Below are 144,179 nucleotides of genomic sequence, written 5' to 3' on the forward strand. Positions count from 1 at the left end.
CAAGAACCAGACACATGACCAGACACAGCTGAAGAGACTTGTCACTGATACCAATGCTTATAGAGTCAAAGTTACCAGATCTCAGGTTTTGCAAAAGGCAGGGTGGTGTAGTGGTAAGGAAGAGGTTTAGCAGCATGTAAACCAGGGTTCGAAACCCAGCAGAGTCAGTTCCTCACAGCACATCAAGACACCTCAGACTTCAAGATCGAAACGTAGCGGTATTCCTTGATTTGATGAAGTTGCATCTTGCCAGTGATTGAATGCCCCAACATCTGTTTATCACTATAGAATATTGGAGTAGTATTGCCAACTCTATTCTGTTGGGAGTTAGAGTACATTCCGTACCTTTTCTGAGGGCAATGTTATTGTAAAGTGACGGTATTCATCTCATTGAAGTTGTCTGGGCGCAGTCTCCCTGTCCCTTTAGCCCTGCAATTTAAAACATTGCAGTTTTGGAGAAATTGCGATGTTTAAATTGCAGGGTTAAGACTGCCTCGAGTAACAGTTTACCAGACAGCCACCAGACGCACTTACTGCTGTTTCATTGAGTTTAACTTGGTGAAACAACACTGGTTGATTTTGCATGAGGTTGTGCAGCATCTTCTAAATTGCTATAGAAAAGCATTCCTATGGGAAAGGCCCAATGCGAGGGCAGTGCTCCCCACACATTACGTTCCTCCAATCAGCTAACGTCACATGAGGAGGAGCCTGACCCAGTGTCGAGGAACTGTGGCTCTGGAATCAGGTAAGTGTTTAAAGGGTTATTTAACCCTTGTTTGGGGGAGGGGAGAGACTAAGGGGGCAGCAGAGGGACACTTTAGTGTTATGAATGCAGTTTTGTATTATAAAATGACAGGACCACTGCACCCAGCCCATGGCTATGCCGCTTGGAGTGTTCCTTGTCAGACATATTCTTTACAGGAGGTCTAAAGTGTTAGGAATAAACATTTGTTCACCGGGGGCGGGGCCTAACTGGCATGGTGAGTGGTCGCACATTGCAAGAGCTCCTGGAGAATCCCTGTAAACTAGTCATTTTTGACAACTTTTGCAAAGCTAATCTAGCTCTAAATGACTCCGCTACGTTCCTGCAATCCAGGAGCACACACACCCTGCGCAACTGAGAACCAGCACCGCTTCATCTGGTCGGCAATCCAATGGGGCAACCCTGCGGCCTTGCTATAGCCTAGCGACAAGGGAGTGAGGGCCTCCGACCCCTCACCCACGATATCCCAGAGGAAGCCACGGTAAACTGCCCCGTTCCCCCCCCTGTCGGTGAAGGATATCCCGGCACTCTAAGCTGAGTACTACTAACTGGGACTGTCCCAAGCACACCCTGATGCGACTTAAGGATCCAGCTTCGGCATCCAAGATGGCGACAGAGCAAGACTCCATGAAGCTGGGGAGGCCACGACAGGACTTTCTGGTGGCATTTGATAACCTGTGTAATGTCTTCTGGAAAAGTATCTCTTGATGTCTATGCTATATGCAAGTACCTTGCTCTAATGTCTATATCCACATAATGTGTCAATGCAAGCTTGCTTTTCACTCTGCATTATAAAAATAAAGAATTATTATTAAAAAAATAATAAATTTGTTCGCCATAAACCAGTTTTTTTACAGCAACAAGGCTTCCTAGGAGAAAGCATGGCCTCCTCTAAGTCGATCCAATCCAGACATTGGAAACCCGATGTGCATGCGCACCGATCACTGTGTGTGCATCAAATTTCCTAATCGGAAAGCATTAAATCAGTGCTCTCCTATCAGGGATGCCATCACGTTACCGAGTTTTACTCGATTGCTGCAGCACAAACCGCCTCTAATGACTGTCAGTAAGACACCCACTGGAAATGTGTTGTGGGACTTTAGTTGTCCCATAAGGTGGATCAATGAACATGACAATAAGATCACTTAACCCCGATAGCCCACACAGACCCCATATCTCAGCCTATTAGAACCTTTGGGGAGAGGTTTCCAGGATGAGCGTGTGGTTGCAATTTTTTGGGAGGGCACCACAGAACCACAGAACCCCCCCTTGGTACTACCAAGGCGGAAAACTTTAGGTAAGTGTACAAAAACACAGAGACTGCACTACTAACAGCCTATTCCTCGCTAATCATGGCAGCATCACTTATGGGTAGCTCCTCCCTTAGCAGTCACAAGACAGGAATTAATAAGATTAATTAATTAGACTGATAGGTATAAAGAGTCCCTCCTCCCCTTACACCTCAGTCTTTTTTCCTGTCCTTAGCAAGTTTTACAGGACTTTTTACATTTTATTTTATGGCCACCTTCCTACGTTTGTCGTGGGTTCGTTCCAAATGAAGTTCAGACTCTCTTCATTTGAAGGACCCAGTAAACAGCCTGCATGAGCAGGACTAACTGGGTCAGGTTCAGTGTAAGTACTGAACTGCTGCGTGGGATTTGGTGTTCTGAAGAAAACACGGCTACAGGTAATCTGTGAATATGGGGTTGGTCCTCCTTAAAAATTCCCCTTGTTGTTTGTCTTGCCCCTAGCAACTGGGGTCTAGAAAATTCCCTCCCCTAGCATTGGTGGCAGTGTTTGGGATCCATACTATGAGGGTCCTCCTGTGTGGGGATCCTGTTTCTTACTTGTGTGCTTCTTGTCTACAATTCTATCAGAGTGATCTTTCTTGAGGGTGGAGTCCCTCTCTGCTGCAGCAGGGGTGCCCTCTGGGGTTGCCTGTGGGTTCCTGGTGTGGCCAGCGTGGTTGGCTGTAACGCGGTGTGCATTCCAGCGGGCGGAAGTGACGTTGCGGCCGGGCCGGCGATACCGGAAGTGATGTAATTTTAGGCCGCGGGCGTTTGGAACGCATAGCGTGTGGTCCAGCGGTCTGCGCATGCGCGGAAAGGAAGGTTTTCCTTGCGCTATTTAAATCAGGGGATCCTGGTTCTCTGCCTGCTCGCTGAGTCAGCTGTTCAGTGCAGAAGTTCCTGTGTGCTCAGATCCTGCCTCTTGGCTCTGTGCTTGGCTGTCTGGAGTGTTTTTTTTATCCTTATCAGGTAGGATTCCTTGTTAGGCATTTGCTGGTCTCTTTTGCTGCTGCCTTTTTTCTAAGAAAGTCATCTGTGCTGGGACTTGTCATCTTTTAATTTCCTTTGTAGTATGGATTCCCCCTCTGCCTCTGCAAGATCCCTCTCTAGAAAACATAGGTGAGACATTTTTTGTTGTGATGGGGGGGTTGTTAAAAGAGTGCCAATTGAGCCTGTAATATATATTTATATATGGCTTTGTTTCAGCCCCAGCAGACATTTGGATTCTCCTGCAAGGAAATCAAGGGAAAAAAACAATAAATGCATTAACTGTTAGTCTCCTGCTCCGCAAGGAAGAAATCTATGCAGGGATTGCTTATTGGAAGTGGCGGAAGTTCCCCATAATGTTTCTCCACAGGATGACCTTAAATGCTGGATTTCTCAAGCTATTGCTGAGGGCTTTAAGTCTACCACGGTGTCTAGTGGTCCGAGTAAGAGACACAGAGCGGAACCTCAGTCTTCCAGCTCTGGAGAAGATCCTGATGTGTGGGAGGTCTCAGATGATGGTGAAGAGGAAGTTGAAAATACCTCCAGGTCTCTCGACTCGAAGTCTATTGATAGACTTATTACCCTTCTCAGAGACACTCTTAGTCTCAAGGAAGAAAAGTCTGTATTGAGAGAGGCTGACAAGTTCTTTGAAGACCTAAAACCGAATAGACCTACCTTCCCGGTGCATTCCTCGATCAGGGACATGATCCTTCAGGAATGGAATAAGCCAGAAAGGAAATCCACCTTGAAAAATAAATTCACAAGGATTTATCCTTTCTCTGCCGTGGACTGCTGCCGATGGAATTCAGTTCCTAAGATTGATGCGGCTGTGATTCATATGGCAAAGAAAACTGCGCTTCCTATTGACTCCATGGCATATCTCAGAGAGCCTATGGAAAAGAGTATGGATGGAGATTTGATTAAAGCCTACTTGGCCCTGGGCTCTGCCCTTCATCCGGCAGTGGCACTGACCACTCTTTCCAGGGCCTTAAGAGTGTGGCTCGCTAATTTGGAGGAGGATATTGATCGGGGTGTCCGTAGGGAACATCTTTTGGAAAGCCTCAAAGACTTTAGCCTTGCTACGGAATTCTGTTCAGAAGCCTCCCTTGACATCACTCGCATGATTGCCAATAGTATGGTCCTGTCTGTGGCTTCTAGAAGGGCCTTATGGCTTCATTCGTGGGGAGCGGACTATGCCTCTAAGGCGTCCTTGTGTGGCCTTCCGTTCCAAGGGGATCTCCTATTTGGCAAAATTCTGAAGGATGCCATTCAAAAAGCTGCTGATGGGAAAAAAGCATTTTTGCCTCAAGTAAGCAGAAAGAGCTTTCCCTCCTCCTGGAAAAATACAGCCGAAGCTATGAACCAGGAAGGGAGTATTCCAGAAATTCTTCATGGAAATCCTTCTCACACTCATCTTCCAATAAGGCTTCCAGAGGAAGAGGAGCTAGAACCTCTGGGAAGAACTTCTGAAGGTCTTCAGGCCCGTTCGGGGACTGTGGGAGGAAGACTGAAGTTCTTCTACCCCGTGTGGGCCAAAAATATTACGGACGTGTGGGTCACATCCATCATAAAGGAGGGTTACAGGATAGAATTTTCCTCTCGCCAAAATCCGCTTTTCTTCAAAAAATCCAGGGTCTCGGCAGGCATCAAACGAAGGGCCATGAGGACCTGCATTTCTACTCTTCTGCAACAAAAAGTGGTGGAAGAAGTTCCAAGACAGGAAAGGTTCCTTGGGATTTACTCCACAGTGTTCTTGGCCCCAAAACCCCAGGGAAAGTGGCGTCTCATCTTGAACTTGAAGGGTGTAAACTCCATGCTCGATGTAAGAACATTCAAAATGGAATCTTTACAGACCATCTTGAAGAGCGTCAAAAGCGGAGACTGGAGTAAATAGCTGGCAGAGGAAGGGAGAGCCTGCTGAGTGCAGGGCTGGCAGTCACAGAGAGCAGCGATATATAGCCCAGAGGGGACCCAGCGACACGACTAACGTCCTCATCGGGACATTCCACTGTGAAAAACCGGAGAACCACTGCTGCGGCCTGCTGAACCGGAGCTGGGGAGAAGCGGCCGATCTTCCCGCTCACCGGCACCCCACTAACCTGTGCACTCTCCTACCCCTCCCCCGACCGGCGGGGGTTATCCCGGTCACTACTCGACTGCCTAAACAAGCTACAAAGCACCTACCTCCAAACCTGCAACGAGGCCTAACCAAACATGGAGTCTCGAACCAAGATGGCGTCTATAACTTGGCCGAGTGAAACGGCTCACGAGCAGCACACAGCAGCCCTCAACTCTGTAGACCGCGTACTGCAGCGGCTGAATGAACATTTCCGAAAGCTTTGGGAAACCCTGGAGGGCTACCAGTTCACAATGCCGCTCCAACACAGAGTGGAGGAGCGGAGGGGCGAGGACCAGAGAGCGGGGAGGACCCCCTCGGGCCTAGCACTAACTAACAAGCCTGCACCTTATGTTACCGCCCTACCTGGGCCGAGAGCCACCAGGGGCATGCCCCAGAAACACCGCACACACAAAAGGAGAGATGGCCGCCACAGACGACGGCTAAACACTGTGCCCCCCCGCCACTCCCGCTCCGGGAAAGTCGCGGACCACAAAGGAGACCGGGTCCGCGGACTAAAGATGACAGCCCTCACACCGGCCTACCTCATCGCCGACGAGCCATCGCCTCTACGCCCTGTCCTGCTGTACCAGAAGCTGGCTGCACGTGGAGATCGGGCCAAAGCAGCGCTATCCACTGCCGCGACATACAAGTATGGATACAAGGCACTGGAGCCCGGCAGGAAAGCATCATAGACGATCATCTCACAGCTGCAGGCAAGGCCTCCAGAATGGGCATCGGCTAGGTGCATATGGACTGGCATGCAGGACTCCTCACACCCTTTGCCCATATACATGCCAAGAGAACTACATTAATGACCATCAGCAGGTTTATAATTAAGGCTAAGCATTGCCAACACTGGGTCAGGTTAGGGTGGTTACACAATCTGGCATACTTGTTTTACTAGCCTTTGACTACCCCTAAATGGCGTACAATGCTCCACAACTATATGATCAGCTTAATACAACAGTTTATCTTGTTTAGCCACGTAGTTAACCTGGTAGGTGCCTGTCATTTAAAGCGAAATCACTTTATCAGTTGTTTTTCCCTAAGCTCCTACTTATAAATAAGCGGGTATATTTTGCATACACTTCACCTAGACGCAGAAAGGCGTAAACCGCACAATATAGAAGTGCAGTCTATTTACGTATGAAGCGTTTACCGTTTTTCTTGGTTTTGGTGTTAATCCTACACTTTTATGTCAAGCGCGATCTTTACTAAATCACTATTCGCCAGGCATACTTCAAGGCATACTCTAAGCATATTTTAAGCGACTTTAAGCATAACAAGCGCTGAAGCGCGATCTTTACTTTATTACTATATGCCAGGCAAATTTCAAAGCGTATTTTAAGCATACTCTTTAAGCAACTTTAAGTATATTAAGCGTCTAAGCGCGATCTTTACGCTGGACACTGTTTTAAGTTTCTGTACCTATCGAGCACTGTAAGCTTATACATCCTAATTACACGAGATTGTTTCTTGCATGTCATTAAAAAAATAAAAATGTGCCGTTTACACTGCCACGTATTTGTCAACCTATGAAAATGCCTGCAGATGCTGTCGTGGCTCTGCATGACTACTGTTATCTGATGCACAAATAAAATAAAGAATTAAAAAAAAAAAAAAAAGAGGAGACTGGATGACCTCCATAGACTTGAGGGACGCCTACTACCAAATCCCTATAAACCAAGAGCATATGAAGTTTCTCAGGTTCTGGGTGCTAGGAAGGCACTTTCAGTTCCGGGGACTACCGTTTGGCCTCAGTTTGGCGCCAAGAACGTTCTCGAAAGTTCTTGTCACTTTGATAGCCTTCATAAGGGAGAAAGGAATCGAGAACTTCCATTACCTGGACGACATCCTTATCATAGGTCCATCTCAAAGGATGGTAGCTCATCATACGTTGGTGGCGATGAATATCGGTTGGCTTCTGAATGTAGAGAAAAGCTCCCTGATTCCTTCTCAGACTATCATATTCCTCGGAACAGTGATAAAAACTGTATCTGCCCATGTGTTCCTGTCTCTGGAAAGGGTCACAAAAATCAGAGACAAAGTAAGGAAGCTACAAGGTCTCGAAACTGCCTCTGCAAGAGAAGTCATGAGTCTCCTGGGTTCTTTGACGTCAACTATAGGGTTGGTAAAATGGGCCCAGTGGAAGTTTTGTCCGGTCCAGAATTGCTTCCTTCTCCAGTTCGACAGAGTGGGAACAGATTGGGAGCAAAGGATCTCTCTACCCCTGCCCGTGAGGAAAGGGTTGAACTGGTGGAAGAACAAGAAGAATTTGGCAACAGGCTTCCCGTTGGAGGAACCTCCTTGGAAGGTTATTACAACAGATGCCAGTTCTTTGGGATGGGGTGCCCACTTCAATTCCACATGGACTCAAGGGAAGTGGACCCAAGAAGAGAGTCAGCTACACTCAAATCTAAGAGAACTGAGAGCTGTTACCAAGGCCATCTTGGTGTTCCTACCACGGATCTTAAATTCTTGGGTACTGATCAAAACAGACAACCGAGCGATTGCTTCATATGTGAACAACCAAGGGGGCACAAGAACCAGATTGCTCTTGAAGGAACTGGCTCCCTTGATGACAATCGCCATGACCAATCTACAGGGTCTGAAGGCGATCTATCTTCCAGGATCGGAGAACGTGACTGCGGACTTCCTCAGCAGAAAGGAAATTCTTCCGGGAGAATGGAAACTTCACCCAGTAGTCTAGGCAGGGATTGCCTGTCGGTGGGGCATGCCCCAGATCGACCTGATGGCGTCCTCCCAGAATCATCAGGTGGAGAATTACTTCTCTCTCCACCCGGACAGTCAGGCAATGGGCCAGGATGCTCTCTCTCTTCCTTGGTCATTCGATCTGGGGTATGCGTTCACTCCCCTACCCATGATACCCAGGTTCCTGCGGAAGGTTTGGTCGGAAGGAAAGAAGGTTATTGCCATAATTCCGATTTGGCCTCAGAGGCCGTGGTTCCCCCTATTGTCTATGATGAGCCAGGAACAGCCTTGGCCTCTTCCGGTTATGAAGGATCTGCTAACGCAGGGCCCAATATTCCATCCTCATCCGGAATGCCTCAAATTGGGGGTATGGGTATTGAAAAAGAAAGACTTCAACTACTAGGTCTCTCAGAAGCAGTGGTCAATACCCTTTTGCAATCAAGGAAAGCTTCTACTTCCTCATGCTACCATAGGATCTGGGATGTGTTCCGGGAATGGGCTTCGGCCAAAAATATTGACTTCCTGCATCCTCACAATACTGAAATCTTGGAGTTCCTGCAAGAGGGTCTGGATAAGGGCCTTAGCCTCAGCACTCTTAAGGTTCAGTCTTCGGCTCTTTCAGCTTTGTGCAACATCTCATGGACTTCGGACCCTTTGATCTCCAGGTTCTTCAAGGCAGCTTTCAGGTTGAGACCTCCTTCCAGATCTACTACCCCTCCTTGGGACCTTCCTCTGGTGCTCAATTACCTAACTGAGGATCTGTTCGTTCCTCTTGAGAGTTTGGATGCTACCCTACTGACGTATAAAACTTTGTTTTTGGTGGCGATTACTTCCGCAAGAAGAATTTCGGAGACTAAAGCATTTTCTACCTTATCTTCTTGTCTACAATTCTATCACAATAGGGTGTGCCTGAAGCCAAAACCTGAGTTTCTACCTAAGGTGGTCTCTCAGTTTCATCTCTCTCAAGAAGTGGTCCTTCCATCATTCTACCCCAATCCTTCTTCGCAAGAGGAGGTTAGGTGGCAACGTTTGGATGTCATGAATTGCCTGTCTATGTACCTTAAGCGTTCTGAATCTTACAGAAAAACTGACCAACTCTTCGTTTTACCTTCAGGAGCCAGGAGAGGTGAGGCAGCCTCTTTATCTACGTTGAAACGTTGGATTTCGCTAGTGATCAGGAAAGCATATATCTCTGAAGATCGATCTCCTCCAAAGAAGAGAAAAACTCATTCTACCAGAGCATTGTCGACTTCATGGGCTAATTGGGCAGAGGTTCCAGGGCAGCCACCTGGTCTTCCCCGATGAGGTTCATAAAACACTACAAGTTGGATGTGGATACTCCTTCCACTTCCTTTGGGAAGAGTGTCCTATCTACAGTTCCCTTATCCTGTTGAAATTAAATTTATTTGCAGCATAGAGTCTGTTTAGTGTTTTTTCTCGTTTTAAGTATTCCCACCCTATAATTATGTGAGCTTGGGTATTACCCATAAGTGATGCTGCCATGATTAGCCAGGAATAGAGAAAATTTATGACAAACTTACCGTAATTTTCTTTTCCTGGCTATTTCTCATGGCAGCATCAGGGTTCCCGCCCATTCTTTTTATTTTTTCAGCTTTATAATTGGACTGAGGTGTAAGGGGAGGAGGGACTCTTTATACCTGTCAGTCTAATTAATCTAATTAATTCCTGTCCTGTGACTGCTAAGGGAGGAGCTACCCATAAGTTATGCTGCCATGAGAAATAGCCAGGAAAATAAAATTACCGTAAGTTTGTCATAAATTTTCTCTATTCCAGGACATTCTATTTGACCATATGAATAATTGATTTATGTAACTGAAAAAAAATGAATTTAAACCATATTTAACCTAGACTACACACAGACTGATTTCTAAACAATTATAGTTTTAAAGGGGCACTCTGAGTACCATATTGGTTACAGCTCATTGTAGTGGTCCTAGTGTAGAAACTTGGTGGGCAATGAGTTTTCAATGAATTTCACAGAAAATGGGTTTATTGCTGCCTAAAAAAAAAAGCAATAGTGTAATACAATTTAAGCAACATAACTTTGCACTCATAGCGTAGCCAGGAAAATAAAATGGTGGGAATACTGAATAAATGTCCTCCTTTCCTGGCTAAACACGTCATTCCCAAGACCCCAATGAATGAAGAAAAAACAAACCCACCCAGAATGAAATAAACCCCCAACCAAACCCACCCAGAATGAAATAAACACCCAAACCAAACCCACCCATAATGAAATAAACCCCCAAACCAAACCCACCCAGAATGAAATAAACCCCCAAACCAAACCCACCCAGAATGAAATAAACCCCCAAACCAAACCCACCCAGAATGAAATAAACCCCCCAAACCAAACCCACCCAGAATGAAATAAACCCCCCAAGCAAACCCACCCAGAATGAAATAAACCCCCCAAGCAAACCCACCCAGAATGAAATAAACCCCCCAACCAAACCCACCCAGAATGAAATAAACCCCCAAACCAACCCCCACCCAGAATGAAATAAACCCCCAAACTAAACCCACCCAGAATGAAATAAACCCCCAAACCAAACCCACCCAGAATGAAATAAACCCCCAACCAAAACCACCCAGAATGAAATAAACCCCCAAACCAAACCCACCCAGAATGAAATAAACCCCCCAACCAAACCCACCCAGAATGAAATAAACCCCCCAACCAAACCCACCCAGAATGAAATAAGCCCCCCAACCAAACCCACCCAGAATGAAATAAACCCCCCAAGCAAACCCACCCAGAATGAAAAAAAAAAACAAAAAAAAAAAAAACCCACTCAGAATGTTAATGAATGATTCTATGATTAATTGCAGCCCTGGCAGCTGGGGGGGAGCTGTGTCTGTAAGTGATGCTGACATGTTTAGCCAGGTTAATGTATTTCCATGACTTGCTCCATCAAGGAGCCATTTTGTTGGAGCCCATTGGGCGCTGCGCTCGCGCTGGGGACATTCTGTTTGTGTAATGCGATTCCTCTCTAGTGTTTAGCGCTCGAAGGCTCCGGAAGCGGTAAGTCCCGAATAGAGCTCGGAAGTTACCGGTAAAATGGGTCGCGCGGAGCGGAAAGCGGAGGCTCGGGAAGAGATGTTACGGCGGGAGCTGTACCAGGACCGGCGGAGACAGGTAGGTGACGGAGGGCCCGGGGGGGCTGTGCACGGAGCCCGGCTCACTGTCTGTCTGTTCAGGTTACCCGGATCCTGCAGAAACCGGCGGCCGAGCGGAGCCCCGGGGAGAGGGAGCTGCTCTCACAGTGCGGAGACCTGGTCCGGGAGCTGGAGACACGGAGACACCGGAGAGACCGGCAACGATCCCGGGAACAGGAGGTCAGTCTGGGGATAATGGGCATCATAGTCCCCTCCTACAGCACCCCAATAATGGGCATCATAGTCCCCTCCTACAGCACCCCAATAATGGGCACCATAGTCACCTCATACAGCACCCCTATAATGGGCACCATAGTCACCTCCTACAGCACCCCAATAATGGGCATCATAGTCCCCTCCTACAGCACCCCAATAATGGGCATCATAGTCCCCTCCTACAGCACCCCAATAATGGGCACCATAGTCACCTCATACAGCGCCCCAATAATGGGCATCATAGTCACCTCATACAGCACCCCAATAATGGGCATCATAGTCACCTCATACAGCACCCCAATAATGGGCATCATAGTCACCTTATACAGCACCCCAATAATGGGCATCATAGTCACCTTATACAGCACCCCAATAATGGGCATCATAGTCACCTTATACAGCACCCCAATAATGGGCATCATAGTCCCCTCCTACAGCACCCCAATAATGGGCATCATAGTCCCCTCCTACAGCACCCCAATAATGGGCATAAATAATCACCTCATACAGCACCTCAATAATGGGCATCATAGTCTCCTTATACAGCACCCCAATAATGGGCATCATAGTCACCTCATACAGCACCCCAATAATGGGCATCATAGTCTCCTTATACAGCACCCCAATAATGGGCATCATAGTCTCCTTATACAGCACCCCAATAATGGGCATCATAGTCTCCTTATACAGCACCCCAATAATGGGCATCATAGTCTCCTTATACAGCACCCCAATAATGGGCATCCTAGTCCCCTCCTACAGCACCCCAATAATGGGCATCATAGTCCCCTCCTACAGCACCCCAATAATAGGCATCATAGTCCCCTCCTACAGCACCCCAATAATGGGCATCATAGTCCCCTCCTACAGCACCCCAATAATGGGCATCCTAGTCCCCTCCTACAGCACCCCAATAATGGGCATCCTAGTCCCCTTATACAGCACCCCAATAATGGGCATCATAGTCCCCTTATACAGCACCCCAATAATGGGCATCATAGTCCCCTAATACAGCACCCCAATAATGGGCATCATAGTCACCTCATACAGCACCCCAATAATGGGCATCATAGTCACCTCATACAGCACCCCAATAATGGGCATCATAGTCACCTTATACAGCACCCCAATAATGGGCATCATAGTCACCTTATACAGCACCCCAATAATGGGCATCATAGTCCCCTCCTACAGCACCCCAATAATGGGCATCATAGTCCCCTCCTACAGCACCCCAATAATGGGCATCATAGTCCCCTCCTACAGCACCCCAATAATGGGCATCATAGTCCCCTCCTACAGCACCCCAATAATGGGCATAAATAATCACCTCATACAGCACCTCAATAATGGGCATCATAGTCTCCTTATACAGCACCCCAATAATGGGCATCATAGTCACCTCATACAGCACCCCAATAATGGGCATCATAGTCACCTCATACAGCACCCCAATAATGGGCATCATAGTCTCCTTATACAGCACCCCGATAATGGGCATCATAGTCTCCTTATACAGCACCCCAATAATGGGCATCATAGTCTCCTTATACAGCACCCCAATAATGGGCATCATAGTCTCCTTATACAGCACCCCAATAATGGGCATCCTAGTCCCCTCCTACAGCACCCCAATAATGGGCATCCTAGTCCCCTCCTACAGCACCCCAATAATGGGCATCATAGTCCCCTCCTACAGCACCCCAATAATGGGCATCATAGTCCCCTCCTACAGCACCCCAATAATGGGCATCCTAGTCCCCTCCTACAGCACCCCAATAATGGGCATCCTAGTCCCCTCCTACAGCACCCCAATAATGGGCATCCTAGTCCCTTTATACAGCACCCCAATAATGGGCATCATAGTCCCCTTATACAGCACCCCAATAATGGGCATCATAGTCCCCTAATACAGCACCCCGATAATGGGCATCATAGTCCCCTAATACAGCACCCCGATAATGAACATCATAGTCCCCTTATACAGCACCCCAATAATGAACATCATAGTTCCCTTATACAGCACCCCAATAATGGGCATCATAGTCTCCTTATACAGAACCCCAATAATGGGGCATCATAGTCACCTTATACAGCACCCCAATAATGGGCATCATAGTCCCCTTATACAGCACCCCAATAATGGGCATCATAGTCACCTCATACAGCACCCCAATAATGGGCATCATAGTCACCTCATACAGCACCCCAATAATGGGCATCATAGTCTCCTTATACAGCACCCCAATAATGGGCATCATAGTCACCTTATACAGCACCCCAATAATGGGCATCATAGTCCCCTTATACAGCACCCCAATAATGGGCATCATAGTCACCTCATACAGCACCCCAATAATGGGCATCATAGTCACCTCATACAGCACCCCAATAATGGGCATCATAGTCACCTCATACAGCACCCCAATAATGGGCATCATAGTCTCCTCATACAGCACCCTGATAATGGGCATCATAGTCTCCTCATACAGCACCCCGATAATGGGCATCATAGTCTCCTCATACAGCACCCCGATAATGGGCATCATAGTCCCCTAATACAGCACCCCGATAATGGGCATCATAGTCCCCTAATACAGCACCCCGATAATGGGCATCATAGTCCCCTAATACAGCACCCCGATAATGGGCATCATAGTCCCCTAATACAGCACCCCGATAATGGGCATCATAGTCCCCTAATACAGCACCCCGATAATGGGCATCATAGTCCCCTAATACAGCACCCCGATAATGGGCATCATAGTCCCCTTATACAGCACCCCAATAATGGGCGTCATAGTCCCCTTATACAGCACCCCAATAATGGGCGTCATAGTCCCCTTATACAGCACCCCAATAATGGGCGTCATAGTCCCCTTATACAGCACCCCAATAATGGGCGTCATAGTCCCCTTATACAGCACCCCAATAATGGGCGTCATAGTCCCCTTATACAGCACCCCAATAATGGGCGTCATAGTCACCTTATACAGCACCCCAGTAATGGGCGTCATAGTCTCCTCATACAGCACCCTGATAATGGGCATCATAGTCTCCTCATACAGCACCCCAGTAATGGGCATCATAGTCTCCTCATACAGCACCCCAGTAATGGGCATCATAGTCTCCTCATACAGCACCCTGATAATGGGCATCATAGTCTCCTCATACAGCACCCCAGTAATGGGCATCATAGTCTCCTCATACAGCACCCTGATAATGGGCATCATAGTCTCCTCATACAGCACCCTGATAATGGGCATCATAGTCTCCTCATACAGCACCCTGATAATGGGCATCATAGTCTCCTCATACAGCACCCCGATAATGGGCATCATAGTCTCCTCATACAGCACCCTGATAATGGGCATCATAGTCCCCTAATACAGCACCCGATAATGGGCATCATAGTCCCCTAATACAGCACCCCGATAATGGGCATCATAGTCCCCTAATACAGCACCCCGATAATGGGCATCATAGTCTCCTCATACAGCACCCCGATAATGGGCATCATAGTCTCCTCATACAGCACCCCGATAATGGGCATCATAGTCTCCTTATACAGCACCCCAATAATGGGCATCATAGTCCCCTTATACAGCACCCCAATAATGGGCATCATAGTCCCCTTATACAGCACCCCAATAATGGGCGTCCTAGTCCCCTTATACAGCACCCCAATAATGGGCGTCCTAGTCCCCTTATACAGCACCCCAATAATGGGCGTCATAGTCCCCTTATACAGCACCCCAATAATGGGCGTCATAGTCACCTTATACAGCACCCCAGTAATGGGCGTCATAGTCTCCTCATACAGCACCCTGATAATGGGCATCATAGTCTCCTCATACAGCACCCCAGTAATGGGCATCATAGTCTCCTCATACAGCACCCCAGTAATGGGCATCATAGTCTCCTCATACAGCACCCCAGTAATGGGCATCATAGTCTCCTCATACAGCACCCTGATAATGGGCATCATAGTCTCCTCATACAGCACCCCAGTAATGGGCATCATAGTCTCCTCATACAGCACCCTGATAATGGGCATCATAGTCTCCTCATACAGCACCCCCCCCCCCCCCCCTCCCCCCCCCCCAGCAACAGGGCTCTGCCTCATGCTGCAGTTCCCCAGTAACAGGGCTCGGCCTCGCTACCTTTATGCCCTAATTATAGGTTCTGTTGTTCCTGTAGAGTCTGTGTTGCTCAGTTAAACCCCCTATGGCTTCTGTTGCCCCATGTTTCTCTCCAAACCTGTGTCCTCGCCAGTGCTGATCTGGTCAATGGATAGAAAGTGTGATTTAATCTAGAAGCAGACTGATCTTAGTTGCATCCTCTTAGTGAATACACAAGCAGACAGAGTCCCTAGTGGTGGTCACACATACACGAGTGCCAATAATTGTTTTCTCTAACTTTAGGTTGTGGATGATTTGCCTTTACTGCAGGAGAAGGTTTTGCAGTTGGCTGATGCTGTACGCAGAGCATCCTACATGGTGATCTACACTGGAGCCGGGATTAGTACGGTAAGACCACTTTTGTTATTGTGTCTATAAGGATATTGCAAAACCTAACCAAGTGAAGGTACCTTTGGAACTTTAAGTGGGTAATTTTCACCATGAATGTAAGACGTGAACAATGTTTTTCGTAGATTTGGAATATGTAAAAAGACTGAGGACAATTTAGCAGAGGAAATAATTTGTGATGAATGAAGCGTTAAAGAAACACATCAAGATTAGGCAAACCTTTATGGGCATGTTTTGTACATTGATTTATTTTACTTTAAATGATTACTCCAAGCACCATAAGCACTACAGCTCCCTGCAGTGGTTATGGTGTCAGTCGCTCCTTGGACGACCCAGTGTAAGTAAACCGTTTTTAAAATAGTTTTGACTTCTTACCTGGAGTCTGCCAGGCACTGCTCCCCGTCTCTCTGACTGAACTAAACCGTGCTCTGCATGACTTGTCTCAGTGCTGATGGAAGCTTTGTATGAACATATGGCCCTTGTGGAGGCTGCAGAGAGATGGGAAGCTCAGCGGACCCCATGTGTTAGGATGTTAAACTGTTCTGAAATTATTTGACTACTTAGACTAGCAGTGGGTCGTGGCACTCCTGACACCATAAACCTTACAGTGGATATGGTGCTTGTAAACAATGTGCAAAACGTGTATGTAAATTGGAGAAATATCAATGTCTTATAACCTGTCCCTCTGCTTTCTACAGTCAGCAGCTATCCCAGATTACAGAGGGCCGAGTGGAGTGTGGACGCTTCTGAATAAAGGCAGGAGTGTGAGGTGAGTCTACCGTGAAATTTACCCCAACTTTATTAAACTGATACAGTAACAACGAACTGCTTCCATACGTATGGAAAAGCCTACTTTTAGTTATTTCCTAACTCAAGACTCAATCGAGATTTGCGTTCTTACTAAAGGCAATTCAGTCGAGATATTTCCCAAAGTTGTAGGCCAACAAACAGTCAAATATCCACATTTTTAAGTTTTTTTTTATTTTTATTTTTTTCCTTTCAGATTAGAGGCAGTGCTTATACCACAGGGATATCCAATCTGGAGGGAAAAAACAGGCAGGCAAATCTCCAAACATTTTAATCCCTCCCCTAATTACCTCCTTTCCCATAAGTAGCAGCTCCTCCTGATCATCCCCAGTTCTTTGCCTGCCTTCGGCAGGGGAGGTTAGACAGGAGGTTCTCCAGGAAGTAGGTGAGAAGGGCTGAGGCTCTGGAGGCTCTGCTTCCTTGATGTCCGGTAAGTAGCCTTCAACACGCCGGCCGGCGTGGTCCCTCAAATTTTATTTTGCCGTCTTTTGCCGTGCCAGGTGCCGGTATGACGAAGGACGCAGGCGTGCGTCGGCTGGGAGGTCCTGTCGGTGGAACGCACGCACAGGTTGCGTTGCGTTCCACCAGGGAGTCGCAGAGCGCTATGCACATGCGCAGTGCGAACCTGGATTCAGGCGCCAAATTTGAACTGGGCGTTTTCGTTTGGTTACAGGACTTATATGAGCATTTACCAGCAGCAACCTCTGTTTGCCAGGAGCTCTCAGAACGGTTGTAAAGTGTGTTTCTCACCTGCCCTCCAACACACTCTCAGGCCATTTAAGGTAAGACTGCTAAGTTTTCATTTTAAATGGTTCTTAGCCTGAATCCGTAAGGAGAAAATTTTGATTATTTTCCCTTTTCTTGTTTTCTTGTTTTCCCAGTATGTCTAATCCGGAAAATATGGATAAAGTTGCTGAGAAGGGGAAATGTGCATCTAAAACCAAGCATTTAATGTGCTCTGTGTGTGGCCAACCTATGCCTGATGGTTGTAAAAAGAAACTTTGCTCAGTATGTTCAAAAGAAACTTCAGAGGAAGCAAAGAGAACAGAAATGTCCACTTTTCTCAGCTGGTTGCAGCAAAGTATGCAGCAAACATTTGTGGATATGCAGTCAGCTGCATTACATTCAGTCCAGGCTTCTGTTGCCCAAGATTCGCAGATTGTAAAACATGCTAAGAAAAGACTGAGATCTTGGGAAGCTTCTGATACTAGTTCGGGAACTAGTGGTTCTGAGTATGAAGATAATTCAGGCAGTGATTCCTCAGATGAGGAATTTGCCTTCCCAGATGAAGCCATTGGGAAATTGATTAAAGAAGTGCAGTGCATCTTTGATTTTGAGGAAACAGGGAAAAAGTCCAAAGTGTTTCCTTTTCACCCACAGATTAAGGAATTGATTTTGAAAGAATGGAAGTTCCCTAGTCACAAGCCGTTTATTTCTAAGCATTTTAAAACTCTTTTTTCCATAGAAACGGAGCAAGACTGTAAGCTGGATACGGTCCCTGTAGTGGACGTCCCTATTGCTCAAATAGGTAAAAAGACTACATTACCAATTGGAGATTCAAGCGGGCTCAAGGATGTCATGGATAAACGCATGGACTCCTCTTTAAAGAAGTTGTTCATCTCTTCTGCAGCCCAAGCTAAAGCTTTGATTACGGGGTCATCCGTTGCCAAGGCCCAAAAACTTTGGTTGGAAGAACTAGAAAAGGTATATACGGGAGAAGCTAAGGAAGACCCGTTAAAGCTATTAAAAAATATCAAGATGGCATCTGATTTTTTAGTGGATGCTTCTACAGAAAGCCTGAAATTATCGGCCAAGAATATAGGTATTTCAACAGTCGCCAGGAGAGCGCTTTGGCTTAGAAATTGGTCTGCAGATGCGGCATCTAAAAATTCACTGTGTGAACTATCTTTTGAACCAGGAAGACTTTTCGGTTCTAAACTGGATGAGCTGTTGAAACAGATGAAGGAAGGAAGGAAAGCTTTACCAGTATCATATAGGAAGCAGTCTAGAAGCCGTAACGCAGAGACACGTCCCTCATTTAGAAGTTCCTTTCGTAGAAACTATTTCAAGGGTCAACAGCAAAGAGCCTTTGATTATAGGAAGAAGGAAAGGTTTACTGCCAAGAGAAATAAAAAATTATGACGCCAGGCCTGTGGGTGGAAGGTTGAGTCACTTCCTAGAGCATTGGAAAGAGACGACATCAGATCGCTGGGTCCTTACAGTGATAGAGCACGGATACGCTCTAGAATTATCACAAGCCCCAATGAACAGGTTTCTATGTTCCAGGGTTCAGTCTCTAGATATGGAACTCTCTCTGGTGCGAGAAGTGTCGACTCTGTTACTAAAAAGAGTGGTGGAAGAAGTTCCTATAAAGGAAAGACATCAAGGCACCTATTCAAAACTTTTCTTGGTGCCAAAACCGGATGGTTCGTTCAGACCTATTCTAGACCTAAAAGCCGTAAACAAGCGGATTATCAAAAAGAAATTCCTCATGGAAACAGTAAAATCAGCGGCTCTGCTTATTCACCCAAAAAATTGGTTTGCGTCCCTGGATTTGAAAGATGCCTATCTTCATGTACCCATAGCGGAATCCAGCAAAAGTTTTCTACGGTTTGCGGTATGCTGCCAATCGGTAACCAAACATTACCAATTCAGAGCACTGCCTTTCGGCCTATCATCAGCGCCCAGAGTATTCACAAAGCTTCTAGTAGTCGTTTCAGCTTTTCTAAGAGGTATGGGCATCGCTGTCATTCCGTATTTGGACGACTGGCTGTTGATTGCAGAGTCCCAGGTTCAACTACAGTTAGATCTGGGGACAGCCATCAAATCGCTGGAAAAGCATGGCTGGCTAATAAATTTCAACAAATCGGAACTAGTGCCAGTTCAAAGGATCCAGTTCTTGGGTCTAATTTTGGATTCTATCGCAATGAAGTTATTCCTGCCAGAAGAAAAGAAACTAAAGATCAAGCGGTTAATCCGGAATCTCAGAGTAAAGAGTGTGTTTTCAATCAGAGAAGCCATGTGCTTGCTCGGTCTGTTTACAGCCTCAATTCCGGCAGTCGGTTGGGCAAAAGCCAGAATGAGACCTCTACAAAGAAACATTCTGCTAGTCTGGAATCGACAGGAACTCGGCCTAGATGGGCTGATGAGGTTCAACAATCTAACTTTGAAAAGTCTGCAGTGGTGGACATCTTCTCGATTCCTCCACGAGGGTCTGTCGTTCCGGATGAAGTCCTTCACTATCATAACAACAGACGCCTCTGCGCTGGGCTGGGGGGCCCATCTGGGAGACATAAAGAAGCAGGGGTCCTGGCAAGAGAAGGATATGAGAAGTTCCTCGAACTTCAGGGAATTAAAGGCCGTATGGATGGCTCTCTTGGCGTTTCAGTTTCTCATCAAAAATCGACATATTCAAATTCGTTCAGACAATCGTACGACAGTGGCATATTTGAACAAACAGGGAGGTACGAGATCGACAAGATTAGAAAGCCTGTGTTCAATGATCATGCTGTGGGCAGAAGTGCACCTTATGTCCATCTCTGCAGTTCACATTTTAGGAAAGTTCAATGTGGTGGCAGATGCCCTGAGCAGGCATCATTTGAAACAAGCAGATTGGTCCCTGTCATGCAGAACTTTCAATTTCATCACAGACCGCTTCGGTGTTCCAGAGATAGACCTGATGGCATCCAGAATGAACAGGAAGACAAGACGGTTTGCATCCCTAAATCCAGCAGACAGGCCGGATTTCATAGATGCCCTGTCAGTTCCATGGAAGTTCAACCTGGCTTATATCTTTCCGCCAGTAGTGCTTATTCCCAGAATACTTCAAAAAGTAAGGCTGGAGAATGTAAGAATTATCCTAATCCTTCCATGGTGGCCGAGAAGAAGTTGGTTCTCGGTTCTCCTGAACTTTCCAGGGGCCACCTTTTGGAAGTTGCCTCTTTCAGGAGAAATTCTAGAGGACGCCATGGTGCCTCTTCCGACCCTTCGGAAATTCCAGTTGACGGCTTGGTTTCTGAATTCCAGATTTTAGAGAGCAAAGGTCTGGATCCTGAAGTGATTAAAATCCTGTTGGCAACTAACAAGGAATCTACATCTAAGATCTACACTAGAATTTGGAAGATATTTTGTCAGTGGTGTTGTAGGTTTAAAGTCAACCCTGTTTCCGCGTCCATACAGAAGATCCTAAGTTTCCTTCAGATGGGATTTGCAAAAGGCCTTAAACCTGCATCATTGAAATTACAAGTTTCTGCTATCAGTTTCTTCTCCCTCAGATGCCTGGCCTCAAATATTCTGATTTCTAGGTTCTTCAGAGCTCTGACTCGTTTGGTGCCCTATGCCAGGGAATCCTGTCCTCCCTGGGATCTAAACTTAGTCCTTTCCGCGCTTTGTGAGCCGCCCTTTGAACCATTGGAGGAAGCTTCCCTAAAGATCATTTCATTGAAAACCGTTTTTTTGGTGGCTATTACATCTGCTAAAAGAGTATGTGAGATCCAAGCTCTTAGGGCAAATTTTCCTTTTTTAGTTTTTCATCAGGACAAGGTGGTTCTAAAGCTCGATCCTTCGTTCAGCCCGAAAGTTTTTTCTGTTTCAAATGTTAACCAGGAAGTGGTCTTACCAACTTTTTGTCAGAATCCGTCTAACGCTTTGGAAAGCAAATTTCACTGCCTAGACGTAAAGAGATGTCTTTTGCAATATCTAAAAGCGACAGAATCCTTCAGGAAGGATAACAGTCTTTTTGTCTTATTCAAGGGCACAAGGAAAGGCATGAAGGTTTCGAAGAGTTCTCTGGCTAGATGGCTGAAGGACTGCATTCAGTTGGCTTATTCCAAGAATGGCATGAATCATACAGGCCCTTTAAAGGCTCATTCTACTAGAGCTGTTTCAACGTCCTGGGCACTGCGAGCGGCTGCTTCTCCTTCTCAGATTTGTTCAGCGGCTACGTGGTCCTCTCTCCATACTTTCTCAAGACACTACAAGTTGGACATACTGGCCTCGGAGGATGCAGCTTTTGGGCGCAAGGTGCTTCAAGCAGTAGTGAAATGAACCCGCCCTCTGGATCTGCTTTATTATATCCCTGTGGTATAAGCACTGCCTCTAATCTGAAAGGAAAAACATAAATTTTGCTTACCGAAAATTTCTTTTTCCTGAAGATTAGAGGCAGTGCTACAATTCCCGCCCCTTTTTTCTAATAAACTAAGTAATTTTGCAGCTATTTGGCTTATGTATTGTCTGGGGATGATCAGGAGGAGCTGCTACTTATGGGAAAGGAGGTAATTAGGGGAGGGATTAAAATGTTTGGAGATTTGCCTGCCTGTTTTTTCCCTCCAGATTGGATATCCCTGTGGTATAAGCACTGCCTCTAATCTTCAGGAAAAAGAAATTTTCGGTAAGCAAAATTTATGTTTTTTTTAAATTCTTTATTTTTGGTGCATGTTGCGTAAAACATAGCATAACATACATAGGTGCCACTGCCTTGTGGTCAAAGAGTAACAGTTATACATCAGGTATGGCATTCAATATATTTGCACATTTTGTTGAGGTGGTTTACTGTGTGGTTATAACGAGGTGACCTATGTGTTTGTATGGTACCGCCATGTCCTGTGTGGTTCTATTGGGAGTTTACGTTTTTTTTAAACACTAAATTCAATTTCTGAATTTGAATGTTTAGCGACAGTCTCAAATTCCTGCTCTCCTGCATTTTGCCAGCAGATGGCAGTGATGCACAGATTTTGCTGTTTGGCAGGTTTTATTGCCCCATTTTCTATTAATCAGGAGTCTGGTTCGATTGTACCGCCCCATACCAGAAGATCTGTTCTAGTTAGATGTCCAGATCAGTGCAGACTGGTATTATCTAATTTGATCTCATGCTCCGTGAGCGACGTGTTGGTTATTAGCAGGTGGACACCCAGATTGCTGTGCTTGTGCACCACTCATAGATTGTTCTGGCTCCTGATTACTGGATGCTTAGTCTATTGATAGCTACTGCAAATCCAGATCTTTGCCAATAACCCGATGAGTTGCATTGAAATAGTTTAGCAACATAAAGCTCTGCAGATCTATAATTCTAGAGCTGTCTGCATGTTCAATATTTCTGAAATAATGAATAGAATTTCTCTAAAATTCAGATAGCACATAGAGCATATCGGTTCTATCTGTATATTGTGTATATTTTTTGCAAGGGAACCAATTGCGGATTCTTTGGTCTCTGCAGAAGAGTCACGATTTCTCCCCCCCCACCCCCTGCAGACATGATGAACCATGTGGTAGTGTAGCTCTAGGTAAGGCTCTTTTTTGCCTACCTTAGGAGTAGCTGTTAAGAGGACTCTTTTAAGCACACTGACCATTTCAATGAGCTGCAGTGTTTATAATGATTAAAGTCTGGGTGACTGTTCCCAGGTATTTGTAAAGTTGTTTTAAGAAGTTTGGTTCTCCTGGTGCCCAAACCTCTGCTTTGAACTGTTTTGGTTCTGATGCCTAGTGTCCCTTTAAGCCGTTATAAAGAAATAAACTTTCCATGGGCCATAACAATGAAGTCTTTAATAATCCTATTCTAAAATGAAATATCCCACTTGTTTAGTAAAGTTGGTTTTGATACAGGGTAAACAGGACTAGTCATCCTAGCATGACATCTCTAGAAGGCTGACCGCAATGAATGGCATTGGTCTTTAGGAGTTAATTCACAGAGAATGTTCAACACTTTGTAATAAGCACAGGGCTGTCCTCAATTCTTTGCAGGAAACCTCAAGATTAAACAGAACTGGCACTTCTCTGTAACTACAAATCTGTTTCATGTCATCTTATTTGCTGTAAACACAGATTTGTTTGCATCTTGCTAAAGGTACCAATTTGTGTATTGACATTTATGGGAGTCACGTTGGAGTTACAGCTGTGATGACAGCAGTGTTTGCTATTCCTATCTCCCTAGCTCTCTCCAAGTAAAAAGCCACATGGTGTGGGTTTAAAGCCATTAAAGCAGTCTAAACAAAACTGGCACGATTGTCTCCGTGCTTCCACTACCAGAGTTATTTACTAAAGTGAGAGTTCAAAGTGAACTTCACATTTAAGGTCAAAATAGTCAAACTGAAACATTCTCTGTCAGCTATGCTTTCAGTTCGGCTACTCTGGCCTTAGATTTAAAATACACTTTGAATTCTCACCCTGTAAGTGTGACATTATTGTGAAGTGAATGAGGCTTTTGAACAGTTTCCTGTGTGGTTTTAATGCCAAATAATAAAACCCAATAAAAGAATTGTCAAATAATAATAAACTGCCCCTAAGCTGCTATTCTTCTGTTGTATTTTCTCAGTACAGGGGATCTAAGTGAAGCCCAGCCGACTTTCACACACATGTGCATTCCTCGTTTACACAGTGCGGGCCTGGTAAGGATTTAGATATTTCTAGGGGGAGGGCTCTCATCAATGTCAATGTGTACTCAAGCTTCTGTGTATCATGCCTAATATTCCTCTCTGTATGTGGTCTTTCACCACGTCCGTACTACAAAATTCAGTTCATATTCTTTGCGATTTTTCATTGAGTAAAACTTGACTTCCTGCTGTATAATTTAAATACTGGATTGCAGCACTTTTCACGTGCTGCCAAACAAAACGTAGAAGTGATTAAAACCTGTGACTATTAATGGACCCAGTCTGTGCATGGCTTATTTAACATGCTCCCTTTCTTGATTTTATTTCCATGGCTTCATGTGCTTGCTTGAATTTTCATGTTAAGGTATTTAGCTCTCTATACTCTACAGGTCAAACATGTGGTATCGCAGAACTGTGATGGACTGCACCTACGCAGTGGCTTCCCGCGAGAAGCCATGTCAGAGGTCCATGGAAACATGTACATAGAGGTGAGGAGAGGTGTGTGCGTTATATCCTCTTCTTTTGAGGGTTGTGTGTAACACTTTGAAAGTAGAGCACTCTGGGTAATTTAGTTTTTCTCTTCCTTAGATTTGCACTTCCTGTTCCCCAAATCGAGAGTATGTGCGATTGTTTGATGTGACAGAACGCACAGCCCTTCATAAACACAGCACTGGACGAACCTGCCACAAGTGTGGAGGGGAGCTGAGGGACTCTATTGTGCATTTTGGAGAGCGGGGAAAGTTGACTCAACCTCTAAATTGGGCCGGGGCACTGCAGGCAGCTGAAAAAGCAGATCTTATACTTTGTTTGGGGTCAAGTCTCAAGGTAACGTTGCTTGCTCATTAAACATCAGTCTGTTTTTCCATGTAAAATAGAGTTATGTTCATGGCCCTGTAACATGGTATGGCCATATGGTTTTAACCAAATCCCCATACGTGTTAAAATAGGTGATTTTAAGTAGCCTCGTCAGATTTAAAAACTTAAACTATTTTGTGTGTGTTTTGTGGGGATATTTATGGGATAATAATAGTAAACAGTTGAGAATCGCCCACTATTTCAATTCTCAGATCCCAAAGATCGTTATCGTGTAAGTGAAATGTATTCCATATAAATAAAATCACAATTTGTTATAAAAATAGATACAATTTATTGTGACAATTTAAATAATAATATGTAACATGCGTGATAATAATCAATGAATATTCAGTATAACATGAGTATGCAATACAAATGGCAATACATTCCAATGGCTAACAATGATTTATGATAGTATTTCACAGACACAGACACAGAGCTTGCAGCTTAAGGCCATAAAACTTTAGCTGACAGTTAGAATAACCCTTTCAATGCTGGCTAGACCTCCTAGGTAATTAAGATCTATTCTCATGTAATTTTAAATAAAATAACATTTAAACCAGCTCATTAGTCATTTCCTGGAACCATCCAATAAGAGTAATCTACCAATGTTCTATAAGCAGAATCTTAACTTGCCTAAACAGATATTTTATCTTATTTTAGGGCAAATCAATACACCTGGATAAATATCACGATATGCTAACATGTGATAAATCACATAAATACATAATTATTCTTTTCCCATCTGCCGATTGGGATATTATAACTACGTATATACTAGAGTATAAGCCGACCCGAATATAAGCCGAGGCCCCTAATTTTACCCAAAAAAACTGGGAAAACTTATTGACTAGGGTGGGAAATGCAGCAGCTACTGGTACATTTCTAAATAAATTTAGATCCTAAAAAAATTATATTAATTGAATATTTATTTACAGTGTGTGTATATAACGAGTGCAGTGTGTGTGTAAGAGTGCAGTGTGTGTGTGTGTAAGAGTGCAGTGTGTGTGATGCAGTGTGTGTTTGTGTTGCAGAGCCTTGGTGGGGGGTGGGCATTTTTATTTTATTTTTTTAATTATTATTTTAAATTTTTTTGTTATAATATTATTTTTTTTAGCTTATCTTTATGGTTGTCTATAACTTAAGTTTACTGTCATTTCAAAGAGTTTATTTGGGCTTTCTTCAGACTATGTGTCTGGCAAATCTGCAATAATTTCTAATATGACAGTTCGTAAACTAAGTATGACCCTTAAATTACAATGGGACGTTATACAATATCGAAAGTAAAATTTAATTATTTAATCTTCTCTGTCACAAATGTCTGGGTTTAGAATTAATTATATTCCATTGGCATTTAGACAGTCTGTCCATCCCCCGTTCTCATTTCTTATCAATTTGGTTTGTATATACTAAGCATTCCTTAGCTTTTGCGCAAAGTGGTTAGTTTTACAGAAAGGATAGAAATCTTGTGTCTTTAGTTAACTTGAAAATAACAAAATGGAGTCTGCTCTGTTCAGAGTGACTCTGACAATATACATTTTCATTTCTATCATAGCACAAAATGTCTGCCGATATAAATACCCTGACAGTTTATTTAATCTGTGCGTTGCAAACATGCAGGTCTTTAAAACAGCACCACTAATGTTCTGAGTGAGGCTCTCAATTCTTTGTAGTTTTTCATAATGTAGACTTCTTCTGCAAAAGGGAAACAAAACAGTGGGAAGGGAAGTGCTATGAAATACTGAGGTAGAACAGGCCACAACAAGCTATATGGTGGGAATCCCTTTATCCCACGAAATTAATGGTAACAAATAAACAGAGCGCCTAAATAATATCTAAATGAGACACTCCCCTAGAGACAAATCAATGTACCGAGGTATACAGTCAGTGGTGGGAACGCGAAATGCGACTTCACCATGGTGTATACAAATCCTGGAGAGGTGCTGGTAACAGGATCACTGAGAACTGCAATCAGCAATGTAATTACTCCTCATAAATATGGCAATCCTCGGGGCACATGGAGGACACAATCTTAGTATAGTGGCCCAAAAATTTGAGATTCTCCTAGAAGGCTACAGGAGCTCCTGTAAATTGGTTTATTACAGGTAAATGTGATTACATGTCACACGGAGAATAGACATGTTATGTGTGCCAGGAGTGCATCTAGCTCCGGCACAAAAGTATAAATATCTCCATATGTGCAGCGTTTCAAGCAGAAGTGCTGAACGTACAGACTCCTCCCACCATGACCAATTCTAAAAGTAGAAGTGGTCATTGTGGTTGCAATAACACTTTAATACAATAAATTCTGTATATCTTGTTTTCTTTTTAAAATAATTTCCCAGTAAATCACTTGTGATGCTCTCTCTGATTACATTCCTATGGAGGCACTCCATAGTATTGAAACCTGCTGAAAGCTTCTCAAATTGGCTCTGCAGTAAAGAATGGAAAGGGCAAAATACAGGAGCACAGTCTCTTCTACTGAAAGGGTTAAATAAGAATGGAAGATATGGAAAATGAACAGCACATTAGTTAACTTGTTGCTCAACAACCCCTAAGACTCACTCTCATCCTTGTTATTGACACAAGCCACTGAAAGAGTTAAAACGGACTACATTTCAGGACATAATTTAAAATGAGATCTCTGCGTATTCTTGCTAAACTAACTTTCAAAATACCGTATTTTGATTTAAAATCTTTCCTAATGACCACTTACAGTAATTGAACTGAAATCTTGCTTGACTGCCAACTGATTATATATAACTGTATTTCCCCATGTCAGGTTCTGAAAAAGTATCGTGCTCTGTGGGGCATGAACAAGCCACTCCAGAAACGACCCGAGCTATATATTGTGAATTTACAGGTAAGTCTCATGTAAGTCTCGGGGCTTTGAGTGTCTTGTGCCTGTATGATCCGCTTATACACAGTTCTTTCATTTTCTCAGTGGACACCTAAAGATTCTATGGCCACACTGAAAATTAACGGGAAATGTGACGAGGTCATGCGGCTTCTAATGAGCGAGTTGAACCTAGATGTCCCGGAGTATGATCGGTGAGTTTGTTTTTGGCTTTATCACTCTTCCTTCCCTTTGCGGCCATCCCTTGCTCTTGTGGCTCTTGGCATTCTTCTGTTTCCCTGCTCTTTTGTTTTGTTTTTGTGTCTCAGTACCTGTCAAATTCTACATAACACTATCAGACAATGTGACTAAGCACTACCTACACTAAGCAGCACCTAGTCTCTGACAATGGACTGCAGGTCTGTCCTATCACTGTTGTTTTTTACAATATGTGTTGTGTATATTTTTATTTTTTTGAGCAACAATTACATCCCTCATTAAAATGGTTAGCAGTCTGTTGAAGAACTCTTAACTGCATGGAACAAACAGTATTCCAGTTAGAACCGTCTGACACTGTATTCAGGACAGGAACAAACAGGGATAATATGGAAGCGTGGCTTTTATATTTACTGTACAGGGCTAGGCATGCAATCTTATTTTAACCAAAATCCTATTCTGACTTTGTTTCCTACTTGCTCTAACCACAGGTCGCTAGATCCTATATTTGAGATTGCTGTCCCACTAAATCCTGGAGAAGAAAACAGCCACAGTCGGCAGCCTATAAAACCCACTGCCCTGGAGCCGGACCCTATAACGCCATCCCATCCGCTGTCCCCCCAGCCCCTGTCTGGTGGCTGGTTTGGTAAAGGGTGTGCAAAGGGCAGGAAGACCAAAAGATAATACAGGAACTGCGGACTCTCAATCTGCACCAACTGAACTGTTATGTGATACTATTTTACACCTGTCCTGTTTAGCCAGTGTTTGGGTCCCCCGGGGGCTTTATGTGCAATATACTGTAACTACTGGCAGGCGCCAGCAGTCAAAATGGCCGCCGCGACCTCGTGCCGCGTCTGTGGTTTCCAGGCGAGCACCGCGCGTCACTTCCTGGGGAGCGGCTCGGCTTTGCAGCGGCTTCCGGTTTGGCAGACAGTTGATTGACCGGGATGATTCGGAACGGGCACAGCGGCTTCTCCACCGAGCGGGTCCCCGGGAGCGGGCGGCCGGTCCGGGTGTGGTGTGATGGCTGGTGAGAGACGGGGGTTAAACCGAGATCCGGGTATAGGGGCTTCCTGGTTACGGTCTCTTTAAATGCCCTGTCCCTGTAACATGACCTGGGGAGCAGTAACGGGGCTTCCTGGCTACTGTCACTTTAAATGCCCCTGTAACATGACCTGAGGAGCAGTATTGGGGCTTCCTGGTTTCTGTCACTCTAAATGCCCCTGTGACATGACCTGGGGAGCAGTAATGGGGCTTCCTAGCTACTGTCACTTTAAATGCCCCTGTAACATGACCTGGGGAGCAGTATTGGGGCTTCCTGGTTACTGCCACTTTAAATACCCCTGTAACATGACCTGGGGAGCAGTATTGGGGCTTCCTGGTTACTGCCACTTTAAATACCCCTGTAACATGACCTGGGGAGCAGTATTGGGGCTTCCTGGTTACTGCCACTTTAAATACCCCTGTAACTGGGGAGCAGTAATGGGGAAATACCTGTTATCCACAGCCTTTATACTAATACAGCGTCCATGCATAATGTGTCTGGGATCCACAGCCTTTATACTAATACAGAGTCCATGCATAATGTGTCTGGGATCTTATATTAAACAGATTATTCAGGAATCATTCCTAGTCCCAATGATGGCTATGGATGGCATTATCTATTTTATTCTCCCCTTATTTTTACTCCCATTTTGTGGGTTATTTAGAAATCATTGCTAGTCCCACTGATGGCCATGGCATTAGTCTATTTTATCCCCTCCCCCTTATTTTTACTCTGACTCTGTGGTTGGTTTAACACCTGTCCCTCGGTTTCTGATACACAAGGTTACCCATTACAGTGTGAAATGTCAGAAATTAATAGAATCTTGCATTCTAGGCGAAAAGATCTGAACAGAATATGTTGGCTATTTGGATGTTGATTTTATTTTTCGCTCCCTTATTTGTCTGTTTCGGACTATAATGTAAGACTTGATTTTGAATTCTAGAGAATTTACACTTGGAGAATATCCATGTGTGTATTTCCCATGTGCTTATTATGCAATTCCCTCCCCAACACAACCTGCCCGGCTTGTGCAGCTCACACCTGTGTTTTTGGCCACAGGGCGGTGTTAAAGAATGTAATTGCTCGGAGTCTGTACAGGATAAAATCATTGGTGTAACGATACACTGTGTATTTCTCACAGGCCAAGCCTCGGTGCACCTGCCACATTCTGCCACATCTTCTAACGTTTAATCGTGAAATCTTTTACCCGAATACTGCAGGTCAGGCCGTACAATAACAGGAGCCACGTATCATGTGATTCCGACCTTTGTCCACCTGTCAGTACGTTGTAAATACACACAGAATATTGTCAGATAAGCCCGCCTCGTCCTGTTAAACATCCTTGTGGAAAATTCCAATATTAATTTTACACACCGTAACATGAGGAAACAACTTGGCTTACTGAACCTTGTCCTTTCCTTTGTCCCCACTTGAAGATAATATTTTTGGCTGGCAGAGAATTCTGTGAAATGAAATTAATCTAGAGGGCTATCTATGGACACCCCTGTTGTGTTGCCCATGTAGTTATTGTTTTGCCCTTTTCCTGTAATCAGATTCTGTGCCCATATCTGTAGAGGAATGTGCTCATTCCCCCACCTTTACACTGAATGGGTTAATAACCTGCTATTCTGGACGTTAGGTAGGAATCGAAAAATGGAAGACTACCACCCACAGCCCTATACTTTGCATTTAGCTTTGTGTGTAGGCATTAAGACTTTAGTGTTTAACATTCCGGGTGGAGCAAAATTCTAAAATTGCCATTGTACAGTGAGCTGTTTAATTCCGACACGCCCACTGCTCCGGGCAGTGAAATCTATGCCAAATCTGTTACCTCTGCAGCTTTTACAGAACGATGGCACGAGAAACCGCCTCGGGGGGGAATGTAAATTATGCAGTTTTATTTCTTAAACAGGCATTGTGATGAACCAACAAGGAAAACTGCAATTTATAGGCAAGAAAAGCTTGATTTGGAGAAATTCTCCAACTCCTAAAATGTGCCATTCACTGTGTACTGAATAATCCTTCAGTGTGTAATGTACCCAAGGTTGGGAAAAAGCTTTGTATAATTTATAAGCCAGCTAGAATATTCTAGTAGGATGACCAAATGATTCTTTGGAATTTACATTCCAACCATGTGTAACTTTAAATGGTGCTTTAAAATATTTATGTGGTGCTCCCATATTTAGGGGTTCAAATTACCAAGCCGATGCAGAAAAGCTAAATTAAAAGTTGGTTTTGCATTATCTTACCCCTTATTTTAAATAAAGCTACATGTAATATTTTTTTGTAATACATATTAGTAAATACACTGTAAAAGCGGTATCTCATGGTGTACCCTTGCTCTGTGGTGGTGGCTATCTTTGTGCGGTTCTTTTGGGTCAGAAGTTATTTTATTTGGAGGCTGACAGTTGGCTCATGACATTGTGATGTATGATCACACACTACCTCTGTTACCTATGTGTTCATTGGTCAGACAAGCAGTGCTACTGACCCGAGAGGACTTAAACAACGCCGCCCCCACAGAGCTAGTATAAATAACTGATTTTCTTCCATTCGCCTACAGTGACCTTTTTAATTATCAAAGTGTAAGAGGGCCTTTTAGTATTGGTTTTAAGTCTGTGTTAACATTGCCTGTAATGTCAGACATGTTCTGCTTTCTAAATCTGTTCTGTTTTTAAACTTTTCTTAATGTATTTTAATAAAGTTTTAATTTATCAGGATCTGTCTACTTAAATGGGAATGTTGTGAGGTTGTTGTTTTTTATTTTATTTTTTAAGTGTTTATTTAAAAATAAAAAAAACTTGTCCGTATTGTCCGTATACGACCCTCAATATATTGACTGAATTTTAATGCTGGTCTCCTCACCAAGTGGATATTGAATACCATGAGATCTGTAGCTAATATTCTCCATGTATGTATATTCAGGGCTCAATATATCAAATTGTAGACTACCAGCCTCTCATGACCCTTATTTTCATGCAGCAAGTTCCTGTGTGAGTGGAGAGATGCACTTTTTCTCAGAGGTTGAATTAAGTGGTGGAGTTACTAATAGAATGTACCTGTTCGTTTTCATGGTGATTGCTCCACTTTTTGCACTTTGTACACATGACCGATGGGTAAAGAGTTGAACTGGCTTTACTACCTTGTGTATTGTACAAAGACCCCAGAAGGTGACTGCTCCATTTCCCTGGTAGTGGCCTGGGGTTACAGGAAAAGGTAACTTTAACGTAACTGAAACCTGTCCCCCACGGCTGCTGTCATCTTCTACCACGAGTTCCTTTTCAGGTCCTGGAGCTTCGTCTGCCAGGAGTCTGTGTCCGCGCTGTACCCTCGTGCATGCATGAGAGGGCAATACTTATGTCTATGGAGGACCCCGTTATACCACGGGATTCTTCATAGACAGAGCATTTTCCTTTCTGCTGTCAATATTGGCAATAGCTTTGCTTTCTGTCAAGTTTTGTCAATAGTTTAAAAAAAAATAAAAAATGCATAAGACAAAGTCCCTACAGCGCCCTTCTCATTTTCTGAAGCGTTCATATTTATGAAATGCTCACTATTATTGTTGGGGTGGAGGGAGGTTAAAGAGACCCTGTTAGAACGTGTAGTGCTGGGGAACTACTCTTCCTACAATGCTCTGCCAGCCTCAAGGTTTACCCACGCTGCACTCATCGTGCCACCTTGTGAGACATTCATTCCGTGTACGTCCAGAAGCTGCGGGTACTTTAGGCATTTTATTTTTTTCAAACTCTAAAATAGTGTTGCGGTTATTGTAGGTGTTGGGGAGTATCTTGCATTTGAACGCCCTGGCCTCGTGCCTTTTTGCAAATTCTGCCTAATTATTGTCTCACGTGTCCTGCGTTCACCACCCTTGTTAAACTGCCAGGACATACCCGCGGCTGTGAAATGGAGCAAAGGAAATTAATAGGGAGAGAAATTAATGGAAAAACAGGTCAAAATGGACGCCTCCGCTCTGCTGAGCTTTCAGAGAGGTGAAAGGTTGGCTTTAATGAGTGTAGCGGGTCAATTACTGACTTGGTAAACTGATCACATCCTTTCTGGGTTTTAATGACCCTTTCTCGCTGGCTCTGCATTCAATGTCCATCAGGGACTTGTTTACTAAACACAAAATTGTATAGTTCTGGCTACAGTTGCAAAGGTGTGTAATAAGGGATATGAACAAATCTGCTGTTTGTGCTTGCTTTTTGCAGCATGTATTTTAATCTACCACAATTCACTGTTTATTGAATAAAGCACTTCAAGCGATATGGCTTCCAGGCTAGAATCGTGTTTATACAAACCAGGCCGCTTCTAAAAGCCTCGGCAGTAATTGCGTTATTTTGGGATTTATTCAATAATTCTTGAGATGTGCTTCTTTGAAAACCAAATTAAAACTTCTAAACTAAAATAACGCATCTTCTATTTGGCTTACATTATGCTCACTGACAAAACTTTAAAAAAAAATAGTTTGCTATTTATCCATGTTAATATCCTGTGGCTTGGTGCAGCAGCTGACTACAAATCCCATCACCAACAGCTTGTTGGTTTGGTAACGCCAGGCTACTCCGTAATTAGTCAGCTTTAGTTATATGATATCCTCCCCTATCATCGATTGGCTTCTCTTCCTAGAGTTCGGCACAGATTTATGGGTAATGTAGCCAAAGTGGGGCTGGTCTGTCACAATTAGTACTATGTTTGTGTCTTGTCTTCCACATAGGTGTGAAGACTGGTAGGTGGGTGTGATAGGTGTGTTTAGATGATGATATTTTGGTATATTAATGAAGCATACATGCACATGTCTTTTAAACAATGTGGGGAATAATGAAATGTGTATACACAGACTAGTGATGGCTAACCTTGACACTCCAAAAGCTTGTGAACTACATTTCTCATGATGCATAGCACGCATGCTCTCCCAGACACAACCTACATCGATCATTGGGAATGCATGTGTACTGGTCCTGTGATGTCAGTAGGGCGCAGTGTATGTGTGCCTCTGTCTAACGATTTCTATCACATGCACAGAACAAGCCCTGCTTTTGTGGACTTCCTTTGGTAATGCTGGTTAGTCCTTACAATGATTGAGCCATGAGATAAATATTGGAGTCACTGATATGGGGTTGTAGGAACCCTAATCAATGTAAAATGAAGTGATCTCTGTCTCAGCAGCCAGAGACTCCATATACTGTTATTTTGGACTCCCGAGGCATGGAGCAGGCTATGGAGGGTCAGTCTGTTTATTATATCACATGTACAGAGGGCAACGTGCGGAAGATGTAACGCCTTGTATTAGCAGTTAGGTCTATAACATTCCATCACTGTTTCTGTAGCCAGCCGCCATCATTACATTCAATGTCAACCCCTAAAATTGACTTTTTGTGTGTGTTTTCAGCTTTGACATGGTTCATTATGGGCATTCAAACCAGCTTCGTCAGGCTCGGGCCATGGGAGATTACCTGATTGCCGGTGTACACACAGATGGTAAGCGCCTCCTGGCTGCCTGGGTCTGTCTCCTGTAGATTGCAGGATAGAAGCCATTAGCTCTCCAGCTGCTTTCAGCTACAACTCCAGTTCAGGAGAATCCGCCTGTAGAAATATAATCCTAGTAACGCGCTCTCGTTATTTATTGACTAGTATATCGTGTTTATCAAACTGATACTGAATCCCACAAACACACGACGAGATACATCATTGTCCTCCGTGCCACTGATCAATAGCTCCCTTTTATTAAAGTTCTGTTTCTTGTCCTTGATCATCCTATAACAATTTGTCTATCGCTCATGCCTTGATACCATTGGGAACATGGTGACCTTGTTTATAACTATTGGTGACACTGAACTTTTCCTAAAACGTGTTTGCTGCTCCCTGTGTATAGAAAACATTAAGCATTTACTCTGCACAGTCTGCCCGTTTCCTAGAAGCCATTAACAAGTGGTACATCCCATCGATATTCCAAGTATTTACTATTTATGATGCCATTTTGTTGGCTACTAAATCTGCTATAAGAATCCACAGTTATCCATTTCTGTCTTTCAATCCCTGATTTTCATTCCTTCATAAGATCTCACTGACTTCTTTCCTGCGTCTAGAGGAGATTTCCTGTCACAAGGGACCCCCGGTCTTCACGCAGGAGGAGCGCTATAAGATGGTGCGAGCTATTAAATGGGTGGATGAAATCGTTCCCGGAGCTCCATACGTGACAACACTGGAAACACTCGACAAATACAATTGTGACTTCTGTGTCCATGGAAGTACGTGAAATGGATTGGTGGGGATCAGAACCAATTTGATGGGCTCCAAGAACCACATGATGGACTCAAAAACATAACGTGGTTAGATGAAGGAAAGAGAACAGGTTTTAAGTCTTAGTTATTTTCCCTTTACCTCATCACATTATGTAGGGTGCACATTAGTTTGGCTAATTTAAACCGAGCACGGCTTGGTTGGCTGTTATACGCCTCGGTAGTGACACGGTGCGGTGTAGCACAACTGCGCCCCAAAAAAGGTACTCACGCAGTTAGGGTTATTGAGGGCAGATTCTAGGACAGGTAATATTTAGGACCGACCTGTATAGTTTTGCTGTGATAGAAGGAGATTATTGGCTTCAGCTTTATTTAGTTTATCTATGGTGTGTACCTGTTTCCAGAGCTAAGACACTCGACTAAGTAGAGTATGTAGGCATGATCTGTATAGTTAACACTGCTGGGGTTACTGTGCAAATGTTTGTCAGCCGAGGTAATGACCAAGCTGACTATAAATATGTCTGAGCATTAGGAAAGCATGCCATGTACAAACAAAAATTGATGGTAGAAATGTAGACTCAAGTATATGTTGGATGCCTTCTAGTGGCCTATTTGGGCAATTACACTTTCCATTACTTTTGAAGACTCAATACGATGTAAGGAGGGCTTGAAACGTTGAATTATCAATTATGTTTAGACTTTATTGTCTAGTCATTCTGTCTAGTTTGCTTTGAATTTCCACTCTTTCAAGGCATAATATCAGTTCGAATGGACTTTTGTTGCCATTTCCATGTTATTTTTACATTTCTAGCTAATTATCCTCCAGTGTAATTGCATTTGATTTCATAGGGGCAGTATGAGCAGCACGCAGATGTTAGGAGTTAAACTTTGCAGAAATTTGCCACCTTTGTTTGGAACTCAAAAAACAAAACAAAATGCCTGTTTTTGCCTGGAAATGTATTCAAAAAAAGATTCTAGTAGAGGAAGAGCAATTAGGAGCTTATCACAGGTTTGACTTCCTTCTCATCGGCAGATGATATCACGCTGACCGTAGATGGAAAAGACACGTATGAAGAGGTGAAGACAGCTGGGAGATACAGGTCTGTTTGGGTCTGTGGGGGATTTTCTTCGTTTTGCCGGGGGGGGGGGGGGGGGGGCCCAGGGGGCTGGTGGACATAGGACTCATGTGTCTTCTCTTTCAGGGAGTGTCAGCGCACACAGGGGGTGTCCACTACCGACCTGGTGGGGCGCATGCTGCTTATGACCAAAACTCATCACAGTGTAGTAAGTAGTTGAACTGTGGCCTTGTGATGACACAAATACTGTTGGCAGTGTGGGACGTGGTGTTATTCTCTATAGCAATAGGGGGGCTAGTAATGTATCAAATGTAGCAATGTGTGACATGGCATCATAGTAAAAAGACACGGTGTCCTGAAACGTTATCCTCTGGCTGTAATCCCCCTCTCACCTCCTTTCTCTCTTCCAGGAGGTGAACTCCGATTACCAGCAGCACAGGGACAATTTTGGAAAGGTACGCCGTTGTGCCCAGTGGTGACACTTCATGTGACTGCTGCTGTTATACGTGGTGTCTTGCCGTGGTTTGTTTGTATTCATCTTTGAATAGAGGAACTCAGGTGCATTCTGGAATATGTCCACAGGACGCTAGTAAAATGTCTTAAAAACTGCACAGTTATTATTGTAAAATACCACTCCATTGTTTTTTGCACTATGCCATAAGATGGTTACCCAAAAATATTCCAGCTCTTAAAGCAATAAATATATCCGTTACCATAACAACACAATGACTTTATGCGATCCTGCAACGTCCCCATCATTACAGAGCATGGTATGCTTAATGTCTCAATCTGAATGACCAGGTCAGCGTTGTGCGATCCTGCAGTCCCATACTGCTGATGTGCATTAGGATCTGTGCGTGTGTTCAGGTGCATTAAAACAAAAATTGTTTAACATTGAATGGACAGAGGGCGCCAGGGGACTCCAGACACTATAAGCACTTTAATGAGATGAAGCCGTTACAGTGCCCACCGTTTCCGTTCAATGTATTTCTTTCTGTTTCCGGTGCAGGACGCACGAGGCTGCAGTCCTTGGACAGGGGTGTCTCAGTTCCTCCAGACATCACAGAAGATTATGCAGTTTGCCTCTGGGAAGGAGCCGGAGCCTGGAGACACCATTATTTATGTTGCCGGGGCATTTGATCTCTTTCGTATCCTTTCATCATTATTTCACTAAGACCACCTCCGCACTTTCTGTTTATGACATTATGTCTCTGAGTCCTCTGTAAACATCACTGGCACTTTTAGTTTCTTCGTAATTATTAGATATTTCTGAACAACCCACAAAGACGGCTTATTTGACATTTAACACATTTATTTTGATCTTTGTATCGCCTCATTCCTTTGCATTTGCCCTCCATTGGTTAACCTTCGAGGTTTGAGAATTAAATATTTCATGCTCTTAATTATTATTCTATTATTATTTATACATCACGTCTCTTTTCACCAAATACTTTAGTAAAACCCCTGTCCTCCTCTAGATAGGCTGCTTTATCTTCCTCCCATGTTATATTACTTTATTTTATCTATTTCACATCTGTATTTCTCCCTACTTCCCCCGTTTTTCCCCTTAACTCCTCTCTGTAGACATTGGACATATTGATTTCCTCGAGAAAGTCCACAGTTTGGCTCCCAAGCCATACATCATAGTGGGGTTGCATTTTGACCAGGTGATGATCGTATTCCAGCTTTTCCATGCCGAGCTCTTGTTTTTATTTTGCTTTTTCGCTTCACTCCCCCCCCCCCTCGCCCACATTTTTACGATGCACAAACATTCTCACGCGTTGACACAGGAGATCGAAGCTATAGGAAGCTGTCATCCATTGCATATCTTCATAGATCTGTGGCTAAAAGGTGGAGAACTCCTGAAACTTATTAACTTCAAGTATAGCACTTTTTTCCCCTCTTTCATTCCACCTTTTAATCCCCGTCTCATTTGTACATTTGCTGAACCAGTTACTCTTTAATTCCAGGAGGTGAATCACTACAAAAGAAAGAATTATCCTATAATGAACATCCATGAAAGGACCCTCAGCGTCCTGGCCTGCAGGGTGAGTGACAAATTGCTGAGAGCAGTGCTTGGCCAGCCCTGGGTGAGGACCCTTAACTTAGTCCCAAATGTTGGAACACATCTAATTCAAGTCTCAGGCAAGAGCCCGTAATAAAATGGTTAATGTAACTGCCTTGCCTTCCTCACCACGGAGAATCCCTAATGTCAAGAGTCCAATGAAGGGGTTCTGAAAAATATATGTTGCTATATATCACAATAGAATGAAAGAATGACTCACTGAGCTAACTCTCTAATAGAAGAATGGGATTACTAAGCTAATACCATGCATGTATTATAGGAAGCAATATATAATTCAGCAAGTAATGGAGCTTGATGGGACTTCGAGGTTTCCAATTCATGGGGCGCTTCTCATGGTGTTACATAGTGAGTGTGATCACTTTGACACACAGTGTTTCTCTCTCTTTCACTACTGTCCTGGTCCAACCATCTGATTTAACCCATTTGTTTACACACAGTATGTGTCCGAAGTAGTTATCGGGGCTCCATATTCCGTGACTGCAGATCTGATCGATCACTTCAAGGTGAGTTACAGTTTGCAGCAGATATGTTGGGTTCAGAAGGGGAGTAAGGCTGCTGGCAAGAGGTAGCGAAACGTCTACAATGTAAAGCCGTATGAAGTAGCCCGATCATGCAGCTTCCTGACACAATAATCCCATTTATAGAGCGAAAACAATCTCAAAATGCTGTGTCCAATCTGAGCCAACACACTGTTCCTCGTTTAAAGCCAATCAATGTCACGTAGAATATACCCAGATATTTTGGGGGTGCTGTCTCCTTGCATGAGGAAATACAAATTAATAAAATAAGGTCATATGGGATTCCTAAATTCGTCAGAAAGGAGTAGCCCTTGGGCTAATGGGTAATGACTCACCTGCCCTGAGGTTTAGGGTGGAAGTGATATGGCCGGGGCAGTGGACAATGCTTTCTTCAAATTCATTCTTTTTTTTCCCCCTTTAGGTTGACATAGTTTGTCACGGAAAGACCGACGTTCTCCCTGATAAAGATGGATCTGATCCTTATGCAGTAGGTTTTACCCACCAGTCTGTCCGTCATTTAATTATTTATTGAATCAGAAAGGAAACCCCTCTGTCAGACTGTAAATGAACTGTTTGTTAGTCACTGAGAAAATGTATTCAATCTATCGATCACATCATGAAATCCTTTCCAGGCTCATTCACTAAACCAGTGGTAGTCAACCTTTTTCTACCTACCGCCCACTAATGCATCTTTTTGGTTGAAAAAATGTCCTTACCGCCCACCAGTTTTCGCGCAAATGCGGAATATTTTTAAGAAAGGAGGGTGTTTTAAAAAAAAATTAAAAAAAAAAAAAAAATGTACGTACATTTATCTTTTTATTTCTACTTAATGCAGGTTTATAAGGTTTTTAACTTTATAAAGTTTAATGAGAAAACAATAAAGTAAATTGAAATTACCTTTACTAGTGATTAATGAGATCTGGTTCGATTTTCGTAAGGAACAAACGAAGGTCTCTTTCAGTGATATTCAGACGACTTCTCTGTTTGCGCATAATATGATTTCTCATTTGTGCGTCAGCTCATCTCCTCTCCCTCCTCAATTCCCCTCCCCACCTTTTTTTCCCCTTTTTTCTATTTTTTAACCTTCCTTATAGCAATGCCCAGTAGGAAGGCTGAGCTAGGTAGCCCACTTACTATAGTCCACTATAACAGACAGGCACACATACAAGACACACATACAAGACACACACACACAACACGACACACACGACACACACACACACACATACAAGACACACACATACAGACACACATACAGACACAGACAGGCACACGACACATACATACAAACAGACATGCACACACACACAAGACACACACACATAGGACACATACATACACACACACAAAGACACAGACAGGCACACATACACACACAAGACACATACATACAAACAGACACACATACAATGACACATACATACAAAGACAAGACACACATATATACAGACAGACACAAAAGGTTGAAAAAAACCCTGCACTCCACAAAAATATAAAATATACCTGGTGCTCTGGTAGCTCAATTGTAGAAGATAGCAAAAAAACGGCACTCAAGGATTTCAAATCTAAATTATTTACTGTTTGTAGAAGTTCGACGTTTCAGCTCCTCCAGGGAGCTTTCATCAGGACATACATGTACGTCATGTATGTCCTGATGAAAGCTCCCTAGAGGAGCTGAAACGTCGAACTTCTACAAACAGTAAATAATTTAGATTTGAAATCCTTGTGTGCCGTTTTTTTGCTATCTTCTACAGACAGACACATACACACACACAAGACATACATACAAAGACACATACAGACACACACACACACAAGACATACCTACAAAGACACACACAAACAAACACACATTATATTTAAGTCACCCTCCTGTTTCCTACCTTTAAGGTGCAGGAGGGTGACTTTTCCTGGGGTCCAGTGGTGGCTCAGGTGGATGGGAGTCAGAGTTCCCACTCTGACTCCCTCTGCTTCCTCCCGCGCGGCTCTCAGTTTTAGCTGGGAGGAGTGACCGGGGAATCACTTCCTCCCAGCTCTGTGATGTCATCACAGGGGGCCCGGTCACGCTGTAAAAGCGCCCAGCGCTGACCGGGCCCCCTTACAATCCGCATCCATCGGGTGGCACTGACAGCATGGGCCACCCGATGGACACTTTGGAAGCCGGCCCCGGCGGTTTACCGCGCGGGCCGGAGCCGCAAATGGTCACAGCGGTACCCAGTCGCACGGGTACCGCCGGCTCGCACCCGCCTGCCCGATCAACCTGGAAATCCCTACCGCCCACCTGGAATCCTGAAACACCCACTAGTGGGCGGTAGGGACCAGGTTGACGAACCATGCACTAAACCATAGAGTGTCAGGGATTCACGTACTATTTCATTTAAAATAGTTCCTGAAGTCACCAGCTCAGCCATTTTGGCCTCGAATTGCAGTTACTGAGAATTCACAGTTTACCAGGAAATAAAAGCATAAAAGGCAGAGTTACATAAAGTTCTCCTATTTCGTTTTGTTTCCTGCTTGCTATTTTCACTAATTTCTGTAATTCCATTTTGAATTCATCACAAGTTGTTATTTTAGGACTGGACCACCAGCTGGGATGGAGAATTTTTCCAGCTTTACTGTTTTGCCCTAAATTGTGCAATTTGTTGGTGATTTTGTAACGGTTCATGTTTTAATGAATACCCAGGCAGTAAATTCTGAATCCACCAGTCACAAGCAGAGGCATTAAATGACATCATGGCTGATAACCAGTTGGTGATTGGGTATTTAACCCCTTAAGGACCAAACTTCTGGAATAAAAGGGAATCATGACATGTCACACATGTCATGTTTCCTTAAGGGGTTAATGAATAAACCGCACAATAAGTTAACCCATCCTGTGCATTAGTTCATCGCTCAGTCCAAGTAAGAAGATAGCAAATTGCTAATCCCATCTGACTGACAGTCACCCTTTCTTACTTTGTCACTGGCAACACCTCCGTCACTCCTCTGTAGAACTTGTCCTGTCCATTTTTCTTGAAAAACTTGCTTATCATCTTTTTGATCTGTTTAATGCTGTAACAATGCTGTAACTCATTTGGATCATCATAACTAATTATAAAGTATTACTTTACTGAGAGGGTAGTGGATGCATGGAATAGCCTTCCAGCTGAAATGGTAGTGGTTAACACAGTAAAGGAGTTTAAGTATACGTGGGATAGGCATAAGGCTATCCTAACTATAAGATAAGGCCAGGGACTAATGAAAGTATTTAGAAAATTGGGCAGACTAGATGGGCCGAATGGTTCTTATCTGCCGTCACATTCTATGTTTCTATTTATCTCTTAATAGAGTCTGCACATGCTAGTTGTTCTGCCCTCTAGTTGTTTGTAAGAGGATCTGTAACACATTACCACAATACAACCTTTGCACCCACACCTGCATTAACTCTATGACTGTCTTTGCTGCAGGAACCTAAGCGACGTGGGATCTTCCAGACAGTGGATAGTGGGAACAACCTCACTACGGACGACATTGTCAAGCGGATAATAAAGAACAGGTCTGAGTGTTTATTTCTTAACCTGTTGTGCTATAGTCCTCAGACACAGCTGTGATTGAGTAAATAGCTGTATTCTAAACTCCTAACTATATCACACGTTCCCCACAGATTGGAGTATGAGGCTCGAAACCAGAAGAAGGAGGCCAAAGAGCTGGCCGTATTTGAAGCTCTACAGAGACGACAGGGGCTCATTGAAGGGGCAGAGAAATGAACTTGAAACCGTGATTGAGGTGCAGGAACCCCACAGCCCAGTGCACACAACCTATTGTATAGTCTGAATCCAACATTTAGAGTTTAGACAAAATCACAAATTTAAGGTGGACCTGTCACCTGAAACATTCTTTCCATTATTATCTTTAAACCAGTACTAGTGAGAGATTAATATTTTTTCCATCTAACCAAGCTACATTACGTTTATCTGTAAGGTGGCTGTCTACGCATTACACCACAGTTTCTCCAGCGCACACTGACAGTAATTTATTAGAAAAATAGCTGCTAGGAGCATGTGATGCTAGCAGCCAATCAGATCCTGAGATTCAAGCAGCTCTTTAACTCCCAGCATTCCACTGTGCAGGAAAAGAACATGGTTGTTTGATGTATCTGATGACGCCATTGTAGCACTGGATATAGGCAGCTATTCTAATGCTAAATGATAGCACAAAGACATTTTCTAATGACAGAGACACTTTAACAAATTCTACCTGACTATTTTACATGAACATAGACAACCAAACATTTTAAGATTGCTTCTAAAAAAAATAAAAAATCATAATAATACAGGGCTGTGTCTACCTTACACCAAAACACTAATGCAGAGGTGGCCACTGATACATCCCCAGATACTGTAGTACTAATTTAATTTGGCAGAGGATAATGATAGGTGTTGTTCTGCCACGGCTGGGGATATACTTTTGGCCACCATTGCATTAATAAAACCTTGCCACGGTGTTCCCAATGCCCCTATAACCAGTTTTCCCCTGTGTACCCACAATGTTAAACATATATATCCTGATCTTTCAACGTCAGTGACTCACTCAGAAGATCCCGCGTTGCTGCTACCACTCCCAAAAACTGGATCTCCCTGACCGCACCTGGCACCTTAAGTCTAATTGATTCTAAACTTCCCCGTGGGTTCTCTTATCAGAGACCTATCTTATGTATACATTTTAAATTAAAGAATTTTAATTGTTTTGCCTTTTACTGTGAAGTTGATGGGATAGTGAATTGGAGAGTGACTGTTTTTTAAACATCTGAAAGCAGATATGATCATCTAGAGATAAATAATAAAACTACAATATAGCAAAAACACAGTGAAGCATTTTGCTTTGTAGATCACCATGACAAAAATGTATTTTTTTTTTTTTAAATTCTATTTAAAGGAGCACTATAGGGTCATGAACGCAAACATGTATTCCTGACCCTATAGGGTTAAAACCACCATCTAGGGGGCGGGGCCGGGCCGCCAAGCTGGACGGTCGCATGTCGGACCGGCTCCTGGCATACTACAAAGAAAGATCGCAAAAAACACGTTTTATTACCCCAAACCGGACCGACGGCGAAGCTACCCAGAGCCAAGGGACTGCGGGACCTGGGGAGAGGCTGGCTCACTGGGCTTCAGTCCCCCAGGGGAGAGGAACCGGTTGCAACAACCCGGGCCTTCTTCAGCAGTGAGTGGGGCAGACGGCCGCTGCCTCACTATCCTGCACCACAGATCCAGACTAACGGTACAGACCGGCGCGAGTCCGGCTCCGTTCCCCCCCCTATGGACCGGGGGGGTGATCCCGGTCCCCACTCTGGTTGTGACCCCGCAGTTAAGGCAGAGAAGCCCGACCGCTGCCTCCAAAATGGCGGTCGCCATGCGTGCAGATGGTGAGCGGAAGCCCTCCTGCCTCCTCTTGATCTCGCCAAAATGGCCCCTACCTCCCGATCCCCACACAGGGAAGCGGCAATCACAGCCCTTGCAGTCTCTCGGGCCAGCACCTAGAGGGAGCATAACAACGAACAGCGGGAGACCACAGCTGCAACGGAGGGACAGAACCTTAAACAGCACTTATCCCAGCGTGACTCCTTTGCCGGAGGACCGACCATACACCCACTCAGCCTGCAACAATCAGAGAAAGTGCTCCCATCTTACCTGGACTCTCACTCTGCTCACACAGAGCGGGCATAACACGCAGGCTCCCTCAGGTTCCCAAGGCTGATGCTAACAAAGCATAACAACGAACTCACACATGACCAGCAAGTACTGAAACAATATAGCACCCAGCGGGAAACACAAGCGACACAGAGAGAGCTGAGACCCAGCACAGCTGCAGCAGTAACCAAGCAGAGGCTAACTATACAGAAAGATGATCCTGCAGAGTACTGTATATACTTGGGTTTTGCACTGACTTTTTAATATCATATATGAGTGTAACACAGACGATTTTATCACTGTAGGGCAAACATTTACACCTGTCTATGCCTGAAAATATGCATTACCCGGCAAGCTCAGCGGCTCGCTGCCCCCTGGTGGTCAATTTAAAAAGTGCGGAGCTACTTACACTTAACGCTGTTTACTATAACCTGCAATTTATTAATTTATGTTATTAAGCATGCCTTTAGTTTAAATACTGCTTTTATCTTGTGTATTAACTATTGGTAGTATATCAGACTCCCTCTGTTTTACTTTGTCTTAACACACTAAGCACTGAACCATTTGTCCTTGACTTAATCTTATAAAACGATGCCTTAGCATGTTTTTTCTACTCCTACCTTACCCTAAACCACGTCACTAATCGATGGGCAAAGCGACGATCCCTTCTAGGTGGTTAGGAAGAGCACAATGTAAACCTGTCATATCTTAAGATGCCAGCGTAGCCGATGCGGAATTACTAGTACCATTGAAATCTAAGCTCTCACTTTATATTTTTCAACCGTTATTATACAAGCACTGATTTTATTCTCCATACTAAACGTAGACAAAGCGAGCAAATCTAGTTATAACACGTAACTGATAGTATATTATGTTCTGTTTCTGCAAATATAAAAATTGTGCACTGTTCAAATGCCATAAATGTAACGCTACCGTGATATATCTATGCTCATGAAGCTATTGTGGCGGAGTAAGCTGTCTTGTTTAACCATGCACTCAAAAATAAAGAATTTATAAAAAAAAACCACCATCTAGCCACCCTAAATATAGTAAAATCTTAATTGTATTCAAGTCTGCAGTTGATCACTTTGTCCCTGTTTCCTTTAGACCTGCCCACTGCCTGCTGACATCAGCAGAAGTGGTAGCCTGATCCAATCACAATGCTTCCCCATAGGATTGGCTGAGACTGACAAAGAGGCAGATCAGGGACAGAGCAAGCATGATTCAAACACAGTCCTGGCTAATCAGCGTCTCCTCGTAGAGATGATTTGAATCAATGAATCTCTATGAGGAAAGTTCAGTGTCTGCATGCAGAGGGAGGAAACACTGAATGTTTGGATGGATTTTAGGCAGCCATGACCCAGGAAGGATCTATAACAGCCATCTGAGGAGTGGCCTGTGAAGTTATCACTAGGCTGTAATGTAAACACTGCATTTTCTCTGAAAAGACAGTGTTTACAGCAAAAAGCCTGAAGGTAATGATTCTACTCACCAGAACAAATCCAATAAGCTGTAGTTCTGGTGACTATAGTATACCCTTTAATATTTAGTGTATGGTCTTTATGGAGGTCTGTCTATAAGTCTTATTTTAATATCAATTAATGTTCACATTTGAGTAGAATGTAATTTTTTGCACAGAATTGAAAGGACCATCACAAATTACAAGAATGTAATCATTATGATGTCACCAAAGCAACAGATTTGCACCAAAATGTATAACCCCAATTTTCTATCCTATTGCTATCGATGATGGTGTAATTTTGTACCCACTGCCAGCCTTGGCATGTGTAATGAAAACAATATAGATAAAACCTGGATTCCTGGAGAAATTTTCCAATAAACTTTATCCATTAAGCAGCAAGTTTGAGATTAGATTTTGAGTCAATGCCAATGGTTACCCATCTCCTTGGCATGAATCGAGCTGTTCCACTAGGTAGAGAAGATCTGGGTTTTACGTTTGGAGGATTAACTGGAGCACTAAGGTTACTCTTCTGCAAGAAATGCATATTCCGTGATGTCCAGCCGATTATAGGTCCACAAGCATGCCTGGCATCCTGTTTATTAAAGGTGCAGTCTTAGCACTATACTGTGCCTCACATAGCATCGTAGAAAACTGGAACCAGAGTGACGACTATAGTATTTTATATGAAAGATTCCTTCATTAAAATCTACTCACAGGCATACAATAAAAACATTGCAGCTGGAAAGGTCGAAAAAGGCAATCAAATCCTTGGAGAGAGACCCCGCAGTGGAATCCGGCTCAGACAGGTGTTTTCTTAACAGTCCATTAACTGCTTGTTGGTAGTATTTACAGCTTTCATTTCATTGAAAAAGGTCTGGTGTTATGGTTTAACACGGTGGGGGTGTATTTACTAAACACAGACTAGTATCAAACTGAAAATATCGCAAAAATAACCAAGCAGTAATTAAAGCTTTGTTTGGGAATTTTACAAATGTGCTGTTTTGGTCTAAATTGTGCAAATTAGTTTTCAATTCACTTTTAATGAATAAAACCCTAGTCATTCAACTAATTTTATGGGTCAGCTTTGAATTCAGTGTACTGTCCTCCAAAATGTACCAGACTGTGATCTGGGTGAGTTCCAAATAGCTTCGGCAGAGAGCTTTCCATACAGAAGGGTTTCATTATCACACGCAGGGTCGATGACTGAAGTGTGAGTTTAAAGTCTTAGTGCAAATTTGTCGAAGAGTTCCTGGCTGGCTAATGAATCTGCCGGAAGTAGGGTTATATGTTGGATTCCTAAAACGACAGTGTTGCTTTAACCCCTTAAGGACCAAACTTCTGGAATAAAATGGAATCATGACATGTCACACATGTCGTGTGTCTTAAGGGGTTAAGGGTAAAAAAGCCAAGCTATCAGTAAATTTGGCTGACATTTTACAATTTGATATTTAGTGAATAAGACAAAAATAGATCTGTTTTTCCAGACTATAAACTGTACGTAGTACATGGGGGGAACTGGAAATCGTATAGTCGAGTCAGAAAAATGATTCTGCTTGTTTCCAGCTTAGCTATCTGGCCTAAAATTTGCTCATTTTCATTTGTCAACAGCTCCCGATTTAGCGGATATTGTTTTTTCCCAATAACTTTTTTATTGAACAGTATGTGAATAATTCTTGCAGGTTTGGTAAATAAACTCCAGAGAGTGTGAATGGTACGCTCCCCCTAATCATCATCTCGTTGCTCGCTGACAGCGCAGGACTCTCCTGTAGGAAGTAAAAACATGGATTTGCCGTAACTCTGTGTGACAGCTGTGGTAATTAAAAGGTAATGCAGTCAGATATGCTTTTACCCTTCACAGAGAATACAAGCCCGTGGGGGAGTTTGGTAACATAGGTGGAAGTGATAAACGAGTTATGCATTCGCAGGAGAGGCTCTCATAGCGATAGTTAATTACTATAAGGTACTGATGCCTAGTCTTGCGCAGCTCATATTTGTCAACTATATTTCTCAATCTTAAAGGATAATTGGCACCTCAAAACTATTTTTTAGTATAATAATACATTTGTCAGGTTTTGAAAGGAAATATATATTTATATATATATAATTGTTTTTTTTTTTTTTTAAAGTGAAGTCTAAAATAAAAATAAATGAGGTCCTTCGGCCATATTCATACACCTTGGGTCGGAGTGTTTGAAAACCGACAGTTAGTCTCTATGGTCTTCCCAGCTTCTGTGCTGGGAGTGAATCAGGGAAGACCATAGAGACTAACTGCCGATTTTCAAACATTGTTCCACCCAACGTAGATGTCCATGGCTGGAGGATCTCGTCATCTAACAATAAAGGTAGGGAACAGTTTTTCCTTGTTTCTCTACATAAACTTAAATGCTGTTTTCTTTTTTTTTTTTTTTTTTCTCTCTCAGAACTTGATGAAATTAGTATTAATTTTAAAAAAAAAATTGTTTTGAGGTGACAGTTTAACTTTAATTCTCCGATATATCGTTGAGTTTCACCGTTACAGATATGATGTAGAGCACCGTCTTCCATAAATCACACCTTCCATCAGGCTCAGGCAGCCTTAAAAAGTATTATAAGTGAAATGCTTATAATTTATTAGTGGAGTGCTAGTGTATAGTCTGAGGTATTTTACCCTCTTGCAATATACCTTCGTATATACTGGCTATATTATAGACATACTGCTCTATCACAGGTCCCTATTCGTATTTTCTGAGATGGAATAACCAGGATGGAAGAAAGGTGGTATGCTAAGTGAGCCTGTAACCATTTGGGCTCCTCTACCTTAATGTGAGTGGATCTAATTTGCGTTATATCTACACAATATCTTATTACCACCTGCACCGTATATTGTTTTTCTATTCTTTTTTTTTTTTTACGTCTTGCATATGCTACTACTTTGAACCCCCTGCAAGATATATTGCTACAGGGTAAGATATCTCAGATTATACACTAATAAAGTATAAGCATTTCACTTATAATACGTTGTACTGTACTATATTTTGGGCTGAGGGAAGTAAGGTACCCTTCGCAAGTGTTTTTAGGTTTTACACCTGCACTAGCCTTGTTTGGAATTAAACATATATCTTATAAACCAAGCTGAATATTGAAAAGGGGCTTGCAAATTTTAGACCAAATTAGCCGAGCTGGAAAAACAGCCCAGTTATTGGTTTTCAGCCCTGTTTTGGCGTAGCTTTTAAAATTCCCGTTTTTAATTCCCCACAATTCCCAATTTCATCAATCACCCAGTGTTTTTTTGCATAAAGTTGTGCACCTGCCATGTAAATATAATGTGGCTACCTTTTATTGACCATAAAATTCCATTTATTCGCTGTACTTGCCAAATTGCTAGCAAGTGGATAGGTGATAATGTACATGCTATTGAAGATTTAATGTTATGTATCTCCTTGCCAGACAATAGAATGCTCACACAGCAACATATAGCCTCAGTGCTGGCAGCTCAATCCCAAAATGCTTTGTGCGTAAGTAACCGTCAATTAACTTTTTAAAGGCACACTCCAAGCACCATAACCACTACAGAACACTGCTCACTAAGCTGTAGCAAAGGCAAGGAAGGGCGCCTAGTGGCCCCAAGGAACACTCCAAGTACCATAACTACTACAGCCTGCTCGGGTGAGTGGTCAAAGTGCTTTTTGTGCTTGGATTGTCCTTTTAAGGAAGAAATTCTAATCTGACAGACACCTTGATGTGATCCCTCAGTAGACTGTATACAGTGCTATTACAACCAAGGAGGTCACTAGACAGTACAGATCCTATAGCCTTGAATGCTCTGAAGCTATTCTACTCTTAGCTTCTCCAATATTTTTTTGCAAGTTCCTTTCCTGTCCATCACCCTCTAATATTGCTCTGGTGGTATTATATGCATCGGTTAATATTTTCATAGGCACCTGAAACCATTGGGGAAAGCAAATTTAAAAAACAACAACCTAATTTGTCATGGTCTTTCTCGATCTATCCATCTATTGCTCTTTTTTTCTTCCGCCCCCTCCTTTCTTCTCTCTGCCTTCTGCCTCTTCTTTATTATCCTTTAAGCAATGTTCAAAGCTTTTATACGCAGAAATCCCTTGTGAAGTCCGTAGGATTTTTTTCTCGCCCCTCGTCACCCCCCTCTCTTTCCACCCCCTTAATCTCTCAAGGTGACGGCTCTCTCTTTTAATTCGCTGTTTTCTTCGTTATTCAAATCAGAAAGTGGAAAATTGCCTCTGAATTGATCTGATGATTAGAACGGAACAGTAGATGCACCGTGACCCTCGTTATCTCCCTGCTAATCACCCTGCCAGTGACAAGCAGTTAATGTCACTAGTGTCCCCGAGGTGGGAGACGACAGAGGGAAAAAAAAGAACATTTATATTTCAACATCCAAACTCTATAAGCTAATGATTATTTTAAACAGCTTGTAGTTTTTGGAGTTTGGTAACATTTATTAACTAAATTGCAATTGTCCAACTTGGATCTTCCCAAGTGTTTGGACTATGAGTCCTATAACATATATAGCTTGACCACCTGGCCCAAGAATGTTATTCTGAAGCCCTGAGCTCAGAAGTGACTATCGATTGTCCAGTTTCTTGTTTCCAAAAGCCAAAGGCAGCAGATTCTTCCATGGTTTTATACTAAGGGCACTAAATATAAGATGAGGTAACGTGACGGCACCCCAGATATCTACCCTGGGATTCACGTTTTTCACTCTCGCAATGTCTGGCCAGTGTAACCGGCAGCACTGATTTCGCTGGTTGCTGACCATCTGCCCCCTGTTTTTTGAGCAGCTGAATGTAACTGCGTCCACATTCCCGTAAACTCACAGATTGTGTTCTTGGATCCTGGTTGGTAACGGTGCCCAAGAACACAATTTAAACCAGCTTTTCCAGGTAATAATTGTGTCCAAGAACACTATGAACTTAATAGCACGTTCTACATTCTATGGGCTTTCCGTTGACCGATTTTGGCTCGTTTCACATTTATTGTGCTGGCCTGTAACCTTAACTTGGCTAGTTTCTCATGTGTCATTTTCTTTACCTCGGCTACTTATTTACTATTTCTATCTGTTTTTAATACAGTCACCAATTATTTACCAATTCTTCTTACCTGTGGTAAGACCTGTTCTAATCAGGCACGTATTGGATGCGTCTAAACAATAATACTATAGTTTGTGCCTTATTTGTGGATCTTACCACGTACAGGAAGTAAATCAGAGACTAGACACATGAGATGGCCAATTAGCAGAAACAGTGGGAGACAAACAGTAGAAGTAACAGAAATATTCGGATCATATGATTAGGACAGCAAGGTGTGCTCCTGAAACTGGACACCGAACCTGTTCCCCAGTTTATTCAGGGTGTGGAACCTGTCCAAGCCAGAACATATTTCAGCCACCTTTGTAAAGACAGATAACAACATAACCAGAGCCAAGTAAGATGCTAAACAACTGTCTACATAATGTATTGGCAGAGTGAAGTCATAACCCCAGATAGCCGCTAGCATTACCTGTTTGACTACACAAAGTGACACAGGTCCACAGTAATGGCCTACACCAACCAAGACTCATTTGGCGTGTACAGAGCCTCATGCCACTCATATTGGGGAATTTGATGTCATATATGACACCTGCACTCAGCAGAGCTGCACAAAGGATTGTGTTGGCCCTCTCACTAGATAGGGATCACAGCACCCTAAATCCCTCCTCACCTCGATTTAAGGTCTTTAGAAGCTAAAAATCAATAGACCGCTATTGAGGAGAACACTGGCAGACAGTGCAGGCTCCTGGAGGCTCTTGGCATATAGCCTGACCAGGCTCCAATATAAATCAAACATAATAAAACTTCGGCATATTTATAGTTTGCATTTACCTCTTGGAAGGGTTCCCATTGTTACAGTGTCCCCACCTGTCCTTATATCACCGGGGGGAGATGGCAATCTCTCCACTCCAGGTTATCTCGTGTCTCTTTGGATGAGTACAGCAGGTGTCTGTCTTTAAATGAACCCATGGTGCTGGGGGGTGGGGAGAGGGTCTTTTGGGTCCCAATTTCATGTACATTCGGGCTGCAGTTGCTTAGAAACAAAATGAGATTGGCACAGACTAAAATCAAATCATATAAAATATAAATAAACTGCCAGAATGGAGAGAGTGGTTTGTGTTTTGCATATGTAAAGCTTGTACGTTTGGGAGGTGTGATAGCAGCAATGCGGAGAGAGAAATAACATGAACTGTCAGATCCATTTCCAATAATCAAACAAAAATGGACATTTAACCCTGCGATGCCTGAGGCCCAAGTAATGCAGTATACGTACATTGCGATATAGTCTAACGTAGACTGGCACTAATTGAATTAGGCACAGTTTGTTTACACGGCTACTGATTCCTACCCTGAAGCTAGTTAATTGTGTGTTTTTATCCCATTTTATTATGAGTATGTCCTTTGAGATTTGCCTCTTTGCTGTTTTGAGGAAAGTAAGTAATCAGGGGGACTAGTATAAGCTAAATTGCAAATGATTTAGGTAAACTAGAAAAATGGTGGAATGGACAGACAAGTATGGCCTGGTAGAGTGGAAAAAGTGGAAAATAGGCAGAGATTAATTACATAGGGTTATACCCCATTCGATAATAGGCTATCACCCAGATGATCTCTACTAGTAAAAATAAGCCCCCATATAGGCTTGGTAAATAGATATAAACAGATAGGAATAGAGGATCCTATACGTACGTACTAGGAGGTCACCTAAGACTTAAAACTAGAAAAATGGTCAGAGTGGTGGCAGCTGACATTTAATGTGGATAAGTGCCAGATAATGCATCTTGGACGTAAAAACCCAAGGGCAGAGTACAGAATATTTGATAGAGTCCTAACCTCAACATCTGAGGAAAGGGATTTAGGGATGATTATTTCTGATGACTTAAAGGTAGGCAGACAATGTAATAGAGCAGCAGGAAATGCTAGCAGAATGCTTGGTTGTATAGGAAGAGGTATTAGCAGTAGAAAGAGAGAAGTGCAGTGCTGTATTTAGCACGAGGATGACAAGGCATTTGCATTAGGCGGCACTTGCCAGCCTCTTGTCCTGGGGGGCCCAGGAGCTGGCCACCTCAGGGCCACCGCCCCCTTAGGATGGCATGCGCTGATGTTGCGGGCAGCGAGGGAGCACTTTCCCCTGAGATCTCACTGCTCAGCTCCCTTGCGCGCACCACCGGAATATGACGTCACTCTGACTCCGGCATCACTAAGAGGCGCGCGAGGGAGCAGAGCAGGGAGATCAGAGCTCCCTCGCCGCCTTCACTATGAGTCTGCCTGCCCGCCGGACTGTCCGCGTGCCTGCCAGCCCAGCCAGCAGCAGCCCCACTGGACCCCAGGGGAAAAATACACTCCAGCACTCCCAAAGGAAGGGAGACTGGATGGATTGAACTTTAGATATAAAAATGTAAAAAATTGTTAGTGTGTGTCTGTTAGTGAGTGTTTGTGTGTGTTAGTGAGTGTTTGAAGGGAGTGTGTCTGTTAGCTTTAGTGTTTGTGTTTGTTAGTGAGTGTTAGTGTTTGTGTGTGTTAGTGTGTGTCTGTTAATGAGAGTGTTAATGTGTGTGTTAGTGTGTCTCTTAGTGAGTGTGTTAGTGTGTGTCTGTTAGTGAGTGTTAGTGTTTGTGTATGTTAGTGAGTGTTAGTGTGTGTCTGTTAGTGAGTGTGTTAGTGTGTGTCTGTTAATGAGTCTGTTAGTGAGTGTGTTCATGTGTGTCTGTAAGTGGGTGTTAGTGTGTGTCTCTAAGTGGGTGTTAGTGTGTGTCTCTAAGAGAGTGTGTGTGTCTTAGTGAGAGTGTTAATGTGTCTGTTAGTGAGTGTGTTAGTGTGCCTGTTAGTGTGTTAGTGAGTGTCTTTTAGTGAGTGTTAGTATGTGTCTGTCACTGAAAGTGTATATGTGTTTGTCAGTGAGTGTGTATGTGTGTTTGTCAGTGTGTGTTTTATTGTGTGTATCTGTATCTGTCAGTGTGTGTATGCGTGTCTGTCACTGACAGTATGTGTCTGTCAGTGAATGTGTATGTTTGTTTATCAGTCAATGTGTGTATCTGACACTGACTGTATATAGGTCTATCAGTAAGTGTTGTATATGTGTGTTTGTTAGTGTGTATCTGTCAGTGAGTATATGTGTGTCCCAGTATCTGTCACTGAGAGTGTGCGTCTGTCAGTGAGTGTGCATGTGTGTGTAACTGTGAGTGAGTGTAACTGTAGATGAGTGAGTGTGTATGTCTGTGAATGTGTATGTTTCAGTGAAAGTGTGTGTTGGTTAAACAGTGTGTGTGACAATGACTGTGTATCTGTAAGTGAGTGTATGTCAGTCCATGCATCAATGAGGGTGTGTGTCTGTCAGGAAGAGAAATTTGGAAGGGGGGTGCCCCAGTTTTGTTATGCCTAAGGCAGCACAAAACCAGAATACACCACTGGGGAAGTGCTCATTCCATTGTACAGAACACTGGTGAGACCTCACGTGGAGTATTGTACGCAGTACTGGAGACCGTATCTCCAGAAGGATATTGATACTTTAGAGAGAGTTTAGAGAAGGGCTACTAAACTGGTTCATGGATTGCAGGATAAAACTTACCAGGAAAGGTTAAAGGATCTTAACATGTATAGCTTGGAGGAAAGACGAGACAGGGGGGATATGATAGAAACATTTAAATACATAAAGGGAATCAACACAGTAAAGGAGGAGACTATATTTAAAAGAAGAAAAACTACCACAACAATAGGACAATAGGTAGTCTTAAATTAGAGGGGCAAAGGTTTAAATAATAATATCAGGAAGTATTACTTTACTGAGAGGGTAGTGGATGGAACTAACCTATGACAATGATAAAAGTATTTGTGTCCTAATTTTTCATAAGTACGCAGTATTGTCTTATTCTGACTTTACTAATGCAAATACACAGATTTTTTTTTTTTAATTCTTTATTTTTATTGTGCATCGATGAAATACAGGTTTGAGATGCCATGACGGCAGTGACATGCATTTGTACATCAAGAGATTGAAATACACAGATTTAAAAAAAATAAATATTATGTATATTAATATTAGAATATTATTGATTAACTATAACTGACTCTCTGATTATTAGTACATTATTTAGATTTGGCGTAGGGATGCGCAAGGGGTGTTTTGCGTTTGTCCTGGTAAACCCAGGTCAAATTATACTTTCCGTCACTCATTTAGATCAATATCTGCATGTCTATATTAAATTATATTTAGCTCATTATCTGCTTGGAGCTAAAGTTCATGAGAAATAATTGCTGATGTATGCCTCTTTTGTTCGGTTTGTCGTCATTTGTTAAGTAAAGCTTAGTTGGTAATTAAAAGAATAAATAAAGAGAAGTTTTGTCATGTTTTAGTTAAGGTATAAAAACATGAGGTACTGAATAAATGTTCACCTTTTGAAAAAAATATAAATAAATATATATATAAATAAAAATGACCAATAATGCAATGTACTGCTAATATAACAATAGGAAAATAAATATATGAAAAAGGTTTATTGGAATGAGTTTTAAACACGTGAGACGTTATTAAAGGAGCAGTATTGAAATGATGTCTAGCTATTAGTCCATTTAAAGCTCTCAGTATATCATCTTGTTCACCAGACTCACAGACACATTGATGTTCCATCTTTCTAAGTCAATGGCACTCATGTTATTAACCTTGGAATCATGAGAGGCTGTGACTATCACACAAATTAAACCTGAATTATAGAAACGTCACTCGGTTTATCATTGTGAAGATTTCATTGGATCCCAGGTTAAATATTAATATATTTAGGATATTAAAAGGTGTAGGCGTGATTTAATTTGGGGGGATTTCCCCCCCTGTTTTTTCATGTTTTATTTATTTTGCTCTGAGGATAATTAGTCACTGACCCAGACATTTATTAAATGCATAAACTCATTTTCACAATTAGTCACAGACGCCGACAATTAGACAGAGGCAGGAGTCTCATCATTCCTAATTTATTCATTGAACAAATGTTTATCTAATGCAGCAGATACAGTACAAATCTACACAAAAGTTTTCCCCCACCCCCTGAACAAAGGTTGAGGGGTGCCAATGGCGCAGGCGGGATGCAAGGCATAGTCTCTGGATTTGGGGGTGTCAGGGGGACAGACAGTCTGAACTGTCCAATGAGAGGTAAATCTGAGCTTTGCACTGGAAGGTACTGGAGGTGTCTGGAAGGAGTTCACAGCTGTGCAGATTGGGCGACACATCCTTGACACACAGCGCCTGTGGTGGAGAGAGAGAGAGAGAGAGAGAGAGAGAGAGTGACAGAGAGGAGTTATGGGGCAAATGACAAAATTCAACATGGGGCAAGAAATTTTGGTGGGATTACAGCCCCCATTTGTGCCCACAGGTTTGATAAATACCATTTTTCATTCATACGCCTGAAACTAACATGAAAAACTCAGGTGGCCAACAGAAATATGCCCTGTTGTTGTAGAACTACAAGTCCCATCATGCTTTGCCCCAATAAAAATGCTGCCTTTATCATGAAAATATATTACATTATTTTCTACACTTGGTTTTGGTTTCTTAGCATTTTGGATTTGATCCTTTTTTCAATTTGAAGCTTTTTATGAAGAAGATATTTTGGGGCTGCACTTGAAAAGATGGAGGCAGATTATTGGTTAAAATAGGCCGACATTTTGCAGAGGGAAATTGCAGCACATTCCACATTTTTACATAACATATTTACTAAACTCAGAATATTCCCCACTTCAATCCAAAGAGAAAAACTGGCAAAATGAGCCGATCTGGAAATAGTATCCAACTGGCTATTATTGCCTCCATTGTGCCAATCGGATTTAATCTGCAGAAATCAGGAGATTAGTGAATAACCCGGTCATTTCTAAGCTATTCGTGAGTATAATGTAATCCCTCTATAAACCAAATAACTGACCAGAATAGTGGAGCTGGTATAATACCCGGATTGGAGACTGTAACACTCATTACACCTGCTCGGGGGCTTATTCACTAACACCCATAGTAAACGATAGAAAAACCGACTGCAACATTACGCTAAGTCACAGCCTGGCACTGCCCTGCATACACTTATTGGTTAACAAATAACTTTAGGTCTACTTTCATCTTTGTTCAGTCACAGTACTTTATACATTTGCACCAATATCACATCTCTGCACATCAATTCTTCACCATTATAACCTCCAATCACACTTTATTCACAAACACTCCCTGCATACACTCACTGTTCACAAACACTCCCTACATACACTCACTGTTCACAAACACTCCCTACATACACTCACTGTTCACTAATACTCCCTGCATACACTCACTCACTGTTCACTAACACTCCCTGCATACACTCACTCACTGTTCACTAACACTCACTGTTCACTAATACTCCCTGCATACACTCACTCACTGTTCACTAACACTCCCTGCATACACTCACTCACTGTTCACTAACACTCCCTGCATACACTCACTCACTGTTCACTAACACTCACTGCATACACTCACTCACTGTTCACTAACACTCACTGCATACACTCACTTCATCATGAAACCAAGTCTTTCTCCCCTTAAAGTCCCACTGAAGTTGAGAAGATAGTACAGTCTATCGCCTCCTCTCACACTCAGCATTCTGTAATCAGGGTTTATAAACAGCTATTGTGCTCAAAAAGGATCTCACACTCAGCCTCTCCCCACCCTCTCCCCTCACTGATACGTACCATACTCTTGAGCAGCGCTCCTTGTCTCTGACCTCCCAGGCTATTCAGAAAGTTGTCTTCCATATTCTCGCTGCTCTCCCCTGCGCTGTCCGGCTCAGATCGGCGAATGTCGGGTGACCTGCGAATACCGGACAGCAGCCCCGATGCTCGGCCGACAGAGTAATAACTGGGGCCGGTGGATTGTTTGTACCATGCGTTCGTCCGCTGACAAGAGAGCAGTAGAGCCAGGACACTACACATCAGCGTCAGTCGCAGCGAGGAGTGGGATCTTAGAGACAGCATGATGACAGTGTGGTGCCTGTGAGCAGTTTCGTCTAAAGGAGCAGAGGATCTAGGTCTTTTATAGGGGATAGTGGGTGCCAGCGACAGCCCAGACCTGGAGAAGGGGAGGGGGTCCTGGAGGTGGAGGAATGGGGGGGCGGGTAAAGGACTGAGATGAAGAAGAGGGGTGGTGGGATTTTTCTTTTTAAATATATGACAGTTCGGAGTCACTTAATCAGTAGAAGCCCTGGGCAATGTAAATGGAATTAACAAGGCAAGTGACAGATACAATGTGACTGGCAGGAGATAATGTGGCCAGTATAAGATAAAGCAGAAATATTGGGCACAATATGATAATTGATTCATATAATCTGCCTACACTCACAGATACTGTAATAATCAATCCTTCACGGCTTGAAGTATAGCAAAAGCCAAGCATTGAAACAAGGCAAATAGGTCCAAGGAAGATTTCATGCTAGCTTGCTTTACTTTCACACTGAAAGTAGACAACTGTCCTGGCAAAGGAGCCTTCAGGCTCTGACTGATATAAGAAACTAAAATATTCCAGCGGTGTATAGGAAGAATTAACGCTTAGATTTAGATCAGCGTCCGAATTCACAGCCTGTAACAATCTGCATTAGAACCCACTGTTTATTCCAAAGAATTTGCTATCTGTAATATAACCAGTCATCTAAAGAGCTTGCAATCTGAAATATAACCCGCTATTTCATCCAAATAACTTGCAATCTGTAGTAGAACCTGTAATCTAAAGAGCTTGCAATCTATTTTAGAACTCTTTATTTTTTCCAAAGAGTTTGCAACCCTTTTTAGAAACCACAATATAATGTAAGGAGTTTGTAATCTGTATTAAGACCCACAATTGAACCCAAGAGCTGGCAATCTGAATTAGAACTCAGAATCTATAGGTTTATTAGGATGATTTATTAATAATTTTTGTGAAGAGCTTGCAATCTATTGAGAAACTGAACACGGATTAAGTGAGTCACTGCGTATACACATTCTCGTTGTTTTGATATTGGAAGCTGTACGCACAGTAAATTTACAATACGCCCACACAATAAAGGTGGAACAACCCCCCCCCTTCCTAAATCTGAGACATTATCATTCCCAATATCTGGTGACACATTTCCAGTTAATCCAGAAACTGATCAATTTCTTCTTATCTCTAAATGTTATACAGAACTGTCACTGTCCCAGTGACTCACAGATCTGTCACAGTTCAGCTCTGGGCTCTCCCTCGCACCCCTGTACCATCAATACATAGCAGGATGATCTAACCAACTGATAACTGGCCAAACATCATAGAAATGTAGTCCCCAGACATCAGCAGCACAAAGGACAGTCATCGCAGGAATAGGGACCAGAGACCATTGTATACAATGCTTTGCCAGCATGGAATACACCTTCTACAACAACTAGGGTCTGTGGTTTGGCAATCTCTGCTCTTTAAACCATTGCATTATAAATATTCCCCGGCCTTTTATTCCATTTCCTACGGTTAATGCTTACACCCATTCGACCAAACCCTTATTGTATCTAGCACACGTTTCTATTAACTTACTATATTACAGGACTCTCAGATTTATTAACTTAACACTGAATTTAACCAAAACATAAATAATCATGCGCTATTTAATTGTCAGTTTCAATCTACTAAATTCTCTGTATAAAACCTTTCAAATAAATAACGAAATATAGAGCAGAACATATATATAAAAACAATAAAATGATTCAAATCTAAAAGATCTACGGTATATAAAACAATACAGTTATTCAAATCTAAAGATCTATATAAAACAATACAATTATTCAAATCTAAAGATCTATATAAAACAATACAAATTATTCAAATCTAAAGATCTATATAAAAGTACCATTATTTATGTTACGTAGTTTTGGAGTATTGCTGTTTTCCTTTATATACATTTTGCACTTGAATTTAACACTGTTATAATTATCAAGTTTAGATTTGATGTTTATTTTTATGAAGTGGTTTCACTGTTATGCATGGACACTTTAAAGTAGTTTGACTGTCACCAATGTTTTACTTTATTCATTAAGCTAAAATAACTGAGTATAGCCAAGTTGGATGGTTTTCCCCCTCAAATAACCAGTTTTTGCCATTCACTACAATTCGGAGTTGTTTTCCTGGCACAATAGCTCCCTCTAGTTTCCTCCCCGTGATGCAGAAGGGGTTAAAAAAAACAACAACCTCTGTCACTTACCTAATTCCAGCGCCAATGTCCCTCGGCACTGATTCATGCGCCACCTCTTCTCCGGTAGAGGAGACGATGGACACGCTCGCATTAGTACTTGCCCCATAGGAAAGCATTGTATAATTTTACAATGCTTTCCTATGGCGTTTTGGGTGACGCTGGATGTACTCATGCATAGCGTGAGGACGTCCAGTGTCAGTTAGGCGACCAAAAGTCGCCTAACGACCCTTAAAGGACCACTCTAGGCACCCAGACCACTTCAGCTTAATGAAGTGATCTGGGTGCCAGGTCCAGCTAGGGTTAACCCATTTTTTTTATAAACATAGCAGTTTCAGAGAAACTGCTATGTTTATAAATTGGTTAAGCCTTCCCCCTAATCCTCTAGTGGCTGTCTCATTGACAGCCGCTAGAGGCGCTTGCGTGATTCTCACTGTGAAAATCACAGTGAGAGCACGCAAGCGTCCATAGGAAAGCATTGTAAATGCTTTCCTATGCGACCGGCTGAATGCGCGCGCAGCTCTTGCCGCGCGTGCGCATTCAGCCGACGGGGAGGAGAGAAGGCGGAGAGGAGGAGAGCTCCCCGCCCAGCGCTGGAAAAAGGTAAGTTTTACCCCTTTTCCCCTTTCCAGAGCCGGGAGGGAGGGGGACCCTGAGGGTGAGGGCACCCTCAGGGCACTCTAGTGCCAGGAAAACGAGTATGTTTTCCTGGCACTAGAGTGGTCCTTTAAGGCCACACTAGGGGTAGAGTTTACCCTCAAAGGTAATTATTGCAGTTTGTTAAGGGACTGCAAGGTTAAGGGACCTGGGACACTACACCAAGACCACTTCAATGAGATGAATTGGTCTGGATGCCTTAGTGTCCCTTTAATACACGTTGTGCGAGCATACAGGTATAATATAAGCAAGACATGCAAAGTTTTATTTTCTCCTCTCAATCGATAATTTGTTCTACTGACTTATCATTGCATTACTTTCATTTTGTACACCGAATACCATATCACTTTCTACGCAATAGAAAGATCCTTTGAAATAACTCAGTATATTGTCACAAGGGCGACTATCACAACTAAAGCACTGAAAGGGTTAAGCAGCTATACGTATTCTCTCTCCTAAACAAGGGTTCTGGGAACCGTACTGCTAAAGGTGACTAATAACAAAGAATGATTTGATATTTTATTAAGTGGTTCCAAGCTCTTCCCCAGCGCAAGAGTTAGTGTGAAATATTGTTTTTTTTTCACCGTACACAGAAGCCCGTATCGGCACGCACACAGCTATCTGCGTTTACCGAGAGCACAGCTGTTCCTCCTACAAACACTTTACAGGATAATTTGCGAGCTTCATATTCACTGCTCGGAACCTGCGTTTTCCCCTGAACTCGTTATGTCTCCACAAGGAACCCTACAGACAATTTGCGTTTATATTAATCTGGGCGCTAGTACGTGAGTCGCACAGACAAGATATACATTCACATCAAGGGAATTGAAGCAGATGGAGAGTGACAGCCAGCGATGACAAGTGATAATCTCATATCACCTAAGCCTTCTCCTTGCCCCCCTCCCCAACCACATAATAAATAATGGACATACGGTAATAAACATCACAAAACTGAACTCCAAAATATCTGCATTGGGGGGGGGAGGAGGGGAATTAAATAGTCAACTTAATTAAATTTCCTATTTTCCCCAAACTTGGCTATTATATGGTTTTAAATGGACTGAAATGTATAATCTTGTAAATAAACCCCAACAGAGAATAATGCAAAGACAATTTATCTGACATCTCAGAATATTTTATTGCAAAGACAATGTTTGATGCTTTATTGAAAAGATCATTTTAAACAAAAAACTCAGTATACTTGTTCATTCCGACCGACATGAAAAAGGTTAAAACCAATTCAGCGCGATACTATTGGCTCTTGTATTATGTATTATATTGCTCTGTTATAGTAATTTATATAAAAGGGACTGAGCACGATGGTAGTAGACAGACTAAGAGCAATGGGAGTTGCCGTTCACCGCACGGAGATGCCTGAAGCGGACCATTTGAAATTTAGCAAATAGAGATCATACGACCATGGAAAATGAATTGAAAGTTTGGGGACCAGAGCTCTGCTGCAGTTTCCGTAGATCTATCTTGACTATTGATGGCTTAACTTTGCTACTTTAGATTCCGCTTACTACATTTCCCATAATGCTCAGCTAGGCAATAGGGGATCAAAAGGGAAATGTACTTTAGATCTGATTGTTTAGGAAATTCTGGGAAACTGTGAGTTTGGAGGTCAAAATAAAAATAATTTTACAGCTCAGTTATTTTGTCCTAAAATTTGCAATTCTGTGGATCATTCGCCACAATTCGCAGTTCACTAAATAAACCCCACGGAAGTGCCACAAGCTCACTATTATTGATGTACGTGTTATGATTTCACTGGGGGTACGAACCATGATCATTTCTAGAAGAGGGATATATACGTTCTGTGCACGACTACACATGGAAAAAGGAAAAATCTCCACCAAGAACTGGCATCAACGTGCCCTCTACCAACCTGGGATTGCAAAAAAACTAAATCCAAAACAAAAGAATGTTCTCATTAAATGATAGATCGTAGAACTAGAGAGAGGACCAGTCCTGGGACAGGATCCCATTATTCCTTGAATTTCCACTCCTGCCGGCACATGGGACAGTGCTGCTGTACTTGCTGGGAGTTGAGCCATTTCAGGATGCAGTGCATGTGGAAGCAGTGTGAGCAGTGACCCCACACCAACGGGCAGTCATCCCCGGGAACCTTACCTGCAGGTGGAAAAAGAGTTAATTAAAAAAACATAACAAGCAGGCAGGTAGGAGCATCTCCTGCGCGACTTACAATGAACTGCAGCAGTGTTCCCTGTAAGCACTTTTTGCATTGTAGCAATTCGGAACTTAGTGAATAAAGCTCTCCGATTCCAGGAGCCAGGAATCCATTAGCCTTGTTTCCAAGGTTCCCAGAATACCATAGTGTCACACAACTGTAGTTTGTGGGCCTGGTTGGCGTCACATGCTCCCCGTGTGAACTCAGTCACACTGATTCAGTATCAGAGCTAAACTCTCAGAACAGATATTATTATCTCTATAGCACTAACATATTCCACAGCGCATTAAGATCAATCAGCCCTGTTGGACAGCAGTTCTGTGTAACTCTTACACACTGTATTGCATTGTGGGACTTTATACTAGTGAGTAGATGAATTAATTCAAGTGTTCCTCCTGCTAGAACTCGCTCAAGTGGACAATGCCATCTAATGCCTTCCCATCAACACTACAGAGCAGGCCACATTGATACTCAACCCCTCTGTTCTTGTGTGTCCAACTTGTCTGGTTACAACTACATGTCTGTTCGTCCACCCACTGTAAAGCGCTGCGGAATTTGATGGCGCTATATAAATGGCATAATAATAATACAGATTATCATTCAGAGTGCACTCTGAGCACCATCCACTAGGAGGCAGTATACTGAATACCATCTCTACATATACATTACATATGTAGTATCCCTGTGGCAGCTTTTACAGTTTAAAGATGGTGCCACGTTAGGCCGCCTGATGCGCTTATCCAATGATATAAGACAAGTTTGTCTTTTAGGGCGCCCAGGGTCTAATGGCCCAATGCAAAGCCAATGGGTGATGTCAGAATTCCTGATAGAGCAGACTAAGCAGGTCTGATTGTGTATAACTAAAAAATGGGATGATTTGCCAAGATCCCAACATGATTAGTTGCTCAGTCTCTCGGCAGTATCTCCAGCCATAAATAAAGAGGGGGGAACTACAAATAAAATCATGACAGACACATAATGTTTTTTTCCCCCGCTGCACACTAATCACAAGTCATTACCTCACCAATAAATATGATTTTCTTTTTAATTATAACAGAAAACTGTGATCTGGTCCCCATTCTCCAAACAAAACAAGAAAAAAAACTTGGTAGGAGAAGTATTGCTGTGGGCTATGCAGACAGATATATCAGACCCCTCTCTGTGCGTTTTACATTACTTAAAGGTACAGAATGCTAACTGCATATAATCTCAGAGGAACAACCAGTATAATGTACAATGTTAAACAATGCTCTATATCTCACTGTAAGCAAATGAGGGTCATTCAAACCAAGACTAAAGCCATCAGACTTCCTTTATACCTGGGACAATGGGAGGGACAGTCTTTGTGTAAATCAGGTGTGAAACCATCTTAATTATATTGCAGAATACCATTCCTAAACATGTTAAATGAACAATAAAACCTTATTAGGGAGCTCGCTATTGCAGTCTATAATTGCTCCAATAATTGTGAACTGTCCCCTTGACAATCACAGACCCCCTTTCCGTCACACCAATGAGTGCTTTGAAGCATTTACTGGGGTGAGTAGTGCTCCAGAGTTAATTTAGAACACATTAGGGAGCAGATCCCACCATCTGATGGGGGTCACGCACACCTGGGTTGTATGCTGATGGCTCCTTGATAGGTTGGCATAAAACGTAAAGCATTTTATTTAATATGAGGGTGGTTACAAAATACTATTCTCAGACCCACCAACAGACAGGAATTTTAAGATATTACTGCCAGCGTTTAGATGTCTCAAATAAAATGCGTGTGTGTGATTATTCAGTACTAAGACACAATTCTCCTGAAATTCGGACATGTTGGCGCGTCCTGAAGAAACGTTTCGGGACACTCCACTATACGATTGATCCGAGTATTATAAAGGGAGTTATATAAAACAAGGTGAATTCTATCAGGATTATTTACCAACATGTGAACTGCCAGGAACTCAACTTTAAGGCCAAAATAGCTGACCTGGAATATTCTCCAAGCATCTATGCTTCCAATTTGGCTATTTTGGCCTTAAATTTAAAATTCACTTTGATTTTCACTTTAGAAAATAAACCCGTATGTGATGATCCCACAAAGAGTCAGCTTGCGCCGTGATGAATTTCTAGAGACCTGTCCTTCCATAAAGCATTGCCCTGGGCATCAAAACAATTTCATCTCAATTAAGTTGTTATGGTGCTTGGAGATCCTGGGCGCCCTCTTACCTTAAGGCTTTGTTTCCCAAACCAGTAGTCCTGGTCCACCAACAATCCAGGTTTTGTCATTATTTCCATTGGAATAAACACGTGAAATACATCAATCCTGGACTGTTGCTGAGCCATGAGGTTTGTTTTGGGAACCTCTACCTTGTGATAAATTATTTACAAGTGGGTTAAACCCAAAAGAGGTTCAGATGGCGCCAGTCAGCTCAGCTCCTCTTTCTCCTCCTAAATGGGGAAGCCCAGGACTGGGCACCAGTGATAGGCGTTCCTGAGAATTCACAATTTAATGAATAACCTAAATATGTGTATTTGAAAACTTTTCTTGTATTTCACACACCTTAATATACCTGGATACACTGTTTTTGTATTATGCATTTATGTTGCAATTTCTCTCTCTATGCTTTAAAGGAAGACGCCAAGGACCATAACTACTACACTTCACTAAAGTTGCTATTATTGCACGAGTGACCTGGCGGCTCCACCAATGTAAGTAGTCAAACCGCTTTAGGACGGTCTGACTTTATACCTGGGGCCTGCATGGCGCTGCACCCTGCCTCCACGACTTCTGACAAAGAATGGGGCCTCCAGAGGAAGTAGTAGAGGCAAGGAGCAGCATCGGATGAACCCAGTCAAGAAGTCAAACCATTCTAAAACGGTTTGACTACTTACAAAAAGGGCTATCAGTGCACTCTGGACACCACAACCACTACAGTGTGCTCCAATTCTATGTGAATTCAGCTACAGGTGTAATGTGTGCTATTTATGGTTTTTCCATGTTGAAAGTTAAAAATTCAACCAGAAAAAAAATGTATATTTAGAAAATGATAATTAATTTAAAAAATATATAGTGGTTTATTCAACGATACTGAACTAAACTGAAATAAAAATGTAAGATGTTGACAAAAAAAAACTGATCTGGAAACATTCTCTATCTCAAGTGTAGTCTGCTTCTCTTTTTTAGCCTAAGGGCTGTAATTCAAATTGTAATTCACTACAAATCAGAGTTTTGTGAATAAAGCCCTACATGTGTGATTTGCCAGGAATTCAAATTATAAGCCAAATTAGCTAATTACTTTGATGTTCCTGTAGTAATTAATTTAAAACACAGAACTCTCAGGCCCATTTACACACTATGAAAGCGTTCTGTAAAAATGTTAAAATCTCACATTTTACTTTGTTTTGAATGTTTAAGGAATATTAGCATATTCGTGGAATAGAAGACAATTAACATTTTTAAGTTACCGTATTCGTATCTCTTTCTGCCTGGGAATTTAAATTTAGCATTTAATAAAAACAAAGTTAGTATTTGTCTGAGTACATATTTGCATTGAATTGTATCTTAGTTACTGCATTATTAATTCTGCTATAGTTAATATTAGCATATGCTTGGAATATAAGGACATTACATTTTTTTTAATTATCCGTCTCTCTCTCTCTCTGGGAATCTAAACTTAATTGTGTGAAAATAATAATTTGGGTTAAACAAAGTTAGTATGTGCATTAAATTGTATTTTAATGACAGCATTTTTATTGCAGCTATAGAGTAAAATGTTAATTTGCGATAAATGGTATCAGATTTTAAAACATTAGTAGATTAGGGGAGGGTTTCTAGATCCATCAGTTTCTTCCTAGATGTATTGTGGGCAGTACATGAAAAGTGATGCCTTGCAGGGTGGAAGCCCATTAACCAATGGGTCCCAAAGCCAGTGATGTCCCTCCTGCATTCTATAAATGTGACACACTCGCAGGGCAGCACTTTTCCTGCACTGTCTGTGTGTGATCTATAATGTGTACTGGACAAACACTGCTCACAGCTTTACTCAGTGAGTGACACTTGGGAGAGCACTCACAGTCTGGACAGCAGCCATTAAATGCCATTCTGCAGATCCCACAATTCTCATCATTGGCCACCCAGGACCAGGAGGCCACTCCATTCCAGGACTTAATGAGGATCTTCATACTGGCCTGAAAGAATCATGAAAAGTATTAATAATAATAAACATGGCCCAACACTCACAGAGCAATACCCACAGCTGGAAGGCTTACCTTCCCTCCACTCTGCGATCTATTACTTCCGTCTAGGAATCTATGCACTCTGCAAGCAGTGTCAGGCTGCCAGGCTTGGGGTGACACGTCATTTCTTGTTCCTGCTGAAGCACGCAGCGGCCATTTTGGTTGAGGGCAGTTGTCACCATGCTGGGGAGGTTTCTTTCATTGAGGAGCTGAAATTACCCCCAGGAGAGTACAGGCCTCCTACTGTGAATAACAAAGGGCAGTTAAAATCAGTTTAAAGAGATTATAGTTTAACTTGACATTCACTGATCATGACCCCAAACTGTCTGGTTACTGTATTCACTGAAGCTAAATTAATTAATGCCATACCTGTGGATCTGAGATTTCTGCTGATTATTGTAATGTATTTACACCTGTAGACTGTGGATAGTTAATACAAAAATCTGCACACCAGTCAAGCCATAAGACTTCCTTCTGCCACAGAAATCACAAATTTGCAGTAGCAACACAATGCTTATGATGACATGTTATTAATACAGATAAACAACAAGTAAATGACAAAAATGAAAAACCAAGATGCACATTGTATATTGCACAAAATAAATTGGACCTGCTTAACCAAAAACTGCTAAAATCAACATGCTAGGTCTGGGAGCAGAAGAGGGGTCTGCTATTTTGAGCACAATTTACTAAGCATATGTAATAAAATGCTTTTTTAATGTCAGAGTGGAGCATATACTGACAGAGGGATTCAATCCCAATTCTGCACATCCTGTATTCGTATTCAGTAATTCATGTTAAACTGGTGATGAGAAAGGTTTTTACAGGTTTATTTATGAGGCACAGAGCTAACAATTCTACAGGCATAAGAGACAAGGCGTTCATAGTCCTGCCCTGAAGTATATAACATTTTATTAATTTTACTATGAGATCAGCAAACACAGAATTACAGACACGTCCTGATTATTTATTGATTCCATACACTCCCTGATCAGCGCTACTCTACTTCGATAGTAACCAAAGAACTGTGAAAGTGCCGCTCGAAAAAAAAACAAAAAACACTTTAATCCTGTCCTATAAATCAGAATTAAGTCGCTTTCCTCTAATAATGCTGCCATGGGCTATCCAAAAAAAAATGTGTGTGTACTGTGTTACAAGGATATATCCACCTGTCTGTACCCTTCCATTTACTGGGGAGGGGACTGGCTAGGAATTCCCTAAAATGGAAGTACAGACCAGCTGTTTGCCAGACATTGAGTCCTGACAAACACTTGTGTGTCTCTTGTTTCAGTGTATGTGTGTATATATTATTTCAAGTCAATTATTTTGCTTAAACATTATTTAGTAGTACTGCACATGCTTAAAGGACTCATTAGGTTTTATGGACAAAAAGCGGTGTGTCACATTTTCTATTTCAGCCATATTTTAATTCATCTGTGCCAAAGTTTTCCTGTTTGTGCCCTTCCTGACAGTTTAGTCTTGCACCTCTTTTTATTTTAATTAGTGGCAAGAGTGTTTTCTGCTGCGGGGTGGAGCACTCACCAAAACTGGCGCAAAAATCAAAGTGATTGAAATGTGTTTCTTACATAATTGCAGATGTTTTGATTTTGTGTATTTGATTATTTATATGCCTATACTATACATTAAACGAAGAAGCATCCTGTAACCACACTGTGAGCCCCTACATTACGGACATTTTGGATCTGTGAAATTAGGGGGGGGGACACAGGCATTACACACGCTAGACGTCTGTCCTTAATAAAACAGCACAATATAGAAAATACCTGAAGCATAAAGTGATTTGCACATGAGAACAAATTTCATATTTTGTAACACACAGCATTTATTAACTTTATTACTATTTTTGGCATTTATATTGAGCAAACTTAATCCTCATCGCTTTACGATATTATAAAAGGGGTGAATTTAACAATAGATGAGACAATTACTAAACAATAGGTTGATAAGGACCTTGCTCAGGCGAGCTTACAGCCTAGAGGAGAAATTTATCTCCTTTATGTTGAATGGGTACATTATGAGTGAAACTGAAACTTTTATAATAACATTAACAGATGTAAATATTCTTGTTTTATTTTGACCTAAAATGTGCCATTATCTTGTTAATTTCTGATAATCCCCAGTTTATTGAATGAATTGCCAGCCTATTGCCCAGTAGAATAGAACCATTGTTATGGCAATAGAAGCAGGTCACGTGTTACAAAGTTCTGCCACTCCCAGAATGCACCATTCCTGGGTGAGCGAGGCTTGGAACACACAGCAGGGGAGCCAGGCGCCGGAAGTGACGCGCGGTGGCGGGCGGACGGGGCGGAGCTATATAAGCGCGGCTCACACCGTCCGTTGTATTGTTGAAGCGGAAGCCGCGCCCGAGCACGTGATACCTCTTACCGAGAACTCACCGAGATGGGGGACAAGATGGACATGTCCCTGGACGATATCATTAAGATGAACCGGAGCCAGAGGCCGGCAGGCCGAGGGCGGGGAGGCAGAGGGGCCCGGGGAGGACTAGGCCGCGGTGGGGCCGGAGCTCGAGTTGGAGGCGGCCGAGGGGTCGGTGGAGGGCCGCTGAGGACCAGGCCGATGATGAGCCGGGGAGGCAGGAACAGACCCGCACCGTACAACAGGGTAGGAGTCCGGAGCATGGCTCCCAGCCGGGGGGGTGACAGGGGGGAGGGGGCGGCTCGGATCCCCTCACTCTATTAACCAGGATGCTGGCTGAGCGCTGTGGGAGTCGGAGTACGGCTAACCCTCCCCCCCCCTTCTTAGGGTGTCTGGGGATTAGAGAAGGGGTGGGGGGAGGGTAGCTCCTGGCTATTACATCCATAACAAAATGGCCAGCGCTATACAGACTGCTCTCAGCTTGCATCATGGGTAACGTAGTTTAGATTTGCTGCAGTGCCCCACGGGGGGGGGAGTAGGGGATCTGAGCACTCAATGTTGGTGGCTTTGTGTTTTGGGGTTAAAGAGCTCTTCTTCTTCTCGAACTTTAGTTAACCTGTGTTTTTTCTCTTTTTCCAGCCGAAACAGCTTCCAGACAAGTGGCAGCATGACCTGTTCGATAGTGGCTTTGGGGCAGGAGGTGGTGGTGGGGGTGGTGTGGAGACTGGAGGGAAACTGCTGGTTTCAAACCTGGATTTTGGGGTATCTGATGCAGACATACAGGTGAGTTAACACATGAACTTGCATTCCTGAAACCTGTTAATCAGTATATATAATTTCTTGAGTTGTAACACATTTGACAGTGCTTTTTGTCTCCTTTGCTGGATTTTTTTTTTTTTTTTTTTGGAATAGGGCTTTCTTTGCATGCCCTCTACATATGCAATATTAAATAGGAATAACACTTTAAATCTGGCTGTGGATAAATATGCTATTCACTGGTAGTAATCTTAAAATTTTACTGTGTAATTTAAAGAGCTTTAAGCATTGCTCATCTCAGTCTGGGTTCACTGACAGACGAAACCCCCAAGTATAGAACTATACCTCAGGGTTCTTGGTACCAGCAGGAATTTAACCTCTGCTGGTACTTTTAACAGTGTTTATCTTTGTTTAGTTTACAATACTGCAGCAAATTAATGGGGCAGTAGACCATTTTATCTGGTCTCAAATCTTTCTGTAGTTAACATTGTTGTAAACATCTTCTGTAGTATGTTAGTGTTCTACCTATGCTTGAATCTGTTATTTTGACTGGTTATAATCAATGAAAAACTTGATGCAATGTACATAAAAATTAAAAAAAACTTTAACATAACATTGAGTAGCTACATTAACCCCTTAAGGACACAGGACGTGTGTGACATGTCATGATTCCATTTTATTCCAGAAGTTTGGTCATTAAGGGGTTAAAGATATATGTAAAATGTCTATAACTGGTGTAGTAGCACTAACTTAGCTTAACTGTTGCAATCCTATTTGTCAGTGTGATAACGAATGGGAGTCTATAGTGTAAGGAATACAACTTTGTATTCCTTTAGTTGCCTCCAGGGTCCCAGGTGCTGCAAGGGTTATTAAAAATACTTGCCCAATTCCAGTGCTGCCATTCGGTCTCCAAACTGTGAGCGCATTAGACCCTCTCCATAGGAAAGCATTGCTTTAGTGTTTTCGTACAGGGATTTAACTGACAGAGAAATGTCCTCGTGCAGATCGTGAGGCCATCCAACCGTTGCCTAGTGACTATCTGACAGCCACTAGAGGTGGTTTTAGTCCTGAAATGTAAATCATTGCAGTTTGAGAAACTGCTATAATTACATTGCAGGACTAAGGGGGCAGGGGCCATGCACCCAGAAAATTTCAGTGAGCTGAAGTGGCCTGGGTGCATATAGTATCACATTAAAGATTGTTTGAGCAGAGTTATTAATCTTGGAGTATGTTGCTATACCTCCTGGCAGCAATGGGATTCGACTATGTTTGTGCAACATTTCATACTGGCTGCAGTCTCCAGGCACCCAAATCACTGGAATGTTCATGCTGCCAGTAAACTCTTTGCTAAACATTCTGAAGAATAACTACACTTCTGGAAGGCATGGTTTGGAATACAGTACAAGCTTAACCGTATAGTCTAAATACTTCCTGCAGTCTGTCTGCTACTATGAATTGGTTTAGAACTTTTCATGAACCATAAATTTGATACATCTTTGTGTACTTTTTCTGTAGAGAAGATTAATGCTTCAATTGTCTTGTGATTTGCTGAATGTGGAGAAATTGTTTTGATTTTATGCTAAAGTGAAAGGGTGGGGAACATTTGGCCCTCCAAATGTTTTGGACTAAATATCCCATAATGCTGGCAAAGCATGAAGGGATATGTAGTCCAAAACATCTGGAGGGCTAAAGGTTCCCCACTCCTGCTTCAGTGAATTAACATTTGGCTAGGATATGATCTTAAATCTAATTGAATGAATGTCCTAATATTTGCCTGTTTGTTCTAGGAGCTCTTTGCAGAGTTTGGTACTTTAAAGAAAGCAGCTGTACACTATGACCGATCGGGGAGAAGTTTAGGAACCGCAGATGTGCACTTTGAGAGAAAAGCAGATGCCCTGAAGGCTATGAAGCAATATAATGGGGTTCCATTGGATGGTGAGTGCATTGTGCCAACCTCTTGGTATTCTGTACAGCATATTGTGATTACTGTTGGAGTACTGTAAACACTAAAGATTCTTACGCCTTCAAGTGGCTATGGTGCCAGGAGTGCCTCCAAACATCCTTGTGTAATCTGTGAAACCATCCTAAAAACTGACGGCTTATCCTGAGTCCAGTCAGCTGCACATGACTGAACACCATGTCTCCAATATTCCCATGAAGAGAAATCTGATTCCTTCTAATGAGCTAAGCAGAACCTACACGAAAGCTCTCTGCCAACATGCATGGATCCTGGTTGAATAGAGCAGTCTTGCTAGGTGCAGCTGATTGTGTTTTTTACATGCTTGTCATAAATGGTTTTAAAATTAAACAAAGGCTAACACGGACCAAATATACAAGGTTTACATTTAGGTGGGCCACCAACAAACTTCAGTTTTCATAGAAAAGCACAGTATAAAAATGTTGCCTAACTGACACTGATCTCACGCTCGTACGACTTCAAAGTAAACAAAAGGGCAAATTTATTTTAAGGAGACGTTAATTTGCATATAACCAACTTCTTCGTCGTGGAAGGTTTGGTAATGGGACTGAAATGCTGAATGTATGCTGTTGCACAGCTGTAAAAACAAATAATATCTTGTTTTTGAAGTCCTATGAGTGCTCTTCACTTTGGCTGAGATAATCAAACTTGATCTCAGACAATCAATGCTTCCCCATAGGAGGCTATTGTGCATGTGTGAAAAAGCTGCATGGCCAATGATCATCTCTATGGGAAGTGTTCAGCGCCTCTGTGCAGACCCAATCTAATACATTGGCCCCTCACTCTCCCAAATGAATAGTGCCACCTCCCTAAAATTAATACACTGCCCCATCTCAATTCACTTACCTTAAGCTGAGCCACCCATGTTCCAGCTCAGCACTGCAAGCAGGAGGGAAGGGTGAGTGGCTGGCCTGCGGGAGCAAGCAATCGGTCTTCATGTGGGGGAGACCAGAATGATACTGGAAATATCTCTCCTGTCTTGCGGCTGGATGCAACAACACAAAGTGGCCCCAGGGCAGGTTGGCCGCAAATATATCCATTGTGAGCCACAAGTTTGACATGCTTTGTTTATGATAACTACTTTGACCTATTGTTATGGTGCAGAAACTGCTATTTTTTAAAATTTTCTTTCAATACGGCAGATAAAGTTAATTTAGATGCTGTAAAAATATTAAATTGCCTCCACTTGTTTGACCCATTGATTTTTGAGCTTGTGTCATTTCTTTTTATAGGTCGCGCCATGAATATCCAGTTAGTAACATCACAAATTGAAGCTCAGAGGAGACCAGTACAAATGTAAGTATCTGGGCTAGCAAACTGCCAACACTGTTCAAAACTTAAGCAATGCTAAATTATGGATTTTTATATATAATTTTTTTCTTTAATAGACTAAGCAGAGGCGGAGGTGGTGGTGTCAGACAACGAGGAGGTGCCACAGGTTTTGGAGCTGGTGGTGCAAACAGGAGGGGAGGAAGAGGTGGTAACAGGGGTCGTGGGCGAGGAGCTGCAAGAAGCCCAAAACAGCAGCTATCAGCAGAAGAGTTGGATGCACAGCTTGATGCCTATAATGCTAGAGTAAGTACAAGTAACACTTTTTTGGCAATCTTTATTGTGATGCAAGCATGACATATATCGAATATGCAGTGGTCTGGTTTTTATTATAGCAGCAAGTACCATCTCTTGTGGCAAAATTGGTTAAAGTCAAATATTGGATTTAGTCATGGGCTGTCTGAAGAGATTGGCATTTGAGGTTTATGGAAACTTGTTTAGCTAGAACATGGCTTTAAAGACTAAACGGGGAGCAGTAGTTTAATTTCCCAACTAGTAACTTTGACTTGGTGCCTATATCTAGTTCCAGCACAGTGGGTGTTGCCATATTTAGTATTGTAGCTCTTCTCTGGACAGCTGCTGTAGCATGTGGGTGGGATTTAGCACAGCTGCAAAGTTTGTAAATTTTGTTTAACTTGTATTTTATTTTTCCTCCACAGATGGATACCAGCTAATCTGTACTCGTGTTTTCCTGTGTTGGCTCTGAAACTTTCTACGGACGGACTGTTTTTTTGCTTTTATTTCTGATAGGGTTTTAAACTCATGTAAAGTTGCATACATTTTCTTTCTTACATTAGCAGACCTGTTTTGTATACATTTTCTGGATGAATTTTACTGGTTGAGTGTTATATGCAGGATTTTTTTAATTATTCTCCCCTTAACCCCCCCTACCCTTACTAAATAAAACAACCTCAATGTTTGTTTTGTCACTGTTTTTTTTGGTAAGGGATCAGCATGTCCAGTGCAGTTGGAAGTTTAAGATAGGGGGGTTATCCCTGGTTAGTGCATTGTGCCAATGTAAAATGCTCTTTATATCAAACTGTCCCTATTCCATGATACAGGCATATAAGTATTGACCATTAAACGCCACTGGGTCTGCATCTTGTGTTTCTCGTTTTATTTGTTTATATACTCTCTATTACTTCTGTGGTTGTTCTGCTAAACTGCAGTAAAGGATCATTTGGGGGTTTCCTTGGCCAGCTACTGGTGTACCCCATATTGATACTGGTGCAATGGCAAACTATATTGTGTAGGGAAATTTACAAACTTTGCTGTACTGGGTAGGGAAATGTCAATGGTTTATTGAACTCAACTGACCTCCCAATCATATCTCCTCTTTGAAAATGTTTACTAAAGGAACAAACTGAAGTGTGATTAGTGCTGTTATCCAACACAAACTGAGTGAGATGCCATTTAAAATATGCGGAGTTGCTTGGGTTTTCAAGGGGAAACTCCACTGTTTAAATATAAAGACAGTTCTGTATTTAGTAGACATTCATGTGTTTGTTTATATCCTGTATGTGCAAATGTGTTAAAATCCAAGTTGAATTTCTATGGAAATAGTATTTTCCCTGTACAAATCAAAGGGACACTATTCAGATATATCCAATTGACTACAATGTTTTGGGTGTTGCTTTAAAACAAAGCACTGCTATTCTTTTGGGTAAATGCCAGACATAAAGGTTGTGTGCTGGCCCCTCTTCACTACAGTGATTTGTGGTAATTTTTACAGTTGAGTGCTTGTATGAGGTCTGAATGTACTTTTTACACTACATGCCCTATTAATAAACCTGAGGATTGGTGTAATAAAACTATTTTTCCGTACCTTTGTTCAATTGGTCCTTGTATAAATGAAACACTTTGGATGGGTGTAAATTTATGGCAAGTCAGGGTATTGTAAAATGCTGTATTATATCACCACCTGATGTGTATAATGCAGTGCTCACTAGCTTGGTACCACAAATTTTGTATCAAGTGGAAAATGGCCACATTTCCTCACATATCCCAACCTACAAATCACATGATGCTGTTATACTGAATTTACGAGACAGGGATCACTGCTCCATTTGACACACTAGGACACCCATATGAAATTACTGATAAACAAGTTGATCTGTAGATGGACTCTCTAAAGTGGGTCAGTTAAATGGCTGTACTAAAGCACCCTCACACTTGTGGGTTTTTTTTTCCCCCCCATTGTACATCAAAGATATCAGGAATAATTGAAATGCTTTGGCACTAAAACCACTGCTGTTAAGTGTAGTGGTCATGGTGGCAATAGGTTTTGGGTGTCATGTAAAGGTTTGTAAACATATGACAAACTGGCTTCCCAGTTTGCATACCCTCATGCATTTCTGTACTTGTGACAATTTAAGGGGTTTACACAAGATTTAATTTCTGGATCAGTACTTCAGACAGCAGTGGGTGGCAATTATTTTATAGTGCCAACAAATTCCACAGCGCTTTAGTGTGTTTGTCTGAACAGGCAGGAAATAATTGAAAGGCTGTGCCAGTCTCTTGATGCCCTGATTTATATGTGGTTACCCCTTGAGGGTGAAGCACCATAACCACTGCACCAGGCTGTGCCAGTCTCTCATTGTGCCCTGATTTATAAATGGTTACCCCTGGAGGGTGAAGCACCATAACCACTGCACCAGGCTCTGCCAGTCGCTCATGGTGCCTGGATTGTACCCTGATTTATAAATGGTTACCCCTGGAGGGTGAAGCACCATAACCACTGCACCAGGCTGTTTCAGTCTCTCATGGTGCCCGGATTGTGCCCTAATTTATAAATGGTTACCCCTGGAGGGTGAAGCACCATAACCACTGCTCCAGGCTGTGCCAGTCTCTCATTGTGCCCTGATTTATAAATGGTTACCCCTGGAGGGTGAAGCACCATAACCACTGCACCAGGCTGTGCCAGTCTCTCGATGCCCGGATTGTGCCCTGATCTATACATGGTTACCCCTGGAGGGTGAAGCACCATAACCACTGCACCAGGCTGTAATGGTTCTCATACTCGGTTTCCCTTTCAGATGACTAATGGCCGGTGTAATCTCACATTTCCCTCCCCCGGCCGGCACAAGGTTGACTGGCAGCACGGGCCCTCCACCAGTCACTTCCCCCCCCCCCCAGTGCGCGCACCAGTGACGTCACAGCCCGCCGCCATCTTGGTACTCACGGCCGCTGGGGGGGGGGTAATGAGGGTCTCCGGAGAGACACCACCGACGCGTTTAAACCGTGATCTCCCCGCCGTGGCAGCGCTTTTGATAAGCTTGCCTGCCCCTCGAATTTATTTATTTTTGTCGCGCCCCGCTCGTCAGCTTGGGGTGTAGCAAGATGGCGTCCGCGCCGGATGTGGCTCGGCTGCCGGAAGTGGTGGGGAGCGCGCGGCGGGGCGTGGCCGGACCTTCATTCGCCATTCCTGAGGGTGGGAGCAGAGACAGCGGGGACCGAACCGGGACCGGTGAGTGGGGGGCCCGAAAACACCGGGGGGAAGCCGGCTCTCAGGGGCCCCAAAACACCGGGGGGAGGCGGCTCTCAGGGGCCCCGCCCATCATTCTCTGTATAATGTCACACCTGTCATTGTATCTAATAATAATAATAATATATAATAACCCATTATTATAAATCTATTATATTATATCCATCATTAATCACTGAGCTGGAAACCTGCATTATATAATAATAATAATAATATAATAACCCATTATTATAAATCTATTATATTATATCCATCATTAATCACTGAGCTGGAAACCTGCATTATATAATAATAATAATAATATAATAACCCATTATTATAAATCTATTATATTATATCCATCATTAATCACTGAGCTGGAAACCTGTCATTATATAATAATAATAATAATATAATATAATAACCCATTATTATAAATATATTATATTATATCCATCAGTAATCACTGAGCTGGAAACTTGTCATTATATAATAATAATAATATAATAACCCATTATTATAAATATATTATATCCATCATTAATCACTATATATTATATTATAGCCATCATTAATCACTGAGCTGGAAACCTGTCATTATATAATAATCATATATAATAACCCATTATTATAAATCTATTATATTATATCCATCATTAATCACTGAGCTGGAAACCTGGCATTATATAATAATAATAATATAATATAATAACCCATTATTATAAATCTATTATATTATATCCATCATTAATCACTGAGCTGGAAACCTGTCATTATATAATAATCATATATAATAACCCATTATTATAAATATATTATATTATATCCATCATTAATCACTGAGCTGGAAACCTGGCATTATATAATAATAATAATATAATATAATAACCCATTATTATAAATATATTATATTATATCCATCATTAATCACTGAGCTGGAAACCTGTCATTATATAATAATAATATATAATAACCCATTATTATAAATCTATTATATTATATCCATCATTAATCACAGAGCTGGAAACCTGGCATTATATAATAATAATAATATAATATAATAACCCATTATTATAAATATATTATATTATATCCATCATTAATCACTGAGCTGGAAACCTGTCATTATATAATAATAATATATAATAACCCATTATTATAAATATATTATATTATATCCATCATTAATCACTGAGCTGGAAACCTGTCATTATATAATAATAATAATATAATAACCCATTATTATAAATATATTATATTATATCCATCATTAATCACTGAGCTGGAAACCTGTCATTATATAATAATAATATAATAACCCATTATTATAAATATATTATATCCATCATTAATCACTATATATTATATTATATCCATCATTAATCACTGAGCTGGAAACCTGTCATTATATAATAATAAGAATATAATAACCCATTATTATAAATATATTATATTATATCCATCATTAATCACTGAGCTGGAAACCTGTCATTATATAATAATAATAATATAATAACCCATTATTATAAATATATTATATCCATCATTAATCACTATATATTATATTATAGCCATCATTAATCACTGAGCTGGAAACCTGTCATTATATAATAATAAGAATATAATAACCCATTATTATAAATATATTATATTATATCCATCATTAATCACTGAGCTGGAAACCTGTCATTATATAATAATAATAATATAATAACCCATTATTATAAATATATTATATCCATCATTAATCACTATATATTATATTATAGCCATCATTAATCACTGAGCTGGAAACCTGTCATTATATAATAATATAATAACCCATTATTATAAATATATTATATTATATCCATCATTAATCACTGAGCTGGAAACCTGTCATTATATAATAATAATAATAATATAATAACCCATTATTATAAATATATTATATTATATCCATCATTAATCACTGAGCTGGGAGGTGAAACCTGTCATTATATAATAATAATAATATAATCCATTATTATAAATATATTATATTATATCCATCATTAATCACTGAGCTGGAAACCTGTCATTATATAATATTAATATATAATATAATAACCCATCATTATAAATATATTATATCCATCATTAATCACTGAGCTGGAAACCTGTCATTATATAATAATATAATAACCCATTATTATAAATATATTATATTATATCCATCATTAATCACTGAGCTGGAAACCTGTCATTATATAATATTAATATATAATATAATAACCCATCATTATAAATATATTATATCCATCATTAATCACTGAGCTGGAAACCTGTCATTATATAATAATAATATATAATATAATAACCCATCATTATAAATATATTATATTATATCCATCATTAATCACTGAGCTGGGAGTGGAAACCTGTCATTATATAATATAATATAGTAACCCATTATTATAAATATATTATATTATATCCATCATTAATCACTGAGCTGGAAACCTGTCATTATATAATGATAATAATAATAATATAATAACCCATTATTATAAATATATTATATTATATCCATCATTAATCACTGAGCTGGAAACCTGTCATTATATAATAATAATATATAATATAATAACCCATCATTATAAATATATTATATTATATCCATCATTAATCACTGAGCTGGGAGTGGAAACCTGTCATTATATAATAATAATAATAATATAATCCATTATTATAAATATATTATATCCATCATTAATCACTGAGCTGGAAACCTGTCATTATATAATAATCATATATAATAACCCATTATTATAAATCTATTATATTATATCCATCATTAATCACTGAGCTGGAAACCTGCATTATATAATAATAATAATAATAATATAATATAATAACCCATTATTATAAATATATTATATTATATCCATCAGTAATCACTGAGCTGGGAGTGGAAACCTGTCATTATATAATAATAATAATAATATAATCCATTATTATAAATATATTATATTATATCCATCATTAATCACTGAGCTGGAAACCTGTCATTATATAATAATAATATATAATAACCCATTATTATAAATCTATTATATTATATCCATCATTAATCACTGAGCTGGAAACCTGGCATTATATAATAATATAATATAATAACCCATTATTATAAATATATTATATTATATCCATCATTAATCACTGAGCTGGAAACCTGTCATTATATAATAATAATATATAATAACCCATTATTATAAATCTATTATATTATATCCATCATTAATCACTGAGCTGGAAACCTGGCATTATATAATAATAATAATATAATATAATAACCCATTATTATAAATATATTATATTATATCCATCATTAATCACTGAGCTGGAAACCTGTCATTATATAATAATAATATATAATAACCCATTATTATAAATATATTATATTATATCCATCATTAATCACTGAGCTGGAAACCTGTCATTATATAATAATAATAATATAATAACCCATTATTATAAATATATTATATTATATCCATCATTAATCACTGAGCTGGAAACCTGTCATTATATAATAATAATAATATAATAACCCATTATTATAAATATATTATATCCATCATTAATCACTATATATTATATTATATCCATCATTAATCACTGAGCTGGAAACCTGTCATTATATAATAATAATAATATAATAACCCATTATTATAAATATATTATATTATATCCATCATTAATCACTGAGCTGGAAACCTGTCATTATATAATAATAATATATAATAACCCATTGTTATAAATCTATTATATTATATCCATCATTAATCACTGAGCTGGAAACCTGTCATTATATAATAATAATATAATAACCCATTATTATAAATCTATTATATTATATCCATCATTAATCACTGAGCTGGAAACCTGTCATTATATAATAATAATAATATAATATAATAACCCATTATTATAAATCTATTATATTATATCCATCATTAATCACTGAGCTGGAAACTTGTCATTATATAATAATAATAATATAATAACCCATTATTATAAATATATTATATCCATCATTAATCACTATATATTATATTATAGCCATCATTAATCACTGAGCTGGAAACCTGTCATTATATAATAATATAATAACCCATTATTATAAATATATTATATTATATCCATCATTAATCACTGAGCTGGAAACCTGTCATTATATAATAATAATAATATAATAACCCATTATTATAAATATATTATATTATATCCATCATTAATCACTGAGCTGGGAGTGGAAACCTGTCATTATATAATAATAATAATATAATCCATTATTATAAATATATTATATTATATCCATCATTAATCACTGAGCTGGAAACCTGTCATTATATAATAATAGTGATAATATATAATAACCCATTATTATAAATATATTATATCACTCTATTAATCCATCATTAATCACTTAGCTGGGAGTGGAAACCTGTCATTATATAATATAATATAGTAACCCATTATTATAAATATATTATATCCATCATTAATTACTGAGCTGGGAGTGGAAACCTGTCGTATATTATTATTATTTATATAGCGCCATCAGATTCCGTAGCGCTGTATATAATGTTATATCAATCAAATAATCTGTCGTTGTATATATTATCAATATTATATAACTAGATTAATCCCTCATTAATCACCGAGTTGGGAGTGGAAACCTGTCATTGTATATAATATTATATTAACCCATCATTATAAATATTATATAAACATATTAATCCATCAACCACTGAGCTGGGAGTGGAAACCTGTAAAAAAAAAAAATATATATTATATAAATCTAACCGTAAATGTTATATCAGTCTATTAATCTGTCATTTTATATAATATTATATTAATCTGTCACTTTATATAAATATTGATCTATTAGTCTGTCACGTTGTACATTATTACATTAATTTCACTAAATATATTAATCAACCACTGAACTGGGAGAGAAAACCTGTCACTTTATAAAATATTATATTAATCTAATTGTAAATCTATCAATATATTAATCTGTCACTTTATCTTGTATTATTTCAATGTAACTGTAAATATTCTATTAATCTTTTAGTGCAGCACTTGACATATTTGCTTGGAGTCTAGGAGCCAGCTCAAAAAAAAAAATCTTAATTTTCAATGAAAATTCAATTCTTAAAAGGTCACTATATTCACCAGATACACCATAGCTTAATGTATTGGTTCTGGTGTCTCTACCTTGTCCCTTGCAAGCTTTTCAATGTAAACACTGCCTTTAAAAAAAAAAAAAAAGGCAGTGTTTACATTGCTGCCTAGTAACACCTCTTGTGGCAGTCACTGAGACATCTGCTAGAGGTGCTTCCTAGTGTAGTACTCTACAGTGTGCAGCGCCTACATTCAGCATCTCCATGCTCTGAAAACTCCCCACAGAGATCAATTGATTCAGTGCATCTCTATGAGGAGAAGCTGATTAGCACATGTGCAACAGCCTCCCAATGGCTGAGATCATCAAGAGCTGGCGAAACCAGCACTGCATTGGGGGGAAAAAGGGTGAATAAAAACTCCTTTCCCATGCGATCGGGTGTGTGGGGCAGTCACATAAACAGACTCTGAATGGCATGTGCAATGACAGATACTCACACACATTTTCTCACAAACTATTTATAACTTTTATTTTACTTTATGTCCACCAAGCCAACCTACCTTTGGGAGAGCTGGAATGGGTCCTTTCCCTGGGGAGGTAGCTTTTTCTTGCTCTTTTTCCTAGAGCACTATTTAGTGATGCCGGAGACGGAGCGACATCATATCCCCGCATACCTGCAGGGTGCGCAAGGGAGCAGAGCAGGAAGAGTTCAACTCCCTCCCTTGCCGCCCACATTCACCTTGTGCAGGTTGCCTCCATGCTCCCTTGCCGCCCACGTTCACCTTGTGCAGGTTGCCTCCATGCTCCCTTGCCAGGCCGTTTCTGCTGAATGGGTTTAGAAATCCCAGGTGCGACAGAATTCCTAGTCGCCATGGCAACCTGGAGCCTGAGATTGGTGAAGCCCTGCTTTACTGTAAATGTTGTATAAATATATGAATCTGTCACTTTGTATAATACTATATATAAATAATATATTAATCCACCCACCACTCAGCTGGGAGGAGATCTGTCACTTATTATATTAATCAATTAATCTAACTAAATATTATACCAATCTATTAATCTGTCACTTTGTCTAATATTATATTTATTAAACTGTAAATATTATATCAATATATTAATCAGTCACTTTATCTAATATATTTATTGAACTGTAAGTATTATATCAATATATTAATCCGTCACTTTATCTAATAAATTTATTGAACTGTAAATATTATATCAATATATTAATCCGTCACTTTATCTAATATATTTATTGAACTGTAAATATTATATCAATCTATTAATCCGTCACTTTATCTGATATTAATCTACCAATTTGTCACTTTATCCGTGCCTATCAAATATAATATATAAACATTATATCAATCACTAATCTCAGTGTAAATAATGTGTAAATCTATCAATCTGTTAATCCATCAGTTTAATATTATATCAATCTATTAATCCATCACTACAAATGTCATATAAACCTATTAATCCATCTCTGTAAATATTATATAACTCTATTAATCCAACACTTTATCAAATATATCAATCTGTTAATCCATCAGTTTAATATTATGTCAATCTATTAATCCATCACTACAAATGTCATATAAACCTATTAATCCATCTCTGTAAATATTATATAACTCTATTAATCCAACACTTTATCAAATATATCAATCTGTTAATCCATCAGTATACAAATAAGATAAATTGGCGCAAGATTCAAACTGATAGACAAAAAAAAGTATATAATAATAAAATAAAATAAAAGAAGCAGCACCAGCAATGTACCCTGGTAAAATGGTACTAAGTTATACAGAAAAGAGAAAAGTGCTAGTGCGCTAAAAAATATGTATAGAGACACCTCTAAAATATTCAAGTGACTCTCCAAATGTAAATAGTGGTTTTAACAGAGACCCAAAGACAAGTATGTGCACCCAACACACTGACACAAATATACTTATAGCCTGTCAATGTTGGTAGCTGGGTATGGGTGAGTAGATTGCGAGAGCACGTGTACATCGACTGCCCATCTAGGCTGATTTGATTATTAAAAAACAAAGGCTTTGTTCTTCATAGTGTGCGCATCTACTATTCTACCATTACACACAGCCAGGAGTGCTTGTTTGAATTCACTATGGTGTGTTTCATGTCCATGGACGTTGCAATCCTATCCCCGGGTTACTAATCCGTCACTTTATCTAATATATTTATTGAACTGTAAATATTATATCAATCTATTAATCCGTCACTTTATCTGATATTAATCTACCAATTTGTCACTTTATCCGTGCCTATCAAATATAATATATAAACATTATATCAATCACTAATCTCAGTGTAAATCTATCAATCTGTTAATCCATCAGTTTAATATTATATCAATCTATTAATCCATCACTACAAATGTCATATAAACCTGTTAATCCATCTCTGTAAATATTATATAACTCTATTAATCCATCACTTTATCAAATATATCAATCTGTTAATCCATCAGTTTAATATTATATCAATCTATTAATCCATCACTACAAATGTCATATAAACCTATTAATCCATCTCTGTAAACATTATATCAATCTGTTAATCTAACTGTAAATATATAACTCTATTAATCCATCACTCTAAAGATATAAATCTGTTAATCGAACTGTAAACATATAAATCTATTAATGTCAATATTATGTAAATCTGTTAATCTAACTGTAAATATCATATACATCTATTAATCTATCACTATAAACATTGTGTGAATGTATTTATCCATCACTGTAAAGAATGTGTAAATCTATTAATCTGTCACTGTAAAATGTTTTATACATAGATTTAATTAATGTTTACGGTGCTGGATTAATAGATTTATAGACTGTTTACAGTGCTGGATTATTACTTTATGCTATCACTGAAAGCATGAATTATATATATCTATCACTGTAAACGTTGTTACAGATATCTACCACTCTAAACATAATATAAATCTAAGTTTTGTTTTTTAATGTGCATTTCGTAAAGCTGGTGTGTGCTATTTCTGTACAAAACATCATATTGTGTTCAGCTACATCTGCTGAGTACAACTATACTGAGTACACCTATACCCCCAATGTATGCTTTTGGCAAAGCATTGGGAGGCTATTGCTCATGCACAGCAAAACGCCGCACTGTGCCAATCAGCATCTCCTCATAGGGATGCATTGAATCAATCCATTTCTATGAGGAACATTTATCACCTCCATGCAGAGCATTGAGACACTAAACGTCTGACCAAGGAAGCACCTCTAGTGGCTGTCTGAGTGACTGCCATTAGAGGTGTTCTTAGGCTGTGATGTAAACACTGCCTCTTCTCTGATAAGGCAGTGTTTACATTAAAAGCCTGCTGGGACATACTATGAACATCAGAACAACTGCATTAAGCTGTTGTTGTTCTGGTGACTAAAGTGTTCCTTTGACTTGCTGCCATTTCTTTTCTCCAATTAATGTCAAAATGCTGGGTATTTTGTACATGTGATAAAATCCACCAAATTATGCTCAGTGGATGCTAAATGGGCAAATTTGAGACACGGACATTTCAGGTTTTTTTCTTCTTACTTAAAACGTTGAATTTCGACATTGGATCCATGTCCCATTTTGGAGCATTTTAGCAGGTTGCTAATTCAAACTACCGAAACCACAGTTAATGTGCAGATTTTAGCTTCCTGAAGCAATTCGGAAATCAGCAGTAAGCGATGCCGCTGGTGATGGGCAATTTATATGCACTACCTGCTTCAGCACTCAGTGGTCCACTATGTGAATATACATTGTCTACCTCTACAGTACAACTTGTCACTGGAGATTATACACCCAAAATATTAATTCTCTCTCTCTTCCTGTATTTGTGGGAGTGCTCTGGGTCTATACAAAACTCCTATTGCCACCTTTCAGGTCACCAATATACATTACTTACACTATTATGACAACACAAAATAATAAATATATGTGTGCCTTTTCGTGTTAAAATGGAATCAGTCATCTAATGCAGCGGTGCCCAAAATGTAGATCCCCAGATGTTGTAGAACTTCAACTCCCATAATGCTTTGCATGCCTTTAGAATGACACAGCATCATGGAAGCTGTAATTTGGAAACATCTGGGGTTCTACTTTTTGGACACCCCTGATCTAGTGTGTTCGGTAATGTAATACCCACACCCATATTGCTACTGACACTGTGCATAATCTCCAATAAAAATGTTTGTATAATAATGTGTCTGCATGTTTGTATAGTATGATAGATATATAGTGGTAGATTGGATTTATAGTAATCTATATTATCTACCTATCTCTGTAGCCATCAATTTCTATAGTATCTGTTCAGTTTATTGGTGTAAAATAGTAAATAATGCAACCCCAGTTATCTCTGTGGAATCACATAGTATGCTGCTGACAGATTAGGATATTTTGTGGCTTTTCAATACAACCATATCACTAGGGGTTGCCTTACTTCCCCTTTTTTATTAAAACTATCTTCACAAAAGGCACGCTGCCAGTATTGCAACAATAACATGTGCAGTAATGATAAAAGGAAGATTAGAATTTGATCATTTGAATATTGTTTTGACCTTTCTTGTTCTTTGGTTGCATAGACCGTGTCTGTTTGAAAGAAATGAGACTAGCTAAACAATACAAGATATATATATTTATTATTCCTTTAGGGTCACTTACTAAGTTTGAATTTAAAGGATCACTATAGTGTCAGGAAAACAAAGCGGTTTTCCTGATACTATAGTGCCCTGAGGGTGCCCCCATCCTCAGGGTCCCCCTCTCGTGGCGCTTCAGCCACTTACCTTAATCCAGCGCCGGGCTCCCTTGGCGCTGTTGACCTCTCCTCCCCCGCTGACGTCAGCGGAGCCGCATGCACGGCAAGTGCCGCGTGCGCATTCAAAGTGTCCACAGTTAGAAACGTGGAAGCTCCTCTAGCCGCTGTCAATGAGACAGCCACTAGAGGCTGGATTAACCCATAGGTAAACATAGCAGTTTCTCTGAAACTGCTATGTTTACAGCAAAAAGGGTTAAATCTAGCTGGACCTGGCACCCAGACCACTTCATTAAGCTGTGCCTATAGTGGTCCTTTAATGGGGGAAATAGTGTAAAATGTACCTTCTATTCTAGCTTCAAGGCCAAGTTCTCCCTGCAGCCTGATCGTCCTCTCTTGGCAATTCACTTAATATATTTGGATGTCAGGGAGGATGGACTGGGGGGTGAGGGGGGAGACTGCCATTGGAAGTCTTATGTGTTTGCTGATGACAGATGATCAGTATGCAGACAATTAACATTACTCACCCAGAAATCTTGTTCCAGGCTGACTGGCTAAAGATGCCCAAATGTTACACCTCCGGCAGCGGAAGGGTTAAACTTTATATGTGCAGTGTTTCATAGCAATTTGAAGTGGTCATAGTGCTTGGAGTACCCCTTTAAGTATCCAGTCTATGACTAGAATTGAAGTGGAGAATTTTGCACATTTAGTTTATACTTGGGGACTGTTCAGTTTGCAGCCATTGCAATATATATTACAAGAATGGAAGTTGATAACGCATCTGGGTACTGGCATGGGTGTAAAATGTATATTTGCCAACCGGCCATTGACGAGTGAAAGTTCAAGCAATGGTAAGTGTCCCGGGTACCATCCACTGCCTGTGTGGATTCTTCATGCTGTTTAAAAGCGGTATATATGCGGGCACATGCATGGGATGGAAATTACAAGCATTTGTGGACTTGTACATCATTCCTGTGCCTTCAAAGCAACATGAGTGTCAATGCTACCCTAACTGCAGAAGTAGGTAGGGTCTTGTTGGCACTCCAGTGATATTAATTTATAGAATTGTGTTTATTGTCTGTCTTGTCTGTTTTTTGTGTTTTTTTTTTAACTTGAAAATATGCTCAGTTAAATGAGAGAATCTTTGCAGTTTTTATAAGTGCTCACAAATTTTCTTATTTTTAGGCCCGTTTTAGGAACCAAAACCATTACATGCTGCTGCACTTCCGCTTTAGCAATATCAATTTTGTCCAGGCTTTATAGCCATTTATTGGCCGAGCGCCTCACCTAACCTCCTCGGCCTATGAGAAAACCTTAATGGAGAAATTATCGGACTTTGTATGCACAGTAATTGTTTTAATGGATGGCACCATGGTTGTGCACTGAACTGTATATGCCAGAAAGCACTGTTGGCAGCTGGGCAGAGGTTCAGGGGATATGCCATTCAGAACAAGAGTATTCCGCCATGTCCTGGACTCATAGAAACTGTATCCTAGGGACATGTAACAGAGACATGTACTTCACACACCTATGGTAGAAAATCACTTGACAGTTGACAGTCTTTTTTATTTATTTATTTTAAATTCCTTATATTATAAGAATAAACATAATATGGTGCATCCTTTAGATCACATCTCACAAAGTACAAAAAGAAAGAAGGGGAGAAATGGCCATTGTAAGTAATATAACTAATTGGCTATGTGTGAATGAATTGATAAGTTATGGTCGTTTCTATAATAGTGTGCATATAATATTTTCCAAAAAAGAAAGAATGGGAACTCTGAGAACGGACAAAAGCTAAGAGTAAACTCAATAGCTTACCCTTCGGTACATCCCCGTTAAGGTCTCAAAATAGTTTTTGCTCACTTGCCGTTACAGAGAGAACATATCTGATAACTGGTCCCAACCGTACGGGCAGTCCAGATCTGAAATGCCATCAAGTTCCCTCTGCACAAGAGATACAACAACCCCAGACGATCGTTTCGGCCTTCTTTTGGGCTTCATCAGTGAGGTGTAGCTGATACCCCTCTAGGCACAGTGAGCACAGGGTCCACGTCTGGATTACCCTTTTAACTTGGGGTGCGCCAAGTTAAGGCATTACAGCAAAAAAGAGAGAATAGTTTCCCCCTAACATTTTTATGAAAATGTAAACTTTATGACATCCAAGTTTTTCTGAAATTACATCACCATTCATCCTGATTGAGCTTAAAAGCCTGTATTTTTAGATAAGCCCACATTAGAGCTTCACATACACATGATCATTTTAACTGGTTGATTGCTCATAGGGCTTTCTTAATAAACTGCAAAATGGGAACTAGTGTGCCTGCCTGTTGCTAAAACTTAATGTGGTCTGTTTATCCTTAGCTTGCCCACAGAGAAACATGGCTGAACACGAACCCACTGCAGAACAGCTGGCACAGATTGCTGCAGAGAATGAAGAGGAAGAACATTCTGTGAACTACAGACCTCCAGCACAGAAATCCATCCAGGAGATCCAGCAGCTTGATGAGCATGATGAGAGTCTGCGAAAATACAAGGAAGCACTCCTGGGGTCTTTGCCCAGCGCTGTGGGTAAGAATGCTGTACCTTGCCATGGGGAACCTTGTGCTCTGCATTTGTTGTTCTCCGCGGTCTAGTGGGCATAGAGCTGCAAATGTTTGAGTAGAATTTTCGATTTTGTCTTTTAGATGCAAATGCTCCCAATGTGGTTGTAACCAAACTGACCTTGGTTTGTGCAAGTGCCCCCCATCCTTTGGAGTTGGATCTGACAGGTAAGATTTTGGAATTATTCATCAGTTTGCCTCCAGGACAAAAGGTGAAAGTAAATTGAGTAGCTAATGCTGATGTAGGATGTGTATAAGACCTGTCTCTGCTTTTAGGTGATCTGGAGAAGTTTAAGAAGGAGTCCTTTTGTCTCAAAGAAGGTGTGGAGTACAGGATTAAAATCAGCTTTAAGGTGAGAAACCTACTGTAACCAGAGTACCCTCAACCATTAAAAGTAAAGCACATACGGGGATAGGTTTACCTGATTGGATAATAATATTCGATAGTTACAAACTGTAAACAGTTGTGTTAAAAGTTCACTCATACAGTTATCATCCAAGCATTGCTATCTCTACGTATTTACTTACCCAGTTACAGTTTGCAAGAGGAAATTAAGCCCTTGTGAATTAAATTAGTCAAATATCTGTTATATCTGATTTCCCCTCTGCCTGTGGCGTTCAGTGTTAATCATTTAGCTGTGTTTGGTAGGAGGCAGACTATACGTGCGATTCCATAAGTATGAGCTCTTATTAAGGTATTAGATGAGTTTTTTAATACATGTTATGCAAGTTATCCATCACATTAAGATAGAATAAAGTTGAAATTCAGAGTTGTCGCAATTCGGTTTATAATACCACCGTATTCCACAGTGTTGTACAATAGATTTTAAAAAATCAACAATAATTATTCGAACAAAACATGTTTGTCATAGGGCAAAGTGTCTGAAGAACTTACAATCTAAAACTAGCAGAAAAAGCCTTCTGAAGAACTTAATCGTAATATTTCTAAATTTACTTATGGCATACACTATGTACAGTTTTTGGTTATAAAATGCAGTAAAAGCAATTATGTGTCACTGATTCCTGCATCTTGGAGAGATGGTGGTCATGCTTTCCTTGACTAACAAAGACCAACTGTGATTTAATCAGAAATGGTAACTACTTTAATATTTATTTAAGATGAGACCGTACCCCAACATTTAACAGTTGAATTTCTTCTCTGTAAGAAAGAATTAAAAGGTTCCTGTGGTTTGTTAAAGCTTGGTTTTGGCTTACTTTGCAGGTAAACAAGGAAATTGTATCTGGCTTGAGATACCAACAGACCACATGTAGAAAAGGTGTGAAATGTAAGTATACTTTTCCAAGCTGAAATTACTGTAAACGTCAGACACTTGGGTGTGAAATATGATTTCTGGAGAGTAGGGGTAGCCATCAGCAGTTACAGTAGCTCAATGAGGTATTCAATAAAATGAAAATTGCCAGGAATTGAAAGAGAATTTTTGGAGAAAAAAAAGCTGATTTTGAAAAATTCTCCAAATTGGTTCTGTTTTGAGTTTGACTATTATGGCATTACATTTAAATTCATTTTATTCCAAGCAGTTCTCCCTTTAGTGAATAGTTCTTCAAGTGTCTTGTTTATAGGGCGCGATGATTCCAGTTGAGCTTTTTTAATAAAGTAATCGCAGGATAACGCGAAGACCAAGATGAGTTTTAGTTAGCTGCTTTGTCCTGGTCTCCTGATTTGTTCCTTCTTTTACAGTGGACAAGACAACTTACATGGTTGGCAGCTATGGTCCTCGTTTGGAGGAGTACGAATTCCTCACTCCCATAGAGGAGGCTCCAAAAGGCCTGTTGGCCAGAGCTTGTTATAACATGAAGTCTCTTTTCACCGATGATGACAAAACCAACCACCTTTCCTGGGAATGGAATCTGAACATCAGCAAAGATTGGAAGAACTAATCTGCACCCATAGGTGGATCCAATGGGGCCATGATTTGCCCTACTCCTTCCACTCTCTAAGAAGTGCTGCCGGATCATGTTTCACCTCAGTATCATGTGATGTCTGCCCACCCTTCCCCTGTACTTCCCCTTTCCCCAAAAATTGCCAAGTGGGATCGATTTTTTTGCCTTCTGTGGGTGCTGTCTGACTCCTCTGCTCTGCCTTTCCGTGTTGGGTTACTATTGCAGCATGTCTGGGAAGAGGGAGTTGTGTGATTGACCCCTCAGCCCAGTCCTGGGCCCAAGTTCACCAGTTAATTTTCTTTGCACCAGGGATTGGAAAGTATCCGTCACAGGGACAACACAAATTTTTACTCTCCCTCCTCCCATCTGTCCAATCTTGTGAACATTGCCCAGTCTGCCACTCATCTTGCAACGTGTGTGTTGTGCTTCTATTTTTTTATTTAATTTGTAGCCATGTTGCCTTAATGATTGTGCATCCGTTGTAGGAGGGGTGGCGTCTTAATAATTCTCCTCAGTGTGCCTCGCTTTAAATATCTGCCCCTTTGTACAGGAGGCTCCTCCCGCATTGGTTTGGAGCCACCTGCATATTCTAAGCTGCTCTTAATCCATATATTGTGGAGACAACGAGGTGGCACAGCACTGAACAGTGTAAATTCTGAAGGTCTAAAATTTCACTCCCAATGTGGATTATGTAGGACCAAAACTAAAGGTAAAACGTTTTTAGTGTCTGCCCCAATCCAATGCCCTTTCCGGGCACCAAGGCGCTGGGACTGCCACTTTTTATGGTATGTGCTTTATAATTTTCTGTGCCAGTAAATAAAGCCTCATCGATATTGACTTGTCTGTCTGTGGTTTCGCCCTGCACAGTGTCCTGTCTGTAAGGGACTTTCATAGACACTAATTGTTACAGGTAAGCGCCACACTAATGCTAGTACTGACATATGAATGTGGGTCTGTAGCTCAGACAGGCTGCCTTACATCCAGGGATAATGTCGTGACAGTGCCCTGATCCTGGATAGTTCTATTTATTGCCTTTCCTCTGCTGTTTTTATTAATCATTCCACTTTGGGGACTCCAGAGGGACTCTGTCATCACAGACTGGAGAGTATTGGGGGGAGGGGTGGTTGTTTCCCTGCTCCTTTCCCATGGACAAAGAGCGTTTTGTGTTTTACTTTTTGTTTTGTCTGTATTTTCCTCCCAAGCCAGATTCGCATGGTTGCAAATGTCATCTGCTTTGATTTTTATGAAAAATTAAAAGTATTCCAACTGGCTGTGCAATGTTTCCTGACTATCCTTTTGTGTCCTCTCTGTTCCTTTCCTTCCCGGTGTATACTGCCATTCCCTTCCAGTTTGGATAATATTACAACATGACATACTTTGGCCCTCCTCCATAGCGTTCATCATCTAGCAAATGTGCCTGGAAGCAGGTAAAATCCACACCTGAGTGTCAGCTAGGCATTTGCCTTATAGTAGCCAGCAGATGTTGCTGTAGAGCTGTGGTTCAAATTGTAACCTATCTTGTCCAGACAGGTTTTGAATTACACCTTTGATAAGATAAGCCACAACATGTATAGGAGCCTTTTATGTACTAGATCCTTCCTTAATCGGCACCCTCTTGGCCCATTCTTGTAATGTAATATATAACAAAATATATTCTGCATAAGGCCTACATGGGCTCTTCCCAGTGTTAAAGCAATTTCAACTGCATTCAGGTAGGCAGAGTCACTGCGGAATGCAATGTATTGAGGGCAGTTATGTGAGGTTGGATAAAAAGGATCTGACTTTCTCAGCCACTTCCTGGCTCTGGTGCAAAGAACCACTTTACTATAAGGTGCACCGTATATTGCAGACATGTTGGAATTGTCAAACCCACCGAGGAAGCCTGTTTCCTTACTGATTGCATGTGGTTATGGGTCCTGGGCCTGTATCCTTGGATTTACTTCATTAGCCCCCCTTTGTGTCCCCCGTCCTAGCCTGCAGTGGTTCCCATGTGCTGTAATAATACGACTTTGTGTGATGTTCATGTACTACCCAACGAATCCTTTAAGGAGCTGACATTTAGCTGTTGGAACCTGCCATCTGCTTTCCCTGAAACCCCTGTACTTCTTAAAAGCATTCCGCATGATTGGCATGGTCTGGATAGGGTGCAAGGCAAAGCCAGAAATTTTACAGAAAATGCAGCACTTTTAAGCAGATTTCTTTTTATGTTTCGTATAGCATAATTTTTTTTTAAAGACAAATTGGTCAGTTCAAGCCTGGAGATGCTTATCCTAATTAAAACTACAACAGGAAACTTGCAGCTCCGTGTAAAAGGCATGTGTCATGCGTGGGTTTATACTTTTTTTTACTGCTGTTGATTTCGGGGTTTCCATTCAGAGCAGTAGTGGTATAGTGAGGTGCGCAGGAATCACTAAATGTGCAAACGGACGACGATTAAGATGAAGTCAGTTTGTTGTTTGAAATGGCCTGAATTGCATTCCTTTTTCACAGCCTTGGCACTCAATGCAGTGTTTAATAGGTTTTACAAACTCTTGTAGAATGAGAGATCTCTGATCAAATGCTTCCAGCAAAGATCAAGAAAATTGAAATACTGTACTCTGATTCTTATAAATTGCTATCAGCCACTTACAGAAGTAAAGCTGGTATATATTACCCTGATCTACAGGATTGTCTCTTTTACTTAAATCCTAGGAGCAGGTGACGTGGTCTAGTCTTAGAGCCTGTTTATAAATGACCTTAGATTTTGATATTCCTTATTATGCCAATGAAAATCCCCAGTACTGATATAACGCAGTGTATGTACCAGACGTGACAGCAGAGGATCCTATTCCTGGCAATCCCCAGGGCAGTTTTATTTGTTTAAGGGGAGAGATCGTGTCAACATGATACCTGGAAATGTCCCAAATCGGTTACAAGGACAGATCACACTGACCCCGAAATCAGCAGAGAGCGTTAAGCAATATTGTCTTTCTTTGGGCAGCTGCAGGAGGCTGTGGATGAGAATGATAGCAATGACTAGTGAAAGGCATCAGTCATTTGACCTAAGAGAGAAGAGCTTGTGGGCTGGTCAGTTTCTAGTTAGCCCAGGAGATATACAGCAGATGTGCTTTTGGCTCAGCCCTACCAGAGACACATTTGGCTGAGAATCATGGGAGTTGGGATTTAACAGCTGGAGTGTAGGAAGTGAGCTCTATGTTAATATATTTCTAAATCTTCCAATTAAGAAAATGTTAAAACCACGCAAGTTACATGTAACATTTTGCAGTTCTAGCAATTGTATTTATACTTGGTACTATAGAATGTGCCTGCCTCTATTCTGACTGTGGTGACGTGTCCAGCTCCTTGGTACAATAACTACAAAGATAGGTACCAGAAATCGATGTGAGCTGCCCCGTCCAAAGCACTATGCTGCCGTTTACCACAGACTTGATCTTTACTAATCTTAATATTTTCTGGGTCTATATACATTTGCTGAGTATTTTCCGCAGTGCAGTGTATGTACATGAGGAACCCCCTGAGTGTATGCAATCAAGAGTTAGTGCGTGTCCATCAATCCTGGCATCAAGTGTCAGGGATTTCAAAAAGGCCCTCTGGGATAGATTCAGGCCTTTATATTGACAAGGTTATTCACTGACTCCATAGTTGGGAATTCAAAGTGATTTTCAAATTTAAGGCCAAATTAGCTCAGCTGAAAATATTCTCCAAGTGAGCGATATTTTCAGTTTGGCTAGGCTATTTTACAGGGCTATTCACTAACATGAGAATTCAAAGTGAATTTCCAAATTTAAGGCCAGAGTAACTGAAGCATAAACGTAAGTGTAAGCACTTTCCTAAGAAAACCTTAAAATAGGTGATCTATATATATATCTCATGAACTAAAAACACCTACATATGCACTATTTCAATTGGTGAAAAACACTCTCATAGATAATCAACCGCATATAAATCCCAGTGCGTGTTAGTTCAAATAACTGTTAAAATGCTGGAGTCAAAAAGTCTTTGGGTAACATTCTCTTAGGGTTAATCTTGCCTCACAGCTAGGGTCTTATGGAACACTGTGTAACACAGTAGTTTTGTTCCTTAAAAAGATATAAAAGAGGACCTCATAGCGTAACAATTTATTTATTGAAAACAGACATGAGAACAAGACTCCCTCTCCTCCAAAGGGAACCCTTACATCAGCGTGTGGTGGTACGCGTTGCCAAGATACCACAATCTAGCATTGGTGTATGTGAGATATAGAAGCTTTTACCGCCTGTCGTCCTGCTTGTACAGACTCCCGCTCGATCTCAGTGTTGATAAACCAAATATTGTTGCCGGGAGAGAGCTGGAAATGGGGACCGGTGCTTTAAAATCACAAATCTTTCACCACTCGTAAAGCAAATGCCGCTCACACGTCAACGCGTTTCGCCCGTAACACCAGGCTTTTTCAAGATAGTGCAGCGGCCACTAAGAGCGATGCTTTATACGCTCACATCTGTTTAACTCTTAAAGTGCCATATGCCCTACATCCTTCCATGAAGAAGGCTCCCCTTGTAGTACAAATCAATTTGGGGTTTTAAAACATACAAATATACATGGAACTAATAAAGAAACTATTTTATAGAACATCCTTGGAGTGTGGGATTGAAAAGGTTAACATTCATTGCAGAGGGGGATAACTAATTAAGAGGCTAACCTATCAGGAAATGCCCTGGATCTATACGTTGAAAACGTTGACTCCTTTTGGTATGAATGTTGAATTTGAATTAGTCAATATTCTAGCAAATAGTTCATTAATAGTTCCATTTATGGGGTCCTTTACACTTCAGGTGAATATATGCACATACATTTTCTACATTTTTTATTTTAATTTTATCTTCCTTGGAACATACACATATTGTGTATAAGATTAAGAATGAAGAATCGTAGTTCAAGATGTGGGATATCATGTATGTGCATTCCTACACTTTTATATGTCCTTTATTTGTTAATGGGAAATATCTACGAGTTTTTATATTTGTATTTTTTGTCTTAACATGCTTATGAAACATGTTTTTATATGTTTCTAGTTTCTAGTTACATTAAGCTGTAGTGGTTCTGGTGACTACAGTGTCGCTAAGAATTGTATTTTTGGCATTGAAAAATTTGGCTCCCAACTTTTTTTAGCTGGCTTCTAGATTCCAAACAAATTTGTCAAGCCCTGGGGTAAGTGATGTTTCAGGAGGGCTAAAGATGGCTTCTGTAGTGTAGAGTAAGTGTAAGCTAGGAGATGCTCTGAATAATGTATTCAATTATTTATACATAAAATGATACCTAAAGAAGATGTATTACATGTAATCACTTTAATTTCAGTAAACACACAGATAACTGTATGAGTCCTTCCTACCCATGTGTTCAGCGCATGTACAGCCCCAACTGGCTTCTTGCCAAGGCTAAGTGTCAGCTCTTTGCTAACATACTGATTTTTTGTAGGAGCTTTGCAAGTGACATAGCAGCCTCGTTCCCTCATTCTTCTTCTGTCCCACTTTCATACATACCAATGGAAACTAGGGAAATGCCTTTCCTTGATAAATGAAGGAAATCCAGAGGAAATAAAGTACTTCTGCCCAACTGACCTACATGGAATCGTTTTCTAGGCGTCTTATCGATGGGGACCTTAAATAGTTAGTCTCTTTAGAAATGTAAAAGCTTTCATGTAAGTTAAACAAGGCTATCTACTAAAGATATAATTCTTGGCAAGTCAACGTGAATTCCAAATTTAGCCAATCTTTCTTTTATTGAGGCATATGGTTATGGTGGTACAGAATAAAGAGAGGGAGACTTGCAGGGGTTACACAGGTTAGGGACATCATAGCAAATTACAATATCTTCTAGACTTATCAGCCGCATTTTAAGTGTATATAACAAGCTTAAAACATTAGTTTGTGAAAACAGGAGTAATATATGTCTTATTTCTCGAGTTTAAATACATGCTAGGAATCATAGGATCCGATTGGCTACATGCTAGAGTATTATAGTCAGACATTCGGTGGTACATGGGTAGACAATATGATGGTCAAGCTATTTACGGTTGTTATCAACTGAAGCTTAAGACACAGGCAGTATGGACGGATTAGCAGTATAAGTATGCATATAACTAATAATCATATGTAAGCTCATGTTGCTTATGGCGATATATGCAGGACTCACGGTGAGTTAGGTAAGACTTGCTAGGTTTATGCCAGGTATGGACTGAGGCTTAAGACATAGTAGTAGCATTAGCAGTATGGACAGTGGAGGCAGGAGCTGTGTAAGATGTACATTGCATGGCTTATGTGTCAACTAGGTAGTAAAACATCAACCCTGTTAGACTTGGCAAAAATAGGCTGTGTTTGATACACCCATGGAGCAACAGCATCAATGATTTAGACATTTGAATAAGGCTCATTACTATCAGGTTAATAGCATGGGTGAAAGATTGGAGGATAGAGTTGGAGTTGTTAACAGGAATATAACTGCAAGATTAGTGAAATGAGAGCGCATCAGGGTGATAGTGAAGGGTGCGGAGACAGCCAGCAATAAACATATAGAGCATGCTTTGCCCTAGCCAATGCTATCCCTGCCCGCTGAGCCCATAGGTTTTGAGCAGTTACGTTTTTGAGGCCCAAGTCCCAGCCTTGCTAAGTTATATGGCTATTGCCAGGGGGTCCATTGCTGTCCGAGTCTGCAGTCGTCTTGGTCCGCAGGGTGTTGCGCTGTATCTCGGGGTGAGTGCCGCTTGCTGCTTAGCCGGGTGGTAGAACAGTTCCATGCATCTGATCATCCCGGTGTTGTGGCAACTCTGCGTCCGGGGCCGCCGTTCTTCGGCCTGAGGCCTTAGTGGGGGCTCGTGTGCGTTCGCCATTGGTCCCATCAACAGGACCGTGGGCCCCGGGTTCCATCGGGGACCGGCTTTCCCCCGGGGGGTATGGCGCGCTCTGGCGGGGTACCTCCCGGTGAGCTCCCAGCACAGAAGAAGGGTGAGCGGTCTCTTCCGCCGGGCCGTCCACGTGGGTGGTGCTTTGTGCCGGGATATCAGCGCCATACCTCTGGAGTGTCTCCTTATTCGGGCGTTGCTGTAAGGTACGGGTCGCTTGGTGCGTGTTGCCGTCGGGTAGACGGTGTCTGGATACTGCCATGGGCTCTGCGGCACGGTTCCCGCGCGCCCGGCCATCTTTGGTTTGGGCCCGATGGTCCGGCGGAGACTCCGGGTGTGGCTCTGGGGCATGGACCGGGATCACCCCCCCGGTCCAGAGGGGGGGGGGGAACCGGGGCCGGGTCCGCCGTGATCCATGCTCGTGTCAGGCTCCGTTGGGCAGGATAGTGGAGTGGCGGCCGTCCACTCCACTCACTGCCAGGTAGGCCCTCCGTCTGGTACAGCAGGTGCCTCTCCTCCGAGGGACTAGAACTCAAGGAGCAAGCCTCTCCCCAGCTCCGGTAGCCTGTGTGCATTGAGGGTCGCGGATGGTGATCGTTTATTCCCCCAAGAAATTCTATTCATATGTTTATCGGGTCATATTGTGCGGGAGCCGGTCTGTCTTGTGACCGCTCAGCTCGGCAGCCCGCCCCCGCCCCCCCTGAATTCCAAATTTAGGGTCAAGGTAGCGGACTGGGAGAATTTTTCCATTTTTACCTCAAATTTGATATTTACTTTAAATTCGTTTTGAATTCCTGACACTTCTTACTGCAATAAATAATGATAGTGTTAAACGGTGCAGAGTATGTCGCAGACTATAATTGTGTATTATTGATTTGTTTTATGTCATTGTAGATTGCTACTTCATCTCTTTTGTTGTAATAATAAAACAATTGAAACCACACACGTTTTCTTCCTGTATTGATGGCCATTTAAACTGTGATGTAATGAAACTGCAGGGACATTTCAGCATTGCTCAAATAATGCTTGACATGTAAAATTCTCAAATATTTCCATTAATAGTTCTGCCTAGCAGTATGTATGATCAGTCAATTTCTCATGTTGACAGCATTTGAATGCTACATATGGGTGGACAGCAGTATTCAAGTCTCTCCCAACAGCACATTGACAGCTGAGGTGAGTACTCTTTGCTCCATTTTAGAACCCTGGCTATTGTTGGATTAAATTGTGCTAAAGCATCTCCTTTGCTTCTGCTGATGAGGACACAAGCAGGGCACATGCATGGTTGGAAAGAAAATGCTAAGAATTAGCCTCATTTCTGCTTTACAGGGTCACTGTGCTATGCTGGTTACAGTATCATACAGGTTTTCCTGGTTCTTCTAGTAGTTAATCAGTGCGTTATGGGTACTGACCTGTAAAGATCCACTATTGGGTAACAGAGAATGGTTTGTTCCTGATAACTCACTGATGCTCTGCCTGACAATGAACAGATAGTAGAGAAACCGGATCTCAGTCCTGAGATAACTATCTCTAACTTTGCCAAATCCTTCCTTAACTATTCTGTGCAGACAGCAGCCCTGGGTGCCACCCTAACAGTTGTTTGACGTGTCCTAATTCTCATAGTGAATCAGTACACACCTAGCTGTACAAACAGCACATCCCAGAGAAGTAGGGAAACACGCAGCATCAGCCACTGCAACCTTAAACCTCGAGTCACCTATTATTGCAGACTGCTGTAAAATGACACGGTATCTACCAGGGCATACTGCTGGCAAACACGTTCACTGTATGTCACAGTACACCGTGCCAGACACACTGCATGTTGTGGGAAGAGTTACACTGTATCTGTCACTGCATGCTGTGAGATGAGTTACACTGTATCTGTCACGGCATGCTGTGATGTGTTACGCTGTATCTGTCACTGCATGCTGTGATGTGTTACACTGTATCTGTCACTGCATGCTGTGAGATGAGTTACACTGTATCTGTCACTGCATGCTGTGAGATGAGTTACACTGTATCTGTCACTGCATGCTGTGAGATGAGTTACACTGTATCTGTCACTGCATGCTGTGAGATGAGTTACACTGTATCTGTCACTGCATGCTGTGAGATGAGTTACACTGTATCTGTCACTGCATGCTGTGAGATGAGTTACACTGTATCTGTCACTGCATGCTGTGATGTGTTACACTGTATCTGTCACTGCATGCTGTGAGATGAGTTACACTGTATCTGTTACTGCATGCTGTGAGATGAGTTACACTGTATCTGTCACTGCATGCTGTGAGATGAGTTACACTGTATCTGTCACTGCATGCTGTGAGATGAGTTACACTGTATCTGTCACTGCATGCTGTGAGATGAGTTACACTGTACCTGTCACTGCATGCTGTGAGATGAGTTACACTGTATCTGTCACTGCATGCTGTGATGTGTTACACTGTATCTGTCACTGCATGCTGTGGGAAGAGTTACACTGTATCTGTCACTGCATGCTGTGATTTGTTACACTGTATCTGTCACTGCATGCTGTGAGATGAGTTATACTGTATCTGTCACTGCATGCTGTGGGAAGAGTTACACTGTATCTGTCACTGCATGCTGTGAGATGAGTTACACTGTATCTGTCACTGCATGATGTGAGATGAGTTACACTGTATCTGTCACTGCATGCTGTGAGATGAGTTACACTGTATCTGTCGCATGCTGTGATGAGTTATACTGTATATGTCACTGCATGCTGTGAGATGAGTTACACTGTATCTGTCACTGCATGCTGTGAGATGAGTTACACTGTATCTGTCACTGCATGCTGTGGGAAGAGTTACACTGTATCTGTCACTGCATGCTGTGAGATGAGTTACACTGTATCTGTCACTGCATGCTGTGAGATGAGTTACACTGTATCTGTCACTGCATGCTGTGAGATGAGTTACACTGTATCTGTCACTGCATGCTGTGATGTGTTACGCTGTATCTGTTACTGCATGCTGTGAGATGAGTTATACTGTATATGTCACTGCATGCTGTGAGATGAGTTACACTGTATCTGTCACTGCATGCTGTGAGATGAGTTACACTGTATCTGTCACTGCATGCTGTGAGATGAGTTACACTGTATCTGTCACTGCATGCTGTGAGATGAGTTACACTGTATCTGTCACTGCATGCTGTGATGTGTTACACTGTATCTGTCACTGCAAGCTGTGGGAAGAGTTACACTGTATCTGTCACTGCATGCTGTGAGATGAGTTATACTGTATATGTCACTGCATGCTGTGAGATGAGTTACACTGTATCTGTCACTGCATGCTGTGATGTGTTACACTGTATCTGTCACTGCATGCTGTGAGATGAGTTACACTGTATCTGTCACTGCATGCTGTGAGATGAGTTACACTGTATCTGTCACTGTATGCTGTGATGTGTTACACTGTATCTGTCACTGCATGCTGTGAGATGAGTTACACTGTATCTGTCACTGCATGCTGTGAGATGAGTTACACTGTATCTGTCACTGCATGCTGTGAGATGAGCTACACTGTATCTGTTACTGCATGCTGTGGGAAGAGTTACACTGTATCTGTCACTACATGCTGTGATGTGTTACACTGTATCTGTCATTGCATGCTGTGAGATGAGTTACACTGTATCTGTCACTGCATGCTGTGAGATGAGTTACACTGTATCTGTCACTGTATGCTGTGATGTGTTACACTGTATCTGTCACTGCATGCTGTGAGATGAGTTACACTGTATCTGTCACTGCATGCTGTGAGATGAGTTACACTGTATCTGTCACTGCATGCTGTGGGAAGAGTTACACTGTATCTGTCACTGCATGCTGTGAGATGAGTTACACTGTATCTGTTACTGCATGCTGTGGGAAGAGTTACACTGTATCTGTCACTGCATGCTGTGATGTGTTACACGGTATCTGTCAGTGCATGCTGTGAGATGAGTTACACTGTATCTGTCACTGCATGCTGTGAGATGAGGTACACTGTATCTGTCACTGCATGCTGTGATGTGTTACACTGTATCTGTCACTGCATGCTGTGATGTGTTACACTGTATCTGTCACTGCATGCTGTGATGTATTACACTGTATCTGTCACTGCATGCTGTGAGATGTGTTACACTGTATCTGTCACTGCGTGCTGTGATGTGACTGTTTCTGTCCCTGCATGCTGTGGGAAGAGTTACATTGTATCTGGCACTGCATGCTGTGATGTGTTACACTGTATCTGGCACTGCATGCTGTGATGAGTTACACTGTATCTGTCACTGCATGCTGTGATGAGTTACACTGTATCTGTTACTGCATGCTGTGATGAGTTACACTGTATCTGTTACTGCATGCTGTGATGAGTTACACTGTATCTGTCACTGCATGCTGTGAGATGAGTTACACTGTATCTGTCACTGCATGCTGTGATGTGTTACACTGTATCTGTCATTGCATGCTGTGATGTGTTACACTGTATCTGTCACTGCATGCTGTGAGATGAGTTACAGTGTATCTGTCACTGCATGCTGTGAGATGAGTTACACTGTATCTGTCACTGCATGCTGTGGGAAGAGTTACACTGTATCTGTACTGCGTGCTGTGATGTGACTGTTTCTATCCCTGCATGCTGTGGGAAGAGTTACACTGTATCTGGCACTGCGTGCTGTGATGTGACTGTTTCTGTCCCTGCATGCTGTGGGAAGAGTTACACTGTATCTGTCACTGCATGCTGTGATGTGTTACACTGTATCTGGCACTGCATGCTGTGATGTGTTACACTGTATCTGTCACTGCATGCTGTGATGTGTTACATTGTATCTGTCACTGAGTGAGATATGAGTGAATTTCCAATGTTAGGCCATAATAGATTGATTGGAAAAACCTAAATCTGTTTTTGAGTTTTACTATAATTCCCTGCAATGCACGCTAGTAATCTTGTTTGCATTTTGAAGACCCACCTACTGAAATGTTCTGGTTTTCAATCCATTCCTCCAAACTGCTGGTTCTCACTGGTAAAGATGGGTCTGTGGAATGCACTGTCTAATGGCTGATGTCAGTGTGCCATGCGACCTGCCAAAGCCCCACAAAATATAAAGCTTTGATAAATTTATTCTAATACAACTGATTTGTCCTGGACTAGTGATGCTATATATTGGTGCATTGTAAGATGAGTTACACTGTATTTGTCACTGCACCCTGCCTGCTATTAGAGGAATTACACTGCACCTGTCACTGCGTGCTGTGACATGAGTTACAATGTATCTGTCACTATACACTGCACTGTACATGTCACTGCAGACAGTGTTTCTGTGTAAACAGCTTGCATGTACTGTACCTGTCACTGCATACTCAGTGTTCCTGTGTAAACAGTGTGCCTGTACTGTACCTGTCACTGCAGACTCAGGTACAGTACAGGCACACTGTTTACACGGGAACACCGAGTCTGCAGTGACAGGTACAGTACAGGCACACTGTTTACACAGGAACAGTCACTGCAGACTCGGTGTTCCCGTGTAAACAGCTTGCCTGTACTGTACCGTTCAATGCATACTCAGGGTTCCTGTGTAAACAGCTTGCCTGTACTGTACCGTTCAATGCATACTCAGTGTTCCTGTGTAAACAGCTTGTCTGTACTGTACCGTTCAATGCATACTCAGTGTTCCCGTGTAAACAGCTTGCCTGTACTGTACCTGTCACTGCAGACTCGGTGTTCCTGTGTAAACAGTGTGCCTGTACTGTACCTGTCACTGCAGACTCAGTGTTCCTGTGTGAACAGCTTGCTTGCCTGTATTTTAACTCTCACTGCAGACCTATTATACAACCAGCACAGGCAGACACAGTGCTGGTTCAAGGGTTGACAAAACAGGATTAAAACCAAGCAGGTAATTAACCCCTTAAGGACAAAACTTCTTGAATAAAAGGAAATAATTATGGAATATTTCCGTCATGTGTCCTTAAGGGGTTAAAGGATCAATCACCCCATGCCAAATTACAGGTCCAAATATCCTAAAAAATGAGCACAGAGCACACACATTACTGCACAGCTTGTAAAGCCCTGAACAGACATCATGTTAGACTGATAATGAATGTGTGCTGCAGGTACAAGCTCACTGTAATGGAGCCAGAATCAGCACACGCACATTGCGACTACAGTGAAGGTACCACACTGGACCCCTGGCATAGTCTAATCAGGATTTGTTTGACCACAGCATCTCAGTGTATGTTTGTGAATAGGACTTGGTCCTTGCATTGTGGTTAATTGGCTCATGCAGAATAATGCAACGCTTTGTCATTATCGCCAAGCAATAGCAAATAAATAAAAAGAAGGCCTGGGGCCCTGCGTGAGAAATACCTTTATTTAGAAATCTAGTCAGATGGTTTATTATGGAGTAACTTTCCCGTGTTCCGATATTGATTGATAAAAAAACATAAATTTACTCCTTGTATTATATGTACTACACCAAGCATGGACACGCTTCTCCACCAGTTTAGGTTGGGAGTATTTAAAGAAGCTCTCTATATAACATAAGCTCTCAAGCCAATGTCGTGGTTATGGTGCCAGGTGGGCCTGGTTTTCTCAAAATATTTGTCAAATTTTTTTAAAGGGTTACTACAACAAATGACCGTTTTAAAAAGACATTGTTTTTAGTCACAGTAATTAGCTGGCGGTGATGGATTTCTGGGAGGAGTGGGCTGTGATACCATAGGCTGTCTGGTGCCAATATGCAGTGCATGCTGTTGTCAGGCTCCCAAGTTTGCACAGAATTCACAATAGCCATCCCAGAACGCTTGTTCAAGGCTGGCTTATGACACCGAATGATGAGGCCAGAGGTGGAGTTAAAGGACCACTCTAGGCACCCAGACCACTTCAGCTTAATGAAGTGGTCTGGGTGCCAGGTCCAGCTAGGGTTAACTAATTGTTTTATAAACATAGCAGTTTCGGAGAAACTGCTATGTTTATCAATTAGTTAAGCCTTCCCCTATTTCCTCTAGTGGCTGTCTCACTGACAGCCGCTAGAGGCGCTTGCGTGATTCTCACTGTGAAAATCACAGTGAGAGCACGCCAGCGTCCATAGGAAAGCATTATGAATGCTTTCCTATGTGACCGGCTGAATGCGCGCGCAGCTCTTGCCGCGCGTGCGCATTCAGCCGACGGGGAGGAACGGAGGCGGAGAGGAGGAGGAGAGCTCCCCGCCCAGCGCTGGAAAAAGGTAAGTTTTACCCCTTTTCCCCTTTCCAGAGCCGGGCGGGAGGGGGTCCCTGAGGGTGGGGGCACCCTCAGGGCACTCTAGTGCCAGGAAAACGAGTATGCTTTCCTGGCACTAGAGTGGTCCTTTAAACCTTTCGACAGCAAAGCTTTGTTTGTCATACAGACTTCAGACATCATAACCACTTTAAATAAGTGAAGAGGTCAAAGTTCTTGGAGTAACCCTTTAAGAATGTAGCTGGGTCCTCTGAGCACTCTCCCCACATCCAGATGTCTCCCCTGAGCCTGACACAGGGCAGTGTTCATTGGCTGACAGAGCACAGCGGACTCTCTCCGCCATCGACAAGCCCTGCATGGCCCTGCCTAGCACAGTGGAGCAAACTGGATTTTGCTTGCAGGAGAATCTGCAAACAGACATTGCAGCCGAGGGTGCCAGGGCCCTTCCAGAACCACAACAGCAAGCTGTAGTAGTTATGGTGCTTGGAGTGTTATGTTAAAGTGAATTTTAAATTCTCATCTAAAATAGGCAAACTGGAAACATTCTTCAAGTCGGCTGTTTATATACACACACATATATATATATATGTAATAATAATATAATTTAATAATTTATTGATAATATAATATATAATAATTTAATAGTAATATAATTATAAAATATAACAATAATAATTTAATAATAATAATTTATTATATTTTGTGAGGAGGAGAAGCTGCACTGGGACTCGGTCTCAGGGAGGTGATATAATAATATAATGTAATAATAATAGTTTAATAATAATATAATATTTAATAATAATCATTTATTATATTTTGTGTGAGTAGGAGAAGCTGCACTGGGACTCGGTCTCAGGGAGGTGATATAATAATATAATGTAATAATAATAGTTTAATAATAATATAATATTTAATAATAATCATTTATTATATTTTGTGTGAGGAGGAGAAGCTGCACTGGGACTCGGTCTCAGGGAAGTGGTGACGTCACCGCCCCCCTCCAGTCAGGTAATCATTGCGGGTCAGAGCTGACAGAGCGCGCTGATTGACAGCTCCCCCCCGGGCCAATCAGACGCCGTCCTCCCCGGCCTCCCGGTCACGTGCACGGTGGGCGGTCCCGGAAGCGGCCCGCGGCCCAGTCAGAATGCACCACGAGCCGTTGCCTCGGTGATATAAAGCGCATGCGCGCAGCGCGGGCTCACAGCGCCACGTCCCGTCCACCGGATCCGTCACGATGCGCCCCGTACTCGCCCTGTGCCTGCTTGCCCTGCTCGGGGCCCGCGCCGACATCGCGGAGGAGAACGACGTGCTGGTGCTGAGGAAGGACACGTTCGACCAGGCCCTGCAGGCGCACAAATACCTCCTGGTGGAATTCTGTGAGTGTTCCCGGCAGTGATAGGCAGGCCTCGGAGGGTACCCGGGCTGGCCTGCTCCCCCTTACCGCTCTCCGGGGCCCCTCGGGCGGACACTGAGTCCCTCCTCCTCCCGGTCTGAGCCACAGCGCTCTTAGCCAATGGGCGCGCGAGTCGGTGGCAGGCAGCCAATCAGCGCCAGGGGGCGGGGCCGGCGGCTTGGGCTGGGTTTTATAAGTTTGGTTGACGTGTACTTGGCGGCGTAGGCAGGTCCCCCATTATACCATAACTACTGCATGCCCCCCCATTATACCATAACTACTGCATGCCCCCCATTATACCATAACTACTGCATGCCCCCCATTATACCATAACTACTGCATGCCCCCCCATTATACCATAACTACTGCATGCCCCCCCATTATACCATAACTACTGCATGCCCCCCATTATACCATAACTACTGCATGCCCCCCCATTATACCATAACTACTGCATGCCCCCCATTATACCATAACTACTGCATGCCCCCCCATTATACCATAACTACTGCATGCCCCCCCATTATACCATAACTACTGCATGCCCCCCCATTATACCATAACTACTGCATGCCCCCCATTTACCATAACTACTACCCCTCCCCACTGTGTACTATAACTACTGCAGGTCCACCCTATACCATAACTACTACCACTCCCCCACTGTGTACCAGAACTACTGCATGTCCCCATTATACCTGAACTACTGCATGTCCACCCATTAAACCATAAGCACTGCAGGTCCACCCTTATACCATAACTACTACCACTCCTCCACTGTGTACTATAACTACTGCATGTCCACCATATACCATAACTGCTACCCCTCCCCAACTTGTCCCCCTTTATACTATAACTACTACCCCTCCCCAACTTGTCCCTCTTGTACTAGAACTACTACACCTCCCCCACTGTACTATTACATGTCCCCCTTATACTATAACTTCTACCCCTCCCCCAGCCTGTACCCTATACTATAACTACATGTCCCCCCCCTTATACTATAACTCCTCCTCCTCCCCAGCTTGTCTCCCTGCCCCCTTATCCTATAACTACTACCCCTCCCCCAACTACAGGCCCCTGAAACTGTACCTCTTACATTAGCACTACCACCCCTCCTCTAACTACAGGGCCCATGAAACTGTACATCTTATACTAAAACTACCATCCCTCCTCCAACTACAGGGCCCCTTAAACTGTAACTACCACCCCTTCCCTCAATTACAGGACCATGTCCTCCCTGAATCTGCCCCATATACTATAAATTACACCTCTCCTTCAACTACAGGGCTATGCCCCCTTGTATTATAGCTACCACCCTTCCCTGAACTACTAGTCTGTCCCCTCTGGAACTGCTCCCCTTACATTATACCTTCCTACCCCTCCAACAGAAACTCCCTCCTGAAAAACTGCCACCTTTTGTAGTGTACCTTCCAACCCTAACTAATTCCCCTATGTAGTATATCTCCCATTTTCCTCAGGTCCCCTTTGAAACTGCACCCCTTCCATGTCCCTCTAAAGCTGCCCTTTCTGCCATACCCATGTGCAGGGTTTGGGTAATTTCCCCGCATGATACTGCCCCCCTTGTAGTATACTTACTTCCACACTGTCACCCTTAAAACAGCCCCTCTTGAAATATACCTTACCATCCCTTCCCTAAGTGCCTAAAACTGCCACGCTTCTACTATACCTCCCGACACTGACACCTTGTACTATACATCCCCACTCATGCTGAATGTGTTGAGTTGTGGCCTAGGAAACTGCTCCCCTTATGGGATACCCAATCAGGTGCCCCCTTGTAGTTACACCTTCTAACCCTTCCCCAAGTGCCATGTCCACCCTGCAACTGCTATTTTTCTATATTGACCCAAACTGCCCCCTTGTACTAGAACTCTCAAAAGTGCACGACATTGTCCCCTAAATCTGTCCCATTAATCATGCCTGCTGTCATAGCCTTACAATTGATTTAATGATTGATATTGTTAAAGTAATGCTGTCTTCATCCATTTTTAGATCCAGCAGTTACCCCAGCTGTTTCAGATCTCCAACTAGTATTAGTTTTGGCAAATCAACATTGGAGCTGGAACAGTCTTGTACACCCCTAGAGTAAGGGGTTGTGTAGGGTATCTTAGAATTTGGGGTATGCATTATTAAACCCAGTACATTTATTTATTGGACCTATTTTTCAGGTAGCACTAACTTCCCATTTAATGCTAATTGCGATGGTGACATTTAATAGATGGCTAATCTGGCACTCTTGTCAACTAGCTGAACAGCTTACATGCCAAAAGTAGCAGCTATAGTAGTTGGACATAAACTGCTGCTTTGCTTGATCAATTTTGGAAACTCTTGTGTTGTTTCTTGAAATACTTACTGGAGTTCAAAGTAACAGATTGTATTTCTGGTGCATGCCATGTAGCTTGTATGAGCATTGCAACCTGTATCTACATGTTGCACGGATCCTTGTCCATGGATGCTCACAATGTTGTTACTCTATATTGGCACCAGTGGAAGGTCGTGGTCTACTTTTGGTCCTAGAGTTCTATGCATTAATAGGAGAGGGGTATTGTACCTATTAGAACATGCTCCAGATATGCTTTCAGTAGATTTCTAAGAGTCATTAGGACTGGGTTTGTGTGCATCAGTCTTTCTATAGCTTGATGGAATGTCTGGCATGTGGTACAGTGTTGGCAGCCTGGAAATATAGGTCCTTTAATAGAGCAACTCATTGGTAAAGGAAAGCACTACCGGGAGTGAAAAATGCAGTCATGTTTGTAATGTGCACATCTGTTTTGGGTAACTTTGTAATGAACATGCAAGTATTGATTGTTGGTTTTCCAGTTTTCGGTGAAACCTTTAGTGTCAGTTGAACTTTGCTTCCTGGTGTTTTAAAATGCCAACATTTGCTATGGCTGTACAAAGAATATTGTGTAATCAGGTCTGAGATAAAATGCTTAATCCCCACCCTATATTAATCATAAGCCTGTAACTTGCAACATGACAGCTCTGATCTGAAATTAGTGACTTACTATGCCTGGTAAAGAACGTTTTTAAAATGTCTGTGTGCAATTTGCAGATGCCCCTTGGTGCGGTCACTGCAAGGCATTGGCACCAGAGTATGAGAAGGCAGCTGGAATTCTAAAAGGAGAAGGATCAGAGATACGATTGGGTAAGGTGGATGCCACAGAAGAGGCGGACTTGGCACAGGAGTTTGGTGTTAGAGGCTATCCAACAATCAAATTCTTCAAAAATGGAGACAAGAAGTCACCCAAAGAATATTCAGGTAATTGTCTTTTTATTTTGAGTTAATTTTAGACAACTTTATATGCATCAGTTTAAATGGCTTGTGAATGCTTATTAAAGGGTCCTGTTAAAGCTTCTGATTTAAGACCAAGCCTGGGTTGTAGTCTTTGTAAGTAAATTCTGATTTATGTGGATTTGTAATGCCTGTCTGGTTCTGATGCAGCTGGCAGGGAGGCACCGGACATTGTCAACTGGCTGAAGAAGCGTACAGGTCCAGCTGCCACAACATTGAGTGATGAAGCAGCTGTGACTGCTCTTGTGGATGCCAACGAAGTTGCAGTTATTGGTTTCTTTAAGGTATGGAATTAAACACTATTTCGGGGGGAGAGGCGACTTAAATCAATGGAGTTTGCAGTTCTAAGACAGCAGGGAACCTGCTTTTGGGTTCACCTGTTCTAAATGAGTCTTTAGGAGTTCAGCTTGCTAAATGGTTCCAGAATAGATCAAATCCACAAATATACTGTAAAACCTTCCAAGACCATAACCACTAAAGTGCCGCATGATTTGACCTTCAAGTTGGTTAGCTATTTTAGCTGTCTTAATAGACGTAATCGTAGGGAAAGCTTTGACTGACATGCATTCCTGACCCTATAGTGTTAAACACAATCTAGCCCCCCTTGCCCCTCCTAATATAGTAAAATCTTTCCTATAGTCCAGTTTGCTGGTGCTGGCTCTGCCCCTGATCTGCTTCCTCGGCTGAATTCAGAAGTGACTCTCAGCCAATCACAATGCTTTGACATGGGAAGATTGTAAATTCTGATTATCTCAGCCAAGGAGGCGGAACCAAACACCACCCTGGCCAGTCAGTATCTCAGATGCACTGAATCACTGCCTCTCATAGGAAAACTCCATGCATAGGGTGGAAACACTGAATGCCAGTGCTGCAGTGTGTAGAACTACTCCAGGATGCACCTCTAGCAGCAATCTGAACAGACCTTTTCCTACAAAAAGCATGCAGGGGCAGGCTGTGCTTGCCAGAACTACATTAAGCTGTAGTTTTGGGGGCTATGGTGTCCCTTCTCAGAATGGAATGACGTTAATGGTCTGATAGGGATTGTCTTAGTGATTCAGAGCTCCAGATGTAGCAATAACAAATTGCTTTAAACAAAGGAGTAATTATGCAAATACAGATTGCTGACTAAGATGGCTCCTCCCAGTAGTGGCTTTAAAATACTTTGAGTGGTTGCTTTTTCCTTTAGTGACTCACTATGCAGATCTTTAACACTGTAACTTCTTAACATCCTTTCATGTAGCCCAATATCATCCCAGTGGCCTGTGGAGGGTTAACTATATTAGACTTGTCTGATATTGAACCTGCATAGAAAACTGAAGAGCATACACGTTTCTTTCACACAGAAGATCTGCATGTTAATATTACTCCAACCAGAAGGTTTTTCCTGTAATCCCATGCCGAGGCAATGTTCTCCCTAAAGCCTGATCCTATATCAAAGCACATTCACCATTTATGTATGAAGTACTCAAAGCCCCATGACCACTTCAAATAACTATAGTTTGGAGTAACCCTTTAAAGGACTAGTAAAGTCATCCAGACCACTTCTGCCCAATGAAGTGGTCTCGTCTCATAAACCCTACAGTGTAATAAATGACAGCTTTGTAGAAATGGTAGTGTTTACATTGCAGAACTAAATACACTTCTAGTGGCTGTGCTCCTGAGCTAGTCTCCAACTGTTCTACAGAGCATGTCCCTTTTAATGACATGACGTTTTCAGCAGTAATTGCTCTAGGGGGACAGTCGTACAGACAGGAACAGATATGTGTATGTGTACATGCTTTCAAAATTGCATACAATGTATAAGATCCAGTGATATTTCTCATGCAGGATACCGAATCTGACCTGGCAAAGGTCTTTGTGCAAGCTGCAGAATCAGTAGACGACATTCCATTTGGAATCAGTTCCAGTGATGATGCTTTCTCTAAATATGAGATTACAAAAGATACAATTGTCCTCTTCAAGAAGGTGAGTTGTGATGATATAAGCTAGTCGGAGCAAATTGTCTGGTCTAATAGTTCTGGAGTTTAGTGGCTCTGTTCTCCCATCATGCTGCGTTTATACTATGCACTGCTGTGGTCATTCTCCATTCCCAGTAAGGAGAGGGAGGTTCTGAGAATCGATGGGTGGAAAGTTTCACTGATGTAACTTAGTTTGGCACAAGCCATGGACTCTTGTCCATCTGCCCCATTTGTCAGCCTATCTACTGTTGGCATGCAGCTGCCTTTGTAACGCCTCTTGGTTCAACATGTTCCTACATTACTGAATCACTACATGAAGCTTTGCTCATTGTTCTGAATATACAAGTTAAATGATCGCAAAGTGACTTCAGGGGTAGATAGGGCACATGATTGCTCTATTGCGCTACACAAGTCATTGCTGTGTAAACAAGGCATTCCTTGGATCATTACGGTACAGGCTTAAATGTTTGAGTGCTTATCATATTTCTGTCTTAATCATCTGCTTGTCTTTGGTCTTGCAGTTCGATGAAGGTCGGAATAACTTTGAAGGAGAAGTAAAGAAAGAGGAAGTCTTGAGCTTCATAAAGTCTAACCAGCTACCTCTGGTTATTGAATTTACCGAGCAGGTGTGTTTTGTCGCAAAACCATGTCTTCACGTGTTTTTTGCCTGTATTGGAGACTCTTATATGAACAGCATGTCCTTCTCTTTAGACTGCACCAAAGATCTTCGGTGGAGAGATAAAGACACACAATTTGTTCTTCCTGCCAAAAAGTTCCCCTGACTATCAAGAAAAACTTGACAATTTCAAGAAAGCTGCATCAAACTTCAAGGGAAAGGTGAGCCACGAGTTGACTTCTCTTTAATCAAGATAGTTACATTATTGTGAAACATGAATGCTCGATCACTATTCAAACCTCTACAGAAAATGAAAGGCTTTAACTTTCTTTGCAGATTCTCTTCATCTTCATTGATAGTGATCACACAGATAACCAGCGTATTCTGGAATTCTTCGGTCTGAAGAAAGAAGAGTGTCCTGCTGTCAGGCTAATTACACTGGAGGAAGAGATGACAAAATACAAGCCTGAGTCAGATGACTTGTCTGCTGATAAAATCAAGGAATTCTGTGACCTGTTCCTGCAGGGCAAGATTAAGGTGAGTTTGGCTATTGGTGTCCTAGGCATGACATCCATAGGTGGTGGAAGCTGCCAGTGAGATTCCTTGTGGACAGTTCTTCTTCTAGGGAACTTATTTTAATTGCATGGCCGCTGTCACCGTTGGGCAAATTGGTCCATAGATTGTGTGCTGTATTGTCGGGGCTCAGTAATTCCAGGCATAACAAAACCTTGACCAATGTGATTCTGGTGTTAATGCCTCTTATGTCTCTCTAACTTAGCCCCATCTAATGAGTCAAGATATACCCGAAGATTGGGACAAGAGCCCAGTGAAAGTCCTGGTGGGCAAGAACTTTGAAGAAGTTGTCTTTGATGAGAACAAGAATGTGTTTGTTGAATTCTGTGAGTTCTAGATTTCTTTAGAATTGCAGAGGATTATCCCCATTCTGCTTGGTTCTGTGATTTACATAATGTTGCTCCTATTCCAGATGCCCCTTGGTGTGGTCACTGCAAACAACTGGCTCCAATCTGGGATCAACTAGGAGAGAAGTACAAGGACACAGATAATATTGTCATAGCAAAAATGGATTCCACAGCTAATGAGATTGAAGCTGTTAAAATTCACAGCTTCCCCACCTTGAAGTTCTTCCCAGCTGGGGCAGAGAAGAAGGTATGTAAAGACACTTTCCAAAACTCTAAATTCCTGTCATTAAACTCTTCTGTTTCACTGACCAGCTCTGCACTTTTAAATTCTAATTCAGGTGGTTGACTATAATGGAGAGAGGACACTAGAAGGATTCTCGAAGTTCTTGGAAAGCGGTGGGCAGGATGGTCAGGCAGATGAGGTAGGGGTTGTTTCGAACAAATTGTGGTTACGGTTACTTGTTTGATCTGTTCCCAAAGTGCCCTAGGGAAGAACAATTTGCTAACATTAATAAATATGTTTATGGTGGAGTCCAAGAACTTCCAAGATTAAGCATTACACTAAAAACAATTGCAAATTTAATCATTCAATGTAAGGAAACTGCAGATCTGAAACTTGGCTAAACTTAACTTCAAGCTTGGCCATTTTGACACAATGTGGCATTCAACATTTCTTTAAAAAACATTTTTATTTTTTTTAATGAGCTCTTGAGTCTTAAACAAGCCTGTATTTTAATCAAGGCTGTATTGCATGTGAACACAAATGCTTTAATGCTGCAACTGTAAAATACATACTACTTTGCATGACACTCCTGCTTTCTGGGCAACATGGCTGACTCGTGATGCTCTATCTTGATTTGTGCCACAGACTTTTTTTACTTTTCTACTGCATATGACATGTAGATATGTCGATCAGCATGTTTACCATTGCTGCCTAGGCTGTAAACGGAAACCTTAATCCTTGGATTTCATTTTTCCATCCAATGTTACTGACTAGTCTTTGACAAAACTAAAGTTCTTTCTGAGTGACCGTTAATGGTTATGGTCTGACTTGCAGAACCTTTCTTAACAAGTGCATGGAGTGGGCTACAAAGATCTCGCCATTTTTAGAATAGAAAAACATAATGAGGGTTAAAGAATTTGAGGATCTAACCCCCGTGAATTACAGTAAACTAGGTTTATTGCTGAGTTCATTCACTAAAGCATTGCGTGACCATTATGTCCAATGCCATGTGCTCTTAACAGTTAGGAATGAGAAATGTAAAATGGACACACTGGGGAAACCTTGTGGTATGCTACCAGGTGGCTTATGTAAACTGCATGTGAACCTTGGCACCGCACTGTAAACACTGGTATAGCATCACATGCTACCAGGGCATTCTTTTTATACATGGTTAAACCCTGCCTAGGTTTACTTCAGAAACTATACCTTGAATGTAAGTGCTGTTCCTAACTACTGCTCCTATTGCAGGACCTGGAGGACTTGGAAGATGCAGAGGAGCCAGACTTGGAAGAGGAAGATGATCAGATAAAGAGAGATGAATTATAGGAATATGCAGTAATATTTCAGAAGCCAGAGGACACTAAGAGGGGCGGAGACAACACTCTACACTCAGAGCTCTGAATGCAGGGAAACTTTATTTTCATCAATCTGTATGTTAGGGTTTTTGCTTTGGGGGGGGATAAAGGGGCCTTGGTGTTAACGGTCAGCAGAGTTTATTTTTCACTGTGAGGTTTTTTGTTTTTTTTAACACTTGACATTTTATTTTTCTGATGTAAAGTTTGGCACTTGTTGTGGCTTCCTGTATTGTCCTATCTGTAACTTTATTGTGAGCTTTTTTCCTGTAGCTGGATGAGAATTCCACGCATGGCTCGTTCCCCTTATAAAGGACCTTGTTCCTTTTGGGCTCATTTTCGATGTTTCTCTAGCGGAAGCTGCTGGTATTCTCTCTCCCCCCCCCCCCCCCCCCCCCATTGCCCCAGTCCTTTTGGGTCTATATACCCTATGGCCTATTTCAGTATTTGATGCAGTCAGGAGGAGCAGGAGAGCCTCCCAATCTTAACACTACTCAAAACTCCCCTGCAGTGTTCAGCCCTCACTAAATTTTCTGCGGTTCAGCTTTGTATAAACGCAGCTGTTTTCTTGTCCTGTCCAGCGAGACCCATTTTCCGAGAGCAACTTTATGACACGTTTGTCTATGGACACACATAGTATGAGAAGAATCCGTCTGAATGAAGAAACATTCCATCATTAAAGTTGGAACACAAAGTCTTGGCCAAATAAAAACAATTTTAATAAAATGATTGTCCCTTGTTTTGAAGTCTCTCTGCACAAAAAACAGGCAGGAAGGCAAATCCTTCTGTGATGTTCACTGGGTTTTTCATTAAAGTGTGGTTTGTAGGGAGTTCAGTGTGAATTTCAACTTCATGTACTTGTTGTTCACCAAACAACGTATGCTCATTAGTTTGGGCATAAAATATCTGTACATTGTGCTAGAAAATGTGTAAATTAGGATGAAAACCCATTGAAAAAATGGTTGTTTTGGTTGCTATGGGAGGGGAAAAAACAAAGTGCAAGCACTGTGGTTGATATGGAAACTTCCTAGCGGGGGCTTCTGCCAGCTATGGTGTATAGTAAGTCATGACATCACTTCATTCAGACATTGGCAACAAAGCCAGCATGCTAACATCAGATGAGGTTTGCCCTGCTTGGGGTGCATCCCAACGGCAAATAAAATAATTTGGAGGAGCAATGATGGGCATTGCATAATGAATTACAAAGCTGCATTAGTGTGAAGGTCTTTGTACATTGAATACACTTTGTATCTTTATGATATATTCAATGTTTATGGGAGCAATTTTAAGGGAAGTTCTCAGAACCTGTGCACTTTAAGGTCAAAAAGCCAAACTGGCTGTTTCTGGTTCAGCTACTCTGACAGGAATGCAAAATTTAATGCCAATTCTCTTTAGTGATTAACCAGGTAAATAACTTTTGGATCCCCAGATGGAGGGTTGTCTTTTCTTTGATTTTTAATCTTAATTTGATAAACCAGGTTGATTTAGAAGACCTCTGCCTAGCAAGCTAGTCTGGAGAAACCTGGTGATCGTGCATGCAGAAGCATGGTGGGCAAGAGTGTGGATAGACCAAGTCATGTTCCTTGGCAAACCCAAGCAAGACCCTACCACTTACTCTTTAATTGACTCTCCTGCATAGCTAGAACTTGTTAAACATTAATCAATACCAGAACTTTATAAAAAAAAAAAAAAAAAAAATAATACATGGATTATAAAACACTAGAAGGGAGCAAAGCTGTACAGATGGCCGTCTAGGCACCCAGCAGTGAAAGCAACACTTTGCTCCTTTTTAACACAGCAGGGAAAGTGACAAACATACTGTTATAATTTTTTTTTCCTTCTACTGCTTGAACTGTTTTTTGATAAAGCAGGTGTTTTGAAATTCTATGCAATGACTATAATCTGAGCAGTGGAGAGCAGGGTCTGTGTCTCTTGGTGCAGGCCACACACCGATCCCCCTGGCAACTTTTGTAAAGCTTCAAAGCCCTCCGTAGGCTGGTGATTGCATTGCAGCAAAGCACAGTTAAACTCTAGAGAGGTAACACTGGGTTTGGTTTTAATTATTTTGGTACGTGCAATTCCAAATGTAACCTAGACTACCCCTCCTCTATAGAACAGTCCATGTAATATTTTGTATGATTCATTAACCCCTTAAGGACCAAACTTCTGGAATAAAAGGGAATCATGACGTGTCAGACACGTCATGTGTCCTTAAGGGGTTAATGCAAGATGGACATCTGTCATCCATATACATATATTTGCACAGATTGCAATGGACAACATGTTAAGAATGCCCAATAGTGGCAGTGCTGCTTTTAATATTGCAAGTAACACCAGTCAGTGTTCATTTACCTTTGAAATCCTAATGGGACACATTACAGAATACATTTAAAAACAAATGACCATTTAGTAGATACACTCCAATGAAAACATGCATGCAATTTAATTGTGCGCTTTTTTCTTTTCAATTGGAGTAGATCTAAAACCAGCTTGCAAAACTGCAGATATCTTGTCTGCAGCCTTTGCAAACCTTTACCTGCCCAGACTTTTTCTTTCTGTACAATCACGGACTTCCCACGTTACAAGACCGGTGCTCTGGGCATTGTCCTGAGGTTTTCTTTCACAATAAGTAACTGCAGCGCTAAATAATGTAATTCCCAAGATATACCCTGTTCAAAAAAGAGTGGTTGTTTAGCCTAAGGAAACCCAGTTTAGCTATAAATCTATTTGGGTTTTACAAAGGAAATACAGTGTGTGTGTGTGTATATGTGTGTATATATATATATATATATAGCGCGTCGTCAAATTCCACAGTGCTGTACAGTAGGTAGACTGACATTTATTTGTAACAAGACAAGTTGGTTGCACAGAGAATGTTGAGAGCCCTGCTCAAACAAGCTTACCTTCTAGACATACGCACCAGATAGAGGCAGTCACCTGTAATATTAGTCAATTGTATAAAGACTTTGGCTTTGAGGCAGGACAAGTGACCCCTGGACGCAATCCACAACCTAGAGAGTCTCTGTAGAAGGGACAGTCTCGGTAACCACGCTTGTTGCGAGGGGTAATTAGGCAATGCATGCGGGTTCTAGAACATAGCTGGGCTTATGGGGTCTGGGAGTACAATTGTGACTGTCTTAATGGTCTCAGCCGGGTCTGCTGATTTTTATGCTGTAATCATTACACATTCCCTTGCTTGGGAATAGGCTGATGATGTATTGATATCTCCTGCCTAATACGTCAATAAATAGCTCAGACAGCAGTTATGTAGCTGTTTAGTTTTACCTTCCACTAGCTTTATATTCGTTTGAATTAGCAAGCCTGTTATCCATAGTTGTTATAACTTTGGAGTTTTATGTTAGGACTTCCTGCTGGATCCACATCAAGGCCAAATGCAATATCGATTTTTAAGATTTCTGGTTTATGTAACAAAACAAGCACAGAGGCCACATTTAAGCGTTAACTGCAGAATATTTTACTTGCCCACATATTGTACATTTATTTCGACAAGTGTTCCACAATTCTCATTGAAAACACTCTGTACATGTCTTGTGGTGTCATGTCAATATATCCCTGTATTTTTGTTTTTTCATAACAAAAAGATTATCTGATGACACTTTAAAGGGACACTATAGTCACCTGAACAACTTTAGCTTAATGAAGCAGTTTTAGTGTATAGAACATGCCCCTGCAGCCTCACTGCTCAATCCTCCGCCATTTAGGAGTTAAATCCCTTTGTTTATGAACCCTAGTCACACCTCCCTGCATGTGACTTGCACAGCCTTCCATAAACACTTCCTGTAAAGAGAGCCCTATTTAGGCTTTCCTTATTGCAAGTTCTGTTTAATTAAGATTTTCTTATCCCCTGCTATGTTAATAGCTTACTAGACCCTGCAAGAGCCTCCTGTATGTGATTAAAGTTCAATTTAGAGACTGAGATACAATTATTTAAGGTAAATTACATCTGTTTGAAAGTGAAACCAGTTTTTTTTTTCATGCAGGCTCTGTCAATCATAGCCAGGGGAGGTGTGGCTAGGGCTGCATAAACAGAAACAAAGTGATTTAACTCCTAAATGGCAGTGAATTGAGCAGTGAAATTGCAAGGGAATGATCTATACACTAAAACTGCTTTATTTAGCTTAGGTGACTATAGTGTTCCTTTAACCATAGGCAAGCAGTCCACATAAAAACTTCCTTTACCCAATACCTAACTGTGCATCTGTTCTCTCCTTCCATGTGATGGATGGATGTGATATTGAGCCTGACCGGCTATGAACAGACTGTCCCCTAGTCACTGCACCCAAGACATCTTCTGTGCGCTCTCGAGCTGATTTCTTAGTCTTGCTGTTGTGACCCTGAGAAGCTCTGAGCAGCAGCTGCTCCTCTAATCAGTTGACCTGGTAAGATGAGCCTCCCTTGAACTGTAGTGGGCGTCTGTGCTGGTCGCTTGCCTTACAGTGCGATGAGATGAGTCCCTTAAATAGATGGGAAGGCAGAGCTATAAAAGGGTTTTTTTTGTGCCGCTGCCTTTGGTGTGAGCAGCGTTTTGTTGGATTGCTAATCTGCGTTCAGATCCATGCCGGAGCCAGACATAGGCAGCCTTGCGGCAAAAACGCTAAATTAGGACCTTTAAACCACGTTCCGTGGGAAGGGAGATCTACACAATTCTGTGCAGGTGGATAAGAAACCCCTCAGAGCTGGCGCTAAGTTCCCCTTCCGCAGCCCCTGATCACGGCATCCTCAGAATGCGGTATTACCCCACCCGCCGCACTGCACGCAGCCTGAGATCAACACGGACTGTACGTTTTCCAAATGATATACTCTTTTTGGACCATATTCGTCAGGGCGACCTGGAGCAGGTTGGGAGATTCATACGGGCCAGGAAGGTGAAAATTGATACAATTTATTTATCAGGTGAGGATGGCATGTAAAGGTCTAATTATCATCTATTATATCACTTCACTATCAGAAACAGACCTCTAAATTGCCAAAACTTTACCCCCAATTTGAAGCGTATATGGCCAAAAGCTAGCCCCCTCCTGCCGTTGTACAACTACAAACCCAATCATGCTTTTTTGCCAGATCTAAAGTTGGAGGGGGCTACCTCTTGGACACCCCTTGATTAGATACACCAAAGCTAACCTCTGGCACTGCTGCTGTTATGGACAACATTTACATTGATGGAAAAACTGCTGAGAGTTATGGGAGTGGCAGTCAGAAATGGTTATCACTAAATCATAACACGGGGGGAAAAAAGCCAATATCTCAGTTCTTCAGACCTGACACCATTACATCTGGCTGGTAAAACTAAACGAAACTAGCAGCATGATAAAGTAAGTGATTTGGGCAGATGACTAAAGGGGCGGGGGAGAGGGGGATGAGGGCAAATACTTTGGCAAGTGACATGGCACACTATGTAACCAGCTGTTGAACATTAGTGTTTACAATTATTATTGAATCGTTATTACGAAAGAGCTGAAGGATCTTTCTGAATTCTAATTGTACCGAAAATGGATCATAGCAGGTTTTTCTTTTATAAAGAGGGATTCTGGAGCAATGTGCTAAAATGGGAGCAATTAAGTAGGATCATTCCACTGGTTTCCACGGTAACTGCTCCACTGTTAGAACCTAAAGTTTGTTTTAAACATGAACTTTATGTTTTAAATGGAGGACTGGTTTGTCAATCCGTAACATTTGTTTCCATTTCAATAATTGTGAACCCTTCTGTAATATTTATATTGTTTGTCGTAAATGCCAGATGACGTGATGCTAAGGGACATGCCTACCTCTTGGCATCAAGGGGGTAATTTGTGCATTGTCACAATTTGCTAAGCACTCGAGATCCAAGATCAGCGCTTAGTAAGGTTATATTGAGTGTAATTATGGGCATTTACCTCTTAGATATAAAACATCAATTCTCAAAGCAATGATATGGGGCAGATTGAAAGGAATATATCTTTTATAAAATTATTAAAGAAAATAAAAAATAAAAATGAACATATTCTTAAATGACGGCCATTGGGTTGCTCTCCATTTACTATATGTTGGTATTGCTGGAGGGATTTGTTTGAATGATGTTGGGTGCCCACACTTGGCTTAGAGTCAGTCGTCCCATTCATCCCAATGTTTCTTGAGGTTAAAATCGGGGCTTTGCGTAGCCTTCTCCCATTTGTTACCACAAATAGTCCGGAATATCACTGTAGGCTGATATAGTATTTTCACTTGAATGAAGGGCCATGGAGAGCGGAGTCGGATTACAGTTAGCACCTTGCAGGCAGGCAGGTAGTTTATTTGGAGTATATATCTGTCAGACCGCCAGGTTTTGAATAGTGATTCATCACTCCACCTGGCATTGATGCCAATTTTGCAACAACAACAACAAAAAATCCTTTCGATGCAACAGCAATGCTTCAATTGAAGTTCAATTTATATAAAAGAGAACATCGAAAGGAAAAAAACATGTATTCCTGACGCTATAGTGCTGAAGTGGCTGTTTAGGTGCTGGCCTCCTCTCTGTGCAGTAAAAGGCGTTTATAGTGCTAAGACGTCAGGGACAGGCATATTAAACTGTAGTGGTTCTGGTGACTATAGTGTCACTTTGAAGAAAGTCCAAGAATATATGTTTAAGTCATTGACCTTGTCTATTTTTGCTTCTTGTCCCAAAAAGTCTGCATTGCACCTCAGACTGGAGGATGCACATAGTCCATCATCATTTGTGGATTGTCTGCTCAGTGACCAAGAACTGATTGTCTGAACACATCAAACAGTAAATCAGAACACAGGTTTAAATCAGTTAGGCAAAACCTGTGTAGGGGGGTACATGGTAGCAAGGGCAGATATATGGGCTCCGTAAACCAGGCAAGGAGATTAACGTCTGTTCTTTATAGAAGGAGAAGCAGGATAGAAAAAAAAGAGGGAAAATGCATAAAGGAGACAATACGACTTTCTGAACGATGGGAAGCAAGTCAATAATTTGACAGGAAAGGCTGGTGGGAAGAACGTTCCAATGAAATAAACGATGAAGGTTGTGAATTAGAATCTACGTTGTATTTTGAGTGAGACATTGGTGGATAATTATCAACATCGTTGTGGATATGACACAAAGGCCATGCGCTTGTTTGGGTGGAGAAATAGTTTTACCTGCAGTAAAGTAGTAAATGGCCCAGGGGCAGTTGGTAACATGAGATGTGAGAGAGGGCAAAAGATCAGGCAAGGAGATGTCAATCTGGTCACGCCTGACATGGAGGAATTACCAAATGATGTAATGGGCTTGCCAAGAAAAGACTTGCAGAGGAAGAAGAGCACGGGGTCAAAGAGCAAGGGGAGATGTTCCAATAGCCCCATCACTGGTGGTCTCCTTAGGTAGCACATCCTTGTCTTCTAGTTTTGTATGTTCTCTTGGCTTTATCTCAGCATGCTCCAGTTTTGCATCATCTAGTTCCTGTACTCCAAATTGGCTGCGTTTTGTGTTCCAGGCTCCAGGGCTGTGTATTTTGGCATGTTCCTGAGTTTCCTGTGTTCCTATCTCAGTGCCAACCTGGAAATTTCCTGGTTGTGCTTTTCCTTGTCCTACCTAGTCTTTGTGCACCCTGTTTGTCTATGGTCTGATTGTCTGGATATTATTAACTTAGTACTGTGAACAAAGGAGCTTGACCCTGGCCCCCAGTATCCTTTCCATTTACAGTCCTGGCTGTGGTAATCATTAAGCTGATGGCCAGTGGCGTACATACCAGGGTCGCAGGGGTCGCGGCTGCGACCGGGCCCGGCCCACCAGGGGGCCCGGCCGCCCCTGCGACCCAGGTATGTACGCACTGGGCCAGACTCTCCCGAGGCTGGCCCTGCTTACACCCGGCGGGCAGTCAGGCTGGCCGGTGCGCGAGGGAGCACTCTCCCCTGAGTGCTTCCTCTTCAGCTCCCTCGCGCACCGCAATGATACTGGAGCCGGAAGATGACGTCATCTTCCGGCGCCGGTATCAGTACGCGGCGCGCGAGGGAGCTGAAGAGGAAGCACTCAGGGGAGAGTGCTCCCTCGCGCACCGGCCAGCCTGACTGCCCGCCGGGTGACCGGCCCCCCAGGAGCCCAGCAGCACCACTGGACCCCAGGGAATCCCCTCAGCACTCCAAAAGGTAAGGAGGCTGGGGGGATTAAATTAAAAAAAAAAACGTGTGAGTGTGAGTGTTAGAGTGAGTGTGAGTGTTAGAGTGAGTGTGAGTGTTAGAGTGAGTGTGAGTGTTAGAGTGAGTGTGAGTGTTAGAGTGAGTGTGAGTGTTAGTGTGTGTGTGTGTGTGAGTGTGTTAGTGTGCGTGTTGGTGTTTGTGTTAGAGTGTGTGTGTGTGTGTGTGTCTGCTAGTGAGTGTCAGTGAATGTGTTACTGTGTGTGTCTGTTACTGAGTGTGTTTGTGTGTGTGTGTGTTAGTGAGTCTGTTTTGATGTCTGTTAGTGAGTGTGTGTTTGTCAGTGAGAGTGTATGTTTTGTAAGTGAGTGTGTATGTATGTCTGCCGCTGAGTGTGTCTCTGTCAGTAAATGTGTGTGTCTGTTAGCTAGTGTGTATGCATTTGTTCGTGAGAGTGTGTGTGTGTGTCTTCAGCACTTACCTTTCTCCAGCGCCAGACTCCCATGGCGCTGGGGATCCCTCCGCCTCTCAGCTTCGAATGCGCATGCACGGCAAGAGCCGCGCACGCATTCAAACCGCCCATAGGAAAGCATTACTCAATGCTTTCCTATGGACGTTCAGTGTCTTAAAATGGCGGAAGCGCCTCTAGCGGCTGTCAGTGAGACAGCCACTAGAGGCTGGATTAACCCTCAGTGAAACATAACAGTTTCTCTGAAACTGCTATGCTTTCAGCTGCAGGGTTAAAACTAGAGGGACCTGACACCCAGACCACTTCATTGAGCTGATGTGATCTGGGTGTCTGTAGTGGTCCTTTAAGTGTGTGTGCATCTGCATGCACTGGCGTACATACCGCGGTCGCAGCCCTGCGACCAGGTGCCCGCCGCCATGTGTTGCTGCCCCGGCCCGCGCAGAGTAAGCGCGAGGGGGGCCACGGATCAATTTTAGCACCGGGGCCCCATGGGTCATGTGTACGCCACTGCTGATGGCTCAGCATGATATGGATTATTGAGAATTCATGTGTACTGGGCAAGAATGACGATGGAATGCAGCTTGTAGAGAAATGATTGGTGGTCACCAATGTCAAAGGCACAATATTAAATACACCTGCTATGCAAGAATGTATATTAACACAATACAAAGACAAGTTTCATGCTTGAATAGTTACTGATCTAAATTAAATGCATCTTAAAGTTTCATGGAGGGAAGCATTTTTTTTTCCACGCTTTCTGCTGTTAGTTATAGCAACATCACATAGTTTTGTTAGAACCGTAGATCTGAAGTCATCCCTGTAAATTCTGGTCAGATGATGAGATGTGTGCGGCAGAGTGCAAACACACCTTCAATACATAAGGAAGAGGTAGGTGCCGCCATCTTCCCAAGTTGCCATGCACTTGAAATGTGTAATTTGCATAGAATGCCAGGCTGTGCCAAAACGTCCTTACTTATGATAACAATACTTTCTATTAAACACAAGTAACAGCCAGCATTTAGTGTATCAGCTTTGATAAATAAGCCTTTAAGCTTTAAAATGACATGCTTTATAAAACTGGTTCAGTAATGGATATGCTCTCTCCAGCCTGCAGCAAAATTAAACTAAAATACCTTTCGTTCCATAAAGATATAGATGAATTCTGCATTTCAGCTCCGTGTTACTGACTGAGTCCTCCTCTCTTTCAGGTATGGCTGCGCTGCACGAAGCAGTACTTTCAGGGAATCTGGAATGTGTAAAGCTGCTGATAAAATATGGAGCTGACATAGAGCAAAGAGATGAGAATGGATGGACCCCTTTGCACATGGCCTGCAGTGACGGGCACCCACACATTGCCAGGTGAGAACACAGTGTTCATCCCTTTTGCCATCATATGCCATCCTTCTACTAAGGGGCCGGCCAATAAGCCTTAATTATGTGCACAGAACTACATATGTCCAGTATACATCTACAGCTGAGTGGACTGACTTCCCCTCCCCCCTCCAGCCTGTCCTTGAGGAATTCTCACTAGCCCCCCCCAGCCTGTCCTTGAGGAATTCCCACTAACCCCAGCCTGTCCATGAGGAACTCCCACTGATCTCACTGACCTGTCTTTATCTCTTGTCCTGACACCAGTTCCTGAGAGGTAAATGTACCCTGGTTTTGATTCGTTCACATTTAAGATTTAAGGGTGATAATAAGAATATATTTAAAACAAATTGCACAGGAAACATTTTATTTACTCATTTATATTTTTAGTTTGGATATCGTGGTCTAATATTTGAAATTAACTTTGAATCCCTGCCAGATTACACTTTTTTACCATCTGCACCGGCACAGGGTTCTTAGACCATCACCAACCCAATCTTATCTATGGGGTAACTGGGAGGCAACATATTCCAAACCAATCTATGGAATATTGTCTTAACACCCAACAACAATGAAGAATAAAGTCAATATAATATCAAACTGAAGCTTAATACCTAAAACGTCAAGTTCTCTATCAGGGCACCATGAGGACTCCCACCTGTAAAGACAGTTGGAAATATGAGACAGCAATGATGCTTTGTGGACAGACTAGGATTAAGTTCCCACAGGGCCCTTTGCCTCCCCCTTACTCCAACTATATGGATTGTGAATGGGACCCAACTTGACAAAGTTTCTTCATGGCTCCTTGAGCACTGTCCAACCCCTGGACCTTAGGCAGCTGCCTTTGAATCCGGCTATGTTTGTGGATGATGTAATCCACGAGATATACAGCTGCATCTTCTTTTATTTGTATATTGACTGGCTTGGTGCTTCTGTTTTCTGCTACTAACTATAAATTGCACATGACAATCGATTCCAGCTCTTAAGCCCGGTTCTGATTGTTTGTTTTCTTTTAAAAATCACATGCCTGTATGCATTAAAGCAGTCAAAGGAAAGGGTTTTTTTTGTCTACAGTAAGAACAATAAGGATATGGAATTCTCTGCTTGAATAAGTGGTTTTATCAGAGTCCGTACAGATGTTTAAAAAGCAACTGGATGCATACGTGCAAAAACACATAATATTCAGGGATATCATTTTTAATTTGTGAGGTAATAGCTTCTCGATCCAAGGAGAGATCTGGCTGCCATTCTGGAGTCATGAAGGAATTTTTTCCTAGTTTGTTGCAAAATTGGAAGTGCTTCAAACTGGGTTCTTTGCCTTCTTTTGGATCAACAGCAAAAATCAGATGTGAGGAAGGCTGAACTTGATAAACACATGTCTCTTTTCAGCCTATGTAACTATTGACACTAATATCTCGGTCCTTTCACAGGTGCACGGGCTGTACCTGGGACTTTACTCACTAAACAGCAAGCTGACCACCTGATTGCCACATGTAGCACAGAGGGAAAAAATAGACAAAAATCCACTTGGATACATTTTTTATTGTGAAGTCTTATTCATTTATTCGCAGGCCTTTTACCAGCTCCCCTTATTCCATTGCTGACATAGGGGCAATTGAATGGAATTTAAACCAAATCGACCGATTTCTTTTCAGAGAGCTCGTTGTTATGTTCCCCTCTAAAAAAAGGTTCATTTTAATGTATTTGCTAAAACAGTCTAGACTGTTGTGCGGCTTAGTTGAATATTGCTCTCCAACGCTCCAGTGACAGCTGTGTGGTTATTTGGGGCTCTGGGTATATTCTAATTCTGCAATTATATGCTGGCCTTCATCCCAAACTGAAGGACTGTGGGTTTGACCTTAGCTGGAGAACAAGGCTTCCCCAGCATGGGGTCGAACAAATGTAAGGGTGCGCTAAGCATGACTAACTCATGGGGATGTGGGGGGATTATATTCTTCTGCAATTAAAGGAAAACTGTTCATTTTTTTTTTATTGAAAAAAACAAGTAATACAGCCTCTTTGTAATTTACTGAATAAATGAGAATTAATGTTAGTATATTACGTACCTTAGCATTGCTCCAAGGGGTCAGCCAAATGCTCTCTATTTGGTGGGACGCTCTATGTATCTGCTAAAACCAGGCATGCACCCTCTAAAGGCCTGAAATCATCCCAGAGTGTATATCTAAGCTGTGCAGTACATGATGTCAGGGTTCATGTCTGTGGACTAGCTAGCAGTTACTTACATTATTTTGATCAGAGGGCAAACCATGAGAGACACTGAAAAAGGGTATTAACTCATATATGTGCCATACAGAATGACTCACACAGAGTCTGTAATTCATGTAACGTGTTATTATTAACCAATGACAGTTGTCCTTTAACAAACTCCCTTCAACTATAAATAAGTGATACAGTGTCATTTTAAAGGGCCACTGTACAGCATGTTGCAGTGGTTATAGTGCCAGGAGACCTTTGCGCAGTCTGACACTTACCTGTCTCTGTTAGGTTGCTGTGATCCTTCCGCCCTGAGCTGGTAGGGTAAAGCAGATCTCCATACTTTGAATTATTCATTGGCTGAGAGTGTCACCTGCTGGATCTTAGCCAATGGATAATTCCTCATGGGTTGGTTTGATAACGCAGCACTATAAACCTCCGTGTTACAGTACCAGCGCAGACTGTAAGCGGTGTGGGCCCGCGACAGACCCAGCTAACACCATACTTAAACAGTTTGACATTTACTCAGGCAGCGTCAGCATTCCCTGGCACCATAACAACTACAGTCCACTGTTCGGGTTATGGTGCTTAGAGTATCCCTTTAAGCAGACTAGTTAGTTTAGAGAGGGTAGTATGTTTATGTGAGGTATCTTTTATGATGATGAGCCACTTTCTTTTTTTTTTAATATTCAGTAGCTAATTGTGAATATAAATGTAAACGTATTAAGCAGCAAATTCTGATGAGCTGAAAACCAGAATGTAGAATTTATCCTAGAGTAGTTGAGTTTTGTACCAAACTATAACATTTCTCAGCAGACGCCCTCTTATGATTGAGCCATCACAGGGCATTATGGTGCATGACATCACCCAGGACAACCTGTGCTGGAGAGGTAAGTAAATTTTTTACTCACCCCCCACACTGCGCTGTTCAGTAAGTAAGTGATTCTGGCTGCATAACTGTAACGTGTTTGCACTAACACTGAGCGTGTTTATCGGGCTAATATTAGTACTGAGCTTGTTTGTGGGGGGCTGGGCGTCAATCGTTGTTTTACATCGGGCACTAGTGAGACAGCCCTGCTGTTTCAGACCTTCTCTCCGTAAAATGAGAACTTGCCTGCTGGCTTCCTTCTCAGATTCTAAAGAGAGGCATTCGGGTTAATGTTATAAGTAGCATTTATGTTGCATGCCTCCTGCGTGAGACACGTGTTTAAGACCTGGGACAACTTCGTTTTATCACCCCCAACTCTTTCCTTACTTGCAAGGCCTTCTGTAGACGTCACGCTAACCATGATATTGAAGAAGGCACTGAATGTTCAATGACATAAAATTGGACCTAACGGAATGCATGTGATGGGTAGAAACGGAAAGAGTCACTTCAAAGGCTTTTTAATACTACATTGGCTCATGGGTGTAGGAAGCAGGGGGTGGATGGCGGACCCACAAATTCCCTGCTCCACACTTTGCATCTGTCAGTGAGCACAGGGAGTGAAGACGAAAAAGAAACCATCTTTTTATTTCTCCTCCTCATCAGCAATGTGTGTCCGGCCGGGATTGGATTGTGATGCCAATTGCTAAGAATAGTACATACCGTATTTACTCAAATCTAATGCGCCATGGAATCTAATGCGCACCTCAATTTTTTAAACCTGGAAGCTAAAAATGTTTTTGCTGATAAATGTAATACAACATTGTGCTACTGTGAAAATGTTTATTGCCATATACCATAATGTAACATTGATGATATTTAAATTTTAGTGCCACATGTTAAAAGGTCACTATAGGGTCAGGAACAGAAACATGTATTCCTGACCCTATAGTGCTACACCCACCATTTAGGTGGCTTGCCCCCCCCCCCCCCCCCCCCCCCCCCAGCCCCCTATAAAAGTTTAAAACTCTCACCGTATTTCCAGCGCTGCGCGGGTCCGCCGGTGCTGGCTCTGCCCCCTTTGTGACATCATCAAAATGGATGATTTTTAGCCAATCCAATGCTTTCCCATAGTGGCGACTAAAATCGGGAAGGGGCCACATGCCATTTTGACCAATCAGGACCTCCTCATAGAGATGCATTGAATCAATTAATCTCTATGAGGAAAATGCAGCGTCTCCATGCAGAGCGTGGGGACGCTGAACGGCAGGGCTGTCTACTGTGCAGCACTGCCCCAGGAAGCACCTCCAGTGGCCATCTGAGGAGTGGCCAATTGGAGGTGTCCCTAGGGGGCAATGCAAACACTGCATTTTCTCTGAAAAGGCAGTGTTTACATGAAAATGCCTGAATGGAGCTATTATACTCACCAGAACAACTACATTAAGCTGTATACTATACATTAAGCTGTAGTTGTTCTGGTGACTATAGTGTCCCTTTAAGTCTATTCTTTCTTAAGTCCTCTTTCATGAACAAAATTTGCCTGTGTGAATTGACTGGAATGGAATTTGCCTGTATGAATTCACCAGTTTTCATTCGCCTGTGAGAATTTGCCGGAAAGATTTCAATTTTGCCCCAAATGTAATGCGCCAATCGAATCTAATGCACATTCAAATTTTGGAAACTTTATTTTAAAAAAACAAGGTGCGCATTAGATTCGAGTAAATACCATATTACATTGTAAAAAACAGAGCATCACAAAAAAAAAAAAAAATAGCACAAGCCATAGGTGATTTGTAATGTTTTATTCAATTATGTAATTTCCAGAGTAGTGATGGTCATATACTGAAAATTTTAAAATGAGCTGAACTTACCTTTACTCCAGCATATTGGGAGAGACTTCTGGAGCTGTGTCCCCAATCCTCCTCCTGAGAAGTTATTATTACTTATGAATTGTATCCAGTAAAATGCTTCTCATATAGAAGGATTGAACACTCAGCGCATGCATGGAGACCAGTGCTCATTACCACTTTCAAGTATAGTTCAAAGTGAGTGAATCCGGAAGCCCTCCTGGCTGCCTGTTTGACAGCCAAGACGTGTTACTAAGTTGATTTATAAAAGTGCCGATTTCTTTTGAAATAAGCCTGCAGTGACATGCACTTAATCTCTGAAGCACCTCAGCAAGCTGGACTAGACTGTCCCTTTAACTTCAAAGCGACAACAAGTATATGTGGGATCTTGGGATAGGGTATGACCTCGGATAGGTTGAAGAGACCATTAAGCATTTGCAATCAACTCACCGGGAATCTAAAATTCACAGGTGATTAACTTGTTATTTGCAATCAGCGTCCTTTCTGGCAGACGTAAAGTTTGGCACGACTACTCAGAAAAGAATAATCAAAAGGGGGGGGAAAAAATGACTACACAAACTAAAAATAAATACAAAATCCTTCATTCTTCAAACCAGTAGGAGTAACCTGTTACTGTGATGGCGCCGTGCACAAGTGCGGCACCCTTGAATGTATATAGTTACCGCTAAGATCACAGCTTGAACAGAGCAGTAATTGGATCACACAGAAAGAGATTTGTTTGGACTTTTCTGAAGAGGTGGATTTGCCGGGGATTTGGCTGTCACGTAATATTAACTGGACAGGTTTAGGTCATTAGCAAAGGCTTGATTGAGAAAACCTTAAATGCTTACTCATCTGATGGGCTCTTTTATTTAAGAATAATAACTGTATTTCTATATAAATATGAGCATATTCAACTGCATTTGTTCTGGAGGTACAAAGGATCCTTATGGCATTTTTGGCCATGGGCTGAAAGCCAGTAGAGAATGCCAATGGTAGACTGTTAACCCTCCGAAGTGTCCTCGTTCCAGTGGAATAGTCCCATACCACCTAACTGACCCTATTCAGAACTTTTTTTTTTATCCTAAAGGGTTACTATAAGCACCCAGGCCAGTACATCTCATTAAAGTGGTCTGGGTGCAGCATTGCAGTGTCATTGAAACTTCACATTGCCGGGTTAAGACAGACTCTAGTGGCTGTGTGCCAGACAGCAACCAGGGGCTCTTTCAGGCAATAACAATCAAAGTAATGTGTCTGAGTGTATAGCAGAGCTCCACAGCAATAATACTCCCAGTAATGTGTCTGAGTGTATAACAGAGCCCCACAGTAATAATACTCCCAGTAATGTGTCTGAGTGTATAACAGAGCTCCACAGCAATAATACTCCCAGTAATGTGTCTGAGTGCATAACAGAGCTCCACAGCAATAATACTCCCAGTAATGTGTCTGAGTGTATAACAGAGCCCCACAGTAATAATACTCCCAGTAATGTGTCTGAGTGTATAACAGAGCCCCACAGTAATAATACTCCCAGTAATGTGTCTGAGTGTATAACAGAGCCCCACAGCAATAATACTCCCAGTAATGTGTCTGAGTGTATAGCAGAGCTCCACAGCAATAATACTCCCAGTAATGTGTCTGAGTGTATAACAGAGCTCCATGGCAATAATACTCCCAGTAATGTGTCTGTGTGTATAACAGAGCCCCACAGCAATAATACTCCCAGTAATGTGTCTGAGTGTATAGCAGAGCTCCACAGCAATAATACTCCCAGTAATGTGTCTGAGTGTATAACAGAGCTCCACAGCAATAATACTCCCAGTAATGTGTCTGAGTGTATAACGGAGCTCCACAGCAATAATACTCCCAGTAATGTGTCTGAGTGTATAACAGAGCTCCACAGCAATAATACTCCCAGTAATGTGTCTGAGTGTATAACGGAGCTCCACAGCAATAATACTCCCAGTAATGTGACTGAGTGTATAGCAGAGCTCCACAGCAATAATACTCCCAGTAATGTGTCTGAGTGTATAACAGAGCTCCACAGCAATAATACTCCCAGTAATGTGTCTGAGTGTATAACGGAGCTCCACAGCAATAATACTCCCAGTAATGTGTCTGAGTGTATAGCAGAGCTCCACAGCAATAATACTCCCAGTAATGTGTCTGAGTGTATAACAGAGCTCCACAGCAATAATACTCCCAGTAATGTGTCTGAGTGTATAGCAGAGCTCCACAGCAATAATACTCCCAGTAATGTGTCTGAGTGTATAACAGAGCTCCACAGCAATAATACTCCCAGTAATGTGTCTGAGTGTATAACGGAGCTCCACAGCAATAATACTCCCAGTAATGTGACTGAGTGTATAACAGAGCTCCACAGCAATAATACTCCCAGTAATGTGTCTGACGGTATAACAGAGCTCCGAAGCAATAATACTCCCAGTAATGTGTCTGAGTGTATAGCAGAGCTCCACAGCAATAACTCTCAAAGTAATGTGTCTGAGTGTATAGCAGAGCTCCACAGCAATAATACTCACAGTAATGTGTCTGAGTGTATAACGGAGCTCCACAGCAATAATACTCCCAGTAATGTGTCTGAGTGTATAACAGAGCTCCACAGTAATAATACTCCCAGTATGTGTCTGAGTGTATAACAGAGCTCCACAGCAATAATACTCCCAGTAACGTGTCTGAGTGTATAACAGAGCTCCACAGCAATAATACTCCCAGTAATGTGTCTGAGTGTATAGCAGAGCTCCACAGCAATAACTCTCAAAGTTATGTGTCTGAGTGTATAGCAGAGCTCCACAGCACTAATACTCCCACTAATGTGTCTGAGTGTATAACAGAGCTTCACAGCAATAATACTCCCAGTAATGTGTCTGAGTGGATAACGGAGCTCCACCGCAATAATACTCCCAGTAATGTGTCTGAGTATATAACATAGCTCCACAGTAATAATACTCCCAGCAAAGTGTCTGAGTGTATAGCAGAGCTCCACAGCAATAACTCTCAAAGTAATGTGTCTGAGTGTATAGCAGAGCTCCACAGCAATAATACTCCCAGTAATGTGTCTGAGTGTATAACAGAGCTCCACAGCAATAATACTCCCAGTAATGTGTCTGAGTGTATAACAGAGCTCCACAGCAATAATACTCCCAGTAAAGTGTCTGAGTGTATAGCAGAGCTCCACAGCAATAACTCTCAAAGTAATGTGTCTGAGTGTATAGCAGAGCTCCACAGCAATAATACTCCCAGTAATGTGTCTGAGTGTATAACAGAGCTCCACAGCAATAATACTCCCAGTAATGTGTCTGAGTGTATAACAGAGCTCCACAGCAATAATACTCCCAGTAATGTGTCTGAGTGTATAACAGAGCTCCACAGCAATAATACTCCCAGTAATGTGTCTGAGTGTATAACAGAGCTCCACAGCAATAATTCTCCCAGTTATGTGTCTGAGTGTATAGCAGAGCTCCACAGCAATAACTCTCAAAGTAATGTGTCTGAGTGTATAACAGAGCTCCACAGCAATAATACTCCCAGTAATGTGTCTGAGTGTATAACAGAGCTCCACAGTAATAATACTCCCAGTAATGTGTCTGAGTGTATAACAGAGCTCCACAGTAATAATACTCCCAGTAATGTGTCTGAGTGTATAACAGAGCTCCACAGCAATAATACTCCCAGTATGTGTCTGAGTGTATAACAGAGCTCCACAGCAATAATACTCCCAGTAACGTGTCTGAGCGTATAACAGAGCTCCACAGCAATAATACTCCCAGTAATGTGTCTGAGTGTATAGCAGAGCTCCACATCAATAACTCTCAAAGTTATGTGTCTGAGTGTATAGCAGAGCTCCACAGCAATAATAATCCCAGTAATGTGTCTGAGTGTATAACAGAGCTCCGTAGCAATAATACTCCCAGTAATGTGTCTGAGTGGATAACGGAGCTCCACCGCAATAATACTCCCAGTAATGTGTCTGAGTATATAACAAAGCTCCACAGTAATAATACTCCCAGTAAAGTGTCTGAGTGTATAGCAGAGCTCCACAGCAATAACTCTCAAAGTAATGTGTCTGAGTGTATAGCAGAGCTCCACAGCAATAATACTCCCAGTAATGTGTCTGAGTGTATAACAGAGCTCCACAGCAATAATACTCCCAGTAATGTGTCTGAGTGTATAACAGAGCTCCACAGCAATAATACTCCCAGTAATGTGTCTGAGTGTATAACAGAGCTCCACAGCAATAATACTCCCAGTAAAGTGTCTGAGTGTATAGCAGAGCTCCACAGCAATAACTCTCAAAGTAATGTGTCTGAGTGTATAGCAGAGCTCCACAGCAATAATACTCCCAGTAATGTGTCTGAGTGTATAACAGAGCTCCACAGCAATAATACTCCCAGTAATGTGTCTGAGTGTATAACAGAGCTCCACAGCAATAATACTTCCAGTAATGTGTCTGAGTGTATAACAGAGCTCCACAGCAATAATACTCCCAGTAATGTGTCTGAGTGTATAACAGAGCTCCACAGCAATAATTCTCCCAGTTATGTGTCTGAGTGTATAGCAGAGCTCCACAGCAATAACTCTCAAAGTAATGTGTCTGAGTGTATAGCAGAGCTCCACAACAATAATACTCCCAGTAATGTGTCTGAGTGTATAACAGAGCTCCACAGCAATAATACTCCCAGTAATAATGTGTCTGAGTGTATAACAGATCTCCGCAGCAATAATACTCCCAGTAATGTGTCTGAGTGTATAACAGAGCTCCACAGCAATAATACTTCCAGTAATGTGTCTGAGTGTATAACAGAGCCCCACAGTAATAATACTCCCAGTAATGTGTCTGAGTGTATAACAGAGCCCCCACAGCAATAATACTCCCAGTAATGTGTCTGAGTGTATAACACAGCTCCACAGCAATAATACTCCCAGTAATGTGTCTGATTGTATAACAGAGCTCCACAGCAATAATACTCCCAGTAATGTGTCTGAGTGTATAACAGAGCTCCACAGTAATAATACTCCCAGGAATGTGTCTGTGTGTATAACAGAGCTCCACAGCAATAATACTCCCACTAATGTGTCTGAGTGTATAACAGAGCTCCACAGCAATAATACTCCCACTAATGTGTCTGAGTGTATAACAGAGCTCCACAGCAATAATACTCCCAGTAATGTGTCTGAGTGTATAACAGAGCCCCACAGCAATAATACTCCGAGTAACGTGTCTGAGTGTATAGCAGAGCTCCACAGCAATAATACTCCCAGTAATGTGTCTGAGTGTATAACAGAGCTCCACAGCAATAATACTCCCAGTAATGTGTCTGAGTGTATAACAGAGCTCCACAGTAATAATACTCCCAGTAATGTGTCTGAGTGTATAACAGAGCTCCACAGTAATAATACTCCCAGTAATGTGTCTGAGTGTATAACAGAGCTCCACAGTAATAATACTCCCAGTAATGTGTCTGAGTGTATAACAGAGCTCCACAGTAATAATACTCCCAGTAATGTGTCTGAGTGTATAACAGAGCTCCACAGCAATAATACTCCCAGTAATGTGTTTTCAAACTGCAATAAATGTGTGTATAAATCCCTCTGTGTAAATAATATACATTGTTCTTGTTCTAAATGTCATTTTCGTTTTATACATTATTATTTATAAAAACCCTAAAATATCTTAGTACAGGCCCGACCCTGGCTATTCCCCCACTCACACCCCTGCAATAAAAGTGTTCCACTTTGTCAATTTGAAATGTTTGGAGGTATCTAACCCTAGTTTGGAAAATCTATCCTACTACCCCCAATGTTTTGTCCTGCTTCTCGGAAAAGTAGACAAATTATGCACTTTATGAGTGCACGCTGCTTCCGCCCAAGAACTCAACATTAAAGGGACACTATAGTCACCAGAACAACTGCAGCTTATTGCATTTGTTCTGTTGAGTAGAATCATTTCCATCAGGCTTATTGCTGTAAACACTGTCTTCTCAGAGAAAATGCAGTGTTTACATTAAAGCCTATTGATGGCTACTAGAGGTGCTTCCTGGGGCTGTGCTGCACACTGTGCAGTACTGCTATTCGGTGTCTCCACCCTCTGCATGCAGACACTGAACTTTCCTCATAGAGATACATTGATTCGATGTATCTCTGTAAGGAGATGCTGATTGGCCAGGGCTGTGTTTAACTTGTGCTGGCTCTGCCCCTGATCTGCCTCCTTTAAAGTCTCAGCCAATCCTATGGAGAAGCATTGCAATTAGCTCAGACCACCACTTCTGATGATGTCAGCAGACAGCAGACAGCAGGCAGGTCTCAGGCAGCCAGAGGCAGAGCCAGCAGCTGTAAGATTTTACTATATTTAGTGATTTTAACACTACAGGGTCAGGAATACATGTTTGTGTTCCTGACCCTATAGTGTTTCTTTAATGGCCAATCATATCAGGTAATTCTGAGATGAAACTCCTGCTCTAACTTAGCGGCAGCACTGTGTCTACGGGTGTCAGAGAGTCCTTTTTTTTTTTTGTCAAACTTGTCAAAATGGTTTGACAAAAACTGGAGAATCTGGACCCAAAGATTCCTTGCTCCATAGCTGCTATGACAGTGTTTATAGGGCTCTAGTAGTTATAGTGCTGCAAGTATCCCTTTAATGACTTTTTCGTGGGACCCATATAAAAATGGTGTGTGTAAACGGCCGTAGGTGTGCAGGAAATCCAGTTTATGCAAATGTAGTGTACGTGTGTACATATATGCTGAATATTATCCTATAATACAAAGATATTTTTCTGTCTTTCCTTAGGTATCTCCTCGCTCTTGGAGCACGACAAGATGTTGTAAACAGCGAAGGGGAAACACCAAGTGAGCTAATAGACTCAGACTGCGAGGAGTTAGTACAAATCTTTAAACCAAGAGGTGGTGGAGCAGACAAGGAATAAACCCCAGGTCAACATCCAGAGGAGGCCTTTCTAATGTGCTGCCCCCTAGTGGTGGCGAGGCTTTAATACAGCGGACTATCAAGGTTTCCTCTGGATCTCTTAAATACATTAATCCTTCTCAGATCCGAAGAGACTCTCTGTGATCAGCCAAAGTCACAAGGTCTATAATGGGTCAAATGAACTCAGTACGACATCACGTCTTGAAATATCGTTTTTAAATGTCTGTCGCGCTTTGAAAAATCAGCAAATCAACCAATGGTGTTTGGGGTGGGGTATTAGTTACATGACAAGAATATGGTTGCCTTCAAATTATCTCTGCTTGGTTACATTATTACTGGATTGTTACATACTTTCAATGAACTATCAAAGGATCGCAGATCATACACAAAGCAATGTATATCCGTTTGCAGAACACTATATAAAAGTGTGCTGAAAGATGTACATATTTATATTTATACTGCTGCCTTGGAAGTAACATAGAATTGTCTGAGAGTTGCTTGTTCCTTTACAGTGAATTAAAAAAAGTCTTCCAAATGGGAAACGTCATGTTCGACGTGTCTGCGAGTTGAGTGTGTTTGTAAAAAGCCAAACGTTTTTGCGTCAGTGCGAAGAGTGTTTGTAAAATGCACGTCAATGTGTGATAACTGTTGGTCTACTACAGTTTGCTCATTCGGTTATTATTCATTCTTTATGTAAATCATTTTGTAGAAAACTAAAGGTTGTATGAAGCAAAAAAAATGAACATAATCGTAATGTATTAGACAATACTTTGCATCATGACTCAGTATGGTATACAACAGTGATGGCGAACCTATGGCACGCATGCCACAGGTGGCACGCCAGGCCCTCTCTGTAGGCGCGCGGCCATAGGTTCACCATCAATGCAGAGTAGGCACCTGCCTGCCCGAAACGGCAGGCACCTACTCTGCTTCCGGGTCGGGAGGCAGGGGGAGGGATCTGTGATGCAGCTCCCCTGTCCTCCCGCGAGATGCTGTGTGGAGCGTTGCCGAGCGTTACCATGGCAACGCTCCACACAGCATCGCGCGGGACGACAGGGGAGCTGATTCACAGATCCCTCCCCCTGCAGTGCTTACCACCACCAGACCACCAGGGATGGCTGTGCCGCCCCTCCCACTTCATTAAAGGTAAGAAGGAGGGGGGGGAGGGCGGGTACTGACAAACAGCAGCCCTACCCCCCCAGCAGTACCCCTATCCCCCCAGCAGTACCTCTTCACCCCCACAGCAGTACCCCTACTCCCCCACAGCAGTACTCCTACCCACCACACCAGTACCCCTACCCCCCCAGCACCCCTATCCCCCCAGCAGTACCCCTACCCCCCCAGAAGCACCCCTACCACCCCCAGCAGTAACCCTATCCCCCCAGAAGTACCCCTACCACCCCCAGCAGTACCCCTTCCCCACACACAGTACCCCTACCCCCCCAGCAGTACCCCTTCCCCACACACAGTACCCCTACCCCCCCAGCAGTACCCCTTCCCCCCAAAGCAGTACCCCTACTCCCCCACAGCAGTACCCCTACCCCCCACAGCAGTACCCCTACCCCCACAACACTACCCCTACCCCCCTACCCCCCAGCACCCCTATCCCCCCAGCAGTACCCCTACCCCCCCAGAAGTACCCCTACCCCCACAACAGTACACCTACCCCCCAGAACCCCTATCCCCCCAGCAGTACCCCTACCCCCCCAGCAGTACCCCTATCCCCCCAGCAGTACCCCTACCACCCCAGCAGTACCCCTACCCCCCCACACACAGTACCCCTACCCCCCAGCAGTACCCCTTCCCCCCACAGCAGTACCCCTACTCCCCCACAGCAGTACCCCTACCCCCCACAACAGTACCCCTACCCCCCCAGCACCCCTATCCCCCCAGCAGTAACCCTACCCCCCAACAGTACCCCTACCCCTCCAGAAGTACCCCTACCCCCCCAGAAGTACCCCTACCCCCTCAGCAGTACCCTTACCCCCCAGCAGTACCCCTACCCCCCAGCAGTACCCCTATTCCCCCACAGCAGTACCCCTTCCCCCCCACAGCTGTACCACTACTCCCCCACAGCAGTAGCCCTACCCCCCCCACAACAGTACCCCTACCCCCAGCACCCCTATCCCCCCAGCAGTACCCCTACCCCTCCAGAAGTAGCCCTACCACCCCGAGCAGTAACCCTATCCCCCCAGCAGTACCCCTACCACCCCAGCAGTACCCCTCCCCCCCACACAGTACCCCTACCCCCCCAGCAGTACCCCTACCCCCCCAGCAGTACCCCTTCCCCCACAGCAGTACCCCTACTCCCCCACAGAAGTACCCCTACCCCCCACAGCAGTACCCCTACCACCCACAACACTACCCCTACCCCCCAGCACCCCTATCCCCCCAGCAGTACCCCTACCCCCCCAGAAGTACCCCTACCCCCCACAACAGTACACCTACCCCCCAGAACCCCTATCCCCCCAGCAGTACCCCTACCCCCCCAGCAGTACCCCTATCCCCCCAGCAGTACCCCTACCACCCCCAGCAGTACCCCTTCGCCCCATCAGTACCCCTTCCCCCACAGCAGTACCCCTACTCCCCCACAGCAGTACCCCTACCCCCCACAGCAGTACCCCTACCACCCACAACACTACCCCTACCCCCCAGCACCCCTATCCCCCCAGCAGTACCCCTACCCCCCACAACAGTACACCTACCCCCCAGAACCCCTATCCCCCCAGCAGTACCCCTATCCCCCCAGCAGTACCCCTACCACCCCCAGCAGTACCCCTTCGCCCCATCAGTACCCCTACCCCCCCCCACACACAGTACCCCTACCCCCCAGCAGTACCCCTTCCCCCCACAGCAGTACCCCTACTCCCCCACAGCAGTACCCCTACCCCCCCAGCACCCCTACCCCCCCAGCACCCCTATCCCCCCAGCAGTAACCCTACCCCCCAACAGTACCCCATCCCCTCCAGAAGTACCCCTACCCCCCAGAAGTACCCCTACCCCCTCAGCAGTACCCTTACCCCCCCAGCAGTACCCCTACCCCCAGCAGTACCCCTACCACCCCCAGCAGTACCCCTACTCCCCCACAGCAGTACCCCTTCCCCCCCACAGCTGTACCACTACTCCCCCACAGCAGTACCCCTACCCCCACAACAGTACCCCTACCCCCCAGCACCCCTATCCCCCCAGCAGTACCCCTACCCCTCCAGAATTACCCCTACCACCCCCAGCAGTAACCCTATCCCCCCAGCAGAACCCCTACCACCCCAGCAGTACCCCTCCCCCCACACACAGTACCCCTACCCCCCAGCAGTACCCCTTCCCCCACAGCAGTACCCCTACTCCCCCACATCAGTACCCCTACTCCCCCACATCAGTACCCCTACCCCCCACAACAGTACCCTCACCCCCCCAGCAGTACTCCTACCCCCCAGAAGTACCCCTACCCCCCAGAAGTACCCCTACCACCCCCAGCAGTACCCCTATCCCCCCAGCAGTACCTCTACCACCCCCAGCAGTACCCCTTACCCCCAGCAGTACCCCTACCACCCCCACACTGTACCCCTTTGCCCCAGCAGTACCCCTACCCCCCCACACACAGTACCCCTACCCCCCAGCAGTACCCCTTCCCCCCACAGCAGTACCTCTACTCCCCCACAGCAGTACCCCTACCCCCCAGCAGTCCCCCTACACCCCCAGCAGTACCCCTACCCCCCCAGAAGTACCCCTACCCCCCCCAGCAGTACCCCTACCACCCCCAGTAGTACCCCTACTCCCCCACAGCAGTACCCCTTCCCCCCCACAGCTGTACCACTACTCCCCCACAGCAGTACCCCTACCCCCCACAACAGTACCCCTATCCCCCCAGCAGTACCCTTACCCCCCCAGCAGTACCCCTACCCCCCAGCAGTACCCCTACCACCCCCAGCAGTACCCCTACTCCCCCACAGCAGTACCCCTTCCCCCCCACAGCTGTACCACTACTCCCCCACAGCAGTACCCCTAACCCCCACAACAGTACCCCTACCCCCCAGCACCCCTATCCCCCCATCAGTACCCCTGCCCCTCCAGAAGTAGCCCTACCACCCCCAGCAGTAACCCTATCCCCCCAGCAGTACCCCTACCACCCCAGCAGTACCCCTCCCCCCCACACACAGTACCCCTACCCCCCCAGCAGTACCCCTTACCCCACAGCAGTACCCCTACTCCCCCACAGCAGTACCCCTACCCCCCACAGCAGTACCCCTACCACCCACAACACTACACCTACCCCCCAGCACCCCTATCCCCCCAGCAGTACCCCTACCCCCCAGAAGTACCCCTACCCCCCACAACAGTACACCTACCCCCCCAGAACCCCTATCCCCCCAGCAGTACCCCTACCCCTCCAGAAGTACCCCTACCCCCCAGAAGTACCCCTACCCCCTCAGCAGTACCCTTACCCCCCAGCAATACCCCTACCCCCCAGCAGTACCCCTACCACCCCCAGCAGTACCCCTACTCCCCCACAGCAGTACCCCTTCCCCCCCACAGCTGTACCACTACTCCCCCACAGCAGTACCCCTACCCCCACAACAGTACCCCTACCCCCCAGCACCCCTATCCCCCCAGCAGTACCCCTACCCCTCCAGAATTACCCCTACCACCCCCAGCAGTAACCCTATCCCCCCAGCAGTACCCCTACCACCCCCAGCAGTACCCCTCCCCCCACACACAGTACCCCTACCCCCCCCAGCAGTACCCCTTCCCCCACAGCAGTACCCCTACTCCCCCACATCAGTACCCCTACCCCCCACAACAGTACCCTTACCCCCCAGCACCCCTCTCCCCCCAGCAGTACTCCTACCCCCCAGAAGTACCCCTACCCCCCAGAAGTACCCCTACCACCCCCAGCAGTACCCCTATCCCCCCAGCAGTACCTCTACCACCCCCAGCAGTACCCCTTACCCCCCAGCAGTACCCCTTACCCCCAGCAGTACCCCTACCACCCCCACACAGTACCCCTTTGCCCCAGCAGTACCCCTACCCCCCCACACACAGTACCCCTACCCCACAACAGTCCCCCTACCCCCAGCACCCCTATCCCCCCAGCAGTAACCCTACCCCCCAGCAGTACCCCTACCCCCCAGAAGTACCCCTACCCCCCCAGAAGTACCCCTACCACAACCAGCAGTACCCCTATCCCACCAGCAGTACCCCTACCCCCTCTCACATTACCCCTACCCCCCCAGCAGTACCCCTACCACCCCCAGTAGTACCCCATCGCCCCAGCAGTACCCCTACTCCCCACACACAGTACCCCTACCCCCCCAACAGTACCCCTTCCCCCCACAGCAGTACCCCTACTCCCCCACAGCAGCACCCCTACCCCCCAGCACCCCTATCCCCCCAGCAGTACCCCTACCCCCCAGCAGTACCCCTACCCCCCCAGAAGTACCCCTACCCCCTGCAGTACCCCTACCCCCCCAGCAGTACCCCTACCCCCCAGCAGTACCCCTACCACCCCCAGCAGTACCCCTACACCCCCACAGCAGTACCCCTACCCCCCACAACAGTACCCCTACCACCCCAGCACCCCTATCCCCCCAGCCCTACCCCCCCAGAAGTACCCCTACCACCCCCAGCAGTACCCCTATCCCCCCAGCAGTACCCCTTCCCCCCAGCAGTACCCCTACCCCCCCACACACAGTACCCCTACCCCCCAAGCAGTACCCCTTCCCCCCACAGAAGTACCCCTACCCCCCACAACAGTACCCCTACCCTCCAGCACCCCTATCCCCCCAGCAGTACCCCTACCCCCCCAGAAGTACCCCTACCCCCCACAACAGTACACCTACCCCCAGAACCTCTATCCCCCCAGCAGTACCCCTACCCCCACAACAGTACCCCTACCCCCCAGCAGTACCCCTACCCCCACACACAGTACCCATACCCCCCACACACAGTACCCCTACTCCCCCAGCAGTACCCCTACCCCCCAGCAGTACCCCTACCCCCCCAACATGCACCCCTACCCCCACACAGTACCCCTACCCCCCACACAGTACCCCTACCCTCCCAGCAGTACCTCTACCCCAGCAGTATCCATACCCTCCAGCAGTATCCCTACCCCCAGCAGTACCCCTACCCCCCAGCAGTATCCCTACCCCCCAGCAGTACCCCTACCCCCCAGCAGTACCCCTACCCCCCCAGCAGTACCCCTACCCCCCAACATGCACCCCTACCCCCACACTGTACCCCTACCCCCACACAGTACCCCTACCCCCTACACACAGTACCCCTACCCCCCAGCAGTACCCTACCCCCCACAGCACCCCTACCCCCCACAGCACCCTTACCCCCGCCCAGCACCCCTACCCCTTACACACAGTACCCCTACCCCCCAGCAGTACCCCTACCCCCCAGCAGTACCCTACCCCCCACAGCACCCCTACCCCCCACAGCACCCTTACCCCCGCCCAGCACCCCTACCCCCCACACAGCACCCCTCTCACACACATTACCCCTCATATACACACACATACAGCACCCCTCTCACACACGCACACACAAACAGCACCCCACACACACACACACAGCACCCCCCCACACTCACACAGCACCCCCCACACACTTACACAGCACCCCCCACACACTTACACAGCACCCCTCATACACACACACACAACACCCCCACACACACACGCACCCCCCCTCCACACATGCACCCCCCACACACACACACGCACTCCCCCACACACACGCAATTGCCGTGTTGGCACTTTAAGGAAAAAAAAGTTGGCATGTATTGCGGTTTGGGCACTCGGGCTCAAAAAGGTTCGCCATCACTGGTATACAACATCTA

The 144,179-nt window shown here is 42.7% G+C and overlaps 8 protein-coding genes and 1 long non-coding RNA gene across 9 annotated transcripts; 7 read left to right on the forward strand and 2 right to left on the reverse strand.

The window, feature by feature from the left end:
- Positions 1-10,852: 10,852 nt before the first annotated feature.
- Positions 10,853-28,569, forward strand: SIRT7 (sirtuin 7). Its single transcript, XM_063456217.1, has 10 exons — positions 10,853-11,030; positions 11,093-11,230; positions 15,691-15,795; positions 16,494-16,564; positions 23,912-23,984; positions 24,359-24,457; positions 24,558-24,794; positions 27,607-27,687; positions 27,769-27,875; positions 28,368-28,569. The coding sequence occupies exons 1-10, from the start codon at positions 10,953-10,955 to the stop codon at positions 28,558-28,560; spliced, it is 1,182 nt and encodes a 393-aa protein (XP_063312287.1). The 5' UTR covers positions 10,853-10,952; the 3' UTR covers positions 28,561-28,569.
- A 244-nt stretch (positions 28,570-28,813) lies between these two features.
- PCYT2 (phosphate cytidylyltransferase 2, ethanolamine) lies at positions 28,814-43,565 on the forward strand. Its single transcript, XM_063456218.1, has 13 exons — positions 28,814-28,906; positions 34,311-34,399; positions 35,008-35,169; positions 36,194-36,260; positions 36,363-36,444; positions 36,647-36,691; positions 37,246-37,384; positions 37,821-37,903; positions 38,207-38,284; positions 38,760-38,825; positions 39,262-39,327; positions 42,287-42,375; positions 42,484-43,565. Exons 1-13 carry the CDS (start codon positions 28,824-28,826, stop codon positions 42,584-42,586), a joined length of 1,152 nt encoding a protein of 383 aa, XP_063312288.1. The 5' UTR covers positions 28,814-28,823; the 3' UTR covers positions 42,587-43,565.
- A 12,397-nt stretch (positions 43,566-55,962) lies between these two features.
- Positions 55,963-58,071, reverse strand: NPB (neuropeptide B). Its single transcript, XM_063453407.1, has 2 exons — positions 57,719-58,071; positions 55,963-56,249 (listed from the first exon to the last, which is right to left on the reverse strand). The coding sequence occupies exons 1-2, from the start codon at positions 57,998-58,000 to the stop codon at positions 56,121-56,123; spliced, it is 411 nt and encodes a 136-aa protein (XP_063309477.1). The 5' UTR covers positions 58,001-58,071; the 3' UTR covers positions 55,963-56,120.
- A 3,918-nt stretch (positions 58,072-61,989) lies between these two features.
- Positions 61,990-67,403, reverse strand: ANAPC11 (anaphase promoting complex subunit 11). Its single transcript, XM_063456209.1, has 3 exons — positions 67,319-67,403; positions 67,123-67,237; positions 61,990-63,003 (listed from the first exon to the last, which is right to left on the reverse strand). Exons 2-3 carry the CDS (start codon positions 67,229-67,231, stop codon positions 62,858-62,860), a joined length of 255 nt encoding a protein of 84 aa, XP_063312279.1. The 5' UTR covers positions 67,232-67,237; positions 67,319-67,403; the 3' UTR covers positions 61,990-62,857.
- A 2,163-nt stretch (positions 67,404-69,566) lies between these two features.
- ALYREF (Aly/REF export factor) lies at positions 69,567-74,845 on the forward strand. The gene is made up of 6 exons (XM_063453408.1): positions 69,567-69,928; positions 70,322-70,465; positions 72,226-72,373; positions 73,649-73,712; positions 73,805-73,991; positions 74,405-74,845. The coding sequence occupies exons 1-6, from the start codon at positions 69,707-69,709 to the stop codon at positions 74,417-74,419; spliced, it is 780 nt and encodes a 259-aa protein (XP_063309478.1). The 5' UTR covers positions 69,567-69,706; the 3' UTR covers positions 74,420-74,845.
- A 2,278-nt stretch (positions 74,846-77,123) lies between these two features.
- Positions 77,124-92,916, forward strand: ARHGDIA (Rho GDP dissociation inhibitor alpha). Its single transcript, XM_063456210.1, has 6 exons — positions 77,124-77,211; positions 89,505-89,711; positions 89,828-89,911; positions 90,020-90,096; positions 90,966-91,029; positions 91,443-92,916. The coding sequence occupies exons 2-6, from the start codon at positions 89,522-89,524 to the stop codon at positions 91,640-91,642; spliced, it is 615 nt and encodes a 204-aa protein (XP_063312280.1). The 5' UTR covers positions 77,124-77,211; positions 89,505-89,521; the 3' UTR covers positions 91,643-92,916.
- Positions 92,917-96,260: 3,344 nt separating this feature from the next.
- Positions 96,261-99,463, forward strand: LOC134610447 (uncharacterized). Its single transcript, XR_010090857.1, has 2 exons — positions 96,261-97,372; positions 99,247-99,463. It is a non-coding gene; the product is annotated as an uncharacterized LOC134610447 (long non-coding RNA).
- A 7,447-nt stretch (positions 99,464-106,910) lies between these two features.
- P4HB (prolyl 4-hydroxylase subunit beta) lies at positions 106,911-115,909 on the forward strand. Its single transcript, XM_063456211.1, has 11 exons — positions 106,911-107,115; positions 110,209-110,415; positions 110,599-110,732; positions 112,276-112,413; positions 112,928-113,032; positions 113,118-113,243; positions 113,359-113,559; positions 113,801-113,921; positions 114,008-114,189; positions 114,281-114,364; positions 115,414-115,909. Exons 1-11 carry the CDS (start codon positions 106,974-106,976, stop codon positions 115,489-115,491), a joined length of 1,518 nt encoding a protein of 505 aa, XP_063312281.1. The 5' UTR covers positions 106,911-106,973; the 3' UTR covers positions 115,492-115,909.
- Positions 115,910-119,807: 3,898 nt separating this feature from the next.
- PPP1R27 (protein phosphatase 1 regulatory subunit 27) lies at positions 119,808-137,645 on the forward strand. Its single transcript, XM_063456220.1, has 3 exons — positions 119,808-120,431; positions 125,310-125,460; positions 137,201-137,645. The coding sequence occupies exons 1-3, from the start codon at positions 120,263-120,265 to the stop codon at positions 137,334-137,336; spliced, it is 456 nt and encodes a 151-aa protein (XP_063312290.1). The 5' UTR covers positions 119,808-120,262; the 3' UTR covers positions 137,337-137,645.
- The last annotated feature ends 6,534 nt before the right edge of the window (positions 137,646-144,179 follow it).

The sequence above is a fragment of the Pelobates fuscus genome, chromosome 5, assembly GCF_036172605.1.
Source record: "Pelobates fuscus isolate aPelFus1 chromosome 5, aPelFus1.pri, whole genome shotgun sequence".
Taxonomy (NCBI): domain Eukaryota; kingdom Metazoa; phylum Chordata; class Amphibia; order Anura; family Pelobatidae; genus Pelobates; species Pelobates fuscus.

What these genes read in the sequence shown, in the direction of transcription:
- PCYT2 (XM_063456218.1), top strand. Translation starts at nt 28,824, where the DNA reads ATGATTCGGAACGGGCACAGCGGCTTCTCCACCGAGCGGGTCCCCGGG. An exon ending in AAGACAGCTGGGAGATACAG is followed by an intron (nt 36,261 to 36,362) that starts GTCTGTTTGGGT and finishes CTTCTCTTTCAG; the next exon opens with GGAGTGTCAGCGCACACAGG. An exon ending in AAGCGGATAATAAAGAACAG is followed by an intron (nt 42,376 to 42,483) that starts GTCTGAGTGTTT and finishes CGTTCCCCACAG; the next exon opens with ATTGGAGTATGAGGCTCGAA.
- ALYREF (XM_063453408.1), top strand. Translation starts at nt 69,707, where the DNA reads ATGGGGGACAAGATGGACATGTCCCTGGACGATATCATTAAGATGAAC. An exon ending in TATCTGATGCAGACATACAG is followed by an intron (nt 70,466 to 72,225) that starts GTGAGTTAACAC and finishes TGTTTGTTCTAG; the next exon opens with GAGCTCTTTGCAGAGTTTGG. An exon ending in CAGAGGAGACCAGTACAAAT is followed by an intron (nt 73,713 to 73,804) that starts GTAAGTATCTGG and finishes TTTCTTTAATAG; the next exon opens with ACTAAGCAGAGGCGGAGGTG.
- NPB (XM_063453407.1), bottom strand. Translation starts at nt 58,000, where the DNA reads ATGCTGTCTCTAAGATCCCACTCCTCGCTGCGACTGACGCTGATGTGT. An exon ending in GAGCGCTGCTCAAGAGTATG is followed by an intron (nt 56,250 to 57,718) that starts GTACGTATCAGT and finishes TCTCCACCACAG; the next exon opens with GCGCTGTGTGTCAAGGATGT.
- P4HB (XM_063456211.1), top strand. Translation starts at nt 106,974, where the DNA reads ATGCGCCCCGTACTCGCCCTGTGCCTGCTTGCCCTGCTCGGGGCCCGC. An exon ending in ATACCTCCTGGTGGAATTCT is followed by an intron (nt 107,116 to 110,208) that starts GTGAGTGTTCCC and finishes TGCAATTTGCAG; the next exon opens with ATGCCCCTTGGTGCGGTCAC. An exon ending in CATCAAACTTCAAGGGAAAG is followed by an intron (nt 113,244 to 113,358) that starts GTGAGCCACGAG and finishes CTTTCTTTGCAG; the next exon opens with ATTCTCTTCATCTTCATTGA.
- ARHGDIA (XM_063456210.1), top strand. Translation starts at nt 89,522, where the DNA reads ATGGCTGAACACGAACCCACTGCAGAACAGCTGGCACAGATTGCTGCA. An exon ending in TTTGGAGTTGGATCTGACAG is followed by an intron (nt 89,912 to 90,019) that starts GTAAGATTTTGG and finishes CTCTGCTTTTAG; the next exon opens with GTGATCTGGAGAAGTTTAAG. An exon ending in ATGTAGAAAAGGTGTGAAAT is followed by an intron (nt 91,030 to 91,442) that starts GTAAGTATACTT and finishes CTTCTTTTACAG; the next exon opens with TGGACAAGACAACTTACATG.
- ANAPC11 (XM_063456209.1), bottom strand. Translation starts at nt 67,231, where the DNA reads ATGAAGATCCTCATTAAGTCCTGGAATGGAGTGGCCTCCTGGTCCTGG. An exon ending in TAATGGCTGCTGTCCAGACT is followed by an intron (nt 63,004 to 67,122) that starts GTGAGTGCTCTC and finishes TTCCACCTGCAG; the next exon opens with GTAAGGTTCCCGGGGATGAC.
- PPP1R27 (XM_063456220.1), top strand. Translation starts at nt 120,263, where the DNA reads ATGCGGTATTACCCCACCCGCCGCACTGCACGCAGCCTGAGATCAACA. An exon ending in TGATACAATTTATTTATCAG is followed by an intron (nt 120,432 to 125,309) that starts GTGAGGATGGCA and finishes CCTCTCTTTCAG; the next exon opens with GTATGGCTGCGCTGCACGAA. An exon ending in GGGCACCCACACATTGCCAG is followed by an intron (nt 125,461 to 137,200) that starts GTGAGAACACAG and finishes GTCTTTCCTTAG; the next exon opens with GTATCTCCTCGCTCTTGGAG.
- SIRT7 (XM_063456217.1), top strand. Translation starts at nt 10,953, where the DNA reads ATGGGTCGCGCGGAGCGGAAAGCGGAGGCTCGGGAAGAGATGTTACGG. An exon ending in AACGATCCCGGGAACAGGAG is followed by an intron (nt 11,231 to 15,690) that starts GTCAGTCTGGGG and finishes CTCTAACTTTAG; the next exon opens with GTTGTGGATGATTTGCCTTT. An exon ending in ATGGAAACATGTACATAGAG is followed by an intron (nt 24,458 to 24,557) that starts GTGAGGAGAGGT and finishes TCTCTTCCTTAG; the next exon opens with ATTTGCACTTCCTGTTCCCC.